Genomic DNA, 142,444 nt, shown 5'->3' on the forward strand with positions numbered 1-142,444 from the left:
AAACAATAAAAGCTATTTACAACAAACCTACAGCCAATATCATACTGAATGGGCATAAACTGTAAGTTTTCCCTTTGAAATCTGGCACTAGACAAGGATGCCCTCTCTCACCACTCCTATTCAAAATAGTATTGGAAGTGCTAGATTTTTTAATATGGATTCAGTTTTGGAACTTGATATTGGTCTGTTCAGTGTTTCCATTTCTTCCTGATTTAATCTTGGAAGAAATTGTGTTTCCAGGAATGTATCCATTTCCTCTAGATTTTCTAATTTTTGTGTACACAGTTGTTAATGATAGTCTCTGAGGACCTTTTTATTTCTGTATAACTGGTTGTATTGTAACCATTGCCATTTCTGATTATGCTTATAGAATCTTCTCTCTTTGTTAATCTAGCTAGCAATCTATTGATCTTGTTTACCCTTTCAAAAAACCAGCTTTTTGTTTCATTGATTCTTTGTATGTATTGAGTCTCAATTTCTTTCAGTTCCTCTCTATATTAGTCCATTTTTATGCTGCTGATAAAGGCATACCTGAGACTGGGCAATTGACAAAAGGAATAGGCTTAATTGTACTCACAGTTCCACGTGGCTGAGGAGGCCTCACAATCATGGTAAAAAGCAAGGAGGAGCAAGTCACATCTTATGTAGATGGCAACAGACAAGAAGAGAGCTTGTGCAGGGAACCTCCTGTTTATAAAGCCATCAGATCTCAAGAGACTCATTCTCCATCACAAGAACAGTGCAGGAAAAACCTGACCCATGATTTAATTATCTCCCACTGGGTTCCTCCCACAACATGTGGGAATCATGGGAGTTACAATTCAAGATGAGACTTGGGTGGGGACACAGCCAAACCATATCACACTCTGATTTTAGTTATTGCGTTTCTTCTGCAAGGTTTAGAGTTAGTTTGTTCTTGTTTTTCTAGTTCCTCTAGGTGTGATGTTAGATTGTTAATTTGAGATCTTTCTAACTTTTTGAGGTAGCAGTTAGTGCTATAAACTTTCTTCTTAACAATGCTTTAGCTGCATCCTAGAGTTTTGGTATTGATAGTTTGGATCTGTGTCCCCAAACAAATTTCAGGTTAAATTCTAATCCCCAATGTTGGAGGTCAGGCTGAGACAGGAGAATAGAGTCTGTCAAATGATAGCGCATTTCCTCTCCATTTACATAGGGCATAAATTAAGTAATGACTTTGTAACTTTACTTCATCTTCTTCATTTATGTATGGTATAAACCAAGTAATCAATGGAAACCTCTAGAGAGTATTTAAATCCCAGAAAATTCTGTAACCAAGTTCTTGAGCCCCTATGCTTGAGCCTGCTCCCACTCTGTGGAGTGTACTTTCATTTTCAATAAATCTCTGCTTTTGTTGCTTCATTCTTTTCTTGCTTTGTTTGTAAATTTTGTTCAATTCATTGTTCAAGACACCAAGAAGCTGGACACCCTTCACCAGTAACAGGGCCTGGTCATGGGTAATTGAATCATTGGGGTGGTTTTTCATGAGTGGCTTAGTACCATCCCCCTAATGCTGTTCTTGTGATAGAGTTCTCATGAGATCTGGTCAAGTATGTAGAACTTCCCTTCCCTCCTTGGTCCTGCTCCTGCCATATGAGATGTCTTCTTCCACTTTGCCTTCTGTCTTGAGTAAAAACTCCTTGAGGCCTCCAAAAAGCAGATGCCAGTATGCTTCCTGTATAGCCTGAGGAACCATGAGCCAATTAAATTTATTTTCTTCATATATTACTCAGTCTCAGGTATTTCTTTATAGTATTATGAGAACAGATTAATATAGGTATGTTGTATGTCTCTTATCAGTTATTTCAAAAAAATGTTTGATTTCTGCCATGATTTTGTTGTTTGCCCAAAAGTCATTCAGTAGCAAGCTGTCTAATTTCTATGTAATTGTGTAGTTTTAAGAGATTTTGGTATTGATTGCTATTTTTATTCCACTGCAGTCTGATAGTATGTTTGGTATGATTTTGAGTTTTTAAAATTTATTAAGACTTGCTTTATGGCTAAGCATGTAGTCAATCTTGGAGTATATTCAATGTGTGGATGAGAAGAATATATACTCCATGGTTGATGGGTGAAGGATTCTGTAGACGCCTATTAAGTCTAATTGGTTAAGTGTCAAGTTAAGTCCAGTTTTATTAGTTTTCTGACTTAATGATCTGCCTAATTCTTTCCCTGAGGTGTTAAATTTCCCCCTCTATTATTGTATGGCTGTCTAAGTCTTTTCATAGGTCTAGAAGTACTTGTCTTACTCCAATGTTAGGTGCATATGTATTTAAGATAGTTAACTCTTCTTGTTGAATTGAACACTTTGTCATTAGGTAATGCCCTTCTTAATTCTTTTTTTTTTTTTAACTCTTGTTGATTTAAAGTCTGTTTCATCTGATAAAAACCTAGGCAAAATCATTCAGGACAGAGGCATAGGCAAGGACTTCATGACTAAAATACCAAAAGCATTGGCAACAAAAGCCAAACTAGACAAATGTGACCTAATTAAACTCCAGAGCTTCTGTACAGCAAAAGAAACAATCCTTCCTGACACCTTACACTAAAATTTACTCCAGATGGATTAAAGACTTAAACATAAGACCTAAAACCATAAAAACCTTAGAAGAAAATCTAGGCAAAACCATTCAGGACATAGGCATAGGTAAGGACTTCATGACTAAAACACCAAAAGCATTGGCAACAAAAGCCAAAATAGACAAATGGGACTTTATCAAACTCCACAGCTTCTGCACAGCAAAAGAAACAGTCATTAGAGTGAATCGGCAACCAACAGAATGGGAAAAAATATTTGCAATCTACCCATCTGACAAAGGGCTAATATCCAGAATCTACAAAGAACTAAAACAGATTTACAAGAAAAAAACAAACAATCCCATTCAAAAGTGGGCGAAGGATATGAGAAGACATTTTACAAAAGAAGGCATATATGAGGCCAACAAACATATGAATAAATGCCCATCATCACTGGTCATTAGGCAAATGTAAATCAAAACCACATTGAGATACCATCTCACGCCAGTTAGAATGGCAATCATTAAAAAATCTGGAGACAACAGATGCTGGAGAGGATGTGGAGAAATAGGAACACTTTTACACTGCTGGTGGGAGTGTAAATTAGTTCAACCATTGTGGAAGACAGTGTGGCGATTCCTCAAGGACCTAGAAATAGAAATTCCATTTGACCCAGCAATCCCATTACTGGGTATATATCCAAAGGATTATAAATCATTCTACTATAAGGACACATGCACACGAATGTTCACTGCAGCACAGTTTACAATAGCAAAGACCTGGAACCAACCCAAATGCCCATCGATGATAGACTGGACAGGGAAAATGTGGCACATATACACCATGGAATACTATGCAGCCATAAAAAATGATGAGTTCATGTCCTTTGTAGGGACATGGATGAATCTGGAAACCATCATTCTCAGCAAACTGACACAAGAACAGAAAATCAAACACCCTATGTTCTTACTCATAGGCGGGTGTTGAACAATGAGAACACAGGGACACAGGGAGTGGAGCATCACACTCTGTGGTCTGTTGAGGGGAATAGGGGAGGGACAGCAGGGAGTAGGGAGATTGGGGAGGGAGAACATGGGGAGAAATGCCAAATATAGGTGACAGGGTGTTGGAGGCAGCAAACCACATTGCCATGTATGTATCTATGCAACAATCCTGCATGATCTGCACATGTACCCCAGAATCTAAAGTGCAATAAAATATATATTTAAAAAAATAGAAAAAAAAATGAATAGTGACCCCTGCTGTTTTTGGTTTCTGTCTGCTTGATAGATCTTTTTCCAACCCTTTACTTTGAGCCTATGAGTGTAATTATATGTGAGATGGGTCTCTTAAAGACAACAGAGAGATGGGTCTTATTTTTATGTCCAACTTGCCACTCTGTGCCTTTTAAGTGGGGTGCATAGATTATTTACATTCAAGGTTAGCATTCATATGTGAATTTTTGATCCTACCATAAAGTTGGCAGCTGGTTGCTTTGTAGTTTATATTGCATCTTTATAGAGTCTGCAGGCAATGTATTTATGTGTTTTTTGTGGTAGCTTTGTAGTGCCTAGTGTACTTTTTCTTTATACAGTCTGCAGGCTATGTACCTGAGTGTGATTTTGTGGCAGGTATCACTCTTTTGTTTCCCTATTCAGAACTCCCTTAAGGATCTCTTGTAAGGCTTATCTAGTGGTAATAAAATTCCTTACCACTTACTTTTCTAGAAAAGATTTGATTTTCCCCTTGCTTGCAAAGCTTAGTTTGGAGGAATATGAAATTCTTGGTTGAAAATCTTTTTTTCTTTATCATACTGAAAACAGGCCCCCAATCTCTCCTGAGATGTAAAGTTTCTTCTGAGAACTCCATTGTTAACCTGATGGGATTCCCTTTGTCTGTGATATGACCTTTTACTCTAGCTCCCTTTGAGATTTTATCTTTAGCATTGACCTTGGACAGTCTGGTGATGATACACCTTGATAAGGATTATTTTACATAGTATCTTTCAGGTGTTCTTTGAATTTCTTGTATCTGGATATCTTTATCTCTAACAAGATAGGGAAGTTTTCTTGAATGATTTCCTTAAATATATTTTTCAGGTTCTTTGCTTTTTCTCCTTCTATCTCAGGAATGTCAATAATTTGTAGGTTTGGTCACTTTACAAAATCCCATATTTTTTGAAGACTTTGCTCATTTTTTAAAAAATTCTTTTTTGTTTATTTCTGAAATTCTTTCTTCTGCTTAGGCCAATCTATTGTTAAAGGTTTCACCTATATTTTGAAATTTCTTCAGTTATTTTTTCAATTCCAGAAGCTCTGACTGATTTCTTTTTAAGATATTATCTCTTTCTTCATTTCCTAGATTAGAAGTTTTTCGTGTTGACTTTCAACCTTGTCTTGAATCTTAGTGAGCTTTCTTGCAATCCATGCTTTGAATTCTTTATGTATCATTTCTAAGTTTCCATTTCAGTTAATAACTATTGCTGGAGAGCTAGTGCAATCCATTGGTGGTGTCACTACATTCATATTTTTCATAGTGCAAGAATTATTTCACTAACTCCCTCTCATCTGGAGACACTAACACTTCTAATTTTTGTAATTATTTTTGTGTAGTTAGATTTTTTTCTTTTTCTTTCTTTCCCTATGTTAGTATATCATCGTTTTTTCTTTCCCTTTCTCCTCTTCCTAGGGGGTGTGACTGTAGAGAATGCTGAGTAAAGTCTTTGGGCTCTGCTTCTTTAACCCTGTGTACTTTTTTCAGCAGCTTTTATATTGGGCTGTGCAGTTTGGACCACAAGCCCATAGATTACACTTACAGGTAAGAGTCAGCTCTAGCCAATGTGGTTGGGTATATACTTGATCTTTTTTTTACTTGTAGCAGCTCTCTATTCCCTTGGGCAATGGGTTAATGTAGAATGCACAGTGGTTTAAGCTCCCTGCTCAGCCCTGGGGGAGCAGGAGTCACAAAGGGTGGGGTCAGAAAAAGCAGGTCCACCTATGTCCAGGAAGGGTGTGGAGACTCAGGCTGCTGAACCAAGTGAATGGGGGCTCCAAATGCCTGGAGATATTTCTGGGTGTGGATCCCTTCTGTACCATAATATATGTACAGGAATGGTAGGGTAGCTCAGGTTGCTGAACCAGGTGAACAACTGCTCTGAGTGCCTGGTGGTCTGCCTGGGCATGGAGCAGAGAAAGTCTTGCTGCACCAAGATCTATGTCCAGGAAGGGTCGGGTGACTCAAGATGCTGGTCCAGGTAAGCAGGTGCTCCAAATGCTTGAATTTCTGCCTGACGGTGGAGCAGACAGAGCTCTGCTACACCACAATCTCAGGGGAGCATGGTATGCCACTTCTGAAATTAGGTTAGCAAGGACTATGGCTTCCACCATTAGTGCATGTTTTCTGTCTGTCTGCCTTTCAGTCTCTCTCTCTTTCTCTCTGTATCATTCTTTCCTGGGGAAGTAAGTGATCATATTACAAGGGCTTATATGATGAGAAAATGAGTTGTCTGGCCAACAGCTACTGAAGATACAATGCCTGCTAACTACCATATGAGTGAGTTTGAAAGCAGATCCTTCACCTCAAGCTGAACATTAAAATGACACAGCCCTGCCTATTTTGACTGCAGCTTAACTGCAACTTCCTAAGAGATCTTGAGCCAGAACCTCCCAACTAAGCCGCACTCAGATTCCTGACCCTTAGAAACTGTGAGCTAATACACTTTTGTTGTTATTTTAAACTGCTAAATATTGAGGTGATTTGTTACACAATATCTGTAACTAATACTGTTAGTTAATAATTTTACAATACCTTTTTGAAGAGTCTGCATTGATTGAAAAGGAAGGGTAAATTGTAGTTATTTGTGGCCAGTTGGACATGAGAAAAAAGAATACCTTTTAATTGTAATGTTTTCTCAGTTTTATCATCATACTCATAAGAGATACAGATAGAGGAATCATCATTTTCCTTATACAAATTTGGAGTCTGATAGGTCCAGAGAGGTTCACTCTCTGTCCAATATAATAGAGTAAGCAAGTCAATAAAGCCTGAACTGCACCTCCACTTTTCATATTTCTTCCCCCATGGTCCTTGTCATGATACTACCTTGCCTCCGCTTCCCATTTCTATACAGTGGTTGGTTGGTAGTCAACTAAACAAGGAAGTTAAAAAACATTCAGGAGTATAGCTTCAGGCTCTAATACCTAATATAAGAATGAGAATCAAAATGAAAGTTACCAGCTACATCACTTATGCCATTATTATTTTATAAAATGCTTTATTAAACCAGATAAACTGTCATATTATGTATAGCTCAAGACCAAAGTGGCAGGTATTTCATCAACTCTTCATGTATCAGCTGCTTGTTAAAAACTGTGTCCAGTTTTATTGTATGTTAAAAGAAGCACTTAGGAGTGAGAGATTCCATCTTTACAGTTTCTTCAGTGTTTTGGAAGGACCCAGAATACAGCTTATAAAACTTTAAGAGTTTGGAGATTACCTTGAAGAGACAGGCATTGAAAAGGTTTATAAATGACTAACAAAGATGGTTTGGCTTCCACATTCAAAAATGTACCTCTTCTGCTGGATGATGACTTGGAATTCAGTTACCTGGATCTATTTTGATTTGTGAGTACCCCAAAATATTTCTGCATTATCTTAGTTTCAGGTGTTTAGATGTTTGAGGATTTAAAAAAGTATGAGATTTAATGATGATATTGAGGCATTTGGCTTCATTTTATGAATTGGAAAAAAATATTTGGGAGAACAAAATTATTCCTCTTGAGCTAAGAAAGTATTAAAATGGTATTACAATCTTAAAACAAGCATTCTTAGAGTGATTTATAGTATTATTTTTAATTCCTTTATTTCAGTGTTGAAATCACTTGAAACTAGAGAGCCTGGCTAGAGTCCTAGCATCACCACCCACTAGCTATGTGAAACTTGGTTAAAGATGCTAAGCCTCAGTCTCTTTACTATAAAATGATATTATTAATGCCACATTTGTTCTAGGTTTTAAGGAGAATTAAATAACTTAATACCTTTACATTGCATCATATAGTGCCTATGATATAATAAACTTTCAGCAAATGCTGTCCATTATTATTTAATAATAATTTCTTAAATGATAACAACCAGAAAATTAGACCATGTTTCTACTGGTTGCTATAATCTTCTGGGGAAGCAATCTATAAAAATGATAGAAACTGAGAAGGAAAAGGGGATAGAAAAGTAAAAGATAAAAATCAGCTAAATTTACTAATTTTAATTCACATTATTGGGGAACAGATCACATCAAACTTTGAGGTAAAACTATGTGTATTATGAAGTAAACACCAGGCACATTCTAATATTCTTTTAGGCCATTATATTTATTTTCACAAGCATTTACTTGGTACCTAACCTATATAGTTTTGAGAGTTAGTTACCTAATTATTTAAGTTGTAATGTACTCAAATATCTTTCTCTATAAAGGCTGATTACCATTTTATAGCAAGTTTATACTCCTGTTAGAATTTCTGGGTCTTTCTTTCAGTAAGAACCAGATAAAATGTGACGTCTTCAGCAAAGTCTTACTCAAGACATTCAAGCAAAGGTAGCTTCTTCTTCTATTCTGCCCCCTGGATAATGTTTCACAATTATTCCCACCACAACGTATTCTAAACATTTATTTGTATACTTCTTTCCTCCACTAGACAGCAATCACACAAGAAGTATGAAGTTAAAATTTTTCTTTTTATCTTTTGCAGAGAGTAGGTATGGAAACATTACCTAAATGAATGAAGAAGGAATTTGATTTTTTTTTTTTTTTTTTTTTTTTTTTTTTTTTTTTTTGCTCTTGTTACCCAGGCTGGAGTGCAATGGCGCGATCTCGGCTCACCGCAACCTCCGCCTCCTGGGTTCAGGCAATTCTCCTGCCTCAGCCTCCTGAGTAGCTGGAACTACAGGCACGTGCCACCATGCCCAGCTAATTTTTTGTATTTTTAGTAGAGACGAGGTTTCACCATTTTGACCAGGATGGTCTCGATCTCTTGACCTCGTGATCCACCCGCCTCAGCCTCCCAAAGTGCTGGGATTACAGGCGTGAGCCACCGCGCCGGGCCCAGGAATTTAATTTTTTACTGTGGAGCAGAGTACATAGAATGCTAAGATATATATGTATATAGTGATATTGATATAGATTTAGATATACCTATAGATGATATTTAGATATATGGTATTTAGTAAGAACAACAACCTTACTCTTACATCAGACCTCTGAGGTCACATATGATAGCACAGTAAGGAAGGCTGAGACTATTAACTATTCTTTCTGCTCCCAAAGTGGATTCCCAGCAGCTCCTTTTGTTAATGGCTCTTGGCAGTGGCTCCTGGCACAGGCTCCCAACAGCTGCTCCCATCTGTAATGGCTCTTCTCTCAAATAGCTCACATTGTCAGTGAGTCTCATTGTCACAGTTCTAGGGCAACAGTAGCACTTCTTATTTTGATGCACTCTTGCCTTCTTTATTCTTCCTTTGGTAAATGTTTCCTGCTTTTTTTGCACCATTTTGGGGGGCAGTTTACAACAGAATACACACAGAGCCCTCTAGGTGGTTACAGAATAAACCCACTCTTTTTTTTTATTCTAAATGCCTTACATTGGTCCTTTAATTTAATCCTTATAATAACCCTCATGAATGGGTTTCAGAGATATTGATCCTCTCAGTCTCAGAGTTGAATAAACCCACTATTTTTAAGGGATGAGTTCAAATATATTATGACAAAAAATCCTAAGTTATAGATAGTGTTACAGGCTCAGTAACTTTCTATGATCTACCTAGTGTGTTCTGACGTTTGGGATCCCCCACTGGAGTTATAACTGCTTGAGGACACGAATACCCTCAATGATTAACCGAACACACGTCTAGTGGAGACTTTATTTTATTTTACATGCACATCTCCCCTTTCTTCTAATATAAGCACTGAGATGTTATTTTGGGAATGCTTCTCTCACCTACAGTGCACATGGCTGAGGGGGAGCTAGATGGAAACCACAAACCTGTTTGTTTAAGAGATTATGCCATGTTCTGTATTGCACAGGTTCTATGTTAATCCAAACAACAAAACATCAGGAATTTTATCTATATATCTACATATGTATTAAAAGAGCTAAATTATTTTTCCAATGACTTTGATAAAGAATTATGTGAATTTCAGCTGCTGGTGGCAACTACAGGAAGATGGTCTGCCTGAGAGTGTATGTGCGTGTGTGTGTGTGTGTGCGCGCGCACGTGCGTGTGTGTGTCTGTGGGTGAATGAGAGAAAGGGAGAATTCTGAAAGTAACATTTGCGTGCTTGGACTTAGGCTTCTTGTCCAACTCTACCCAGGCACTTCTCTATGTGCTTCCATTACATTATTATTATTATATGTAATCTAGTTTGAATTAGGTTTCTGCAACTTGTAACCAAAATGGTTCAATTACTGAATGAAGAAATGAAAGGTCACGAGGTCAAGAGATAAAGACCATCCTGGTCAACATGGTGAAACCCCGTCTCTACTAATACAAAAAATTAGCTGGGCATGGTGGCGCGTGCCTGTAATCCCAGCTACTCAGGAGGCTGAGGCAGGAGAATTGCCTGAACCCAGGAGGCGGAGATTGCGGTGAGCCGAGATCGCGCCATTGCGCTCCAGCCTGGGTATCAAGAGTGAAACTCCGTCTCAAAAAAAAAAAAAAAGAAAAAAAAGAAATGAAAGGACTTGATGGAAGCTCCAGATCCCGCTTACCCGTTTTTACCTAGGTAGTAACCATATAATCAGGGGACCAGGATTCTCAGAACAGTTTTCATTTCAAATGATTCCTCCTATTTTCCCTCAATATATGTTCAATTGTTATATTTTCTTATTTTTCCCCGGAAATAAATGGTAATTATACCCATAGAGCATAGGGACACCAATGAAAACCAAGGTTTTCCATAGCTACCTTGGGACTTTCAGTATTCTTCTGTAAATGTCAAATTACAAAAGGGGTTAATTATAGCTTCTCTTCCTTCTCTTCCACCTCTTCCACAAAGAACTGTGAATATGTGTAAATATTTATACATATATATATAAAATAGTATATTAGTTTACATAGCATGTAAAATACAAAGTGTGCACAAATGTATGGTTTAAATGCTACTAATACTGTGAATAACTTTACAGTGATAATGAGGTACTCAGGAATAGTCATCTTCCCTAGTGCAGCATAAATCTTGGAAACGTTACCAAGGTCCCGATAACATTTAGCACAGTTTTTGTTGTGTGTATAATGTCCTTTTTGACTGTTTGATCTGAAAATATTTCTCGGGAATTTTCTAGTTGAAAGCACTTGAATACATCTATCTTCTCATCATCTATTATTTAAGTGTTTAGAAAAGGCACAGTGGAGTCATTTCCTTACTCATACATGAGTTGTGATGCCAGGAAGCAAGCTTCAGTCTTTCCTGAGAAGTCTTCCTAGATCCGATCATCATTCTTAGAAGAAAAATAGGCTAAGAGAAGGTTAATGAGAATGTAGGGATAACCTATTTCACCTTCTTATCTTTCTCATGAATAATCAAGCCTCAGAGAGCTACACTGTTGCACTGATGTTAACTTGCTGCTGTAGTCCATTGCCCTATTTTCCATTATTTAGTCCATTTCTATCATAAATTCTGTTGCACTGGGGATATTATAATCTGAATAGGTATATAATCTGAATGTTAGATAATCCCTATATGGAAGAAAAAATTAAAGGTGGTCATCTAGATAATTCAAGTCCCTAAAAAGTAAAAGAAAATTTTCAGAGAAATGAGTATAACATAGCAGTGACCATTTTAGACAAAAATATTTTTGCTCTAATGGGCCTTACCTTCTAGTAGGGTGAAAGACTCGATAAAAATATGAATTACTGAAATACAAATTAAATGATGATAAGTACCAAATACATCATAGAGTGTGTATGTACCATATAACAACACATTATATTTTTAATGTTTTAGAAGTAAAATAATGGAAATACATAACCTGAATAAAACTCAGTTCTCTACTTTCAAGTCTGAGCTAAAAAGCTACTATGGGCTATAGGTATTTTTGTCCAAAAGAGGACTATGAAAACAATAAACTGTCAATAAACACTTTTGGAATCTGGAGTTGAAAGTGATATAAAGAAAATTCTAATATAGTCCAAATTGTCTAGAATAAAATTAGTAAAATTACCTTAGCAAAACATAGAAATTGGGGAATAAGGGTGGGTGGACAGAAAAGTGAAACATCCAATGGACTTGGGCAGGGGTAGGGGAGAAAAAGGAGAGCAGGGAAAATTAAAAGTATTTCAGAAATCTCTCATCTTTTTTAGACTGAAAAGAAATAGAGGGAATAGTTTCCATTGCAGGAGAATGCATTTGTATTTTATATTCAAACAATATTATAAAAATTTGCATGATAATGAAAGTAGAGAAAGGAAAAGTAGACATTAATAGAAGAGCAAAGTAACACTACCATAAGGAATAAGGAATTCATGAGGAATACATGAAATAATGACAACTTGATCAAACTAGCAGAAAAATAGAACTGGAAAAATAGAAAAGAGTAAAATGTGTAATACTAAAAAAGCATCAATTCATATGGAATTAATAAGCATAATTCACTATACTGGGAGAAAACTGATTTATCCAATCAGGTGAAAAGAGACAGCCAAATTGTCTGTTAAAATAAAAGCTGCAAACTTTATGTAAAAAAAAAACTCTTAAAGTGATAAAGATGGGTTAGAAATTAAGCAGATAGACAAAAAAAAAAAAAAAGGTACCAGATAATGCAAAGCAAAAATAAAAAATCCACAGCAAAAATGTTAGTAACAAACTGTTTGTAATTTAAGATTAAAAGAACTGAACAAGATAAAGAGTGTTATATAATAATAAAGGACATCTCTTATGAAGAAGAAATATTAATAGTAGATATAACCCTACAGCTCCAAAACATAGCATACAAATACATAAAATCTTTTAGAAAGAAATAGATTAAAAATGAAATTTTAGAAGAAATCTCCAACACACTACTCTCAGAATTGGGAAGCTCTATAGAACCCTTTATACCTTGGCAAATCTATTTTATCAGAACTCAGAAACTGAATCCAAAACTTGCAATAACCCAGAGTATTACTTAATGAAGAAAAAGGCAGCTGACATTTGGTAAGAAAATTTTGTGGTGCTTTTATACATATGACTCCCATTTACCATTTTCCAGCATGATGGAGCAGGGGGAGGTAGCTGTGGGGAGATATATTAATAGTAGACATAACCTTATAGTTTGCTATTGCCAGAATGATAATATACACCTTGTTCTTCAAATACTGTAGTTGTACATTTGGACTGGACTGATGGTTCCCTTAGGGACCAGTTCAGATCCTGACCTTTGTTTTGCCACCCATATCCCAGATTGGAGCAGCTTTCTGAGCTGTGGTGATATCTATTGAAATATTTAATGACATATCCTACCTATGCCCACCTGAGGCAGGAGGTGATAGGACAAGTAGCAGGTAGAACACAGGTTCAGAAAGAAGAAGCCCAGTTTTCAAGTTTTTTGAAGAAATAAGGTCTTAGAAGGGCCACTTCGTTTATTGGGGAAGATGAAATGCAAAGCACACGCCTAGAACCAGACACTGAGAGTACCCTAGCATTGCACCTCTAACAGATCTGTGAGTTCTGGCCTTTATGAAAGCAGGAGCTGAAAGTTAAGGCATAATTTTAAGCAGTCTGGTTTATGATTTTTCTTCTTGGCTCCTGACTAACCATGAAGATAATGGGCAGAGACTTTAGAGTCCACACATGACAAGGAATGCAATCTTTGCAAAAAAAAAAAAAAAAGTTTTGGAAATATTATCAAACAATTGGATGACTGAAGCTTCCAATGATTAACATTAGAAAACTTTGGAGAAGAGGAATTATCTAATTTCTAAAGTTACCACATGATAATAATATTCAAAATGCCTAATTTTCAGCCCCAAATCACAAGGCATTGGGGGGGAAAAAAAAAAAAGAACAGAAAAAGTATGTATGGCACATTGGACTTTCTAAATAAAGACTTTAGTAAAGTGTGTTAAATATTCTCAAGGGACTAAAGAAAACCATGGACAAAGAAATACAGGAAATCAGAAAAGTGATGTATAAACAAAATGAGAATATCAATAAAGAGATACTTTAAAAAAATACATTAAATAGAAACTCAGAAGCTGAAAAGTATAATTCCTGAAATGGAAAATTAACTAAAGGGGTTCAAAAGCAGATAGGCATAAAAGAATCCATAAACTTGAAGTTAGGAAATTAAAATTGTCCAGTCTTAGGAGCAGAAACCAAAAAAAAATGAAAACAAGTGAACAAAATCTGAGAGATTTGCAGAAACTATCAAAAAACATATATGTTGCAGAAGGTAAAAACTGGACCTCTTCCTTTTACCATATATATAATTCATCAACTCAAGATGAGTTAAAGGTTAAAATGTAAGATCTAAAACTATAAAAATCCTAGAAGAAAACCTAGAACATAACATTCTGGACACAGGCATTGGCAAAAATTTCATGATGAAGTCTTCAAACACAATTGCGACAAAAACAAAAATAAACATATGGGACACAATTAAGCTAAAGAACTTCTGCACAGCAACAGAAACTATTAACAAGGTAAACAGACAACCTGTAGAATGGTAGAATATATTTGCAAACTATGCATCTGACAAAGGTCTAATATCCAGAATCTATCAGGAATTTAAACAAATCCACAAGCAAAAAACCAAACCACCTCATTTAAAAATGAGCAAAGGACATGAACCGATACCTCTCAAAAGACATATACATGCCAATATGCATATAAAAAAATGCTCAACATCACTAATCATCAGAGAAATGCAAATCAAAACCACAATGAGATGCTAGTCAGAATAGCTATTATTAAAAAGGAATAAAACAATGATTTGTTGAGGCTGGAGAGAAAAGGGAATGCTTATACACTGTTCGTTAGAATGCGAATTAGTTCAGCTACTGTGGAAAGTACTTTGGAGATTTCTCAATGAACTTAAAACAGAATTACCATTTGACACAGCAATGCCATTACTGGACACCCAAAGGAATATGAATTATTCTGCCATAAAGACATATGCATTTGCATGCTCACTGCAGCACTATTAACAATAGCAAAGATATGTAATCAATGTAGATGTCTATCAATGGTGCATTGGATAAAGAAAATGTGGTACATATGGAATACTATGCTGCCATAAAAAATTAAATCATGTCTTTTTTTTTTTTTTGTAGCAACATGCATGCAGCTGAAGGATAGTATCCTATGTAAATTAATACAGGAACAGATCACAAATATTGCATGCTCTCACTTATAAGTATGAGCTAAACACTGAGTTCACATGTACACAAAGAGGGGAACAATGGACACCAGGACCTACTTAGGGCAAAGGGTGGAGGAGAATGAGGGTTGAAAAACTATCAGGTACTATGCTTACTACCTGGGTGGCAAAATCATTTGTGTACCAAACCCCAGAAACACACAATTTACCCATGCAACAAACCTGCACATGTACCCCCGAACCTAAAATAAAAGTTGAAAAGGGTAAAAAATAAACAAAAAGGAAAAGACAACAAAAAAATCATATGTTATGGGAGTCTTAGAAGAAAAAGAGAATGAAAAAAGGGCAGAAATAATAGTTGAAGAAATAATGGCTGAAATTTTGATGAAAGACATAATCTACACAAACAAAAATCTCAACAAACACAAAGAAAAAATGCAAAGAATTCAACACCCAGACATTTAATAAAATAAAAGACAAAGACAAAGAGAGAATCTTGAAGAAGCAAGAGAGAAGTGACTTGTGATGTACAAGAGATCCTCAATGAAATTAAAGCCTTTATCTTTCTCATCAGAAACTGTGGAAGCTAAAAGGCAATGGAATGACATATTTAAATTTCTGAAAGAAAAAGAACAACCCATGAAGCAAGAATTCTGTCTCTGGCAAAACTCTTCTTCAAAAATGAAGAAGAAATAAAAACATCCACAGCTGAGGGAGTTCTTTTCTTGTAGACCTGCCCTATAAGAAATGCTAAAGAAATTCTTTCAGGTTGAAATAAAAATACACGAAACAATATCTCAAAGTCATATGAAGAAATAAAGAATGTTGGTAAGGGTAACTACATAGATAAATATTAAAGCCAGTACTAATATTTTTGTTTGTAATGCCACTTTTTACATTCTACATGATTTAAAAGACAAGTGTATAAAATGATAATTACAATCTACATTAATAGGCAAACAGTGTATAAATATGTAATTGTGACTACAACAACTTAAAAGGGAAATTAAGTGATGAAGCTGTTTTATTCACTGATTCTCTCCTAAAAAATGATCAATCTATAGTTTAGCATGTGTCTTTAATTGCCTCCCTATTTCCTTTCACTACAACTTTCACTGTTCTCCCTTTAGGCTGAATGTCTCCAGGCTCTGCTGCAAGTGAAGTCAATTTCTTTGGTACAACATTATGAACTGTTTTATGACTTGATTCTCCACCCAGGGAAATTTCTGAGCCAGAGATTCCAGGCTAGGGAGGGAGACAATGACGGCATCTCTCTGAGTGACACTTTCATTTTAGGAGCCGAATGGTGGATGTTTGAAGGGAAGTAGCCTGATATTCTCTTGTTTTACCTCTCCTGGTATGGAAACACAACTTCATGAGCTGAAGCAAAGGTAATCAGAGGCCAAATATTTTCAGAATGTTGTGCTAATGTTATGCCTCCATCCCTCAAATGGGGGCTGAGTGGAAGAAGAGAGGCTTTATCTCCCAACTGCACTCACCTGGAGCTTAGTCTAAGTAAAAGGTAACTTTTTCAAAGATGAATTATTAATCAAATAAAATATGGCATTACACTCTGGGATTTATATGTGAGAAGGTAAAATAAATAAAAAGACCATGAAAAATGGGGGACTTTAATGTAATTTTAATATCATAAGTTTCTTTAGTCTTGTAATATTAATTCTGAGTAGAGTGTGGTAAGATAATAATAGATGTTGCAATCCATAAGCAATTAAAAACATATACAAAAATGTTTAGCTAAAATTTCACTAGAGAAAATAAAATGGTACATAAATAGGAAAAAGACAATACAATGCAAATGAAAGTTATATAAAATAAATAGCAAGATGGTAAATTCAAACATATTAATACATACATTAAATATAAGTGGATTAAACACACCAATTAAAATGCAAAGATTGACAGACTAGATAAAAAATATTAACAGCCAACTGTATGATTTCTACACTACATATTCTTCAAGCATAAAAACATAGATATGAAAAGTAAAAAATGGAAAAGGTATACCATGTAAACAGTAAGCATTAAATCAAGTGGTATGGCTATATCAGTATCAGACAAAGAACACTTTGAAATAAGGAGAATTCCCAGAGATAGAAAAAAGCACTCCATAATGTCATATGGGTGAGTTTCTCAGGAAGACAAAAACATTCTAAACATGTATAGAACTAATAACAAAACTTCAAAACTAAAAATAGAATTTTTTTTGAAACAGGGTCTCACTCTGTCACCCATGCTGGAGTGCTGTGGCATGACCTCAGCTCACTATAGCATCTGCCTCCCAGGTTCAAGCAATCCTCCCAACTCAGCCCTCTGAATAGCTGGGACCACAGGCACATACCACTTTGCCTGGTCAACTTTTGATATTTTGATGAAGATTCAGAGGCAATTTAATGAAGGAAATATATTCTTTTCAAAAAATAGTACAGGAACAACAGAACATCCACAGGCAATAAGAAACTATTTATATAATATATAAAAATTAATTCCAAATGGTTTGTAAACTTAAGTGTAAAATATAAAACTTTTAGATGAAAACATGGGAGACCATCTTTGGGATCAAGAATTAGACAAAGAGTACTTAGGAAAACAAGTTATCCATAAAAGGAAATAATCAATAAGTTGGAATTCATCAAAATGAAAAATTTTGTACTATGAAAGACTATTAAAACGATGAAAATACAAGCCATAACTCTAAGAAGAAATATCTGCAATCCACATATACAAAATATTTTTATATGCCTAGACTACATAAAGAACTCTGAAAACATAACAGTAAAAACAACAACAACAACAAACCAATTTAATGGGCAAATTACATGAACAGATATTTCATCAAAGGGGAAATAGAGATGGCAAGTAACCATATAAAATGATGCTCAACATCCTTAGCCAAATTTGTAAACATGGAGAACACATCAGTTGTTACTAGGGGACAGGGACTTAGTGGATGGGAGGTGGCTACAATTGCAAGGAAATAACACAAGTGAGTTCTTTTGTGGTGACAGTGGATGAGGTTTTTTTAAAAAAACCTTTGTTGTGGTGGTTATATGAATCTATACGTGGGATAAAATTGCATATACATGAATGCATACAATGATTATAGGCTTAAAAATAGTAAAAACTGAAGAAGGTCTAAAGCCTAGTTAACAGTGATGTACCAATGTCAAGTTCCTCGTTTTTATATTGTGCTACACCTATATGGTGAGCCTATAATTATTTCAAAATAGAAATTCAAAAAATTTACATCTCCCCCATAAAGAACACAGACCCATTTCCTGTAGTGAAAAAAAAAACTACAATAAATAAATGGGTGAAGGGGTGAAGAGCCCATGGAATTCTTAAAACATAAGGAAATAGAGTATAAACAAGCAGATGAATCTAATGTGGGAAGTAGTATTATATTTGAATTTAATTCCTGATTCTGTTAAAAGTGGAAATAACTGAAGAGTAACTTCAAGGAAGCATTAACAGGATGCTTCCTTCTTGTCTTTTAGCCCTATGAGAGTTTTCTAAGTGTTTCAGATAGGCCTCTTTTATCAGTATCAAGCCCTTATGAAACATTTTGAACTACTGATACACATTATGCACAGTGGCAGAATGATGACCTAATGTCTGGTGACTGCAAGAAATTACTAATCACAGAAACAATTCTGAACTAAAAAGTGAGATTTTTATATATGTTGGAAAACTCTGCTGAGTAATATAGCTTTGAATAGTTGTGAAAAGTATACTTGCATATTCCTGACTCACCCAGTCAGCCAAAAAAAAAGGGGAAGTTCCCAGGAAAAGTTCACACAATTCATTTTCAAGTGATCCTTAAGTGACATCACTTCGTTGCTTAAGCCAGCACTAGAAACAGAATTGTTAATATTCACTTCCAGATCCTCCTCAACTCAGTTCTGCTCTATATGCTGTCACTAACTCATGTCCTTTAATTCTTCCTTATATAGAATTGTCCTTTTGCTTTCTCATGCTATATACATTTTATTTACCTTTCCTTATGAATCATCCCATCAAGATATTTTAATCACTTTTTGCACTTCCTCGGGGCTCAACTAAAAGTTATTTATTATTTTGTTAAGATTTTATCAACAGACGTCTCTTGCAGTTACATGCCAATGGAAATGAGACAAAGATATAAAACAAAGCAAAAGGGTCACAAGAGAGAAGACAAAATATAATTAAGCTCATGAAATCTTGGCTATTTTATAGATACCCTGCTAGCGGCCCCACAGGACTTAAGCAAGTTCAAACTATTAACAGGTTCAATAGATGAGAAAATATGGATGACAAAATCATAAACTTGCTAATTTACAGAGAACAAAAAGGAAAATAGAAGGTTTGCATTAGATAGCTACTTTTTGAGCTTGAATCCCAAATGACACTTCTCCTAATTCTATTAGAATTATCCTAACACACATACATCTCATACAGTAATGTAAATAAAGGTACATTCTGAGGTCAATGGAGATGTAAATGTATGAATAAAAATAGAACAAGATGACATAATTTATACAGATTTGCAAAGGTGCATGTAGTATCATTTGTTCCCATATCCTATTTATTTAATAGCTTTCATACAAAGCAAACATTTTAATTAATCCCTAATAAAATGAGCAGAATTACATTCATTTTTGCTTCTAAATACTTTTTCTATTTCTCTTGCTTCTCTATGGCCTTATTTATCATTATCTAAATTATTAAAATTCCAATAGTCCTCTCAATGTCTAGCATGGTACTGAAAACAACACTTTTCAATGTATTCATGTTAACTGAACTATATTAAAACATCGATTATACATGTCGAAGATGGCTTATCCAAAAAGCTCACAAATAAAAAGAAGGGCAAGCCAAGGTAGGTCCAATAAGGAGATGCCCTGGTGAAAGTGGAAGTTGTGAACATGCTTGTGAAGAGTGAGAACATGAAAAAGTTCAGTAAATTAAGGTGAGGCCAAGTCATAAATTCCCTAAAACTCAGATGAAGGAGGTATGTGCTTCTTCCTGAATTATTGAGAGGTGATGAAAGATGATGAACACATTACCAAGTGAAAACCCATTTCTTTTTAATCGACAGTCTTACATCTCCTTGTACAAAAACACATGACTCACTTGGCATACCTAGCAACTGATTTGAAGTCAACGAAAATTGCTTCACCTTCTTGTCCACTTTCACTTTTCCTGATGAAGAGAAGCCAATGTGATGAAACACAGGAATGAAATTATGATATTAGAATAACTTCCCCGGAAAGGCAAGTGCAGGAGCATGTCTGAGGTGCACACAGGGAATCTTACACTATATTTCTGGCTCTTAGCTTATGTGAATGCTGAAAAATTTGGTAGGTGCATGAGTGAATCCTGAGTAGGAGTGTCACTCAGGAATTGCAAAAAATACAAAGGAGACATAACTTTTCAGGCTGTATCTCCACATGGTTTAGGAATGTCAGTTGCTTCTTTTGTTAAATAGTGATGATTTTTTATCCAAAATGCAGAGAGCCTCAGAAATAATATAAGTAATCTCTCACAGGTTTGTGCTTTCCAAAGCCCACAACACTGCAAATCTCAAACTCTTTCCTACCCTACGTCTCCTAGGTTTACTTTCTTACAAGCTTGATGAACTTCCACCATCATCTTGATTAATTTCAATGCATATAATCAAAATGAGCTGTTGCTGGGCTCAACATTCTCTGGTGTATTTAAGTTTAAGGGACGACTTTGCCTCTATTCCACAGCTCACTCTAAATACTATTCCCTGGATTTTGCTGTTATTTAGAACTGCCCCACATTTGAAATCTTGTTTTGAAAGTTTATTTTTTTCTCTAAGGAAATAATTATTGGACATTATAGAGATTTTGGAAAAATACCCATAATCTTATCATCTAAAATTATATCAGTCATTGAGTGCTGTCTCTATCTCCTTTTATTTTTTAAAAAATTTAATTGACAAATAATAATTATATGTGTTTATGAGGTACAATGGGATGTTTCAATATATGTTTACCTTGCAGAGTGATTAAATCAAGCTAATTTACACATCAATTACCTCACGTACTTATCATTGTGTTTGTGTGTGTGAGTGTGCATGTGTGTATGTTAAAATCCGTCTCCTTAAATCAGGGAATCCCGCAGTGGGGATGGGTTTAATTCTTGTTGGCTTCTTCTATCCTCTTCTAGGGACTTATCATTGACTTTATCTGGCTCTACTATGTCAATTCCAACCTCCTAACCATTTTTCATCTTCCCAAATTTTTGACATCACTTTTTCTGCTGTGTCTTGTTCTCTCTGTGCATATAGGGTTATATCTTTTATTACTTTTAGTGGTTTTCAGAGGGATCAGAGATAAACATCTGAGTTCAGTCTGCCACGTTTAGCATGTTAAACTTCCCAGCTATAGCCAGTCCTGTGGCACTGCAACCAGCCTCTCCTGTTTGCTCCATCTTGCCAGCATTGGTCTTTCCACTTTAAGACCCTAGTGCCTTTCTACCTCCTATGTCTTATCTTGTTATTAAAAGATGGAAATGAATTAACCAAAATTTACGTATGCTTTTCTTAATGCCTCCAGCTTCTTATGACATGACACTTCTACTACCATTTTTCAGTTGCCCAGAACCCTCTTTCTTAAAATCCCCTTCGTCTCATGCTCAAACAGGAAATGATGATAGTTATACAAGCCGGTTATACATAATGGGGTTTGACTAATTATATATACATGAGAAAACATTTGCGCCAACATGATTTTTTAAACAGGGCTTACATGTTGCTTTTTTCTCTGAGCATAAACTAGAAACTTTTATGACTATTTAAGGAATTCAGGATTTTTGCCCACAAGTGAAGAAATGTGTGCTTTTGTCTAGTTCTGGGATGTTCTGAAATTATATTGGAGCATGTACATTTGTCCAGTCAGAAGAATGCTTTGATAAGTTAGAATTTTGTAAATATCCTGCTCATCTGGTTTTGCCCCCTGTAGACACGCAAATCTTGACCAGAGAGGTCAGAAATAGCATGTTCACCTCAGGTACTTAAGATAAATTATCTTAGATTTTATGAAAAGGGAAAATATATATTTGTCAAATATTATTGGTCCACTTTTTTTAAGACTTCAATAAAAGTATAAAAATTCAAAGGATTCAAACCAGCTCTTCCTGGCTGTCAATTACTGAATTCTGCAAATAGCCTTTGGATCTGTCATACTTCACCCATGGCTTAATTTCTGGCTTTCTTGTGTCATTTTTTTAAAACTACAGATTTTTCTCAGTTTTTGCTGATTGTCAAATATTACTTTAAATACAATCTTTATCAATTAATATATAGGCAAGTCCTTCTTTAACTCAACTTCTGCAAATTCTGGTTGTTTACTTAATTTTGCAAGGGCAATTGCAGTAGCTCCACTCTATAGTCTAAGTGGTCTCTGCTTCTCCATAAGCTCCTCAGGACCATTTGTGTTCCATGCTGTGACAATAAAAGAAGAATTTAAGACTTTTAGTAGCAAGAGTCTATTTCTTGATTGGAACTGCGTAGAAAGAAAATGACTCCTCCGCTAAATAGGAATGAGGACATCATGGCATTTCCAATGTTATCCATTAAACATTGACCCATAATGTCCCATTTCTCTGGAAAACTGTTCTTTAAATATGTAAAATCCAGGGTTGTATAAGGTTTTATAATTCATCTACTCAAAAGTTTGACCTTAAAGATGAAATATGTAATTTACAGGCAATTGTGCTGAGGTGAGAGCTGGGACCTGCAAAGATAGTATATTCTTCCCATGTAACACCTCTTCTGACCAGAATATGCTGGAAATTAGCAGGTTATTGCTACTGGAAAACTACGTTCAGACACTACTCTAGAAGAGAAGTAATGTTCCAGTATCATGGCCTCTTCTTGGAACTATAGCCCTCTCTAAGCCATCTTCATAGGTCTGACGGGTTTCCTGAGCATACTGCTTGCACTTCCCTTCAGCTTTGTTCAGATAATGGGTCAGTAAATATTCTCCCCTGTCCCTGTGACTTAGATGTTGCCTTTGTCCCAAGACACATAGCTCCATATTTTACAAATCATTATATATTTGGCATTATATCAGTTAATATTTAGTGGCAGGTTTTGTTTCACAATTTTTTTTCTGATAACAGCTCTCTGTCTTAGAAAGTTCTGGGACCACGTAGTAGTACTAATGGGAGCCAAGCAATCAATATTCTGTTTTTTCTTCTGCTTGCATATCTTACTAATTATTCTTTCTATACACAGAATAGTTTTGTTTATTCTCCTGCTTGCATAGTAGAAAATGGTGGCTCATGTAACCTGACTTTATGATGTAGGTCAGCCAAACAAAAGGTGAAGTTTAAAACCGTTTGGTCCAAATTTTTTATTCCCTACAAGAGACTGTTACTAGCTCACTTGAGATGAGGGATACTTATAGCTGAAGAACCAGATTCATGTTACACAGATAAGACAGAAAAAATGTGGATCATTTTTAATTTGGGGGCTGCTATCAGAGAAGCAAGAGTCATTGGAGTCATTGGAGTATCACAGATTATCCAAAAAGTGTTCATTTCTAAAGCAATGGAAGTAGACAAATACACTCAGAGAGTATGTGTAGAGCAAGAAGAAAAGGACCACTGACTTTTAAGGGTATGAAAGAGATCTACATGGGAGTTTGAAAGAAAACCAGGTGTCTGATACTGTACATGTGAAGAATGCTTCAAGAAAAAGAAAATAATGGAAAGTATCAAAGCCTGTTATAAGACTAAAAGGAAGTATCAGTCATGGATTTAGTGTCACCAATTTCATGGCTTCCCCCAAATCCTGCAGTAGCTGAAGACAGTGCCAGAAGAATAAATGAGATTATTTGGGGATTTTTTTATAATTATGGAAAACATGCTTTTTGGTTGAACAGATGGGTAGTGTGGGAATTTAAGTAACTGCTCCAAATCTCACCCTTAATCAAAATAATGTTAAAGACACAATGTAATTACAATCATAGAGGAGTTAAAGCCCGGGGCCAATGACTTCTCACTTTTTAACTTGTAAAATAGAAACATAAGAATTCCTGATATGTAACCTGAAAAAATGTTTTCATCCTCACTTAAAAAGTTAAAAAAGAGGAGAATAACCTTGCTTAGACTTAATTCCTTTACATGTTATTTGGGTGTAATCTCTTCCATCTACTCAGGAATCTCCTCTCATTCCTAAAATCATTTCACTTCATAGGCACTTTTGAGCTAGTATTTAAATAAACTCTGTGTCTCCCATCATAAAAGTATAGAACAGAAAACTTCTCCAGATTCCACGTCTTCCTTCAGCTCCTAGTCTATCTCCCTCCATCTGTCTTCCCCTTCAGAAACACACTTCCTGCCATTCTTGTGTCAAGATATTCTTCTTCCTATAATTCTTTTAAAAACCCATCACAATCTGGCTTCAATCCCCACAACTCCACCAAAATCAACTCCAGGATTTTTTCATGATTAGAAAGAGCAACTTTATATTAAATTCAAGTGACACTTTTCAATATTGACCTTTGCTATATTTGATCCTATTAACTTCATATTCTTTCATCCAAGGCTTGCTTCTCTTGCCTCTGAACATACCCCTCTTTTCAGTTTCCAGTTACTCCTCTGACTTCTCTCATTTAATATTTTTTGTGAAGTTTCCTTTTGCTTTCTCTAAAATGTTGGTGTTCCTAAGGATTCTGTCCTAGGCCCTCTTTTCTTTCTCTACACAGTTGTATTCAGTAATCTCATCTACTCCTATGACTTCAATTCCACCCTATACAGCAGGTCCTCAAATAACATTGTTGCATTCAATGTTCTTTGGTCATAAAGTTGATGAGAAAAAAAAAAAACAATTTCTGGCTAGGTCCACCATCTGTATGGAGTTTCCACATTCTCCCCATGTCTGTGTGGGTTTTCTTCAGATACTCTGGTAACTTCCAAAAATGTACATGCCATGTCTAAATTGTCCCAATCTGAGTGAGTGTGTGTGTGTGTGTGACTGTGTGTGTGCGAGTGTGTGTGTGTGTGTGTGTGTACACCTTGCAATGGGATGGTGTCCTGTCCAGGGTTGGTGGTCACCTTGCACCCTGAGCTACCAGGATAGGCTCTAGCCACCCTCAACTCTGGATAAATAATTATCTTTCTTTTTTTTATTAATCATTCTTAAGTATGTATAGCTCACATTTATTTCAGTGTTTACTATTAGTGTTTTGGTCTTTATGTATAAGTTTGGTAAAGTTTTGTGAACAGAATTAAACCACAGGAATTTAACTCTTGTTTATATAAATTAGCTTGTGGTAAAATGGGTTTTTTACACATTGTTTTGCTTAAAGTTGCAGTTTTCAATAACCTATCAACAATGTTGTAAGGCCTTGCTGTTGTCTGATTAATCTAAACTTACCTCCCTCTCATTTATCTTTCCTGAACTTTATTTATTAGCAAATAGGCTTACTCAATGGTTCACTCAATACCTCTGAATTTTCTGCATGCACATGAAACTGAACATAGGAAAAAAAAAAAAAAAGATCCTTATCATCTTGTGCAAACCTGCTCCTCCCCAGTACACTATAACATCAGTTGCCACTTGTTTAAACTAGAAACCAGGAAATTATCTTCACTAAGTCATGAGTAATAAGTCATGTATTGTTTAACAATGGGTCTACATCCTGAGAAATGTGTTGTTAAATGATTTCACCATTGTATGAACATCATCAAGTGTACTTACACCAATCTAGATAGTATACTCTGGTACACACTTAGGCCATATGGTAAAGTCTGTTGCTCTTAGGCTACAAACCTGTACAGCCTGTTACTGTACCGAATACTATGGGTAAATGAAACACAATGGTATTTGTGTACCTAAACATAGAACGTACAGTAAAAATAATATGGTATTATAATCTTATGGGACTACAATTGTACATGTGCTCCATTGTTGACCAAAATGTCATTATGTGGGCTCATGACTGTATATCACAGAATCCAATCGCTGATCTCTCCACTTCTTTCTATCTTTGCTACTTCCCTTGGTGAGACCATCACCATTTCTCTTTAGTATAGATCCTTGCAAAGGAAAAAAAAACTTAGGTCCTCTCTGCTTCTCATCTTGCTTTTTTCAGTTCATTCTTCACACTCAGCTGGCATGACTTTCTTAGAATAGAATTAAAACCATATCTCTTTTCTGTTTCTTACTCTTCAATGGCCTCCCATTTTCCTTAGGAAAAAGTTTAATCTTCTTATCAGAATTTACAACATTTTTCATGACTCAATTAAAACTTCCATTTTTATTTCTGATCAACTTTCAATTCTATGCTCAAAAAATATAAAGCATCTTTCAATCATGTGCCACTTAGCATGTCTTTGATAGGATTATTCTTGGGCATCTCTTCTCTCTTTTTGATGAATAAACTCTTATTCATAATTCTGGTATTAAGTTTAATAATACTGTTTTCAGGAACTCTTCTCTTAATCTCAAGTTTGAGCTAAATACCTCTGTTTTGGTCACTACCACTTGTCATAGAACCTACGACATTATTTCATGTTTACTTGCCCTTATTTCCTTCTAGCATATAAATTCTGTGATTAAAAGATCATTTCTTTTTACTCACCATTGCATCAGCAGCACCTAGAAGAATGATTAACACATAGTAGGTATTAAACAAATAGTTTTACATGAATGATTAATAAATAAATATGCTTTGATCCTCCACTAAACTTTAAAATTTTCTGAAGGTAGAGATCATTTCAATATTATTTTTAATTCCAGAAAATGCTCCCATTATATGTTTAGTAAATGCTTCTTTTTATATTACTCCGATTCTTTTAAATTTGTTAAGGTCTGTTTTATGGAAAAAAATATAGCCTATCTCAGTGAATGATTTATGTGTGTTTAAGAAAAATAAGTATTCTATTGTTTTTAGATGAAGTAGTCAATAAAATGCCAATTACATCCAGATGATTAATAATGCTGTTCAGTTCAACTATGTCCTTACTGATCTTCTGCCTACTTTGTCTGTGAATTACTGATAGAGGCACGTTAAAGTCTCCAACTATACTTGTAGATTTGTTCATTTCTTATTGCAGTTCTGTCAGTCTTTGCCTCATGTACTGTGATGCTCTGCTGTTATACACGTTAAGGATCGTTAAGTCTTCTTGGAAAATTGACCTCTATATCATTATGTAATGCTCTTCTTGATCTCTGATAATTTTGCTTGCTCTGAAGTCTATTTAATCTGAAATTAATACAACTATTCCAGGTTTCTTTTGACTAGTGTTGATATGGTATATCTTTCTCTATAACTTCACTTTTGATCTATCTGTGTTTTTATATTTAAAGTGAGCTTCTTATAGACAACATATTTGTTGGGTCTTGTTTTATTTACTCTGTCAGTATCTGTCTTTTAAGTGGTTTATTTAGACTTATTTATAGTTAGTGATTATTGGGACAGTTGGATTAATATCTACCATGTTTGCTACTGTATTCTATTCATTGCATTTATTTTGTTTCCTTTTTTCTTTCTACTTTTTTTTGCCCTCTTTGACTTTAATCAAACATTTGATGTAATTCCATTCTTTTTCTCTCTCCTTCTCTCTTTTGCTCTCTCTTACTCCTCCATTCCTACCTCTCTCTCTCTCTCTTTCTCCATAATAATTACATATTTCAGAAATTTTAGTGGTTACTCTGGAGTTTGCGATATGTAATTACAGCTAATCCAAGTTTATTTTCAAATAACAATATACTATTTCATGAGTATTGTAGGCATGTTATAACTCAGTATTCTCTATTCCTTTTTCCCATCCTTTATCATGATGCTATATTCATTTATCTATAATGTATAATCACCCAATACAGTGTTGCTACTACTTTGAACAAGTAGTTATCTATTAGATCCATTAATTTTACATATATTTGTCTTTTTATTTCTTGACTAATTCCCTTATTTCTTTATAGATCTAAGTTTCTGACCTATATTATTTAATTATCTCTAAAAAACTTCTTAACCATTTCTTGTAAAGCAGGTCTACTAGTTATAAATTCCCTCAATTTTTGTTTATCTGAAAAAGTCTTTATTTCTCTTTCACTTTTGAAGAATAATTTCACCGGATAGAGAATTCAAGACTGGTAGTTTTTCTTTTCAACACTTAAGAATTTCAGTCCACTCTTTTCTTGCTTGCATTGCTTCTAAAGAGAAGTGTGATATCACTCTTATCATTGCTTCTTTGTAGGTAAGTTGTTTATTCCTCTGGCTTCTTTCAGATTTTTCTCTGTCTTTGATCTTCTGCAATTTGAATATGATGGGCCTAGCTCCTGGGTCGGACATAGCATGTTGGTTCTGCTTGTTAACCACAGAGCTGGGGGGCAGGTGTGGACCTTAGTGGGCTGGACACATATCCTGAGTAGTGGCAGGAGCCCTCAGGCAGTTACTAGGGTTTCCACTGACCCTGCTAGTATCCCCATGACCAGGCGAGTACAATACTAAATAGCAAGTAAAAACACAAAACACCATGACAAATCAAGAAAGATCACAGAAGGAAAAAAAAAAACAGTTTTATATTTTTAATAATTTTAATAGTGCTTTTCCCTTGTTATTTGAACTAAGAACTCCTTGTTTAATTTTACAAGGAGCTGCCCAAACATGTATCCAATGCTATGTTGGGTCATAGAGTAGATGTATATTTATCTTTTGTAGATAATACCAAGCAGTTTTCCAAAGAAATTTTGCCATTTTCTACTTCCATCAGGAATTTCTGAGTTCCAGATGTTCCAAATCCTTGCTGACACTTGATTTTTTCAGGGTTTTACATTTTAGCATAATGACTACATACAATGAGTTGGTTTTCAGAGTTATTTTAGTCTGGTTGCAATTAGCATTTCCTTGATGATTAATGATGTTGAATATGTTCATATGCTTGTTGCCATTTAGACTTCATGTAAGAAGTACCCATTTAACACTTTTGCTCATAATTCAATTGTCTTTTACTTATTGATTTTGTAATGTTCTTTATATATTCTGAATGCAAGTCCTTTGTCAGAAATGTGTATTATAAATACCTTCTACCAGCCTGTGGTATGCTTTTTTGCTCTCTGAGTGGTATCTCTTGATAAGCAAAATTTGTTAATATTCATCAATTTTGTTTCCTTATGGTTGTGTTTTGTGTCTTATTTAAAACATCTTTGCTTTCCTAACATCTGAGATTGATCACTAATTTTTATGTATGGTGTGAAATAGAAGTCAGGCTGAATTTTTTTCTATATGCCATCCAGTTGATCCAGTATCATTTTTGAAAAGGCTCTCTTTTCTCCACTGAATTGGAGTGTCATGTGGATCTGCTTTTAAGTCCTTTCTTTTCTGTGATCTGTGTATCTATTCCTTCATCAGTATGCCTTAATTGCTGACAATTTATAGTAAAACTTGACATCTGTTAGTGCAGCTCCTCAATTTTGTTCTTGTTCTTTCAGATATTTTTGTATTCTCAATTCCTTATATTTTCATATAAAATTTAAAATAATCCTATCAGTTTCACTGAGGAAAAAAGCTCCTGTGATTTTTTTATCGGAATTACATTATATATTTGGGTTATTTAAGGGTAAAAGACATCTTAACAAAATAAGTCACCTAATCTGTGATGACACAATTCTCCATTTATTTTGGCCCTGTGGAATTTCTGTCAGCAATATTTTGTAATTTTAGTGTATAGGTCATGGACACTTTCATTCCAAATTACTTCTTTTTTTTCTTTTTTGTTCACATTCCAAATTACTTCTTAAGTTAAATTTTGATATATACATTTTATATTTCTCTTTCCTAAATAAAATTTACATGTGACTCACTGCACTTGGTAAATATGTCACAGTACTAATGATGATATACAAATTCAGTTTCTAAGCATTAAAAATGGTATTTATTGCTGTAAGTTGAGATTTGAGGCTGTATCTGCATGTAAGACCAATTAATCATGTCAAATTATTATTAAAAATCAGTGAATGTATGATTTGAACCAAAGAGCCAGAAGGGGCAATTACTTTATTTCAAAGATCTTTTGTATAATCTCAGGTAGGAAACTAATAGTAACAAACAGATGTCTAGTTAGTTCTAGATATGAAATGAGCACACACACACACACACACACACACAGACACACTCAGCAGTTCTCAAAAATAATCTCCAGCAAAGTTGAAACATAATTCATTTTTGCCAAACCAACCCTAAGAATAAATATCTCTCAAGAAGTTGCAGTGCATGCCTATACGACACCTGAAACAAGGCTGATCTAAGAGCTACTAGACTTGAGGTGAGCAAAAATAAGGTGAACTTGCCAAAGAGAAACAAGGAAAAAAATATACACTGAAGGAAAGCAACCTAATCATATAATTTTTGTCACACTGTATTTGGATTATGGAAAAGTGAATAACTAGACTCAATTCAAATAAAAGACCAAGAATGAGAAAATGAATTTTTTGGGTTGACTAATAGTAATAATGATAAAACAGTTGGCCCTTTGTATCCAGAGGTTCCACATCTGTGGCTTCACCCAACTGCAAATCAAAAGTATTTGAAAAATCTTTGGACTTAGAAGCAAAAAAAAAGGTATTGAAAAACAATAAACCATAACACAACAATAAAAAATAATATTGTAAAAAGCAATACAGTATAACAACTATTAATAGAGCATTTACATTTTTAGGTACTATCAGTGATCTAAAAATAATTAAAATATATGGAGGAATTTGCATAGGTAATATGCAAATACTATGCCATTTTATATAAGGGACTTGAGCATTGATAGATTTTGGTATCCTCAGAGGTCCTAACACCAATCCTCCATGGATACCAAGGGACAACTATAATTTTATTATTTTTCCAGGCATTATTCTAAATATTTGACATACATTAGCTCATTTAATCTTCAGAGTATCTGCATGAGGCATGTGTTATTATTGTTACAGTGCTAGAGATATGACTGAAGCCAGAAAGCTGAATTAGGAGGCCATGCTCTGAAAATGGGAGAGTACCTAAAATATAAGGTGAGAAACCTCAAGTTCAACATTAATTGAATAATGCAAAATTAAACAAAGAGATATAATGCATGCGTATCTTTTTTTTTATTGTACTTTAGGTTCTGGGGTACATGTGCAGATCATGCAGGATTGTTGCATAGGTGCATACATGGCAATGTGGTTTGCTGCCTCCATACCACCATCACCTACATCTGGCATTTCTCCCCATGTTATCCCTCCCCAACCTCCCCACCCTGCTGCTATCCCTCCCTTGGGCCCCTGCAACAGACCCAGAGTGTGATGCTCCCCTCCCTGTGTCCATGTGTTCTCACTGTTCAATACCCACCTATGAGTGAAAACATGCAGTGTTTGATTTTCTGTTCTTGTGTCAGTTGGCTGAGAATGATGGTTTCCAGATTCATCCATGTCCCTACAAAGGGCATGAACTCATTGTTTCTTATGGCTGCATAGTATTCCATGATGTATATGTGCCATATTTTCCTAGTCCAGTCTATCATCAATGGGCAATTGGGTTGATTCCAGGTCTTTGCTATTGTAAACAGTGCCACTATGAACATACGCGTGCCTGTGTCTTTATAATAGAATGATTTATAATCCTTTGGGTATATACCCAGTAATGATATTGCTAGGTCAAATGGAATTTCTATTTCTAGGTCCTTGAGGAAGCGCCACACTGTGTTTCACAATGGTTAAACTAGTTTACACTCCACCAACAGTATAAAAGTGTTCCTATTTCTCCACATCCTCTCCAGCATGTGTTATCTCCAGATTTTTTAATGATCTCCATTCTAACTGGCATGAGGTGGTATCTCAATGTGGTTTTGATTTGTATTTCTCTAATAATCAGTGATGATGAGCATTTTTCATATGTTTATTGGCCTCATATATGTCTTCTTTTGAAAAGTGTCTGTTCATGTTCTTCTCCCATTTTTGGATCAGTTTGTTTGTTTTTTTCTTGTAAATCTGCTTTAGTTCTTTGTAGATTCTGGATACTAGCCCTTTGTCAGATGGATAGATTGCAAACATATTTTTCCCATTCTGTTGGTTGCCGGTTCACTCTAATGATTGTTTCTTTTGCTGTGCAAAAGCTTTAATTAAGTCCCATTTGTCTATTTTGGCTTTTGTTGCCAACGCTTCTGGTGTTTTAGCCATGAAGTCCTTGCTTATGCCTATGTCCTGAATGGTTTTGCCTAGATTTTCTTCTAGGGTTTTTATGGTGTTAGGTCTTATGTTTAAGTCTGAAATCCATCTTGTGTTAAGTTTAGTGTAAGGTGTCAGGAAGGTATCCAGTTTCTGCTTTCTGCACAATGCTAGCCAGTTTTCCCAACTCCCTTTATTAAACAGGGAATCCTTTCCCCATTGCTTGTTTTTGTCAGGTTTGTCAAAGATCAGATAATTGTAGATGTGTGGTGTTGCCTCCAAGTCCTCTGTTCTGTTCCATTGGTCTATATCTCTGTTTTGATACCAGTACCATGCTGTTTTGATTACTGTAGCTTTGTAGTATAGTTTGAAATCAGGTAGTGTGATGCCTCCAGCTTTGTTCTTTTTGCTTAGGATTGTCTTGGCTATGCAGGCTCTCTTTTGGTTCCATATGAAGTTTAAGGTGGTTTTTTCCAGTTCTGTGAAGAAGGCCATTGGTAGCTTGACGGGGATAGCATTGAATCTGTAAATTACTTTGGGCAGTATGGCCATTTTCATGATATTGATTCTTCCTAACCATGATCATGGAATATTTCTCCATATGTTTGTGTCCTCTCTTATTTCATTGAACAGTGGTTTGTAGTTCTCCTTGAAGAGGTCCTTTACGTTCCTTGTTAGTTGTATTCCTAGGTATTTTATTCTCTTTGTAGCAATTGTGAATGGGAGTTTGCTCATGATTTGGCTCTCTGTTAGTCTGTTATTGGTGTATAGAAATGCCTGTGATTTCTGCATATTGATTTTGTATCCTGAGATTTTGCTGAAGTTACTTATCAGTTTAAGGAGATTTGGGGCTGAGATGATAGGGTCTTCCAAATATACAATCACATCATCTGCAAATAGAGACAATCTGACTTCCTCCTTTCCTAATTGAATACCCTTTATTTTTTTTTCCTTGCCTAATTGCTCTGGCTAGAGCTTCCAATACTATATTGAAAAGGAGTGGTGACAGAGGGAATCCATGTCTACTGCCAGATTTCAGAGGGAATGCTTTCAGTTTTTGCCCATTCAGGATGATATTGGCCATAGGTTTGTCATAAATAGCTTTCGTTATTTTGAGATATATTCCTTCAATACCCAGTTTATTGAGAGTTTTTAGCATAAAGCGCTGTTGAATTTTGTTGAAGACCTTCTCTGCATCTATTGAGATAATCATGTGGTTTTTGTCTTTGGTTCTGTTTATGTGGTAGATTATGTTTATAGACTTGCATATGTTGAACCAGCCTTGCATCCCCGGAATGAAGCCTACTCGATTGTGATGAATAAGCTTTTTGATGTGCTGTTGCAATCAGTGTGCCAGTGTTTTACTGAAGATTTTTGCATCTATGTTCATCATGGAAATTGGCCTTCATCATGGAAGTTTTCCTTTTTTGTTGACTCTATGCCTGGTTTTGGTATAAGGATGATGTTGATCTCACAAAATGATTTGGGAAGGATTCCCTCTTTTTGTATTGTTTGAAATAGTTTCAGAAGGAATGGTACCAGCTCCTCTTTGTATGTCTGGTAGAATTCAGCTGTGAACCCCTCTGGACCTGGACTTTTTTTGGTTGGTAGGCTATTAATTGCTGCCTCAACTTCAGCCCTTGTTATTGGTCAGTTCAAGGTTTCAACTTCTTCCTGGTTTAGGCTTGGGAGGATGCAAGTGTCCAGGAATTTATCCATTTCTTCTGGGTCGACTAGTTTATGTGCATAGAGATGTTTGTAGTAATCTCCGATTGTAGTTTGTATTTTTGTAGAGTCAATGGTGATATTCCCTTTATCGTTTTTTATTGCATCTATTTGATTCTTCTCTCTTTTCTTTTTTATTAATCTGGCTAGCAGTCTATTTTGTTGATCTTTTCAAAAAACAATCTCCTGGATTTATTGATTTTTTGAAGGATTTTTTGTGTCTGTATCTCCTTGAGGTCTGCTCTGATCTTAGTTATTTCTTGTCTTCCCCTAGCTTTTGAGTTTTTTTGGTCTTGCTCCTCTAGCTCTTTCAATTTTGATGATAGGGTGTTGATTTTAGATCTTTCCTGGTTTCTCTGGTAGGCATTTATTGCTATAAATTTCCCTCTAGACACTGCTTTAAATGTGTCCCAGAGATTCTGGTACATTGTGTCTTCATTCTCATTGGTTTCAAAGAACATCTTTATTTCTGCCTTCATTTCATTGTTTATCCAGTCAACATTCAGGAGCCAGTTGTTCAGTTTCCATGAAGTTGTGCGGTTCTGAGTTAGTTTCTTAATTCTGAGTTCTAATTTGATTGCACTGTGTTCTGAGAGACTGTTTGTTATGATTTCCACTCCTTTGCATTTGCTGAGGAGTGAATTACTTCCAATTATGTAATCAATTTTAGAGTAGGTGATATGTGGTGCTAACAAGAATGTATATTCTGTAGATTTGGGGTGGAGATTTCTGTAGATGTCTATTAGGTCTGCTTGGTCCAGATCTGAGTTCAAGCCCTGGATATCTTTGTTAATTTTCTGTCTCATTGATCTGTCCAATATTGACAGTGGAGTGTTAAAGTCTCCCACTATTATTGTGTGGGAGTCTAAGTCTCTTTGTAGGTCATTAAGAACTTTCTTTATGTACCTGGGTGCTCCTGTATTGGGTATGTATATATTTAGGATCATTAGTTCTCCTTTTACCATTATGTAATGCCCTTCTTTGTCTCTTTTGATCTTTGTTGGTTTAAAGTCCATTTTATCAGAGACTAGGATTGCAACTTCTGCTTTTTTTGCTCTCCATTTGCTTGATAAATCTGCTTCCTTCCCTCTATTTTTAGCCTATGTGTGTCTGTGCACACGAGATGGGTTTCCTGAATACAGCACACCGATGGGTTTTTACTTTTCATTCAATTTGCCAGTCTGTGTCTTTTGATTGGGGCATTTAGTCCATTTACATTTAAGGTTAATATTGTCATATGTGAATTTGATCCTGCTATTTTGATGCTAGCTGGTTGTTTTGCCCATTAGTTGACACATTTTCTTCATTGTGTTAATAGTCTTTACCATTTGGTGCATTTTTGGAGTGGCTGGTACTGGTTGTTCCTTTCCTTGTTTAGTGCTTCTTTCAGGAGCTCTTATAAAGCAGGCCTGGTGGTGACGAAATCTCTCAGCAATTGCTTGTTCATAAAGGATTTTCTTTCTCCTTCACTTATCAAGCTTAGTTTGGCTGGATATGAAATTCTAGGTTGAAAGTTCTTTTCTTTAAATATGTTGAAAATTGGCACCCCCTCTCTTCTGGCTTGTAGGGTTTCTGCGGAGAGATCTGCTGTGAGTCTGATGGGCTTCCCTTTGTGGGTAACCCGACCTTTCTCTCTGGCTTCCCTTAGCATTTTTTCCTTCATTTCAACCCTGGTGAATCTGATGATTATGTGCCTTGGGGTTGCTCTTCTTGAGGAATATCTTTGTGGTGTTCTCTGTATTTCCTGGACTTGAATGTTGGCCTGCCTTGCTAGGTTGGGGACGTTCTCCTGGATAATATCCTGAAGAGTGTTTTCCAGCTTGGATTCATTCTCTCTGTCACATTCAGGTACACCTATCAAATGTAGATTAGGTCTTTTCGCATAATCCCATATTTCTTGGATGCTTTGTTCATTTCTTTTCACTCTTTTTTCTCTATTCTTGCCTTCTCATTTGATTTCATTGAGTTGATCTTCAATCTCTGATATCCTTTCTTCTGCTTGGTCAGTTCGGCTATTGAAACTTGTGTATGCTTCGAAAGTTCTCATGCTGTGTTTTTCAGCTGCATCAAGTCATTTATATTCTTCTCTAAGCTGTTTATTCTAGTTAGCATCTCATTTAACTTTTTTTCTAGGTTCTTAGTTTCTTTGCAATGGGTTAGCACATGTTCTTTTAGCTCTGAGAAGTTTGTTATTACCCACCTTCTGAAGCCTGTTTTTGTCAATTCATCATATTCATTCTCCATCCATCTTTGATCCCTAGCTGATGAGGTGTTGTGATCCCTTGGAGGAAGAGAGGCATTCTGGTTTTTGGTTTTTTCATCCTTTTTGTGCTGGTTTCTTCCCATCTTAGTGGGTTTATCTACCTGTGGTCTTTGTAGCTGGTTACTTTCGGATGGGGTCTCGGAGTGGACGTCCTTTTTGTTGATGTTGAAGCTATTTCTTTCTGCTTCTTAGTTTTCCTTCTAACAGTCAGGCCCCTCTGCTGCAGGACAGCTAGAGGTCTGCTCCAGACCTCACTTGCCTGGGGATCACCTGTGGGGGCTGAAGAACAGCAAGGGTTGTCTCCAGTTTCTTCCTCTGCTATCCTGGCCCCAGAAGGGTATTCGCCAGATGTCGGCGTGAGCTCTCCTTTATGAAGTGTCTCTTTGGGTATACGGGGATTGGGGAGTTGCTTGAGGAGACAATCTGTCCCTTATAGGAGCTCAAGTGCTATGCTGGGAGCTCTGTTGTTCCATGCAGAGCTGCTGGGCAGGTACATTTAAGTCTGCTGTAGTTGAACTCATAACCACCTCTTTTCCCAGGTGCTCTGTCCTAGGAAAGTTGGCTTTATTTATAAGTTTCTGTTGTGCTGCTGCCTTTTTTCATAGATGCCCTGCCCCGCATGGAGTAGTCTATTCACAATCTGCCAGCAGAGGTGTTGCTGAGCTGCCGCTGGCTCTGCCCAGCTGCTGTGTGAACTGCCTCGGTAGGGCCAGACTGTCTCGGTAGTGCGGAAGCCCTTCTGCCCACTGAGCTGGACCATCCTGGTTCCAGCTGCACTTGCTGCAAAACTCTCAATCCAGAGCATTTCAGATTGCTTGTTTTGTAGGGGTTGTACCCGCTGAGCCAGATAGCCTGGCTCCCTGTCTCAGCCCCGTCCCTTTCAGTTGAATGGGCAGCTCTGTCTCCCAGGCGTTCCAGGTGCCAATAGAAAGGGCCACCCAGACTTGTGTGAGTTTCTGTGTGCCGACCTGGCACTGGCTGAAACCACCACGCTGAACACTGGTGGCACTTTTTGGCCTGGGAGTCTCCTGGTCTGTGGGCAGTGAAAACTTGTTTGGAAATATGGTGATCACTCACCCTCTGCACTGTTCTCACTGGGAACTGCATTCCAGAGCTGTTCCTATTTGGCCATCTTGGATCCTCCCTCTTTTTTTTTTTTTTTTTTCTGAGACAGGGTCTCCATCTGTCACCCTGGCTAAAATGCAGGGGTGCAAACATGGCTCACTGTAGCCTTGACCTCCTGGGCTCAAATGATCCTCTTGCCTCAGTCTCCTGAAAAGCTAAGACAACAGGCACATGCCACCACATCTGGCTAATTTTTTAATTTTTATGTAAAGATGAGATCTCACCATCTTGTCCAGGCTAGTCTTGAACCTCTAGACTTCTGCCTTTGCCTCTCAAAGTGAGGGGATTACAGGCATGAGCCACCACAACTGCTCTACAACCCATTCTTTCTTACAACCAGAATTCATTTGGTATTTTCTCCTCACCTCTCAATTTATCCAAATCTTTGCACAAATCTTATAATGTATGTTTAAGTCAAACATTCTCTACAAAACCTTATCTCACATTGATACTCACTGGGATAGCATTTTATTTTTAGATTGTTTAAGGATAAAAGACATCTTAACAAAATAAGTCTCCTAATCTGTGACTTCAGAATGTTTGTGTGGCATTTAAGGCTGTAGCCCTTAAATGAACTAGAAATTTACTTTCAGAATAATCTGCTTAGTAACAAGGAAAATTCCCATTTGCATTTTTATTAAAAATTATCATTATCTTCAGGGGTACTCTGGCAAAGTTTTATGGCTAATGAAAGAAAACAGCTTCAGACAAGAAGGAATCCATTTAGACAGTAATGTTTTGCATTGCTCCTTTGATGGTTTCAAGAAGAGGAGACAAAATTAAACAAAGTCTATATTTATCTTAAACTTCCTTTCTTCCTTGATGGTAAGCAGACATACTGTATGAAGTCTATCTCAAAATCTGACTTTAGAATTGCTTTGATAAACAAAATTACTCAAGTCATATCTGTGCTTTTCCACTCATTAAGAGAAGGATAAGGTGGGTAAAATATAAAAAGATGGAACAAGTAAGAGATTTCACTATTGGGTAAATGTTATTAAAGGAAAAATGAAGTCTGATTTTTTTTCCAAATTTTGAACACCAAACATCAGGTATCTCTTGAAAAGCTACCCAAATCACCATATCAGAGATAAGAGTTCATTGTATCATAAAAAGTAAAAATATGGCCTCACCTTTGTCATCGCCTCTCCTTCTTTCTCCTCATCGTCCCAACTACAATAAAAGGAACAAAGTAAATATAAGTGTGAGGCTGGACTTGCTAGTTTTACCGTATTTACACTAAGACTGCTAACATGGTCCACAGTGAATCAGCCCTCACCAAGACTCTTGTAAAGACCAGCATTGTATCTGCTGTGGTCAGGGCATGAAGTATTGATTATTATGGGATGAATTGTGTTCCCCTAAATTAATATGTTGCTTTCATAACTATCAGTACCTCAAAATATGGCTTTCTTTGAGATAGGGTCTTTAAAGAAGTAATTAAGTTAATATGGAGTTATTAGGGTGGTGCCTAATCCAACATGACCTATATTCTTACAAGATGAGGACATCTGGATGCAGACACACAGAGATCGAAGAGCATAGGAAGACACAGGTAGAAGATGGCCATCTACAAGCCAAGGAGAGAGACTTCAGAATAAATCAAGTCTGCTGACACCTTGATCTCAGATGTTTTTCCTCTAGAACTGTGGTGTACTATTCTATGGCAGTCTTAGCAAACTAATACATAGGTGTTGGTATAAAGAGAGCCAGTCTTATATCTGAGGAGAGGTAGGTTTTAAATAAAATACGGGTCCCAAAATTCAGAACAAAAACATTGAACAAAATAATTCTAATATTAGCAACATTCCAGTGTAGCAAGGTTATCAGGAAAAGCTGTCTGAAGGGCCAGAGTCCAGGTTTATGACCTAGGCAGATGACCATGTGCTAAAGTGCAGATCGTAATTTTTTTTTCCTAATGAAGATGAGGAAGCAGAAAAATCAATCAATATATATCTCTCTTACTCTTAGCTCATAGAATTTGCCCTTTTTGTCCTTTACTGTTTAAAAAGGTATTGAATATACACTTAGATATTGGTATAAGACATATGATTCAAACTGTCAATCTTAAGTCATGAGGCTTAATCATTTAAAATTTGAAAGTACATAGTTTTGGCTGACGTTCAGTAGATTTGAATCCTGAATCTGAAACCGTTACCAATCAGTTGGTTTTTTCCTGTTTAAGATTCCCAAAATAAAGAGGAACATAGGGTCCTGTTGTCTTATCTCTTCTCAGTAATTTCAATGGCAGTATTTGTGGCTATTCCTTCTCTTCCATATGCAGGCTATTGATTGTTTAATTCAACAAGTATTGCCTGACTGCCTGAGAAACTTTGGCAAGTGTAATTTATAGAGCAGGAGCAGGCATGCACTCATGCTCATTGGCATGCCCTCACCCTTCATGGTTGTCAAGTTTTCAGGGAAAGTCAAGAACATTCACAAGAACATAAGGCATCTACCTAAGGAATCAAAGTCACCTCCTAGTTATGACCTTTAGTCACATTTCAGGAGTTATATTCCTTCTTGTCATTCCTGGTTGAGCTTTCCATAACAAAGAAACATATCCTTTGTACAAGCTGCCATATTGTTCAAGAATTTAATATCTCTTTTAAGATTGAATCGCGCCAGGTATTTACCTGCTGGCTTTAATGTGATTGGAATTCACTTAAATCACCTGTGAACAAAGTCTAAATTTTGCTTTTGTTTCAGTGTAATAGCTTTTACTAAGATTTCTCCACTAAATCTGTGTTATTTTGTTTCTCATTTTGTTGTGTAAATAACTTTGTCATTTTGATTTGATGTTGCCTCTCAGTAATTGTTTATGTACCTGGCATGCTTTTCCCCAAAGAATTTTCATATTACAGCGTTACGATTAAATGGACTGGACTATCAGCTAATCAACCACTCCTTAAGCTTTGTAACAAGAAAATACATAAATACATAATTATTTATTATTTCATCCAGCAAACTCTTAATGAGAACCTGCCATACACCAAGTATTGTGCTAGGCTCTAGGGATTCAACAGTTAACTAACACATATATTAGCCTTCATGGAGTTTAAATATTGTTGAGAATCCAGAAAGAAGTAAAATATTGCCAAAAATGTGGAATGTATGTTATAGAAATAAAAATATAAATTCATAAAACCAAATATTATGTTTATTGTAAAACTAGTTGCACTGTCAAAACAAATATGATTACAAATTAAATGGCAATTATGAAAGAGTTAAACAAATTTTGGAATATCCAAACTGTGGCATATTCTGCAGCCAACAAAAACATGATGTAAAATGTCATAACTCAAAAAGATGTTCTGAGTATATGTGCATACGTTAAAGAATAAAGCAAGTTGGAATCACAATGCTCATATAAGAGTTGCCTTGCCTCAGTCAGTCAAGCTATCATGAAAAATCTAGTGAAAATAAGAGGAAAATATATGAATACGAATCACTGGGAATCACTCATGATGTGACTAAACTGAGAAAAAGCAATGAAATGAGTGATCAGGTGACTGGAAAAACATCAGCTGTTTTACTTTAAAACAGCTGCCATTCCCAGTGATGCTTAATAAAAGACAACTGGTTTAAATTCCTCTGAAACTGATAAGGTTAGAGAAACATTAAGAAGCTTTCCTATTTATTCATACTCTCAAAACTTTGCAGTGAGCATAAGCCCCTATGATTTTATTTGAATTGAGATATTATGTACATACAATAAGATGAATGTTTAATAAATATGTACACTCATGTGACCTACACCCCAGTCAAGCTATAGAACATTTCTTTCACCTCAGACAATTCCTTCACAATCCCTTCTAGGCAAAGTCCTGAACTTCTAGAGGCAACCATTATTCTATTCTAACACCATAAGTTGGTTTTACTGGTTCATAAGCTTCACAAAAATTGAATCACTTGGTTTGTACTTTTTTTCTGTCTGCTTGTTTCCCTCAGCATAGCATTTCTTGCATTCTTCTATGTTGTGTGTATACATAGCTCACTTTCTTTGTTGCTGAAGCACATTCTGTTACATAATTATAGCAGAATTAATTTACTCTTTTTTTTAATTTTTAATTATTAGGGGTACATAATGGGGTACATAAAACACTTTGATACAGACATGCAACGTGTAATCATCACATCATGGTAAATGGGGTACCCATCCACTCAAGTACTGATCCTTTGTGTTGCAAACAATCAAATTAAACTCTTTTAGTTATTTTTTAATGTTCAATTAAACTACTATTGACTATAGTCACTTTGTTTTGCTATCAAATACCAGGTCTTATTCATTCTTTCTAACTACCTCTTGTACCCATTAACCATCCTCACTTCTTCTCCACAGTTTACTACCCTTCCCAGCCTCTGGTTGTCAACATTCTACTCTCTATCTCCATGAGTTCAATTATTTTAATTGTTAGCTTTTACAAATAAGTGAAAATAGGATACATTTGTCTTTTTGTGCTTGGCTTATTTCACTTAACATAATGACCTCCAGTTGCATTCATGTTCTTGTAAATGACAGAATTTCATTCTTTCTATGGCTGAGTAACACGTCGTTGTATATAATACCACATTTTCTTAATCCATTCATCCATTGATGGATGCTAAGATTGCTTCCAAATCTTGGCTATTATTAATAGTGCTGCAACAAACATGGGAATGCAGATATCCCTTCAATATACTGATTCCCTTTCTTTTGGGTATATACCTAGCAGTGGTCTTGTTGGATCATAACTTTATTTTTAGTTATTTGAGAAACCTCCAAACTGTTCTTCATAATGGTTGTATTAATTTACATTCCCACCAATAGTATACAAGAGTTCCCTTTTCTCTACATCTTTACCAACATTTGTCATTCCTTGTTTTTGGATAAAAGTCATTTTAACTGAGGTGAGATAATATCTTATTGTAGGTGAGATCATATCTTATTGTAGTTTTGATTTGCATTTCTCTGGTGATCAGTGATGTTGAGCAACTTTTCATATAGCTGTTTGCCATTTGTATGTTTTATTTTAAGGAATGTATATTCTAATCTTTTGCCCATTTTTAAATTGGATTATTAGATTTCTTAATTGTTATTAGCTCCTTATATATTCTGGTTATTAATCTCTTGTCAGATGAATAGTTGGCAGATATTTTCTCACATTCTGTGGGTTGCCTCTTCACTTTGTAATTGTTTACTTTGTTGTGCAGAAGCTCTTTAATTTAATGTGATCTCATTTGTCCATTTTTGTTTTCATTGCCTCTGCTAGTGGGGTATTGCTTAAGAAATTATTGCCCAGACAAATACACTGGAGAATTTCCCCACAGTTTTCTTGTAATAGTTTCATAGTTTGAGGTCTTAGGTTTAAGTCTTTAATCCATTTTGATTTGAGTTTTTGTGTATGGTGAGAGATAGGGGTTAAGTTTCATTCTTCTACATATGAATATCCAGTTTCTGTGGCATCATTTATTGAAGAGACTGCCTTTTACTCAATGTATGCTCTTGGCATCTTTGTCAAAAGAGTTCACTGTAGGTGTATGGATTTGTTTCTGGGTTACCTAGTCTTTTACATTGATTTATGTGTCTTTTTTTTTTTTCTTTTAATGCAAGTACCATGCTGTTCTGGTTTTAATATCTCTGTAGTATAGTTTGAAGTCAGGTAAAGTGATTCCTCCAGTTTTGTTCTTGTTCAGGATGGCTTTGGCTATTCTGGGTCTTTGTGGTTCCATATAAACTTTAGGATTTTTTTTTCTACTTCTGGTACCTTGATAGGAATTACACTGGATCTGTACATTGCTTTAGGCAGTATAAACATTTTACCAATATTGATTCTTCCAATCCTTGAAAAGGGAATGTCTTTCCATTTTTTGTGTGTCCTCTTCAATTTATAGTTTTTATTGTAGAACTTTTTCACTTCTTTGGTTAATTCCTAAGTATTTAATTTCACTTGTGGCTACTGAAAATGGAATTTTTTTTTTCATATTGTTCACTGTTGGCATATAGAAATGCTAATAATTTTTGTATGTTGATTATGTTTCCTGCAATTTTACTGAACTTGTTTGTTAGTTCTAACAGTTTTTTTAGTGGAGTCTTTAGGTTTTTCCAAATATAAGATCATATCACAGCTCTGGGCATGGTGGCTCACACCTGTAATCCCAACACTCTGGGAGGCCAAGGCAGGGAGATCACAAGATCAGGAGTTCAAGACCAGCCTGGCCAATATGGTGAAACCCCGTCTCTACTAAAAATACACACAAAAAAAATTAGCTGGGTGTGGTAGCCCATGCCTATAGTCCCAGCTACTCAGGAGGCTGAGGCAAGATAATTGCTTGAACATGGGAGGCAGAGATTGCAGTGAGTTGAGATCGCACCACTGTATTCCAGCCTGAACAACAGACTGACAGAGTGACACTCCATCTCAAAAAAAGAAATCATATCATTTGCAAACAAAGAAAATTTGACTTCTTTTTTTCCAATCAGGATGCTCTTAATTTCTTTCTCTTGTCTGATGGCTCTAGCTAGGACTTCATGTACTATGTTGAGTAACAGTGGTGAAAGTTCACGTGCTATGCTGAATAACAGTTGCAAAAGTGGGCTTTCTTGTCATATTCCAGATCTTAGAGAAAACATTGTCTTTCAGTTTTTCCCCATTTAGTATGATACTAGCTGTGTTTCTGTTACATACAGCTTTTATTATGTTGAGGTATGTTTCTTCTTTACTCAGATTTTTGAGAGCTTTTGCTATGAAAGATTGCTGAATTTTATCAAAAGATTTTTCAACATCAGTAGAAATGATCATGTGGTTTTCTTTCTTCATTCTATTGATATGATGTATCACATTGATTGATTTGTGTATGTCAAACCAGACTTGCATCCCTGGGATAAATCCCACTTGATCATGATGAATGATTTCTTTCATGTATTGTTGAATTTGGTTTGCAGTGGAGCTGTCAGGTCCCAGGCTGTTCATTGCCAGGAGTCTTCTCATTACAGCTTCAATTTCATCTGTTATTGGTCTTCTAAGATTTTGGATTGCCTCACAGTTCAATATTGGTGAGTTGTATGTGTCTAGTAATTTATCCATATCCTTTAGATTTTCCAATGTATTAGCATATTATTGCTCTTAGTAGTCACTAATGATCCTTTGAATTTCTGTGGTACCAGTTGTAATGACTCTTTTTTCATCTCTGATTTATTTGAGTCTTACTTCTTTTTCACTTAGTCATTCTGGCTAACTAAAGGTTTGTCAATTTTATTTATCTTTTCAAGAAACCGATTACTCATTTTGTTAATATTTTATGCTGTTTACTTTGTCTCAATTTCCTTTATTTCTCCTCTGATCTTCATTATTTCTTTTCTTCTACTAATTTTGGGTTTGGTTTGCTCTTGCTTTCCCCATTCTTTCAAATACATTGTTAGGTTATTTATTTGAAGTTTTTCTTCTTGTTTGACATAGGCATTTATGGTTATACATTTCTTAGTAGTGCCTTTACTGTATCCCATAGGTTTAGGTATATTGTGTTTCACTTAACATTTGCTTCAAGAAATTTTTCTGTTCTCTTAATCTCTTCATTGACCTACTAGTCATTTAGGAACTTATTGCTTAATTGTCATGTGTTTTTAGTTTCCAAAATTCCTCTTGTTGTTGTTTTCTAGTTTTATTCCATTGTAGTCAGAGAAGATGCTTAACATAAATTTTTGTGAATGTTTTCAAACTTGTTTGTGATGTAATATATAATCTATCTTTGAGAATGATCCATGTGCTCAGGAGAAGAATGTATTCTGCAGTTGCCAGATGAAATGTTCTGTAAATATCTATTAGGTCAATTTGTTCTATAGTGCATTGATAAAATAGTTTATCTTGAAACTACTATTAAGAATATTCTGGCACATTTAAAAATGGTTAGTTTCCTCTTTCTCTGCTGGAAGCACAATGGAATTTTTCTCCAATATTCATTTTAAGAAGCTGGTTGAGCTTCTGGAGGTAAAATTCACAAAAGTGAGGGGGCCCTCACTTTTCAATAAATGGTCCCTGAAATTTTTAATTCACAGATTTGTCCACGCTGAGCTTCCAGCAATTCTTCAACTACTGTTTAGGCCTTTTTACTCAGGCACTTTTCTTCATGGAGTTTTCTGCTTATAGATTTCTGCTCCAGTAAATAATGATTCTCTGTATTTGCCTGTCTACCTCTCCAATTTTGAAGGAAGCATTTTGTCTTGTGACATCAATTCTGTGGCAGATCAAAGAAGAGTTGTTGATTTTTCAATTTGTATAGCTTTTTATTTTGTTACATCAGAGTGATGACTTTCAAGCTCCTTACATGCTGGACCAGAAACAAGAAGTATCCCATCACTGTATTTTGGAAGCATATAATTTCTCTAGTTACATGAGCTCACAGCTGGAGATGAATGTTTTCTCAGTATGAATCATACCTTGATAACTTAGATGAAATATAAATAATACTTTGTATTTGGAGTTGTTGTTGCAATAGGTTGACTTTGGCAGCTGTTAGGATGGGGTACATTATTTTGGATGTGAGAAAGAAATGAATCTGGGGGCACCAGAGGGCAGAATAATATGGGCTGAATTGTGTTCTCCCAAAATACAAGCTCTAACCTCCAATATGACGCTATTTGGTGATAGGGCTTTAAGGAGGTAATTAAGACTAAATGAGATTATAAGAGTAAGGCCTAATACAATAGGGCTGCTATCCTTACAAGATAGTAAGAGACACCAAGAATGTCTATGCACAGAGGGAAGGCCATGTGAGGACACAGGGAAAAGGCAGCCATCTGCAAACTGGGAAGAGGGACCTCACTAGAAATCAACCCTGCCAGCAGCTCAGTCTTGGACTTAATGGTTTCCAGTACTATGAGAAAATAAATTTCTGTTGTTTATGCCATCCAGTCTGTAGCATCCCTATAGTTTTCTATGACATCTTTAGCAATCTAAGATACATTTCAATTGAATGTTTAATATATTCAGTAAGGTCTATTTTCCCTAGTATTGTATTACCACTGGCATTTCTTTTCAGCTCTCTGCCTATTATTAGGCACTTTCTGCTAGACCTTAGATAGTCTTGTGTTACATGCACAATTCAGCTGTCAGCAAAGGACCTTTGAGGAAGAAACCCATCAGGACTCCCCTCCTCAGAGTTCCCTGTTTTGAGGTACTTTGCTATTTCGGCTGGACTGAACTCCAACCTCTGGCTTCCACCTCCCTGAACTCTGGTTTGAAAAGTATGTTTAGGCAGAAAGCTAGAAAAAATACGGAGCTCACCTTGTGGGTTGCTCTTCTCTCAAGGATCATAGCTCTGCACTGTCTGAAAACAGTTGCCACTTATATTTTGCCCACTTTTAGAGTTGTTGATGGTGGGAGGGTTATGTTCAATACCAGTTATTCTGGCAGGTCCAGAAACAATGATTTTTCACAAGAACTTTCCCACTTAAAGGTCATATCAAATAAGATATGAGATAGTTTGTGTTCTTGCTATACCTAACAGCTCATCATCATGCCCAGAATTTGAGCAATAGGTCAGGATTACTTGGCAGCCCTCACACACCTGTACACAAAAATTTTTTCAAATATTACATACATAAGTCAACATGGTACTATGTGTAGAAACAGTGATTTTAATATAGTATCATCCCATATGTTTTCAATTTTAAGTAAATGTCAAAGTCCTTTAAGATAAGAACATAGTAAGGGAGAAGCAATCAGAACAAAATTTAGTTCTCCAATTATAATTCAGCCATAATCCAGCGTTATTAAAATCTTATTTTAAAATTTAAATCATTTTTCTTAATTTGTGTGGACAGTAGTAAGTATTTAATTTATGAAGGAGAGTCATAGTTAAGGTGTTGTATAACTTGGTGTCAGAAGACATGAGTTCAAATCCTCTTTCTTCTCTAACTTTGTGACCTTGGAAAAGTTTCTTGACCTCCCTGTGGCATACTTGCTTTATTTCTGAAATGGGCTAATGAACATAAAAGGGCTGTTTTCATGCTAAGTAACATAGGTAAAGAAGTTGGTGCAAGACAGACACTCAATAAATAAACCTTAAATCTTATAGTGATAAGAAAAAACTGTAATTTTTGAATATTTTCAAGATTTTAAAGTGAGAAAAAGCTAAACATCATCTGTTTATAGTGAATTCCAATGAAGCAATTAAGTTGACTAAGAAAAGTGAAACTGATGATTCATGTCGAAGATGTGAAGTGATTCCTATTTTCCTCTAAAAAAGGAAGTGTAATAATGGTGAGTTAGGAAATACACTGAAATGCTTATAGAAGTCTCAACAAGTCTCTACCAGCAGTTGGAACATGTGTTTAACTTTCTCAAGGTGGTGGCTGTGGAGAAATGCACCACAATCCTAGTACTCCTAGTGTCTGGTTTGAGACACAGTACTGTGTCATGAGCAGATTATTCCTTAGGAGTTATCAGGTCTAGTCCTTCACAGTGCCTCCAGGTTTGTGGCTTCAATATGATTTTCTGAAGGATCCTTGAGCTCTAGGTCATATACGGTTCTACGTATGACTTCAACTAAAAAAAGAGAGAAGGAAGGAAGAAAAGAGGAATAGAGAAGAAGGAGACAGGGAAGAAGGGAGAGCAAAGAAAAAGAAAGATAGGGAGAATTACTGCTCTTCCTGAATTCTGTAATGTTACCTGCTATTGATAATAATTATTAAAATCATTCATAATCATCATTGCTATAGTTAAGAACTTGCATACATTCTCAAAAAACTCTGTGAAGAAAGCATTATCCTTATTTTACATGTTAAGGATATTAAGGTTCAGGCAGCCCAAGTTGCAGAATTGTTGCCGCACTAGTACTAAGATGCACATATCTGAGTTCATTATCTATTCCTTTCCAACATGCTACATTGCCTCTTTTTATAGCTTCACTTCCATGGAAATCTGATTACATGATGCAGATTAGCAGGAAAGACATTTGTTAATTAATGTCCTTGGGGTCATTACCTATGTGGGGGTGAAGAATGAAGCAGGATTGTGTGGCAGGGAGAAGTTAAGTGTGGTACCTTCGCAATGCCTCAGCCAACTTCACAGGGAACTATGAAGCCATAATGACCCAAGAGAGTTGTTTGAATTATGATGAGGAAACCAAACTTCCATACTGATTGAATGTAGGCTAATTTCAGAAGAAAATTTGAAATTGGACAAGGTACTTCTCTTTAGCAGATGCAATTCTCCAACAGGCTGAAGGCTGAGTGTTGTCATTCAACAACATTCCTAGAAGTTTGGAAGAAGTCCTTTCGTCCTGATAAGGGAACTTGGTGACACAGCAAAGCACTATTGCTGATGTCTCTTCAAGATACAATACTAATCACTGACAAATACTGAGTCATCAGAAAGAAAACTGGTCCTGAAAAAAAAAAAAGTTTTATTAAGAGGAATAAGGCCAGGTGTGGTGGCTCATCCCTGTAATCCCAGCACTTTGGGAGGCCGAGGTGGGTGGATCACCTGAGGTTAGGAGTTCAAGACTAGCCTGACCAACATAGTGAAACGCCATCTCTACTAAAAATACAAAAAGTTAGCTGGGCGTGTTGGTGGGCACCTGTAATCCCAGGTACTCAGGAGGCTGAGGCAGGAGAATCACTTGAACCCGGGAGGTGGAGGTTGCGGTAAGCCGAGATTGCACCATTGCACTCCAGCCTGGGCAACGAGAGCGAGACTCTGTCTCAAAAAAGAAAAACAAAAAGAGGAATAAATATGTGAAATCTAAGAGAAGTAAATTTAATTTAATTTAATTTCATCATTCCTGTATAGAGAAATAAAACTTCAGATAACATAAGCATAGGGAAGGAATCCACTCATGCATAATTAAACGAGAAAAGAAACATCCCTAGTTAAGGAAGCTCATTTTTAAAAAAAATGCACCTAGGCATTTCTTCAAGTACTACAATTTTAAAAAATACAATTAATACCTGTGTACTCATCACCCAACCTTGGTAACTCCAAATATTTCATTATTTATGTTTCAGATTTAAACTAAACACTCAAACAATATAAACAGTTGAATCAATGTGTATGTCCCTCCAAAATTTCATCTTACTCTGCTTTAGCCCAATTTCTTTATAGAACAGAGGCCATAGTGAAGCCTCTGTGCTGATGCTTTTTGGGGGACTGTATTTCCAGGCAGCAAGAATAAGGAAAAAGAGTTGTGGGGCTGGAACAGAGGAAAATCAAATGTAAATATTTTCATATTATTCTCTATTTTAAAATCTATTATGTTCCATTTGTATTTATTTATTTATTTATTTATTTATTTATTTATTTTGAGATGGAGTTTTGCTCTTGCTGCCCAGGCTGAAGTACAGTGAGTGGCATGACCTCAGCTCACTGCAACTTCCATCTCCCCAGTTCAAGCGATTCTCCTGCCTCAGACTTCTGAGTAGCTGGGATTACAGGCACTTGCCACCATGCCTAATTTTTTGTATTTCTAGTAGAAATGGGGTTTCATCATGTTGGCCATGCTGGTCTTGAACTCCTGACCTCAGGCCTCCCAAAGTGCTGGGATTACAGGCATGAGCCACTGTGCCCAGCCTCATTTTTATTTCTACAATTGTTTATTTGTGTGCCTTTTTTTCTTTTTAAAAATTTTCTTAGCCTACGGAACAGATAATCTGTCCATTTCCTTATATCTCATTATCTCTTTGTCTCTCTTTTTTTGTCTTTAAATTCTCACACTTTGCCTTTAAATTATCTCCATGGTGCTATATGTATGTCTAGTTTATTTTTTTCTCCCATGGAATGTGTCTTAGTGTATCTTACTTAATGTGTCTTACTTAATCATTTCCCCAAAAATGGAGACAGCTGGGTTTCTTTTAATTTCCCCCTGCCATTGGGTACAGATGCTCCAAAACAGTAAGACTGAAGTGATGAGTAAAAGAAATAATATATGTAAAATGCTTAGAGAGTTACCTGACACCTCGTGGAAAGCTAAGTAAATAGTAATTAGTAATATTACCTTTTTGAAGGGTTTTTCTTTGTTTAATACATCTGGAAAGAATGGATATACAAAGAATTGAGACACGAGAAAGCATTGGTTCAACACTAGTGAATCTACAAGAATTAGGATTGGGAAGGTGGAAAAAGTTACCTCAACATTTAAAAAATTTGGAAACTGCAACCAAAATAAGCTGATAAAATCCCAATTAACACTTACGAAGAGTCTTCATAAGACTCTTTCCATGATTTTTATTAAACTAGAGAGCCTCACCTGGCTGATTTAGGGTTCTTCATATGCAAAACAGAAATAAGGGGATTCCCCTGACTAGTCCTCATGTTGTTAAGTGTTCTCCCAGCACCAAACCTACCCCCAGCTTCTTAATGAAGCAGGCCTCCATCCTCCTAACTTGAGAGGATGTGAATCATTCCACAGATGTCTGTCTTTTAGCACCACCCCTTGAATTTTCTCTACATACCAGGTCTTCAGCTGCATCCTAGGAGCACCATATACTACTGAGTTGCAAATCTATGCTAAGCATATAAGATAATGACTGGCAGAAGAAAAAAAATATAATTACAAACTCAATTCATTTGGTGTATTCAAAAGGTACAATACTTTTTTCATTTATCAGTGAAAGAAGTTAGAAATTAACTTCCAAAAAAAATCAGCAAATGGCAAACAAATGTCCTTCAAAGTAACAGTCACATATAGTGCTTCCTGGAAAAGAGGAGGGGCAAGACAGGCTCCACTCATTTTTATGAGTTTCATCAAATACTGGATCTAGTCAAGGGAAGAGAGAAAAGGCAACTTTCAAAAAGGAATCTGTTATTAAATGAGGCATTTACTATATTCCTTCCTAAGAGCGCTAGATGGCGAACATGTTTTCTACACTAGATCTAGGAAGTGGAACGTGGAATTAATCCATCCTCCCCTGAAGGGCTATCCACTGGTTAATGAATTTAAAAAACAAGACAACTAAAAAACAAACCCCCCATACACTCCCCCAAAAAAAGACAAGAAAAAAACCACTAAGACATCCCAGATTAATCTCCAGACTGGAACCAGGGAGTGGCTTCAACAATTCCAATTAGTCTGTTAAAGAGTCATCCACAAGCATACCTTGCTTTTAAACAAACAAACAAACAAAAATTTGAAGCAACAAAACAAAAACTAGTACTTATCACTTTTTTGACAATACACAATTACTCAAAATTAACTAGTACTGGGAGGGGGAAGTGGTGGCCATAACTATGGGCCTTGTCTCACACAAGTGCATGTGGGTAGGTGCAGGGCATTTGTCATTATTGCAAAAATGAATTTTAATTTTTAATCTTTAGCTTGATTTAAACAGTGCTTTTAGTATGATGCCAACACCAGCTGTGCAGAAAGGGGTCTGGAGAGATGTTCATAGAAGCATACACCTGTGACTCCTCTTCGGTTCTGGAGCCTACAGGGCAGCTAATATTGCTTTGTCAGATACATTCTTTAGGCCTTTCTGTGTAAGTGCAAAACACTGCACATACTTGACGGCCTTCAGGTCATGGGTCAGCTTTTCGGCAATCTCTGGAGTGATAAGTTTCTGTTTGCTCTTGGCAAGTTTCTCAGTAGTAGAGGGGTCATCTGAGATTAATTGGGGTCCCAACAAGCAAGAATGTAGTCTTTGGACAGTGGTGAGTTATCTTAGGCACCCACTTTTCTTTCACATTTTCAAATGAAGGTGAAGAGACCACTGAAAAACAGACTAGAAATACATCTGTTTGTGGATAACTCAGCAGTTGTAATCTGTCATAACCCTCTTGCCTTGCAGAATCAAAAGTCCAAGAGTATATCGTTCTTCACCAACCATAATTGTGACTGCATAGTTGTCAAAAACAGTTGGGACATGTTCTGATGGAAATTTGTTGTATAGGACATCAAGGGACATGTTTTACCAGCAGCACCATTGCCCACAACAACACACTTAATTGTCTGCATTGCTGAAATAGTTTTGTATCCACTTTAAAGATTTCAAATCTGATGTTGACCTCAGCTTCTCCACTGGGGCATTGCAATAGTAATTATTAATATTACTTTTTAACCTGAAAGACATTTTTCCTACAATTTCCAAGCTCATATGACCAAATGTGCCTTCCACCTAGAACAAAGGCATCAGAGCCATATGCCACTCCCTGCAAGGGGAGAATACAACAGCCCCTCTGCCATCTTCCTCCAGATTTTTTCCCCTCTGCTAATGCCCTTATCACACAAGTTTGACTCCAGAAGAAAGAGAATTAGAGTGTCTTCAAAAAGGTTGGTACCAATCATCTCCTGGCACTCATATTGTTGTCATCCAGGCAGCTGCTAAACTGGCCCCTTATCTAACCAAAACAAGCCAGGGAACTAATGAGAAGCAATCTGAGGAAAATAAACAGGTTTTACTTAGAGGAGCAGTCAATTTACCATAACCAAGGAAAGAACAACTCCTGGTAGGTTACTGCTTGCTTCAAAAATCCTTTAGAAACCTTGCTTCCTACAAACATTCGCCATGAAATATGGGCTAGTGAAGAAGTAGTGGACGAAGAATGGGGTATGCTGAGTTCTCTCTAGGGACTGGAACCCACTGGCACTACGATCTCATTTTCCCTCTCTTGGCTTACAGTACAGTTTCTTCATCTGGAGCTTGAAGATCTTTGCTGAGATTTTCCTGGAATCTTCTTTATAGCCTCGGCTTTATCTTAAAAAAATGTTTTGAAATCTGGCACTAGACAAGGATGCCCGCTCTCACCACTCCTATTCAATATATTACTGGAAGTTCTAGCCAGGGCAATCAGGCAACAAAAAGAAATAAAGGGTATTCAATTAGGAAAGGAGGAAGTCAAATTGTCTCTATTTGCAGACGACATGATTGTGTATCTAGAAGACCCCATCGTCTCAGCCCAAAATCTCCTGAAACTGATAAGCAACTTCAGCAAAGTCTCGGGATACAAAATCAATGTGCAAAAATCACAAGCATTCCTATACACAAATAACAGACTTAAAGAGAGCCAAATCAAGAACGAACTGCCATTCACAATTGCTACAAAGAGAATAAAATACCTAGGAATACAACTAACAAGGAACATAAAGGACGTCTTCAAGGAGAACTACAAACCACTGCTCAAGGAAATAAGAGAGAACACAAACAGATGGAGAAACATTCCATGTTCATGGTTAGGAAGAATCAATATCGTGAAAATGGCCATACTGCCCAAAGCAATTTACAGATTCAACGCTATCCCCATCAAGCCACCAATGACCTTCTTCACAGAACTGGAAAAAAACCACCTTAAACTTCATATGGAACCAAAAGAGAGCCCGCATAGCCAAGTCAATTCTAAGCAAAAAGAACAAAGGGGAGGCATCACACTACCGGACATCAAACTATACTACAAGGCTACAATGTAGTAAGATTTTATTTGAGAGTAGTGCTGGTGGGAAAGAGGAGTCAAGAGCAAATTTTTGGACAAGTTTGGGATGTCTTTCAGACATATATGTAGAGGTATTGGATATGTGAGTTTGAACTCAAAGAAGAGTCTAGGCTAAAGGTATAAACTGGGAGTAAACAGTACACAGATAATATTTTTATAGCCATGAAATTAAAAGAGTTCCTCTAGGTAGTAGATGCAGAAAAATTCTCCAGAAGTAGAGGACAGGATGATAAGCAGAATCAAACTAAGAAAAGCAGCCAGGTAGGGGGAATCTATAAGTGGTTATCTTGGAAGCCAGTGAACAATGAGGTGCAAGGAAGGAGTGAGCAACTGTGTTAAATATTGAAAATACTGGCTGGGCACAGTGGCTCACGCCTGTAATCCCAGCACTTTGGGAGTCTAAGGCAGGTGGAGCATGAGGTCAGGAGTTCGAGACCAACCTGGCCAACATAGTGAAACCCTGTCTCTAATAAAAATATAAAAATTAGCCAGGCATGGTGGTGGGCACCAGTAATCCCAGCTACTCTGGAGGGTGAGGCAGGAGAATCGAAACCCTGTCTCTAATAAAAATATAAAAATTAGCCAGCCATGGTGGCGGGCACCAGTAATCCCAGCTACTCTGGAGGCTGAGGCAGGAGAATCACTGGAACCCAGGAGGTGGAGGTTGCAGTGAGCCAAGACTGTGCCACTGCACTCCAGCCTGGGTGACAGAGCAAGACTCAGTCTTAAAAAATAATAAATAAATAAATAAATAATTGAAAATACTAACATGGTTTTAAATGTTGTGTCAAATTTTTAACACAACTTTTTTGTTTGTTTTAGGTCAAATTTTAAAAAGCATTGGCATATGTAAATCTGAAAGACCTAAAGCATTAAGGATTGGAACCAATTCAGGTGGCCCGTGGCCTTAGCAACTTTCCTACTTCCAAAGCCCAGTGCTCTGTCAGAATTTTCATAGACAAAAATTCTTCCCTTAATATGAAGAAAGACCAATTTTCTTTTCATAGGTGTCATGTGATTGTAGAACCAGTCTGGTAGCTATAGATTTTAGTTTCTAATTCGGTTGCTTAGAATGGTTATATAAATTAAATTCCAATAGCTTGGGGCATGCCTGACATGACTAAACCTATTTCTTAGGTAGTGGCCCCAGCATTCAGTATTAGGAGCTATGGAGATACTTTTGAAAGCCTTCCAATTACTTTGAATTTCATATGTGTTTGCACATGTCAATAGGCGGTCCATTTTTCATGCGTGCTTTTATTTCTTTTAAATATTTTGATCCTATACCTATTACATATTTGCTCATTGCTACCAGAGAAAATCCCAAAACTTTGCCAGCTAATTGAAGTTCCTCTTGCCAAAATCACCAATGACATCTTTGCTCCTTAATCAAATGGACATTTTTCTTTTAACATAATTGAACCCTTTGGATCACTTAACTGTTTTGATGAAATGGTCCCATCCTTTGGATTCTGTGACATTTCACTCAGTCCCCTGATATGTTTTCTACTTCGTCAGTCACTTCTTCATAATTTGCAGGTTGTCCTGCCTTTCCTTCCCTGTTAGCCTTCCTGAAGATCATGTCTTAGGCCTTCTTTTTGTCTCATTTTATACATTCTTCCTGTATAGTGTCATTCACTATCATGGCTTCCATTAGAAAGCCATAACGACATTTATCTTTTAAGCAATAACCATATTAAAACCATAACTGATACTATTAATAAAGCACAAACTTTATGAGAAATGATAATTAGGAGTCTGAAAATCATGGTTCCAATTTTGTGTTTACTATTATTAAACAAAACATGACTTTAGACAAGTAATAAGCCTCCCCTTTAAGATTCAACTTATTTTTTATAAAAAAGCTATTAAATGCCTCCTCTACCAATATACAAAGTGGTTTTGGAAATAGAGCAAGATGACAAAAGGATATAGAGGCATATGCATTTCAATGATTTTTATGATTATATGCAATATTTATATGATTTTTAAATACTTGTATAAAGTTACAAAACATGACTCTTTATATGGAGCATTACTGTGCTGTTTGGACTTTTGAAATACATATTTTTTTTTATAAATAATTGGTTTTATTTTATTCCCTATGTACTTAGAACATAATACATTTTGCAGCACTATGAAATAGATATTGTAATATATATTGACTTTCCATTTGAAATTATGAAATGTTTTAGCTTCTAATTTTTTTAAGAGCTAGGGCCTCACTCTGTTTCCCAGGCTGGAGTGCAGTGCTGTGATTGTATCCCACTGCAGCCTCAACCTCCTGGGCTCAAGAAATCTTCTCACCTCAGCCTCTCAGGTAGCTGAGAAAGTTATCTTATTCACTGGCATAGTAAATTAAAAGTTATTGTTGTGCTTTTGCAGCTCTGTCATCCTGGAGATCTTTACTAACCTCTGCATCTAGGTTGTAGAAGGAAAAAAGGAGTGTGAAAAAGCCACATCCACCTCTTAAAACCCTTGGCATGGAAGTATAATAACACACACATCACTCTCCACATTCCACTGGCAAGTGCCAGCAACACAGCAACACATAGGGGCAGAAAATGGGAGCAAGGAAACATCGTCAGACTGGACAGCTGCTTCCCAAAGACAACTTTGGGGAAGAAGCATGAATTTTGGTAAAGCAGTCTCGCCCCAAAAACATAATAGTAAATTTCTTATTGATGTCTTGTATAACTCCCACACCTACGCTAAGACCCATAGTTCACCTTTAGAGTAGCTCTTACGTTTACAGTGTATAAGAGAATGACAATCATGTAATCTTCTCCCACCTTTTCCTCTTTGCTTTGTATTTTACAACTGTCGCCAAACCTAGAATTACTTTTATATTTTCAAGATTTATAAAATGTATGTCTTGTAGCTATATTTACATCTACTGTATTTGTCTAGACTGATTCTAAAACTTATAAACCAATAAGAAGCAAATATGTGATCATACTTAACAAAATAACAAAAAGTCATAGTACTAACACATGCACCTTGAAGAAAAAGCTGCAAACCTTGTGGTCTGCTGATTCTACCTTCATTCTAGTAATCAATTTCGCAAAACCAGATCACATTTAAATTTGCTTTATATTGGGAGCATGACTTTCTTATACAGCTTTAAGTATACTTTTTATTTATTTTATTTCTTTTTTTCTTGTTAAGAAAAATCTGTAACTTTGTTTGAATGCTGAGATCCTTCAGCTTCCTATACACAAAATGTGTGTAACAAGATCCATTTTCTTAAATAGTCTTCTTGGAACTCTGTAGCCTTCTTATAATTCTGGGATGGCGCCCTTAGGCTTCTAACTTTCTAGACTTTCTTTTGCTTTTATTTACAATTTAGGTCTACCTGTCCTTGGATTTCATTTCTTCTTTCTTTTAAATAACTCTTTTTCATTTGCCTCAATAATCTGTAAGTGTTTTTTAAGAAAGATGCCATTGTAGAAAACTTTCTCACTTTCTTACACATCTGAAAAGGCTTATTTTACCTTGACAATCTGTTGACTTTTTGGATAAGTGGAAAATTCAAAGGTGATTGTTTTCTTTCCATCTTTGAAAGCAGTTCTCTCTTTTCTTGTAGCATTCGTGTTGATGGAAAGTCCAATTCTCATAATTTTTCAGGTGATTTTTTAAGGTTCCAACCAAGTTTAAGATTATCTTGTCTTTAGTGTTCTGAAAGTCTATAAAGTTTTAAAATTTAAATAAGTGTATTCTAAGTGTTGATTACTTTTGAAATATTATACTTACATGTACTTTCCATCTTCAAAACTGCTTTATTTTCTTCTAAGTTTCTCCTTTATCTAGTATGGAATGCAACATCTTTTATTTTCATATGGCTGCAATATCTTTGCACGTTTTTTATATGGTGTAAGATACATACAATTATTTTAAGCATTCTCTCATGTTTCAACATATCTCCACTTTACCAAGTATTACTTAATCTGTTTATCTTGTATTTTATATTTTGTGCTGCATTTTTCCCCAGATGACATGGTTCTTGTTTTCTTTTTGTTTTATCGAAAATGAATGACTAGGCTTCTTAGTGTTGTTTCCTGCACAATTATATATGTCTACTTTGCCTACAAGCTTCCACCCTGATCGGAAGCACTGGCTTTGAATTTGGTTTTGTTGGTAGAGTTTACTTCGCTACTAGTCAGGGTCAAATCAGGAGACAATAACAGCCTCACTTATTTTAACAAAGAGTATTTAATGTAAAGAATTATTAACTAGGTATTAGATAACTAAGAAGGCAAAAAGGTAATAACTTCACTAAGCAGTTATGACAACTAGGGTGGCAGGGATAAAGGCAGAAAAGTTAGAATTGTTACAACTTAGAGGTTTGGAGGGTGGGTTCTACGGCACTAAGGCATACACCTCTGAGGAAGAAGCACTGCTCAGCTGGTACAGGTGCTTCAGGAGCATGGGAGGACCTGTGGAGCTGGCACTCAGACCTTTGAGGAGGAACATTTTTCAGCTTGTTCTGGTGCTTTGGAAGTTCAGAGGAAAGGCCATGCAAAGCCAAGACTCAAAATCTGTGAGAATGAGATTCAGCACAGCTGGTGTTGAAGTCTGAGGGGACACAATAAAGCTAATCCTGTGTTGGAAAAACTGCAAACTAGAATCAACAGCCACTACTGGAATAAACTGCTGCTGCTGTCCAGGTAAAGAAGTGCTGCTCTGATGATATTGCCAGCAAGAGCCATGGAATCTCCCTTTTGTGCCTGCTACTGGCCAAGTCTATAGGGAATATGACAGCAAAGGAGAAATGTGGAGTGCAGAATCCTAGTTCTATTACAGCAAAACAGGGCATACATTGGTAAATTTGAAGTCAAGAGATAATAGCATAATAACATGGACAGTTTAGAGCAGCTATTTCTCAGCCACCTTCATCTATTTTCATGCTAAAATTAAAGGAGTTTGTTTGGGATTGCTATTGCTCACATTTGGGATTCTAGCCCTCCTTAGAATGTAGATCAATCTCCACTTCTTTGTTATTGCCACATCTGTCTTCTCTTTGTACACACAAGGATGGGCATGGTAGACTGGATTCGGGATGTCATAGTTCAGTATATAGTCTTTTAAATAATTACTTTCTCTGTCACAAAGCACAACCCTACTCATGACATTTGTCAATTCTTTGTGATCCCTCCATGACACAGACTGGTTTTCATCTCTGCTCATACAAGGAACATCTGCCCAATTAGCTTTATGCCTTCAGCCTCTTCAGACTATAGATGCTCTGTGTTTTGTTTTTGCTTATTTTATGGATTTGTTCCCTTTAGAGCATTTTCATGCCCATTGCAATGGAATTTAAGAGGGAGGATTAGTAAATGTGCTTCATTTGTCATAGAGCATGAAAATCTGAATCAATGTCTTTTCAAGGACATAGATTCTTAATTGTTTCATAAAAATAATTGCTGGGGTTGATTATTTCATTATTTGTCATTTAAAGTAGGTTAAGTACATTTAGAAGTGCTATTTAAATCCTGAAAACTATTATTGCATAACACTATATGTTATGGTAATAAGGCAAGCAGGACCATAAAAGACAGCAAAATAATATTTAGCTTCTGCCTTTATCATTAAGGATATAAAGAGTAGCATGAGCACGTAGCTCTATAATTATTTCATTTTGTATATTTTATTTGGAGAGGTTATATCGAAATGTTATCAATTTCAAATATTTTACTGCATTCTAATGTAATTTGGACAAATGAGTCCCAACTAGAAAAATGAGCCTGCTAAGTGTCTCATGTTAAATAGCTCACATTCCACTCAATTCCTTATAGGAATGTAAAATGGAGCACAAAGGAAAGGTATGATTGCTTAACAGAATACAGTATAAGATGCATTTTTAATCTGCTTATGGCAGAGACGTCATTTGGATTTTTTTCCTGAATACTAGAGAAATAAGTCTGACTAGAATTTATTAAAACTATTAATTGATCTTTCTGTTACTCAGGCCGTTTCAAAGAGCTATCAAGGACTCATATCTAGACTGGGTAGTATTCATTTAATATGTGTTAAGTACCCAATTTAAATGGTTATCTAGACATAGAGAGATAATCTAACTGATATAGACTCAGAGAAGAACAAAATAGACATGGACTGGTGAGGAATATGGGAATGAAGTACTTTAATTGATAATTTTCACTGTGGTCTATAAAATGTAGCCCACATCTCTAGTCTCAGACAGTCTAAATTATTTGCCCATGATAATGTGAAAGTTCTATAAACAGTTATTTCCTTCCTTCTGCCTCAATCAACCTAATTTTAAACATTAAATATAGCTTCATCCTTCAATAAAAATATAACATCTTTAAGCAATTAGGCATTCCAATTTACCACAGAAAAAGATAAGGGACTGCCTCCAACTTTTCCCTAATAAGACAAAGGCAAAGCATAAAGACAATGATGAGTAACGATGTAACACAGAGACCAATGATTTTTTTTACTAAATAGAATATTTATTTTGAATTCTTCTAGAGTCATCGAATCAATTCATTAAATTGCTTGATTTTGAATCCCGACTTTTCCATTACTAGCTGTGTGTCCTTAGGCAAAAATGTAAGGTCTCTCTGCCTCCAGCATTCTCATCTTTAAAATGAAGATAATAATAAAAACACTAAAATTGTAGGACTATGGTGATAACTGCATGAGTTAATAAAAATAGGCACTTAAAGGAATGTCTGGAAAATGGTGAGTGCACAATTAATATTAACTGAATAGGCTCGCTACTATGTTATCAAATATTTAACCTACTAAGAGTCAAAGACAGTTCTAAATGTTAAATATACTCATAGAGTCTTAAAGATTTGGGTTTCTTTGTTGAGCTTAATGCTCAAGTGTTGAGAAAAAAAAAGTTGATGATTATAATACAAGTGATCATAAATTCTGTGGTAGACTATGGGTACTATGTGGTTAACCACTGATCATTCATTACATGGATTACAATTTGATCTGGAAAATACTAGCTTTTTTATTCCAAATGCCTCCACCTATTTGGCCATATGGCTGTCATTTTAGTTTGGGAAAAATGAGAAAAAAGAACTGTACACAAATTGTAAATAAGAAAAGTGAGATTTAAGATTAAATAGGTTTGTTAGATTATTTGAGAGGCTAAAAAAAACAGTATTTCAATTTTATATAAATAAGTTGAGGCTGTGAATTATACTGATTCTACTCTGAGTATTACTATTCATTCAGATTATCTTTCTACAAATGGACAAGTTGAAATCTAATCCTTATCTGGAAATTATTCTTAAAATTGGTGCTTTACTTAAAGATTTATAGACTATGAACTACTTGTGTTTAGGGACTGGGTAGTACTCACTTAATATGTATTAAGTACCCAATTTAAATGGTTATCTAGACATAGAGAGATAATCTAATTGATATAGATTCAGAGAAGAGCAAAATAGATGTGGACTTATGACATCAGAAAAAAAATGAGTAATGAGGCTACAGTTGTGCTCCAGGAGATGAGTAGGATTTAGATATTTGTAGAGAGGTAGAGATGGAATTTGAGACTGGGAAACCAGAATCAGCAAAAGACCTATAGCTGAGTGACTAGAAGGAATAGAAAGGAGCCTAGGTAGAGTTTGGGATGAGATAGAGATGAGGTGACGAGCAGCCACTGAGATTCTGGATCTAACATCACAGGCAAGTCAGAGGTGCTCCAACAATGGAAGAAGATGAAACAAACTATTTACGATAATTCATCTGGTAGATTGGGTAAGATGGAATTGAAAGCAAGAAGTCCAAGAATGAGAGTCTTAACATACATGTGATGTTTTAAAACTTATGGATAGGATAGAAATAGAAGAAGATAGAGTTTGGAGGAGAAAAGAAACAAATATGTTAACTAAACAAAGACTAGAAAAGAGCAGGAAGAAATAATGGAATCACTGAGATTTGAGCCTTTTTGCTATTGACAGAAGTGGGACAGTTTGGAGATATAGCAAATTTGTTTTTTTAGGTAGCAAGCTTCCTCTAGAATTTGGTAAATTTTAGGATTCATGCCTGTTGAAACATGAATGTGCTGAAGATAAAGGATCTATTTTTCTTATCCTTCTCAGCATCTAGTTTAATACTAGTAGCATAAGGAGTATTTTAACAAAGTTTATTAAATATACTAATTTGAAGATTTTAATTTAAATGGTGGTATCGTTATGTGTATAATTTCTATCACAAATCAAGAATTTTATTTTGTATAATAATAAAGTAGCTTATAATATACCACTAAAGAATTATACATTTAATTATATATCTTAAATAATTAAAATATTTTAAAGAAAGCCCATTGAGCATCTTCTACATTCTTAAAATGAAATATTTTCCAGAGACATTACAATGTATCCCTATAGTCAACGTTCTAAGATTCTACTCTAATCATTTTATTTTTGACCATGAAGGAGTAACTGCTGCTGTGACTTAACCATCTCTCATAAACAACTGTAAGAATCTACTAAACAATTTATGACATGTCTTAATTGTCTAGACAGAGAATTGTGGGAGACTTTTCCTCACATTTAGTCAAAGTGTTTGGAAGCTATCTCATTTTTGTTTAACACATATCAGGACATGGTCTTCCTTGTCTCATAAGAAACTTCTGATGGGCTAGACATTGAACTGTGAAGAGGTTCCAATGATGTCAGACTGTCAGACAGGATATGGCATTAGAACTCTACTTAAAATTTCTTTTGTAAGAAAATTCCTTGGAGAAACATTCTATCATCTTGCCAATATGATGATGTCATGTATAACCGGTAGTCTAACCTTTTTACAGGACATGACTCTATTAATCTCTTATGAGCACTTAGCATTGGTAATGCCAAAGAATATTACATCCATGCAAAAAACTTAATCTAGAATCCAAAACCTGTTGCTACATGTGATGAAAACTCTCCAACAATTCTATGTTTAAAAAATTAAGAGATGACATAAATTGTTCAGTTAAACTGGCATAAATCTCAGAAAAGAAAAAATTGGCAAATATACTAAATGAATGGCATTAAGGAATTGAAGTATTATGCTAATACATAATTCATCAATTATGTATCTGCAGTGTCTGTTGCTGGAATTAAAGATTTAAATACAAGCTTATTAAACTATTAATCTGATCTTATGTAAATGTCCTAGAGTACGATTCAAATCCATGGATGTTCAGACCAATGATCTATAGCCAATACTAAGCCCAAGGGTATGAAGGTACTTCTTGGTGACAATTTTGAATGAGATTTATTCTAATTCTTTAAGAAGGTGGTATTTCCATTTGTAAATTTAGTAAGATTTCATCGATGCATATTTCCTGTCTACAGTAATTCTCAGTTAACTTTTAAATGCTGCTTGAGTCCTTAAAAAAAATTTCTGTTCACCTTATCCATCTCATTAATTGAGGTGTGTCTAAGTCTCTGCTATGACATCATTCTCCGGCTGTGGCTACTGCATATATGTCTGTTTATTATCAAAATCAAGTATGGGGTATAAAGAGGAACCCAAGTAGATTATGTGCTCACAAAACATGTTCTTTCTCATTCCCATTATGTAAAAGTGGACTACTTCAGGGCTGTTTCAGTGTCAATTACCCTGTCAGCATGGGGACTCCTTTAATTGCCAGCATTTTTGGTCAGCAGTCTGAAGTCTGTGGGACATCAGGTCTGTATCTTATTCTCAAGTAATTCAGGAAAAAAAAGTTATATTTTACTCTTTTATCTTTCAGAAATATACTGTATACACTATAAAATTAATGTGCAGGTTTTGCAACCTACTCTATTTTCTAAGAGTTTGAGTAATATTGTTATTATTTGTTTCTCAATGTTTGTGTTAGTTTGTTACTGTGTGACAGAATTCACCACCAGTATAAATATCTGATTCTGGAGGTTACTTCTGGGTATGGTTTTGAGTTCAATGTATTTAGCAGATATAGAGATGTTCAGATTGTTTATTTCTTATCGTACCAGTTTCAGTGATTGTGCTTCTCAAAGAATATGTCCATTTCATCTAAGTTTTCAAATTTATTGGCAGAATGTTTTCTATCTTATATTTCCTATCTTTTTAATGTTTGTAAGCTCTTCATTGATGTTTCTTCATTTATTCCTCATGTTTCTAATTTGTAGCTTTCCTCTGTGTTAGAGTTTAAACAAAAATCAAAATCACAATAAATATTATAGAATCAATGATTTATTCCCTAATACAATTGTAAGAAAAGCTGGAGAAATAAGAGTACAAGAGTGTCTGTTGCTGAGCCAGTGAAAACTTATTAAACAGCTGTCCAGCCTCCTAAAGCTCTGTCATTCACCTATGTATTGTAACTTTGGAAAACTGAATTAGTGTTACTGTAGTATATTTTAATAGAAGTAAATAGCACAGTGGTGTTGGTTGTTTCTAAATGCAATTGAGAACTTGGAGAAAGAAAATTATGTTCTCAGGACTTCACATCTCCAGATGCTACCCCTGCTACTTGTCTCTTCTCACTCTCTCATTCTTTTCCTTTCTCCTTTTCTTCTCTTTTCCCTTTCTTTCTTTCTTTCTTTCTTTTTTAATCCAACTTGCCCTTCCCTGTCGTGCCCTGAGCAGGGGAGCCTGGTGGTGACCCTATCTGGCCCCTTCACAGCTTCCTGTCAAGAAAAGGAAGGGCTGCCCTCCTGCTTTTCTGTCTGTCTCTCCAGGGCTGACCAAGAGTATTTCTGACCTCAGTGTTTAAACATTCTCAAGGGCAGATGTCCTTGTCCCCACCTCGCAGTACACTGCCACCCTTTGGATTTCAGGCTTCCCCTCATCACATCCACAAGGGCAGTCTGCCCTCTGACCGTGTGAAATTCAACAGGCTCTCGACTCTCTGTGAACCGCAAGGTGGGGAGATCTTGCTGTGGCCAGATTGCTGCGCCTCCAGCTCCTCTGTGGCCCAGTGACCTAGAAAGGGGTCTTCCCCTTGGATCTCATCTGCCAAAAGGAAAGCACTGAGTCTGTACCGGGGGCTGCATGGCCAGGATAAGGCGACACCCTGAGGACACGGAGGACACCATGACACAGCTGGTGTGGGGCTTAGCTCAGGGCAAATGCAAGATGCTCCTACTTGGGCCTGGCCCTGTGAGGCAGCCAGTCTCACATCCTCAGTTAGTTATCATTATGCTGAGGCCTGGTCCCAGCCTGCCCTTGCCAGGCCTCGGTTTCCTCACCTATGTTCAGGGAAGCCCCTACTTCCTGGGACTATGTACCCCACAGAGGGCAGAGCTGCAGAACCCATTTTTGCTGCAAAGTGCCAGTCTCTAGTCACCTCCAGCCACTGCCTCCTGGAGATACAGCAAAGCAGGCTGAGGGAGAGCTCTGAGTGGTCAGTGACGGTGTGACTAGGGAAGGTCAACTAAACCACAGCCAAAAGGGAGCCCATGCTGCCAGTGGCACCAGCCAGGAAGAGGGAGCTCCACAGCTCTCCCATGTGCTCCAGGAGAATGAGAAGATGGGCTCTGGACACAGCCCACCTCCTCCTTCCCCAGCGTGTGCTCAGGGCTTCCCGGGCTTGTGGGCCACCCTCACACTGGCTGGACCAGGGGCTTTCAAGGCAAGATGAAACCCACCCCCCCTTCCCCATCTCTGTAGGCAACCACTGGCCTCTGGAAGGACATATGCGTGTCTGCCCAAAAGGGGCCCGTAGGTGGCTGGATGGCTGCCCTACACCAGGAAGCACCATCCCTGCACCTCGAGCACCCGCCTCTGCACAGCCCATGAGGGGCAGCAGCTCTAGGAAGGCCATTTGGATGAAGGCAATGGTGACCTTGGAGCTGGCATGGGATGAGCAGGGAGTGCCAGGTGAAGAGGGCAGGCCCTGATGCATGGGGAGTGCCAGGAGGCAAGGCAGGCCCTGGCACATGGAGAACCTGTGCCAGCCACTGCTGGGTGTGGGCCCAGGGACATTGTTGTTGGCCCAGTCAGCCTGCTGGGAGAAGGGAGATAACTTTGATGTTGGCAGAGCAGATTTGCAGGAGCTGCCAAAGTTGGCTGGGCCACTAGGTCATGTCTAGAGCCTTAGCGTAAAAGAGGAACTCTCTATGACAGGAAAAAGAAAAATTTTGGAAAAGGCTTATAGATGTTGGTGGATTCTATGCTGGCATCTGCTGAAATTGGACATTATGCTATACATTCTCTTTCATGGCTGGCCAAAGATAATGTTAAAAGGAAATCCTCTCAGTGGTTAGTCTGTTTTACCTGAAAGAAGAGATGATCAGAGTTATCTTTTCATTTATACTGATGGGCTCATGAGCAGTGGCTAATGGAAAGAAGGTGACTGATTGAATGATGAAAGGAGATCTGATGAAATACCATGTGGAAGGAATGTTTCAAATAAGCACAGAGTATGAAGATATTTGTCTCATGTAAATGCTCACCAAGCAGTAACCTGAACAAAGGTTTAGCTTAATAATTGGGTAGACAAGATATCTATCACGCGGATATCAGCCAGCCACTTGGGTCTTCATAAATGGGCTTACAAATAAACTGGCCATGTAGGCAAAGTTAGAAACCATGTATGTATGGACTTGTCAAATGATTTTCTACTCACTAAAGGTGATTTGACTGAGCTGCTGCTGAGCACCTAATCTGCCATCAGCCAAGAACAACAATGAGCTCTTGATATGGTACAATTCACCAGGGGTACCGGTCAGCCACCAGTGGGAGACAGATTACAGTGACCATTTCCATCATAAAAGGGGCAGCCTTTGCTCTTACTGGAATAAGTATTTACTCCAGAAATGACTTGCCTTCCTTGACCACATTATTTATGCCAAAACCATTATCTGTAGTCTTACAGAATATCTTATTTCTTCTAACCATGAAACTCATATTTCAGCAATTAAAATATGGCAATCGGCCCTTGCTCATGGAATTAACTTGTCTTATGTTCCTTGTCACTCTATAGCAGATAACTAGAGAGAATATCAAAATACTCTATCATTTTTAAAACTCAATTATGATGTCAAGCTTGGAGAAAACTCTTTAAGGGGCTGGGGTTATATCCTCCATAAAAAAGTATATTTTCTGAATTGGTGACTATTTTTTTCCTATTTCTCCTGTGACAAGGATTTAAGACATTGCAGTGTTTCTTGTCCTGCAACAACTTTAGACTCTGCTGGTTTGGAGCTCTGAGTTCCCAAAAAGTAATGTTTCCACCAAGAAATATAATGTTGACGTCACTAAAATAGGAAGTGACTATTTCACTAAAATAGGAAGTGCAACTTGACCAATGTGGACTACTCAAGATGGTGAAGCAATGAGCGAAGGAGCAGCTATTCACTGCCAGGGGTGATTGATCCTGACTGCAAAAAGTATACTAGATTGCTGTTACAAAACAAAAGGGAAAAGAAATGTGTCTGGATTGCATACATTATCTGGAGCACTTATTACTTCCATGTTTTGTGCGAAAAATTAAGAAAAAACTGAAACACCTATGAATTAAAACACTGTGAAAGCTAATATAGGAACCCTTTAGGGATGAAAGTTTGTGTTACCCCACCAGGCAATGAACTATAACCAACTAAGATTAAATAATGATGACTTGAGAAGATCTGAATATTTCTTATGTCAATATAAATGTAATTGTGCTTGTATTAACAAACCATTTTCTTTTTTCTCCTCTCTCATTCCTCCACTTATTAACATAAAATGTGTTATGCTACTGATATGTATTATGTATACATACCTAACATACAATGTTATAATTTTGGCTTTATACAGTCATATATGTTTCAAACATATTAAAACAAAAAATATATTATGCTTATCTAAATCTTTAATATTTCAGGTGCTTTTCCTATCTTCCAGGTTTTTACCTGGTTTCCCTTAGTCTTAAAAATTTCCCTTAGCAATATTTGCAGTGCACATCTGCTGTTGTCAAAATCTCTCTGTTTTTATCTGAAAATGTCTTTATTTCAATTTTTGAAGAATAATTTCACTGCATATAATTTCAGGGTTCACTTTTTTTTTCTTGTAGCATTTTAAAGATGTTCCATTTTCTGGCTTCTACTGTTTCTGGTTAGAACTTATCTCTCCATATTGACCTTTCCCTCTACACAATGCATGGTTTACCTCTATGTTTTCAAATTTTTCTCTTTGTAATTTCTTTTTTGTTTGTTTTATTTTGTTGTTGTTTGTTTTGGTTTTGGGTTTTGTTTTTGAGACAGAGTCTCAGTCTGTCAGTTTTGGTTTTGGGTTTTGTTTTTGAGACAGAGTCTCAGTCTGTCACCCAGGCTGCCCAGGCTGGAGTGCAGTGGCCTGATCTCGGCTCACTGCAACATCCGCCTCCTAGGTTCAAGTAATTCTCCTGCCTCAGCCTCCTGAATAGCTGGGGTTACTGGTGTGCCCAGCTAAATTTTTTTTGTAATTTTAGTAGACATGGGGTTTTGCCATGTTGGCCAGGCTGGTCTCGAACTCCTGAGCTGAGGTGATCCACCTGCTTTGGCCTCCCAAAGTGCTAGGATACAGGCGTGAGTCACTGCAGCTGGCCCTGTGATTTCTTTTCAACCGTTTCCTCCCTCCCTCCATCCCTGCCTTTCTTCTTCCTTCCTTTCTTCCTTTTTTGACAGTCTTGCTCTATCACCCAGTCTGGAGTACAGTGATGTGATCCCGGCTTCCTGAGTTCAATGGATTCTTGTGTCTCAGCCTCCCAAGTAAGGGGGTGTATTAGGGTTCTCTAGAGGGACAGAACTAATAAGATAGATGTATATATAAAGGGGAGTTTATTAAGGAACGTTGACTCACACAATCATGAGGTGAGGTCCCACAACAGGCCATCTGCAAGCTGAGAAGCAAGGAAGCCAGTCTGAGTCCCAAAACCTCAAAGGTAGGGAGGCCAACAATGTAGCTTTCAGTCTGCAGGGTCTGTGGTTGAAGGTCCTAGATTTCCAAAGCTGAAGAACTTGGAGTTCGATGTTCGAGGGCAGGAAGCATCTAGCACGGGAGAAAGATGTAGGCCGGAAGACTAAGCCAGTCTAGACTTCACAACTTCTTCTGCCTGCTTTTATTCTGGCTATGCTGGCAGCTGATTAGATGGTGTCCATCCAGATTGAGGGTGGGTCTGGCTTTCCCAGTCCACTGATTCAAATGTTAATCTCCTTTGGCAACACCCTTACAGAAACACCCAGGAACAATACTTTGCATCCTTCTACCCAATCAAGTTGACACTCAATATTAACCATCACAGGGGGATTACAAAGTGGGGGGCACCATGCCTGGCTAATTTTTTTTTTTTTAATTTTTTGTAGGGACAGGGTCTCACTATGCTGGTCTCAAACTCCTGGCCTCAAGTGATCTGTCCACCTCAGCCTCTCAAAGTGCTGGGATTATAGATTTGAGCCACCACACCCAGCCCTTGTTCTTTTTCTCTGTTGATCTCCTCAGTGGACATCTTTTCAACAATTTGACTGTGATGTGCCTACACTGATTTTCTTTGCATTTATCCTGCCTGAAATGAGCTTAGTGTATTACACATATAAGTTTATGTTTTTAATGAAATTTTGGGATATTCACCATTACTTGTTCAGTATTTTTTATTATTTACCTATAATATTATTTGCCTTGTGATTTAAGTCCAAAATTGTATATTTTTGAATCTCACTCAGTATAGTAACCTCCTTTCAAGGGTCAAAGCTCCTCCAATTTTGGCTTGATTTGGGGTCACACTTTAGTGTTATCAATATTTGTCTTAAATTTTGTATAAAGTTCATAAATGTTATCTGTATCAGGATTAGCCCAGTACCAGCTGCTCTCCCATTACCAAAATCTTTGGTTTTATTTTAATATTAATATAATATTAATATTATTTAATTAATATTAATTATTTTATTAATATTATTTAATATATATTTAATATTAATATAATTCTTTTTATAATTTTTTCAGATGGAGGCATTGCTGAGTCTCTTCTAACACATATATTTAAGGTTATGGATATCATTCTAAGTGCTGCCTTAGCTAACACTCACAAGTATTCATATATAATAATGTTATTAAATTAAAAGTACATTTTTCTCTCTCTATTTTAAACTTTTTTGTGGGTGTATAGTAGGTATATGGTGTCCTTGCATAAACATGAGATGTTTTAAAACAGGCATGCATTGTGAAATAACCACATCATGGAGAATGAGGTATCTATCACATAAGCACTTATCCTTCATGTTACCAACAGTCTAATTATACTCTTTTAAAGTTATTTTAAAATGTAGAATTATTATTGACTATAGTCACATTGTGTGATCAAATAATAGCTCTTATTCATTCTTTCTATTATTTTGTGTACCCACTAACCATCCTCACCTTACCCCATTCCCAATCCCCCAGTATTGTTTCCAGCCTTTGCTAACCATCCTCTACTCTCTGGTTCATGAATTCAATAGTTTCGACTTTTACTTCTCACAAATAAGTAAAAATAAGCAAAGTTTGTCTTTCTGTGCCTGGCTTATTTCACTTAACATAATGATCCACAGTTCTATTCATGTTGTTGCAAATGACAGAATATCATTTTATATGGCTGAATAGTATTCCATTGTGCATATGTACCACATTTTCTTTATCTGTTCATCTGGACTGATGGATGCTTAGGTTGATTCCAAATCTGAGCCCTTGTGAACAGTGCTGCAACAAACATGGGAGTGCAGATATCTCTTTGATATATTGATTTTCTTTATTTTGGGTATATATCTCATTCTCATCTCATTGTAGTTTTCATTTGCATTTCTCTGATGATCAGTGCTGTTGAGCACCTTTTCACATAAGTGTTTGCCATTTGTATGTCTTCTTTTGAGAACTGTCTATTCAAGTCTTTTGCCCATTTTTTATTAGATTATTAGTTTTTTTTCCTACATAAGGAGTATGGGCTTCTTATATATTCAGGTTATTAATCATTTATTAGATGGGTATTTGGCAAATGTTTTCTCCCATTCAGTGGGTTGTCTCTTTACTTCATTGATTGCTTCCTTCACTGTGCAGGTTTTTAACTTGATGTGATTTCATTTGTCCATTTTTGCTTTGATTGCCAATGCTTATGGGATATTCCTCAAGAAATTTTTGCCCAGACCAACATTCTGGAAATTTTTGCCAGTGATTTTCTATAGTAATTTCATAGTTTGAGGTCTTAGATTTAAGTCTTTAATCCATTTTGATTTGAGTTTTGTATATGGTGAGAAATAGGGGTCTACTTTCATTCTTTTGCATATGGATATTCAACTTTCCTAGCACCATTTATTGAACAGACTGTCTTTTCCCCAGTGTATGTTCTTGGCACTTTTGCCTAAAATGATTTCACTCTAAATTTATGGATTTGTTTCTGGGCTCTCTATTCTGTTCCATTGATCTATGTGTCTGTTTTCATGTCAGTACCACACTGTTTTGGTTGCTATTGCTCTGTAGTATAATTTGAAGTCAGGTAAGGTGATTCCTCCAGTTTTGTCCTTTATGTTTAAGATAGCTTTGGCCATTCTGGGTCTTTGGTGGTTCGATATAGATTTTAGGGTTGTCTTTTCTATTTCTTTGAAAAATGTCACTGGTATTTTGGGAGAGATTGCATTGGATCTGTAGGTTGCTTTGGGTAGTATGGACACTTTAACAATATTGATTCTTCCAACCCATGAACTTGGAACATTTTTCCATTTTTTGTTGTCTTCTTCGACCTTTTTCATCAGTTTATAGTTTTCATTAGAGAGAGTGTTTGCTTCTTTGGTTAAATAAATTCCTAGGTTTTTAATTTTATTTGTGGCTATGATAAATTGGGATTACTTTTTAAAATTTCTTTTTCACATTGCTCACTGTTGGTATGTAGAAATGCTACTTGCATCTGTCAGTATTTTTAAACTGAATCTATGAAAGAGAAGAGATTTAAAAAATTTTAAATATATGGCAATATTTTAGTTAGCATTTTGTTATTATTTTTTATTTATTTATTTTTGAGACAAGTCTCACTCTTTCACCCAGAGTGGAGGACAGTGATGCAATCTCAGTTCACTGTAAACTCTGCCTCCCAGGTTCAAGCAATTCTCATGCCTCAGCCTTTGGAGTAGCTGTGACTACAGGTGGGCTCCACTATTCCCAGCTAATTTTTGTTCTTTTAGTAGAGATGGGGTTGGCCAAGTTGGCCAGGCTGATAGCAAACTCTTGACCTCAAGTAATCCCCTGCCTCAGCCTCCCAAACTTATAGGATTACAGGAGTGAGCCACCACACCCAGCCTGTTATTCATTTCTATTTTAATTTTAGAGACTATATTGTATATGATTTCAGTCCTTTGATTGTACAGGGTCAATTTATTGTGAAAGTTTTGTGTTTGCTTGTAAAGAATAAATAATGTATAATTTTTTGATGCAGTGTTTTAATATGTATCTACTTAGAAAAGTTAGTCAACAATGTTGCTTAAGTATTCCTTATATATACTGATTTGTTTGTTTGTTTTTCTCCTAAATACTGAGAGCATTTTGTCAAAATAGTCTGTGATGATTATGGATTTCAGTATTCCTCCCTGTAGGACTCTCAAACTTTGTTTTATATATTTTTAAGCTATGTTATTAAGTACTGTTAAATCAAGTTTAGCCTAAAGTTGCCTCCTTACATATTTAAGTTCAGCCTAAAGGTTTCTCTATACGTCATGAACTATAACAAGTAGAGGTGTAAACAGACCATAGCCTAACTTCTGGCAGTCACTAAGGTTTGGCTAATCAAATGTAGACAAATGTTCGTATCGTGTTCATATAAGGCAAACACTGAGTTGTAACCAATCTGACTGTTTCTGTACCTCATTTCCATTTTCTGTACCTCACTTTCCTTTTTCTGTCCATAAATCTTCGCCACATGGCTGCACTGGAGTCTCAAGAGTGTACTCTGGCTCTGGAAGCTGCACAATTTAAACTCCTTTAAATTTAATTTGGTTGAAATTCTTTATTCATCAGATGGCATCAGAAGTAGGGTCCGAAGCAGAGCTTCTAATGACCCCCAAGAACACTGAGCAACCAAGCAAGATACCCAACAGACCCATTGTGTCCCTTTCTCTCTCAGAGCAGCTAGAGAGCCTGGTAAGTTTTCTCTCAGATTTCAAAGCTCCACAGATTTGTGTTTTAATTTTTTGGTTGTTTGTTTTTTGAGATAGAGTGTCACTCTGTTCCTCAGGCTGGAGTGCAATGGTGTGAGCTTGGCTCTCTGCAACCTCTGCCTCCTAGGTTCAAGCAATTCTCCTGCCTTAGCCTCTTGAGTAACTGAGATTACAGGCACCCACCACCATGCCTGGCTAATTTCCTATTTTTATTTTTTATTTTTTTTGCATTTTTAGTAGAGACAGGGTTTCACCACATTGGCCAGGCTGGTTGCGAACTTCTGACCTCAAGTGATCCACCCGCTTCAGCCTTTCAAAGTGCTGGGATTACAGGCATGAGCCACCATGGGCCAGATTTGTGTTTTGATCTGAGTTTCTTTGAACAAATTTCTGATCCAAACTGGGTTTGGAAGTCATATCAGAAACTGGACTTGATCCAGGATTGGATTGGATCCAGTAATTAATTGGATCTAGTTAGAAGCCTCTTACATCTCAGTGGATCAGAAAGAAACTGGTAGTAAATGGCAATGGAAATTCTCAGGGATTTTTGTGTTCTACCCCTTTGTCTCATTTTTATTGTGTGCTTAGGTAGGAAAAATATCAGTATGTGAGGTGATCAAAGGAACCTGAGAGTAAAGCCAGTATTTCAGATAAAAAAGAGATCCTTAATTTCTGAAGAACTGAGTTCCTTCTGGCTTAAACATGCATTAGTATTCTGCCCTGGAAGCAGTGAAGTCTTACAGAAATGGCAAAATCTTACTAAAGTTAACTTACAGTGGAATATTCCACATGAACAGCACTGTGCATTTCAAATGCAAAAATAAGTACATTCGAAAGTGAGGGCTCCCTGAGATCATGCCATGACACTCCAGTTTGCGCAAAAGAGCAAGACTCAAAATAAAAGAAAGAAGGAAAGAAAAGGAGGGCTCCCAAATTAATCTCATTTAGGGATGCCTATTGATATGCAGATTTTTAATATTTTTTAGTATTTTTATTTAAAAACTTTATGAAAGACAAAAACCTTAAGCGACTAATTGATCAAAAATAAATAAATAAATAAATATGCTAACCTATTGGCTTAGTTTCTATCCCAATCCAAAGGAAATAGACTGCACGCCAATTGGCTGACTTTCGGTAAGTAGTGGGGTACATTTTACCTGGGTAAATGGGATTGAATTGGAGGCCCTCCCCTCAGTAATGTCCCTCTTGGTTAAAAAGGAATTGGGCACTATGGGATGTTAACTGCTATTCCTTTTTGGATTAATCTGCCTTGTACTTTTTGCTGATGGCTATGGGTGACAGTATTAGGCATATACAGGAATGGAAAATGGGAACTTTTTTCTCCCCAAAGGCAGAAAGTTAAGAACTGATGGGACCACTGAAAAAGATCCCTCTGTGACTGGCAAGTGGCCACTTGAACTTTAGGTTAATGCTGCTGCAGTAGGTGGGTCTTTCTCTGGGTGAGTCTTTCTCTGGCCTCCCTGAGCTCTTTGCTGTATGCATCCCACCACAGGCAATGCTTTTTCTTTCTCTCTTTTTCTCCTTTCCCTTTTCTATATTTTCTGTTACTCACAGTGACCATCTTGTCCAGAGGCCGTATGTTGAAACTCATTTAATCCACTTTGAGTGAATTAAAGATGACAGAGCCCAACCAGGAACAAATTTAAGCCTGACCAGCTGATATTGGGCACTACCAGAGTGGTTAATGTTTTGTCACGTGTATTTTGTCCTGGCCATAATGGAAAATGTGAATTTGGGTCCACTATGCAGCTGGCTAGGTGGCAACTTACAAAATTGAGAGATTGCATACAGTTCTATGAAACTAAAAAAGATGATTTTCCTTTGCGTTGTGGCTTGGGATACATGACTGTGGAACATCAAGCAGTGTTGCTAGGGTCACTCAGGGAAAGGGAACACAGAAACCTGGCATGCCAGCAAAAGGGTATTTGTTACCAGTCAGACTTCTGGCCTCTCTCTCTCTGTGCAAACTGGTTGTAGGAATGGTAAAAATCACTGTCTCCACCACCAAGTTTTGATTAATGGGAAAAAAGGATTCGTGAGGCTAGTCTTAAGCTGTAGCAAATCTTGCATGCTTGGTGTTAAAATTTGTCTTTCTGCATTTTTTTTTTATAAAAAGGGGTACCATAGGATACAGTGGAGGCCTAGGACCCCCACAAGCTTACTGTACAAGCCAGCTTGGCAAACTGGTTAGTCACAAACTTTGCGACAGGGCCCTGAAACAAAAAACTGGATGAGGATTTCCTCTCATTGCATGTCCTTGGGAAAAACAGAGGAAGTGCCACATTTTAGAGAAAATTTCTATTTTCCTTGTGGAACCCCAGGAATTGAAAGTAGATAGATTACTCTCAACATCTAAAGCTCTGTTTTGTTTTTCATTGCATGATCTGATGTTTTTGACTTGGACAGGCAGTGGTGAGTTTGAGGGATACCGGAAATTACTTCACATTATGAGAGAACTTTGGTGTGTAATAACTAGGTGGGAAATAAACCCTTAGGGATGGCAAGAGACAGTTATGGGGAAACACTCTTCTCTTTGCACATTTGGATCAGAGAAGTATGGTCTTGGCAACCAAGTAAGTATAGAAATGTCCCAACCCCCACTGAGATAAGACTCCCATGAGGGATGGGCTAATCCCAGAATGGGCTGATCAACACTCTATAGTAAAATCATTGCACTGTCTTGTTCAGCATTTCTCTTTTGGGGATCCTGGATTCTGTTTGAAACTGACACCCAGAATATTTTGGGATCTATTTTGCCTTTCAATTGTGACTGCTTATTAGGCCCTAGAAACTACATGTTTTCCTAGCTCTGTTCTTCTAAGGACTCTACCCTGAATCCAGTAACCTAATTAAAAAATTTAAAAACTAGCAAGTGAGAAATCTTACAACTACTAGATTTTCTTCTGTCTGTGTAGTTATATGTGTGTTATGTGTGTAATGTTTATATATGAAAGAGTTCTGATTAATTGGCTTAAAAATAATAAGCGCTTAAATATTTTGTCAGAAAAATAAAACTGTAATGCCTTTTAGTTCACCTTTGGGAAATAAAGAATTTTCAAGATTATTGGTAAAGAGATTTGGTCTAAATTAGGCAGGTCAGATATTAGGTTTGCTAAATGCTTTCAGGTAATAAACTGCTTCTTTGACTTTTGAAAATTGTTCAACTTACTTGCTTTGTAGCCATTAGATTCTAGGTAAGGCCTGGGGACATGTGAAGTTAGCCAAACCCCATGGCTATGCTGGAAAGTCAGACTTTATCTGCACTTCTATCTGGCGTCCTAAGCTCCACACCTAGTATATAATTAAAATCACTCACTTACCAGGTTTCTCACCAAAAATTAAAATTGCCAAGAGTTAACATTGTAACATATAATTAAGACTACTGAATAAACAATTTCACATGCAAGGTATGTGAGGAAAGTGAAATGTACATTTGGTAAAAGATTATTAGAAGGCATGGGAATGTGCTTTTCTTTTTGCCAAGATTTAAGGGCTAAAGAATTGTTTTAAGTTCAATAGGATAAAGCTGAAGTTTTAAACAAATCATGGAAAGTTCATGAGAAATTAATCTTGTAAAAGAAATTCTGCCTCAGAGGTAACACAACATATCTACAACCATCCAATCTTTGACAAACCTGACAAAAACAAGCAATGGGGAAAGGATTCCCTGTTTAATAAGTGGTGTTGGGAAAACTGGCTAGCGATCTGCAGAAAGCAGAAACTGGATCCCTTCTTGACACCTTACACTAAAATTAACTCCAGATGGATTAAAGACTTAAACATAAGACCTAACACCAGAAAAACCCTAGAAGAAAATCTAGGCTAAACCATTCAGGACATAGGCGTAGGCAAGGACTTTATGACCAAAACACCAAAAGCATTGGCAACAAAAGCCAAAATAGACAAATGGGACCTAATCAAACTCCACAGCTTCTGCACGGCAAAAGAAACAGTCATTAGAGTGAATTGGCAACCAACAGAATGGAAAAAATTTTTGCAGCTTACCCATCTGACAAAGGGCTGATATCCAGAATTTACAACAAACTAAAACAGATTTACAAGAAAAAAACAAGCCCATTCAAAAGTGGGCGAAGGATATGAACAGATACTTTACAAAAGAAGACATACGTGAAGCCAACAAACATATGAAAAAATGCTCATCATCACTAGTCATTAGAGAAATGCAAATCAAAACTACATTGAGATACCATCTCACGCCAGTTAGAATGGAGATCATTAAAAAATCTGGAGACAACAGATGCTGGAGAGGATGTGGAGAAATAGGAACACTTTTACACTGTTGGTGGGAGTGTAAATTAGTTCAACCATTGTGGAAGACAGTGTGGTGATTCCTCAAGGACCTAGAAATAGAAATTCCATTTGACCCTGCAATCCCATTACTGGGTATATATCCAAAGGATTATTAATCGTTCTACTATAAGGACACATGCACACGAATGTTCATTGCAGCACAGTTTACAATAGCAAAGACCTGGAACCAACCCAAATGCCCATCGATGATAGACTGGACAGGAAAAATGTAGCACATATACACCATAGAATATTATGCAGTCATCAAAAACGATGAGTTTGCATCCTTTATATGGACATGGATGAACCTGGAAACCATCATTCTCAGCAAACTGACACAAGAACACAAAATCAAACACCACATGTTCTCACTCATAGACGGGTGTTGAACAATGGGAACACACGGTCACAGGGAGGGGAGCACTATACACTGGGGTCTGTTGGGGGGGAGTTGGGGGAGACAGCGGGGGGTGGGGAGTTGGGGAGAGATAGCATGGGGAGAAATGCCACATATAGGTGAAGGGGAGAAAGGCAGCAAATCACACTGCCATGTATGCACCTATGCAACAATCTTGCATGATTTTCACATGTACCCCAAAACCTATAATGCAATAAAAAAAAAAAAGAAAGAAATTCTGTGTGTGAATATATTAGTGAAAGTTAAAGGGGTAGTACTCATTTTTTTTTTCAGTAAATTAAACATTAAAGGCACAAAGAGAGTTTTCTTAGGGTAGTGATCTGCTCTTTAAAAATTTTGGTAATATGTTATGAAAGGTTTATGAGAATCTTACCTAAAGGTCAAACTGATTAAGATTGGATAGATGGTTTACAAGATTTTATTAAAAATAGGAGTTGACATTAATAGCATACTAATGCAAGGGTAAAATTTTGCTTTCTCTCTCAAACAAGATTTCATGCACTATTAAAGGATAATGAAAGATTTTTGTTTGCCTTTTGAATAAACTACAGGAAAAATAAGGGAAAGACAAGAGACAGACTGTTTGGAAAGCTAAGTGTTCCATCTACTAATGAGTAAAGGTTTTTGCCTTTTTAAAATGTTTGAGTCATCGTTTTGGCTAAATGAATGACTTATAGTGACTTGGAATTCTATTTCATAATTTCAAGTGTTTTAAACCCTTAACACATTTGATAGGTTTCCCAACATCAAATTTTAGCTTCAAAGTTGTTTTTTCTGACCTCTAACTTTGGGATGCTGCAGAGGACCCCTGAAGCAACCAAAAAAAAAGTAACCAGAATTATTTGACATGGTAGGTTACATGGGAAGCATTGTCAAAATAAAAAATGTTTAACCTTCTTCAGATTTATTATAGTGCATGATATTAAAATATGTTCCAAAATCATGTGGGATTTCTAAAATTCCAATATGTCTGAGTATATGCTATCAATCATAATTATGGTTATTATATTCAGTTATTATAGATCACAGAAATAACCAAATTTCCTTTCAATTATATCTTTAACTACGACTATTTAAAGTCATTTCCACCTTTAATTGCTTAATTCTGATGCAGTTTCTGAAAACTTCACAAGCATGCAAAAATCCTAGAATATAATATCTTTTAGGAGGCTCATAAAAGGATAGAAAGGACCTGCAAAAGCACTTTGGAATACAGGTTTCTGATGACTTTAGAATCATATCATTTGGACTGGGCAGGATTTCCTAGAACTTCAATGAAAAGACTAACTGGTTTATAAAACTGCTAATCCAAGTAGAACAAAAATTAATTGAATACCAAAAAAATACTTTGACAGATTTTCATGCTAAATCAGCCAATACTAAATATTCTTTAGATATGCAATTTGAATGAACTTCACAGTCTAGGTCAAATTACCCATGATAACTTACAGTTATCAGTCTTTTGCATCTAAATTGGAGAAACAACTGGTATTCAAGAGGACATAAGTCCAATGTTAAGCATGGATTCATGGAGAACCAGGGCAGCCACTTTGTTCTTCCTGAGTCCTTAAAGCTTTTCTTATTAAAAGTTCTGCATTCCATGACTTATCATGGAAAAGATAAAATAATCCTAATTAAAGATATATTCATATGGTGACTTCTAAATTGCTAAAATAGTTTATGACCAATATTTGGTTTGTCAAACCCGTATTCCTGGGAAGACAATCAAAGCTTCAGGTACATTTGGCTACCTGAAGGGCCATTTAAACATTTATGGAGGAATTTCATTCGATTGTCATTTTCAATGCATGTTTTCTGGATACATAAAAGCTTTCCCATGCAAGAGAGCTGATGTTATAACAGTAGATTATTATGACACAGTGTATTTTCATCAGGTAAAGAAAGCTTTTATTGGTCACTGACTGAGGACAATCAACCCCTTAACAATCTAGAACCTGAAGACTGGATCTTCTGAGAACATCAGGGAAAGACTGTTCTTGCCACCCACACTGCAGCAAAACTTCAGGACCTGAACCTTGGGTTCATAACCTCATAACCGAGAAATGTCCCTCCATACTCATGGAACTGTACACCAACTGGAACCCTTAAGGTAAAGCTAATCAGGGAAGTCTCTCCCCAGAAGAAGATGGCATGCTTGATGTAAACAGCTTCTCCTAAGGTCACAGATCAGGACTTCTCTACTATCATGAGACTCTTATCTTTGAATATTTTTTCTCTTGCTGATTCCTCCGTGAAAAATAGAAGTGAAAGGGGTTCTTTAGTGTGTACTCATGGGGTATATTTTTGTGAAGGATTTTGCAGCCAGTCTTAAACATGGATAACCTTATACCTTGATAGAGGTAAGATGAAGACTCAATGTAGGTTGTAAATTTTAATGGTACATACTTTGTCTCGTTACCAGTTAGAAACAGAACATTTGTTCAGTCCTCTTAACCCACATCATGGGTTAATGAAGACATTGCCAGGAAGGCTTCACTTTTCTAGAAGGGCATCATTTGTTAGGTCCTTTTCCATGGTTTGGAGTAAAAGAGGCAATGATTAGAATTGTAATCCTCATGATAGTCTCTAAGCAAATTCTACTGTAAAAGTTATGGCTACACAACAGACTTTAAATTATCTTGTAAAAAATGTGCTAAATAGTAGAATTGCTCTAGATTAATTACTGGCTAAACGGAAATCATAATACTAGCTTACAATGATTAAGGCACTTACATGGCAAGTATTCTTGTTAAGTGCTTTATGTGGATTCTTTCAATTACACAACACAATAAAACCAATAACATGCATAAACAATTTATTTTTATTTTACCAGTGAAGAAGCTAGGGCTTAAAAAGTTGCAAAGATATGAATAGTAAAGAGTAGATTTTAAGAATCTGCCAATTTCAGTCAGCCTCCCAAATTATAACATTTAATTACCATACTATTTTGCTTCAATATGAGGGGAAAATGCTTAAGGCAAGGTGAGGAAGAATATCTTCCTCCTCAGTGCTGAGGAAAAAATACTTCAAGCATGTCATTGATCACTAAGGTGCAGTATCCAGTCTAATAATTTAAAAATAACAGAGCAATTTTATCTAAATGCATAATTATACAGATTTTACTAAATGTTTTACAGTAATAGTTAGCATACAATATTAAAATGAGTTTTTCTTTTAAAATTGTACTCATAATTTCATCTGTGGTAGTTCATGTTATGCATTCCCTCATGTCTTGCCAAGCACATATTGTTTGAATCATTTACCATCTGCTGCTGCCTTGTAACCATAGGATTAAATGGGCTATACCTTCCTAAGTACAGTACATAATAATATGAAACTACATGTAATAATGCTTTCAGAAAATGTGTGGGTTCACCTCAGTCCTCTAGCTCTTCCTCCACACTATCGTTCACAGCTAACTTTTCCATTAAGATGCCATTCTAACATGAGTCCTAATGAGAAAGGAAGTAGCAGAGAAAGGAGAAGAAGAGACATGCTAAATAAAAGGAATATGAAGATTATAAACCATAAAAATAAGTATAAAGTAGATGAAAAATATAAATACTTCCCTATAATGTTAATATTCTCTCTGAAAACTGCGGAAATAAGAGCGGATTCGGTGATGACATAAAATCGTTAAAAACAGATAAAAAATGATCTCAGAAAATAATATAAGCCAAATCATTACAATTAAAGAGGTACAGTCATTCCTGAGTAAACCTAAAAAGAAGCCTTATATAAATGGAGACATGTATCACATTTATAAAAAGGAAGACTCAATATTGTAAAATATTGTAAAAATAAAAATATACACCAATTTTAATCAAATAATTTTAATTGAATCTTAAATTTTTTGTCAAATGTAAGCATCATGAAGAGTCAAGATAATTCTGAGGAAGAACAGTATAATAGATTATTCCATTCTGTTGCCTATCAATATCTGTCATAAAGGTATACTAATTTAAATAGTAATTACTGATGGGGGTAAACAGATCAGAACAGACAGCTGAAAGAAAGACCACCTGAAAAAAAAGAAATATATATATATATATGAAAATTTGCTAAATGATGTAGATGGTATTGCAATTAAATAAAATATAATACAACAATATTATAAAAGAATTAGATTCCTACTTTATACTATTCACAGAAATAGATTCCATTAAATTAAAATTAAAATAATAAAATTTTCAAAACTAATATAAGAAAATGTAAAAGGTATTTTAGGACCTTAGAGATTTTCAAAAAATGACTCAAAAAGCCCCAAATCATAAAAAGATTTAAAAAATTATCTGTAGCCGGGCGCGGTGGCTCACACCTGTAATCCCAGCACTTTGGGAGGCCGAGGCGGGTAGATCATGAGGTCAAGAGATTGAGACCAGCCTGGTCAACATGGTGAAACCCCGTCTCTACTAAAAATACAAAAAATTAGCTGGGCATGGTGGTGTGTACCTGTAGTCCCGGCTACTCAGGAGGCTGAGGCAGGAGAATTGCCTGAACCCAGGAGGCGGAGGTTGCAGTGAGCCGAGATCGCGCCATTGCACTCCAGCCTGGGTAACAAGAGCGAAACTCCGTATCAAAAAAAAAAAAAAAAATTATCTGTACAATGCAAATTTCTGTTTCCTAAAAAAAATACCATATATAAAATTAAAAGACAAGCCATTAATTGTAATATGATATTTGGAAGTATATAGCTATCAAATTATGAGTATAAAAATATTTTTTGAAAAAATAAACAAAAAGCAAACAATGTAAAGAAAATGACCAAAGTATGTAAACAGATGATTCACACTCAAGAAAAGCCAAATGGCCAGTGAAGATGTAAGCAAAAAAAGTGCATAAGCTTGGTCATAAAAATTACAACCACATTGAGATTCCATTCCACATCAAATAGAATTGATAAAAATTAATACATCTGATAATAAGTTCCAGCAGGCATGTGAAGAAACAGAATCTCATATCCTGATGATGGAAATATTGAGTTGGTGTAAACCCCTTGGATAATTATTCAGTTATACTTATTAAAGTTAGTATATGAATACTCTGTGATACAGCAATTTTGTTTCTATGTGTCCACACTTAGAAAAACTCTCACAAAAAGTACTAAGATATTCATAGCAACACTGTTCATAATGGTCAAGAATTTTTGATAAATTCTAGTTGTCCTTATAAACTTTTTTTAGAATGGAAAATTATGCAGCAGTTAAGATATATAAAATGATTCCATGCAGCAGTTAAGCTACATAAATGATATATCACCATAAGTATCTTCTCTCAAAGTAATTTTAATTTTAAGCCAGGCACAGTGGCTCACGCCTGTAATCCCAGCTCTTTGGGAGGCCGAGGCAGGTGGATCACCTGAGGTCATGAGTTTCAGACCAGCCTGGCCAACATGGTAAAACTTGTCTCTACTAAAAATACAAAACTTAGCTACATGGTAGTGCATGCCTGTAGTCTCAGCCACTCAGGAGGCTGAGGCAAGAGAATCACTTGAACCCAGAAGTTAGAGGTTGCAGTGAGCCAAGACTGTGTCACTGCACTCCAACCTAGGTGACAAAGCAAGACTCCATCTCAAAAAAAAAAAAAAGGAAAAAAGTAATTTTAATTTTAAAAAGTCAGATTGTTGAGGAAATCAGTATACAATTTTTTAAAATTCTTTTTTTTTTTTTTTTTTTTGAGACGGAGTTTCGCTCTTGATACCCAGGCTGGAGCGCAATGGCGCGATCTCGGCTCACCGCAATCTCCGCCTCCTGGGTTCAGGCAATTCTCCTGCCTCAGCCTCCTGAGTAGCTGGGATTACAGGCACGCGCCACCGTGCCCAGCTAGTTTTTTGTATTAGTAGAGACGGGGTTTCACCATGTTGACCAGGATGGTCTCGATCTCTTGACCTCGTGATCCACCCGCCTCGGCCTCCCAAAGTGCTAGGATTACAGGCTTGAGCCACCGCGCCCGGCCCAATTTTTTAAAATTCTTGATTAAAAAATAATTACTTTATTTATTACTTTATTTTGTTTATGAAGAAAATATTTGTAGCCATGATTTCGAAACATGCAAGGACATGAAATGTGATATCAGGATAGTAATGAACTCATTAGGCATGGAAAACAAAAGTAACATTTCATTTCTCAAATAGAAATCTAAAGCAAGTACATCAAATATTAACAGCTTATTTTAGTGATAGGTACATATTTCTAATATTAAAGCAAAATTAAAATGAAGACTGGGCTTGAAAAATTCCTGAGCAAACAAAACCGGATAGGCCTTAAAAGTAAGCTTAACTGGGGGGCCAGGGTCTAGGGGAGGGATAACATTAGGAGAAATACCAAATGTAGATGACTGCTGATGGGTGCAGCAAACCACCATGGCACATGTATACTTATGTTACAAATCTGCACGTGCACATGTATCCTAGAACTTAACGTATAATAATTTTCAAAAATAAAATAAAATAAAGAAAAAAAGAAAGCTTAACCTTACTTAAGCCATGTACATAAGCAAAACTTAACCTGGGTTAAAACTGCAAATACAAGGGAAACAACTTGGGTCATTTCTGGTAAACATGTTAGAAACAATCTTTAACATCAGCTAATCATAAGCAGCTAATGAATATATGATTATGTGACTAGGGATTTTTCAACAAAATAGCCGACTTTGTAATTGCAACCAATCGATAATTTCTTTGTTTTGCTTTTACATTTACCTTATAAATGTTTGCCCCGATGATTTGTCATTGGAGCACTAAACCTCTTCTGGTCTGGTGTTCCCCAGTTCGTGAATTGCTTCTTACTCAAATAAACTCTTTAAAATCTTAATGTGCCTCGGATTTTTCTTTTACACTAATGTATTACTTTCTGTGTTTCTACATTTCATTATATGCTCATAATTTATTTTAAAATATGCACTAGAAAGACTACAACAAAATAGTTGAACTCCTTATCAAATAAATCTTTTTGGAATCAAATAAATTAAAGCAAATATATTGTTCTTTTTGAGATATGAAAGGCTGGATACACATAAGAAAGGCTCAGGAAGAAGTGACAGAGTAATGGAGGAGATGAAAAATGAACTGACCTTTCAAAAATCAAATGTGAGAAGAATGTAAAAAATATTTAGTCAAGGAAATGTAAAACGTATACATGTTTTAGAGTCAGGTGGAATGGTTGTTAACTATTACATCTAAAGCAGCACTGCCCAACAAAAATACAGTGTGTGTCATGCATGTAATTGCAAACTATCTAGCAGCTTCATTAAAAGGTAAAAAGAAACAGTTGAAATTAATTTCAGTGATATATTTTATTAGGCCAATATAAATAAAATACAATTTCACTATATGTTTAATATAAAATTCTAAATGAGTCATTTCACTTTTTTTCTAAATGTGAAATCTAATGTGAATTTTATATTTAAAGCACATCACTAGACATACTTCAAGTGTTCACTAATCATTGTGGCTATGAAATTGAAGAGGGACAGTCTAAACAATATAGAACAATACAACAGTCTGAGAGAATACCTCAAGAAATAAGGCAGGGTGCGGTGGCCTATCCCTGTAATCCCAGCACTTTGGGAGGCCAAGGTGGGAAGACTACTTTGAGCCCAGGAGTTAGAGACCAGCTTGGGGAACATAGTGAGACCCTGAGACCTCATCTCTACAAAAAATTTTTAAAAATAGCCAGGTATAATGATACATGCTTATAGTCCTAGATACTCTGGAGGCTTAGGCAGGAGGATGACTTGAGCCCAGGAGTTTAAGGCTGCAGTGTGCTATGATCACACACTACACTCCAGCCTGGGTGCACAGCAAGACCCTGTCTCTAAAAATAAATAAATAAATAAGAAAAAAAAGAATTAAGCATGTATGAGAATTATAGAAGCAACAACTAGGTGGTCTTTAAAAATGGAAACTAGATATATCATGTTTTTACTTAATTTTTAAGTTTTTGCCTTAAATTGATATTCCTACCAAATAGTTATCCAGTATGAAGTTTTTGGCAGAAAGTTTCTTTTCATTTACCTCAGATTATGCTTTTCTTCTGAATGGGCTATTTTTTTTGGAAAATTACCTATTTTTATTTTTGGTCAAACATTCAAAAACTAATGAAATATAGTACCCATGACACCAAAAACTATATTCATCATGCTCTCAACTTAAAATGGGTGCATTTCATTACATGTAAATAATACCTTATTTTTAAAAGTGCTTTGTTTAAATATAAATAAAAAACAGGAAGAATTGACACCTTTAAAATACTAATATACTACTTTAAGAGCCTTTGCATTTGCTGTTCCCTTTGCCTAGAAGATGCTCCCTTACCTCCCTCTGGTCTTCACTGAAACCTGGCCTTTATATAAAGTCTTCCTTGGCTAAGTAATCTAAAATGGCAAGTCTCCTCTCTCGTACCTTCTTTATTTTTGTATTGCTTATTATTTCCATTTAACATATTATATATTCTACTATTTATCTTGTATATTGTCTGTTGTTCCTTGAGAATATAATCTCTATCAGGGCAGAATTATTTTATGGGCAGGGTGGGGTGGGCTGGTTGGACCATTAGTTACAATTACAGAGCCCAGAACTGTGTCTGATACTCAAAATATGCCTGTTAAATTTGTGAATGAATTTGTGTATTTATTCTATCATTCTATTTTAATAATTTACTCATTCAAGAAACCTTAATTTGTGTCTTTTTAAAGAATTGTTTTAGGCTCTGAAGAGTGGGGGCTTGAATGCAAATATAAGAAAAATGTAAACCAGATGTTGGCAGTATACAACTCACTGGCCAAATTCAGCCATCACTGGCAAATTGTTTTACTGGAACAAAGCCACATTTGCTCATTTTCTTACTGCTTTCACAATATAATAGTAGAGTTGAGTCATTATGACAGAGACCATATGTCCTGCAAAGCTGAGAATATTTACTATTTGGTCCTTTGTAGGGAAAAAAAAAAAAAAAAAAAAAAAAAGGTTGCCAATGCTTGATTACCCTTGTCCTGAGGAAGATAGTTCACCTCAACCTTTAAAGCTTTTCCATCTGCAGATCAAACTTCAAAAATCCTTTATTATTGTGATAACATTCTTGGATTTACTATAGAACCAAGCTTTCAGTACATCTCCCTAAAAGCTACATGCTTTGTTATGTACTGTACTCTGAATGAGTACATGGTGAAACACTTATTATCTAAAACTACCCAGAATCAAACTAAAAGTGAACGTTAAGAATGAGTTTTAATGATTCACAAAGTAACTATCTACCTAAATTATTTAATGAGCCATGATTCACTGCTATAACAATGAATCATATAGCTATAACATTCTACATGATTATAACAACTATAATGTAGCTGTAACACTGCATATAGCTATAACATTCTGAGAGATTATTCTGATTATAAAATGGGCAAATGACCAGAACAGATATCTTTTCAAAGAAGACATATAAATGATCAACAGACACATGAAAAGATGTCAACATCACTAATAATGGAAATGCAAACCAAAACCACAATGAGATATCACTTCACACTGTTACGATGGCTATTATCGTAGATGAAAGAAAGATAAATGTTGGCTCAGATGTGGAGGAAAGGGTATCCTTGTACATTATCAGTGGGAATGTAAATTAGTACAACCACTGAAAAACAATGTGGCTGTTTCTCAAACAAAAAAATAATGATAGAACTACCATAGATCGAGCAACCCCATTTCTGGGTATATATTCAAAAGAAAGGAAGGAAGTCAATATCTGGAAGATATATTCACACTCACAAGTTAATTGCAGCATTATTCACAATTAGCCAAGATAAGGAAAAGACCTCTGTGAGTTTTAATGTAAAAAGAAATACCCTGGCTTTCCTATTCAAACCTTCAAACTGCCAGCAGAGAATTTGAAGTGTAAATTGCTTTTGCAGGGTGATAAAGACATCACCTCATCAAATATTTACCTCTCTCATTTAGCAGCTCCTATTTTCAATCTCTGTCCCTCTTTGCTGCGTGTGTGTAAGTTTTCTTATGAAAAACATAAAAATGAATCAGTTATTATGCAACACGCTTGGATGAATGGTCATGGTTTACATTTAGTCAGCTGTCCATACTATTTAGTGAGAGATACTATTATTCTGGTAATGGTGACGGTAGTGAATCAGTTTGTTAACTGGAGTTCTGATGAAACATTGATTCAAAACTTGAACATTTATAAATACATATACAGAACCTTTTCACCTTTTCACTTGAGAATAAACTTTTTAAGAGGAACTTTTGTGGTCATTTTCAAAGAAAAGCCATGTTTTAAAAAAGTGATAGGAGAAATATGCAAATTCACAGATGGTATGAATCATTCAGTCTTTCTTTTTATAAACCAGTGTAAAGAATAAGCAAAGTCAGTCAACAAAGTTACATAATTTTTGTCTTTTCTGCTCGAACAACACTTACTTTAAATATTTTCAAGGATTCAGTTTTTGGAAGAGGTTTCAGAGAGAAAGGGCACAGAATAAGAGGAATTTGATAGTCACTTTGTGCCAAATATTTAGCATTTTTTTATTCCAGTAAAAAAAAAAATGGACGTATTACCAACAAAGATTTTTATGAAGTGCAACAAAAGGCAGAGAATTAGCATTCTAATTCTCAGAAATTCTGTTCTATGTTGGTCCTTTTTCTAACTGGAAAGTAAACATTTTTGCTAAATGCTATCTTATATCTGTAGGACTTTAGAATTTTAATCATTAGGTTGTAATTACCAATGAAAGAATAGTTTGTCAACAAGGAAAAACTGAACATCTCTTATTCTAAAATGTACCTTCCACAAAGTTCAAAACCTCCCTGAAATTTAACCATCTGAAATTCATTCTATACCATTTCATTTATTTTATAAACTTAATAATGTTGCCCTTCAGTTTCTCCTTATCCAGAATCATCTATTTCAGTTAGTGAAATCACTTAGTCATCCAAGGTAGAAACCTCTCCTCATGGTTAAAAAACAATTTCTCCCCTACAATAGACTGTATTTCCAAACTCCATTAATCATTCTCTTATCCATCACAATTGCCATGACCATTCTAGGCCCCTTAAAAATGCTCGGGTGTATTACCACATGTCATAACTATTCTTGCTCTTTCCAGACTACCCCTCCAATACCTCATACTGCTGTCAAATCATCCATTTACAGTAGACCTGAGCAGGACATCTTAACCTAAAGGAAAACTGAAATAATAATAAAACACATGGCTCCTGATGTGTTTACAGAATACGAGTAAAAACTCCTCACTGAATGGTTGAAGATGGTATGAAAAGAATATTGGTTTTATATTGTTGTTCTAGTACTTATTAGCTGTTTACTCTTAGAGAAAAAAATTATTTAAACTCTTTGAGACTTAATTTCTTCAAACAGGATAGTAATACACTCCTAGGAAAGTTGCTGTGCTACTAAAATGAGACAATTAATTTGAGACTGTTTAGTAGAATCGCAAATCCAAAAATCAATTTTCTTTTCTCACTATAATCCCAAATTGCTTTTTATATTTTATCTTGCAATACTCATCCTCTTGCGATCCAGGCTCTAACATCCCAGTTTCTCATAAATGTACATACATCTGTGCTCTATTTCTTCTGCCTGGAATACCTCTCCTAGCCTTTCCATTCAGCCCACTTCTACTCATCCTTCCAGGACCAGTTACGACTCCTGCAACTATTTTCCTAAGTTACCTGTACAATCCAATCAGAAAAGATTCCTCTGGGATGTCAATAGCATATTCTAGAGTTTTAACATGCCCTTTGTCAGGACTGTGACAGACATGATTTTTTTTACTTACAAGCTAAAAGGTTAACCTGTTACAGTTTCATACTGCTGGGAAACAACAGATTCCTGAATTAGAGGCAATAGACTTTACTCTGAGCAGATAGCATAAACTTTGTTTTAGTGTTGCTTCTTGTTCCCAAAGTCCCATGCTGTTGCAGCAGAGGAGGTCCAAGTAGTTGCTGGACATGCAGTGGAATCTTTAACTTAGGGAACCTAATCTGTTGTAGTGGGTTTCAGCAAACCTGCCAACCTTTGCCCTGAAGGGAAATATTATCTTGATTGTGCTGGACAATAAACAAATCTACATTTTGCTCTGCAAAGAGAGACTATATCTGTCTTCAATGTCTTTCATTCTGCAATTAACTGTGAAACAATAAACTAGAACAAAAGGGCTATTAGTTCTGTTTGCAAGTTGTGGGGAAACACAGGAGATCCATAAAGACTTATAGTCCTAACACTTTCATGAGAACTTTCCCTTTGTTTCCAAATTGGGCGGGTGGAGGAATTTGTACATGAGCAGTGTCGTATATATATGCAGGATTCTAGTGACCATAAAACTGACATCCTCTGTATATTTCAGAATAGAAACTCTCCAAAGAGGCGCAAACTAAGGTCAAAATCCAAAGCAAGGTAAGGAAAACTCAAGTGCTAGGATAGTTCCAAATTTACATTGTTTTCTCTTTAACAACAGTGATTAAATTATTAATACTTTATACATTATTGGACTTCTATAAGGCTTATAATGCAGATACAATCACAAACCCCTAAAAAATTTATTTTTGGTTAGAAAAAGTGCAGGTCTCATAGATACCAAAAATATTCAGCTATATTACTACTAGGAGCAGCCACATCTTAATGCGTACCTATGGTGAGCCTTGCCCTTTATCTATAGCATCAGCTGTAGAGGAAATTTCCATATTCCAAATTTTTGGAATGAGTCCTTAAGTGGCTTACTTCAAGTGACAAAACTAATGAGAGAAGGATTCGAACTCAGCCTATTTGGATGTTCCAAAATTCTATGAGCAAAACTTCCTCAAGAGAATTGTCTTTGGAGATTGCTTTTCCTCCATGACTACCAGCTAGGACTGTGAAACGAAGAGAAGTGGAGCTAATCCCGGAAGTTGTCCCAGACTCGGGTCAGGAAGTGACTACATGAACAGTGCTAAGCAAGAGCTGCCAAGTGTGGCAATGGAAGAATTCCTAAGTCTCTCTTTACCTACTTTTCTACTTTGACCACAGTCCATTCTAATGATGAATATACTGGAGCAGTGTTCTCCTTTCACTTCTAAGGAAGGTCAGAGCAATCATTTTTTGTTAGAAAAAAACAGGGCTGCTCGGAAGTACACATTGATTTTATAAGGATTCCTATTAGCATTTCTGTTTTTCAGATTAGTATTGTCCATAAAGCCTTGGAAGGTTTTATTTCATCATCCATTCATTTATCTCTCTAGCTGGCCAACAAATATTTGCGGTTAGCCATTGAACTGCTAAACAACTCTAGAGACTGAAGAGGTGAATCCATGTAATGAAAGGAATGTCAACTTTGAAATCAGACAGACCTTAGTTGGATTCTTGTCTCTACCACTTAAGAGATTATCTAACACCTCCGACCTTCTGTTTCATATGCAAAGTAAACATAATAATACTTATCCCTAAAAATGTGTAAAACTAAAGAAAAGTAAAACTGTCAGTCTCAACATACGTGTATAGCGGCAGGAAGTATATAAGTTGCCTAACAGAGGTCTGAAGCCAAAATAGTGTTCCCTTCTTTTCTCCCTCAGGCATTACAAGGCTTTAATTTATCATGTGGAAGACTAATGCAGTTAAAGAAAAGATTGGTCTCAGACAATTAAAATATTTAGTTTTAGATGTAGCTGATTTCATACTAGATATGAGTTTTGGACCAGAAATGAAGCTAATTTCCTGCCTTGTAATGCCATCAAAGGAAAAACATCAAATCCTAATGTCCAGTTGTACTTTCCTAAAGAAATTCAAAGTTTGGCTGGAAAATTCATAAAATTGGATTATTTGTTTGCTGCTGTTGGATGAGGTTGGGTGCTCAACAGCATGCCCCTTCATGGTTGGAAGAAACTGCTGATAGTACATATGTTCCTGGCTTCAGTGGTGGTACAGGAGGGACATGAACCAATGTGTTTGCATCAGTTGATACTGGAAAAAATTTCCAGGTGAGCACTTTGAACATAGCAGCACTTTCTTCACATACTCCCAGTCCAGTTGAGGATGAGTCTTGGGTAAAATGAAAACACTGAAGTTTGTAGTACAATTTTGATGCAGAAAAGAAAATTCTTTTACTTTTAATTTTTCTTATATAGAGACGGAGTCTTTCTGTGTCACCCAGGCTAGAGTTCAGTGGTGCAGTCCTGGCTCACTGTAACCTCTAACCCCTGTGCTCAAGCCATCCTCCTGCTTCAGCCTCCCAAGTAGCTAGAACTAAAGGTGCATGCCACCAGACCCAGTCCAGAAAAGAAAATGATTCTGATTTTTTAATTTTTAATATGTGTGAAATCTGACATTCTTGTATCTCCTGTTCTGTTCTTATTCTCACCCTTTAAAATAATCCTTACTCACTAGTAATGTGAAATGCTGAAAGCTGCAACATTGCAGTTACTGACACCAATGGAGTTCACTCAAAAGATTAATTCATTCTAAATGTCTTGCTTTTACTTAAAAAAAAGAAAACAACATTAAGGAGCTTACCATTCATTTGAGGGGAAAACAGATAATAATGAAAATAGATAACAAATATTCAGGCCATAAAATGGAGAGAGAGTTGTTACATTGGCAGTATAGAGAAAGAGCTAACTTTCAGCCCACAAGATTGACAATTTCATTACTATGAACTTGTCTTTCCTAAATCAATAGTAATGGCCCACATTGATCTCCTTCCCACTACCTAGTTTAATTGGCCCCTCTTGTTCTCCACATTGGCTTCTGTATAATTAGAGGGAGAGGAAAAGGTCAGCTGGAAATCAGAAAAGCACAACTCAAGAGAATCAACCGCTTTTGCCCTTTCCGGAGAAGAAAGCATTTACATAAGTGCTCCACTCAAATCTCTACCCTTTGATTTTGACCAGCCTGCTGTGGTGTCTGCCTAATCTTTCTTAGAAAACCCTTTTGGTAACTTCCCCTTGTAAACCACAGCTTGAGCAAAAGCCACAAGGAGCTTGCAAATCTGCAAACCACAGGTTACCTCAAGACTCTATCAAGTGTACCAGTCTACCCTCAAGGCAGTGTAAGTCCTCTCAAAGTTAAACAGCCTATCCCTACTTTCACATTAGTGGATATCAATTATTTATTTCTCAATTCTTATTCTTTTTGCTCAAGGATCTTTCCTTATTAAGGTAGCAATTTTTTTTTAAGATTTTATTTTGAAGGTATTACAGATTCACAAGTAGTTGCAGTCTACTTTTACCCAATTTTCCTTAGTGGTTCCATTATCTTTCCTAGTTATACTATATTATCAAAATCAGGAATTTGTTATTGGTTCAATGTATGTGTATAAAGGTAGTTTTTTGTTTTGTTTTTTGCATTCTTTATTGCTTTTTAAAAAAATTGCTTCCTCTAGGACTCACAATTTCTTATTGCGGTTAATGTCTAAATTGGACTGACAGTGTGCAGAAGCCACAGTTATGCCAAATACAGTCTGTGCCAATTTTCCTGTAGGCACAGGCTTTCCAAAATCAACATGTCCCCAACATCAGGAATCTTTTCTACATAAACTCTGACAAGACAGTTACAACATCCACAATGCATGTAGAAAATGTGAGTTGTTTAGGAAAATCTCGAAATAAGATATTTGGTAACCCTATTTTAATTGTCATAGCCAACAACTAAAAAATACAATAATGTTACTTTACTTCATTATAGTTAGTTTTTTGTGGAAGTTAGTTTTATTTGCAATTAACAAAGTTACTATATATCCACTTTCTCAGTTACATTATGTTAAAAATTTATATATTTTTTCTACATCACAAATATGCAACTATGACCTAGAGACAGTCAAGAAAATGAGTAGAATGAGGGAGTAGACATTATCCGTCATCAGTGCTATAATTAGGTTGTTCTACCCCAAAGTAAGAGTTATCAATTCTACTTTAATCTGAATATAAGCAGTCTGGTTAAAAATTCAAGTGTTTTTTAAAGGAAACTGCTTCCTCCTTCCCACTCTTTACATACTATAATATCAACTTTTGATAACAGGAGTACAATTTTCAGAATCTAGGTGAAGACTTAGAAATAATTAAGAAAGACCTTTGCTGTGAACTGAGTGGATCTCCCCCAAATTCATATGAAGTCCTAGCCCTTAATGTGATGGTGCTTTAGCCCTTGAACAACACGTGGATTGTGGATGTCAACACTCACTGCAGTTGAAAATTCATTTGTAACTTCTGAAACTCTCAGAACTTAATTACTACTAGTCTACTGTTAAACAGAAGCCTCATCAATAACAGAAACTTTGATACAGGAGTACAATTTTCAGAATCTAGGTGAAGACTGAGAAATAATTAAGAAAGACCTTTGCTGTGAACTGAATGGATCTCCCCCAAATTCATATGAAGTCCTAGCCCTTAATGTGATGGTGCTTTAGCCCTTGAACAACACGTGGATTGTGGATGTCAACACTCACTGCAGTTGAAAATTCATTTGTAACTTCTGACACTCTCAGAACTTAATTACTACTAGTCTACTGTTAAACAGAAGCCTCATCAATAATAGAAACAGTTGACTAACACACATTTTGTGTTATATGTATTATATACTGCATTCCTACAATAAAGTAAGATAGAGAAAGGATAATAAGAAAATCATAAGGAAGAGGAAATATATTTACCATTCATTAAGTGGAAGTGGATCGTCATAAAGGACTTCATCCTCATGGTTATCCCACTGAAAAGGCTAAAGAGTGGAAAAAGAGGAAGGATTGGTCTTGCTCTCTCACGAGGGCAGAGATAGAAGAGTTAGAAAGGGAAGTAGGAGAGACAGGCACACTCAGTGTAACTTGATTAAATTATCTGTCTGAATTTTTTTTTTTTTCTTTTTCATTTCTCTAAATATATTTCTGTATGGTACCAATCCTTCTTCTATTGTTTACTTTAGTTTCAGTGCCCATATTATGGAAAGGGCCATGGTGTGAAATAAGACAAAAACAGTCTTGCATAATCAGAACCCTTCTACCAAATTATCTAATGTCAATTTGTTTCTTGATACTGCTTCTTCTATATCTTCTTCCTCATCATCTGGCACTGGCTTGGAAGTACTCATCTCCAGCTACTAGCTGGAGATTCACCTTAATTGCTCTGGTGTGGTATTTGTTAGCTCTTGAATGTCTCTAAGATCCTTATCTTGAAACTCCACTACATCCAACATTTTTTTTTTTTTGCCTTATCCATAATCTCTTTCATGATTTCCTTGATTGACTGTGTCATAAGTCCTGTGAAATCATGCATAACATCTGACACAGTTTTCTCTAGCAGGAATTTGTTGTTTCTGGCTTGATGGGTTTAACGGATTTTTCTGTAACAATAATGGCATCTTCAAATGTGAAATCCTTCCAGACATTGATGATGTACTCTGTATCGGGATTCTCTTCCATAGCACTGACAATCCTTTCCACAGAGTACTGTGTGTAATGAACCTTACAGGTCTTTGAGATTTCCCGATCTAGAGACCAAATCAGAGACCCTGTATTTGGGAGCAAGTAAACAACTTTGACACCTTTGATGTTGAACTCATGGGGTTCTGTGAGGCCGAGGGCATTATCCAATATTAAAAGAACTTTAAGACAGTCCCTTACTGGCAAGGTGCTCCCTGACTTTAGGGACAAAGCATCAGTGGAAACAATCCAGAAAAAGGATTCTTATTGTTCAGGCCTTCTTGTTGTACAACCAAAAGACTGGCAACTGGTATTTATCTTTCCCCTTCAAGGCTCGGGGGTTAGCAGCTTTATAGATAAAGACAGTCCTGATCATAAACCTGACCAGATTTGCACAAAACAGTGGAGTTAACCTATCCCATCTTGCCTTAAATCCTGGTGCTCACCTTTCGTTCTTACCAATAAATGTTCTCTGTGGCATTTTTTTTCCCCAGAAAAAGACACTATGGTCTGTATTAAAAACCTATTCGGGCCTATACATTTTCTCCTCAGTGATTTTTCTTAATGGCAACTTGTTTGCTGCTTCATGGTTGGCAGAAACTATTTCTCCTGTTATCTTGACATTATTTAAGCCAGATCTCTTTCTAAAATGATCAAACCATCCATTGCTTGCATTAAATTCTCCAGCTTTAGATCCTTCATCTTCCTTTTGCTTTAATTGTCATATGATAACACTGCTTTTTCTTGAATTGTATTAGTCTATAGGTATATCTTTCTTATAGTAATCCTGAACCCACATAAAAGCTACATTTTTAATATGAAACAAAAAGGTATCTCACACTTTCCAAGTAATTAAGTCAGAAGTGAAAAAAAAAGATATTTCACAAAAAGCACAAGATTTTCACACCTGCTGGTGTAGCTTCAGCAAAAGCTCACAAATTTCCCTTTTTGTTAAAATGATCCTTACTTCACGTATTGGCCTGCTCTTGCATTGCTGTAAAGAAATACCTGAGGCTGATAATTTAAAAAGAAAAGAGGTTTAATGGGCTCACAGTTCTGCAGGCTGTACTAGCATAGATCCAGCATCTACTCCTGGAGACCCAGAAGCTTCCAATCATGGCAGAAAGTGAAGAGGGAACCAGCATGTCACATGGCCAGACTGGGAGCAAAAAAGGGGAGGGGAAGTGCCACACTCTTTTAAACAACCAGATCTTGGGTGAATTTAGAGCAAAGATTCACTCATTAGCACAAGGATAGCCCCAAGCTATATATGAGGGATCCATTCAGTGATGCAAACACCTCCGGCCAAGCCCCACCTCCAACACTGGGAATTATGTTTGAACATGGGATTTGGAGGGGACAAACGTTTAAACTATATCACCCTGGATCCATTTTCATTGAAATGGTGGGCAACTGCAGCTGCAGATCTCAATTTATGGTACATATCAAGCAATTCAACTTTTCCTTGTAATGTCATGTGCTTACTGGAAGCACTTTCAGTGTCACTAGTAGCAGTTCATATGGATCCCATGGTTTTATTTTAAGTTTATGGTATTGTACTAACCATGATGAAAAGTATGTAGGAACTGCAAGAGAAACTTTTTACTGCAATACAAAATTTACTGGAAAGATAGCTGCTCCTGTGGAGACCATTAGAGTATTTTAAAAGGATGCTTGCAACACGAGCTCACAGTAATTACAATAGGAGGAAGCTACAAAATTGTTACAATAGTACATGTACTATAGTTAATTTTATGCGGTTATTCTTTAATACTGAATCTTTACCATCTTGACACTTCTCTTGACTGTAAATGGCTCTTTGTATGGTCTGTTTATAAGCTTTGATAATGTTCAACTTTTTATATTTGTTAATATTTTATGGTAGTAAATGAGAAAATAGACTAGTATCTACATATATTTACACATTCATGAGATACATTTTTCTATTTTTTTTCAATATTTCTAGTCTACAAAGTTCATCTGCAAGTTTTTTCAAATTGTTGCAAATCTCCACAAAATTTTCCAATGTATCTTTTAAAAATCTACACATAAGTGGACCTCTACAGTTCAAAGTTGTGTTGTTCAAGGGCGAGCTTATTTGGAGATAGGCTGTTGAGAGGTAATTAGTGTTAGATGAGGTCATGAGGGTGGGGCCTTCGTGATGGGATTAGCGTCCTTATAGGAGATGCCACAGAGCTTGCTCTAGTTCTCTTTCTCGACCATATGAGGACACAGTGAGAAGGCAGCCTCTGCAAACCAGGTCCTCACCAGAAACTGATCGTGCTGACACCCTGATATTGGACTTTCCGCCTCCAACACTATGAGGAAATAAATGTCTGTTGTTTAAACCACTCAGACTATGATATTTTGTTATGGCAGCCTAAGCTCACTACTATAACCTCTGAGGTTTAGAAATAGTTGTCTCCAAATTTCTAAACTCTACAACCCAATAAAAGGCTGATGGATTTACCTAGTAAGTGATGTCTTTAGACTACCACCATTTAAATTTTACGAATATTTTCTTACTTTTTAATAACAACCATTCCAACTGGTGAGAGATGGCATCGCATTGTGGTTTTCATTTGCATTCCTCTAATGATTAGTAATGTTAAGCATTTTTTCCATATGCTTATTTGCCATGTGTATGTCTTCTTTAGAGAAATGTCTGTTCATGTCCTTTGCCCATTTTTTAATGGGGTTGTTGGCAAGGTTTCAGAAAGAAAAGAGAATACTTACATACTGCTAGTGGGGCTCTAACTTAGTTCAGCCACTGTAGAAAGCAGTTTGGATATTTCTTAAATAAAACAAAATTATCTTTTGACCCAGAAATTCCATTACCGATATATATATACCCAAAGGAATATAGTCATTCTACCAAAAAGCAACATGCACTCATATGTTTATTACAGCACTATTACAATAGTAAACATATGGAATCAACCTAGATACCCATCAACAGTGGACTGGATTGTTTTAAAGGTGATACGTATACACCATGGGGTACTATGCAGCCATAAAAAAGAATAAAATTATGCCCTTTGCAGTAACATGAATGGAGCTGGAGGTCGTTATCCTAAGCAAATTAATGGAGGAACAGAAAACCATATACCTCATGTTCTCATTTATAAGTGAGAGCTGAACATTGAGTACACACAGACACTAAAAGGGGAACAATAGACAATGGGGACTACTTGAACCCATTCAGGTACTATGCTCACTAACTAGGTGACTAAATAATTTGTACACCAAACCGCAGAGACTCACAATTTACCCATGTAATGAACCTGCACATGCACTCTTAGAAAAAAACACAATGCTTACTGATGCCTATGATAGTCATAATTCTAAATATTTTTGGTTTCTTTGACACAAAAGAATAGAGAAGGGCCAGGTGCAGTGGCTCATACCTGTAACCCCATCATTTTGGGAGGCTGAGATGAATGGATTGCCTTAGCTCAGGAGTTTGAGACCAGTGTGGGTAATGTGGCAAAATCCTGTCTCAACAAAAAATACAAAAAAAAAAAAAAGAAAGAAAAACTAGCCAGATGTAGTGGTGTACTCCTGTAGTCCCAGCTACATGGGAGGCTGAGGTGGGAGGATCACTTGAGCCCAGGAGGCAGAGGTTATAGTGAGCAGAGATTGCATCACTGCACTCTAGCTTGGCTGTCTGAGTGAAACCCTGTCTCAAAAAAAAAAAAAAAAAAAAAGAATAGAGAGGTAGTCATCCGGATATCAGAATTAGTAGCTGATATCATGACAGAAACTAAAATGGCCCCTAAATCATTTTTGTTTGAGAATAGCATTACAAGTAATATTCCTATTCAATGTTCTCTAAGAAAATAAAGCCTTGGAGTTGTTTTAGTTTGTAAAGTATGAAGCATTCTTTATCTGAAAAATGTATTTATATGAACATATGATCACTCAATAATGTCAAGTGGATAACTTGTTTCTATATTATTAACATTGAACAAGCAGAAGAATATGTATTTTTCTCATTCTGTACTATTTCTCATTAAGATTTAAATTATAAGAGATAGATAGGTTTATATGTTTTTCAATATTCAACAACTTTTTAATGTACCATTTCATTAATAAGAAAATATGCTTGGGGTTTTAAAAAAGGAAAACTGGAAGAAAATGGCTCTGCCAGTAATTTTATGGCATTAAGTCTTAGTCTTTCTGTGTTTCAGTTTCTCAGTTTGTAAAATATAGACAATAATAGCATCTATCCCATAGGGTTATTGCGAGAACTAAATTAATTTTAAAATAAGGCGTGTAGAACTATGCCTAGCACTCATGTATATGTTAACTATGATTAATGATGATGATTATATCCTCTTTTGAAAATGTCAACTAAAATATCAGATATTTAGAAGAAACAGAAGTATCAGATTATAAAATATTTAGAAATAAGTTCCAGGTGCTGTAAGATCTGAAGTTTATATAATAGGGGGAAGCTTTTATAAGGAAATAAGTACAAATTTCAAATCTAAAATCAAGATTGATAGATGCTCATATTAGCACTGCTTAGATAGAAAAAAGAAAAGAAAGAAAATAGATACATACGTCAGTAGGTGAATAGCCAAAATGTTGTACATTCACATACTAGGATACTAGATAGTCCTTATAAATAATAAGAAATGTACTAACATGCGAAGGGATGTGGGATATATTATTAAGTGGGAAAAACAAAATTAGTTATGGTAGGCATGGTAGTTGCCTATCAGTAGCCATTGCTTCAATTTTTCTTACAAAGAAAACTCTGATCTTATTCAGGAAGACAATGTGCTCAGCTTAAAAAAAAAAAAAAATGTGTTTTAGACACCTTTCCACATTGGTGGAGGCAAGTGGCAGCATTCTGATGGTTGTGTCATTACTGGTCTTTGTCCTTTCCACTCCTCCTCCCTGGAACTGAAAAAATGCTGCTGTTAGAGCAGCTGTCTGAGGTTCTGAGGTAACAAGTATGTGGGTAAAATCAACAACTAAGGGCAGAATTGGAAAGATATGAAGAAACTGGGTCCCTCACGGCATTGTGGATCTTCCCACCAGTCTTTGGCTTATTCTTTCATAAAAATAAATGCTCCTGTGGTTATTTATTTTTCATACAGCTGAAAGTAAATTGTAACTGATACACATGTAGTCTAATCTATGTATAATGTATATTAGAATAACGTAATATAGGAAAACAGAGACGTCTATGTAAAATGGACTGAAAGGATACCCAGCAAACTCAGAAGTGTGGTTGCCCCAGAAAGGAAAGTAGTCATAGAGGGGAAATGCTCTCATTTTGTTCAGTATGTTTTTTCAGATTTGAATCTTTTATAGTGAATCTATATATATCATTTTAAATAACAAAAAAGAGAGCATTTTAAATACCATTCGTTAGTGTGTGTGTGGTAGAACATTTTGTCTTTCATGTTGTGTTGGGAAAAACAGGTGAACAAGTTTGGAAATTCAGGCTATAACCTTTATGTGATTTTAAATTTAGCTACTCACACCAAAAATATTCCCTTAATCTTTTTTATCTTCAACTCATCACCATTGCAAAATCCTATAAGCAAGCACACTCTGGCACTGAGTCACCTGCTACAGTCTGCAAAGCTCTGCTCACTGTGGTTTGTATTCAGGGCCATCTGTAGAGAATTGCAGGGGCTGGGAAACATCACACTCTGTACTCTTCTCCAACATTTTCATTAAGAATAAATATTTGTAAATCATTATCAAGAACAGCATTCAAGGGGAAAACCAAGCTAAATGACACAGTGTAAATAAGAGGTTTATACAGAAATGGGTACTAAGTTTTAGAGGCAAGCAGACAGCTCCAAGTTTGAATTGGAATGCCATAGATCATTTTGAGTAGTTAACATACCTCTCCATGGATAGCTATACAGTTGCCACAGCTGATTCTCAACAGAAACAGGCTATATGAAGACAGTCTTCTTTTGCTGTTAAAAATTGCTCTCTTTTCCAATCATTCTCTTTTATTCAATATTTCAACAAACACATATTGAACACCTATAATGCCCCAGGCACTGGACTCAGATTTGGGTGAAGAGCATGGGATGAAGAGAGGGGGATATAGTCTAATAACTCTTGAGATCCATTTCTCCCTGTGTCTTCCTAGGACATGGGGGGTTAGCATATTTAATTGTCAGATAGGAAGTCATTAGTCAAAAAACGAAAGAGTGTAAAAGGAGCAAACAGATACCAAGAGTTGGAAGCAGTCCGTGGATCAAAAGTGGAAACTCTGTTCAAGCCCAAGTCAACTCAGGGCATTCCTTCTAGCCAACCATCTATTCAAAGAACACTACCAGAAAGCCTGCTAAGTGCAGGCAGCATGATAGCTGTTGTGGCGAATGCACAGATATGAAAACCACAGATCTTGTCCTTACAGGATTTACAGACCAATGGACTAATGAGAAGGATAAGTATAATCAAATAATTCTGTCACAGATCAGTCAGCATTCATCAAATGCCATACGAGAAGTTCAATCAAGGGCCAAGAACCCCACTGGAGAGGGACATCACTTTTGGCTTGACAATAAGAGAACCCCTGTGAGGAGAGATGGTATTTGAAAAATGAGAATGATTTTGACAGGACCAAATGAGAAAGAAGCAGGAAAAGGGCAGTGTAGACTGTGACACTGGCAAAAACAAGGATGTAAAAGCATTTGGGTCAAGAGCGGGGGAGCCCAGTGCCCTAGGGGCAGTGAGAAGTCCACTGACTCAGAAACAGGCTTTTCAGATGATGTTCAACAGGTCTTTCAGGAGAAGGCTGAAGAGAAGGTTATCTCTTGATCCAGGGCCTCCTCGGCAGTGTCTTTATCTGATCTGTAACTTGGGTTTCCACTTAAGAGTTTATTCAGAAAAAAACAAAGCTCTGTTTGCTAAAAATATTTTAAAACCTGAAAACCACTAAGAGCATCAATAAGTTAACATAAGAAATGATAGAAATGTGCTCAGAAGAATGACTGGGCCAGATCCTTAAAGGCATTAAATGACCAGCAGAATTCATTTTATACAGAGAGCAATGGTGGAGTCTCTAGGAAATTTTTAAACAAGAAATTAACACTAGAAAAAAAAACTGAATTATGAAGTGACTGTTTCACATTGTGTCAAAAAGGAGCAGAGACTGTAGTCACAGAGACTAATCAAAAGGAGATGACAGTTCAAGGAAAATACTAAGGGCCTGCATGAGGGTACAGAGAGAAGGAACAGGGAAAAAAGGAATTGTCAAAGGAGATTTAGAAGGAGGATTTACCAGTCCTCTTAACTGCATAAATAAGTGAGAGGCAAGCTAATGACTTAGATCTCCTTTAATATTTGTTTAATATTTATATTTGTGAGTGATATACACACATACATACACATTTTAATAGACTTCATTTTTCAGAGCACTTTTAGACTTAGGGGAAAAAATCAGATAGGACAGAAAGCTTCCATGTGCTCTTCACTAAGTTTCTCTTATTCACGTCTAACATTAGCATGGTACATTTATTACAATTAATAAACCAATATTGATACATTATTGTTATTAGCTAAAAGTTCATATTTTCTTCCTATTTTCTTAGTTTCTACCTCAGGTCTTTTTTCTGTTGTAGGGTTTTATCCAGGATACCACATGACATTAAGTCATCAGGTCTCCTTAGGCTGTGACAGTTTCTCAGATTTCATTTTTGGTGACCTTACTGGGGTTATGGGTTGTGGAAGGAAGACCACAGAGGTATTGTGCCATTTTTATTATATCACGTCAAGGGGATGTACTATAAATATGACTTTCCACTGTTGATGTTGAACTTCGTGACCTGCTTGAAGCAATATTTGTCAATTGTCTCTACTGCAAAGTTACCCCTTTTTCCCTTTTCATGCTGTACTCTTTAGAATGTGCACACAAACATTTTTTTTAAAAAAATGCTTTCCTCAATTCAGCTCTGGTCCCCTACATGGATACTTCATTCAGCAGTATAGAAACTTCTCAGATTTTTAAGTCCACAAGACTTAGAAGTAACTTCAGCAAACATCTGTTGTGACTTGAGCATGCTCTTGGGGGTCTTGCTCCCGAACATTTTATAAAATATCCCTTTCAACCATAAGCAGTGCTCTCCCCAAAGACTTCGAAGAAATACAGTTTCTGTCCATCATTTTTCACCTTTCCAGTTCTGCCTTGTTTTAGTGGCAGCTGACCATCCTCTGTAGACTGACTCCCAGGAATGCATGGCTGGGCACACAAGTAGACCCTTCCAAGGCCTGCCCCCTCCCACCCTTGCACCACACCTTCACTCTGATACCTTGCAGAACTGCTGACATTCCAGCTAGAGGTCCACCTCTCAGTGCTAGGGTGTTGCCAAACCCCCACTGTCACCCTGCCTTGTGGACCACGGGATCTCTCCACCATCCTGGTTCTTGGCCACAGCTGAATTTGGAGTGAACTAAATTAAGTTATATCAATTTCCTCCCTCCTGCTGTGCCCTGGGAAATGTAGGGTTTATTTCTCTTGGCACTCTTGCAGCAAACTAGTTCCACAATCCTTTCTGCCTTGTTAATCATCGAACCACACTCATTGACACATTTTTCTCTTCTCTGCAAGATATTACTGACACCCTTTTAACACCTTGTCAGGAAACTTGTGAAGAGCAGTATCAAATTATTTTCTGTTTCTTTGAACTTCCTCAGTCTTCATATGTACCGAACTCAACCAATGCTGTTTTGAGTGAAATCCCCTCCGCCTCTTCATCCCTTAATATTCACATGCATATAATAAATCCTGCAGAACAGCCATAAGGTCCCGAAGCCTGGGATCAGTGGAAATGATCTCTGTATTAATCAAATAATAATTTTCAAAAGGATAAAATATGCCTGTAGGCTGGCGCTCCTTAAAAAACATTGTTCATTAAAATCTGTTATCTCTGTGGCTGAACTGAATATATGAACCTCATCCTCACCCCTCCAGCAACTTGATATTGTGAACAAACAAGTAGTCTCTTGTGTGCAGATAATGCTTTTATTGTCTCATTCTGTGTGTGGAGGTCTTAGCAAATAGTTGGCCCTTTTATCTAATGATTATCTACAGAGAAAAATGTAATTGTATTTTGTTTGATTAAATCACTGGTTAAACTTTTCAGTTATTGGATTATGGATAATAATCTCATGTTATTGAATCACTTTGGCACATATAGTCATTTGTAACCAGATTATTGTCGAACACATTTTAAGCAGTGATGTTCTTAAGTATCCTTTAAGTGTTCTTATGGTGAACATACGGGCTGAATTTGTAACCATGCTATGGGAAATCTGCATCTGTCAGAAATGAATCTCTGTGATTCACCTAAATCTGCAAGATTCGATTTGTAATCTATGGTTGGGAACTCCTCATATCTCACGTGTCCAAAACAGGATGAAATAAGGATTTCCTGCATTCTGAGAATCTTGGTAGTTTTAGGGAGTGGCATGAGACCTAAATTGACCGCTTCCTGCTAATTTTCCCTACTGCATACTAAGAAAAGCATCTCTGAGATTATGTTCAGCCTATTTCTGAGGACTTTAAAAATAGTATACCAAATGTATAAGGAAGTAGCAGTTTTTACATTTGGGTGTTAAACATAGGCAGGTTTTGGGATTTACTTTCATACCAATTATCATAGTATAGCTTTTACCCATTCATTCAGTCAGGATAATTTCAGAAAATTTTAGAAACATTTTGTTCACTGTGGAACATTAGTCAGGTGGTACAGCTTTATGAAAAATATCCAAAACACTTATTTTTTTTCAGTAGGGTTTCCTTCACCTTGTGAGCAAAACATAAATGTCTAAAGCTTATTAAAACTTAAAAAAAGTTTACACTGAAGGAATTAGACATATTCATGTGTTTTGTTAAAATATTCAATAATTAATTTTTCTTTCAGATGTTTTTAATTTCTCTGAAGTTTTAATGTTGAAGCCTCACAATTGGGTTATGTTTGAAACACTCCTGGCAGGATTTCTAGATAAGCGTCTTGTTTTATTGTAACTCCATGTTACCTTTGCCTTGTCCTTGAAGAAATTTCCAGCTTCTTGAAAACTAACATTATTTTACAGTGAAAGAGAAAGAGGTTTAAAACCAATCAGTTTTTACTAAATTTTATTTGGAATTAATCTTGGTTTGCAGAACTGCAACAGTAGTTCTTACATATAATTCATTCAACTTCTACATTACATAGCTATGGTATATATATCAAAACTAAGAAATCAATGTTAATACAGTACTAAAAGCTAAACTTCAGACTCTATTCTGATTGAGCCATCTTTACTCACTAATGTCCCTTGTCTATCCCAGGATCCAATTCAGGAGCACCCACTGCATTTAGGTGCCACATTTTCTTAGTCTCTTCTGACCAAATAGGGATTTTTGGTCTTTCCTTGTCTTTCATATAATTTTGAGGAGTCCTGGCCAGGTATTTTTTATAGACTATCCCTCACTCTGTGTTTGATGTTTCCCATGAGTAAACAGAGGTTGTGGATTAAGGGAAGAAGACCATAGAAGTGAAGTGCTTTCCTCATTACATCATTTCAGGAAGTGCATAATGTGGACATGACTCATTACAGGTGATGTTAATTTTAATCACTTGATTAAGGTGGTGGGTGCCTAGTTTTCTCCATTCTATAGCTACTATCTTTCTTTTTCCATATTCTATTCATTAAAGGAAAGTCACTAAATCCAATACACTCTCAAAAGAAGGAGAATTAACTCCACCTCCCGGAAAAAGCAGTATCAGAGAATTTGTGGACATTATTAAAACTTCTCAGGAGATACTTTAAGGCTGTGCGAATATCCTGTTTCTCCTTAAAGCTGTGCCTCTTAACATTAGCTTCACCTGTGGATTTTGCCTGCCGCAGTTATTCTGATGGTATTCTAATGGTGATTTTCTATTCCCCTCTACATTTACTAAGTAGAATTCTTCCATAAGGAAAATCTGTTCCTTCTTCCCCATTTATTCATTATTTGTTTATTTATATATTCGATCACTAATTTATATAAATAACGACTCTGCAAGTTTTATTTTATCCTCTGGGTTATAATTCCGGGTCATTTTAATACATTATATTGCTCAAGTTTTTCCAGCTTTGGCCATTCCAGCCATTTCATAATGACTCCTGTGTCCTCTTGGCATGCTCTTACCTTTCCTTTTTCCTTTTCTTTCAGCACTGCTTTACTTTCTAGCACTGTAAGATGCTCCAGGATCATCTTATATATTCCCTGCCCCAGATTAAAGTCAGCCATTTTTCTAGGGGGTCCTGGCTTCTTTTATTGTGGAATGACATTTAGAAACTATAATCTAAGCATTTGGTATTTCTATTGTTACTAGAGCATGTCACCTTTTAAGGCTCTCTTAATACAGAGGCCTGGGAAATTTATGGATGTACACTAACCCATATATACATACATATCTATGTTTATATAGTTATATGTTAATATGCATATATAACTGTATATCTGTTAAAATAAATGAGTTCATTCCAACATCTCCAACTCTAATGCAGCACCAGAGGGTTTATTCTAGCCTTTCCCGCCACCTCTCCAGCTTATGTGTAACTTCTTTCTCTGGCAGTGAGTAACCTGGCTCTCATTATCTACACCACATTTGTTTCTTTGTTCATTCCTAATATACAAAATAGCTTCTGAATTTCTAACACATACTACTGTGAAAAACAAATATACCAACTAGAGTGCTGTGTTTGTAAGAAATTCTTTTCCTATCTTTAGTGATATAGTATCTAGTCCAAACACTATTTTCTAAAGATTTTTAGGATGGCCTCTTTTAACCTCTGCCCTTGCAGTGAAATTATGTCAGACATTAAAAATATAGTTAAATTCATTTGTCACAGACTGAGTTCTCCCAAAGTATGAGTTGATTTTTTTTTAATTATATGAAGTTCCCTCTTTAAGGTATACACTTCTATAGTTTTTGACAAGTGCATAGACTAATGTCTCCACCACGGTAGTACCATATGGCTCTGTCCCCTCATGCTAAAACTCCTCTTGTGTGTGTGGAGCCAGCCATTTTCAAATACCCTCAGACAGTGCCAACTTTGTTCTTGGACAGAATTCTAATAGCTTGAAGCTCACAAAGATGTACGGTAGCAAACATGCTTTACAAGAGTAAGATAAACAGAAAAATGAAGATAAAAACATATTTCACAAAAATAATGGCCAAGTTTACCTCAAAATGAGCTAGGATTCCACTGACAAGATTGTATTGACATGTTTCTTGTTGGCCTGTGCAGTGGAGAAAGCTCAAATAAGACCTCAGGTGGCATATACACATTCAGAGAATTGCCAGAGATAACAGTTTTGATCCTCAGCTTTCCAAATTAATGTATATCTGATTGGAGTCTAGGAAGCTGACTCATAAAACCTAACTTCTTAATCCTCTTTTGTTCCCCCATTCTTAATGTCTTGATTCAGCTGCTTATCATTTCTCATCTAAAAAACTAAATAATCTTTTAACTGGTTTCCCTCAGGCAACTGTCTCCTATCTGTAAACCCCTTCTCACATACTCTCCAAATTTATCTTTTGAAAATGCTAATCTGATTATGTTTTCTTCTAGATTAAAAACTCATGCTAGTTTGCCATCAGGATGATCTGCCACCTCCTTTACGTGGCCCACATATCATCCCACGTGACTCTTCTAGCCAAACCCGTGCACCTTGCAAAGTCACTCTGACCACACAGAACTCTTTCCCACTCCCAACATGATCTGCTTCCTCCTCTATGTCTTGCCCTTTTTCCTCTCTCTTTGAAAGCACTAACCCATCCTTCAAAACCCAATTAAATTCCACTTCCTCTGGAATCTTTCACTTCTCAAGTGAATTTATTTTTTTCCTTCTTTCTGTACGTCCAGGGTTCTCTTATACCATGTCGTGTTGTTTTGTATTTGTTTACATTTGTCTTTTTGCAACATTTGAGCTCTTTGAAGGAAGAATACTGCCCTTCACCTTTGGTACTGTCCCTAAGACCCATAAAATGCCTGGCTTATTAGTTGGCACTTGTTAGATATTTGTGGTGAGAGTGAATGGCTATTAGGCTAGAATGTGAATGCAGAGAATCATACCAATGCCAAAAATAAATTGGCAGAATTGGCTGGAAGACTGTCATGGGCCTTCTAGTTCATTTTCTTCCCTTAGGTTTCTTGTTAAATCAGATAAATGAGAACTAGTTGATCGTGGGATAGAATATTAAGGCATAAAAGTCAGCTCCATCACAAAAGTAAATCTGACAAGAAGTCCAGAAACACAGTAATCACTCAGAGATGTTCACTGTTGAATAATTCTGCAGCTTATGGTATATTATATACCATTGAACAAGCTTATAATTATTATTTTAAGCCTTTCACATTATTTTCTTTTAATCTGAGATAATGTAGACGATACCTTAGTCTAATCAGCCATATACTAAAATCATCTATTAGAATGTGTTATTTTAGAGAAGATTTTAGCAATGGCTTACCTTGTACATTTCAAATCAGGCTAATTTAAACAAAGGATCATATTCCCTTACCTTGTCTCAATTAATTTAGGTCCTCTAGAAAGCTGCAGTTTCTTCCTCATACATAGTTTTCTATTTGTGAGTTAAATAAGTTAACATTTGTTGGCTGGGTGTGGTGGCTCACGCCTGTAATTCCAGCACTTTGGGAGGCCGAGACAGGCGAATTACCTGAGGTCAGGAGTTCAAGACCAGCCTGACCAACATGGAGAAACCCCATCTCTACTGAAAATACAAAATTGGTCAGGCGTGGTGGTGTACGCCTGTAATCCCAGCTATTCAGGAGGCTGAAGCAGAAGGATCACTTGAACCTGGGAGGTGGAGGTTGGGCAACAAGAGTGAAACTCCATTTCAAAAACAAAAAATTAACATTTACTAATGTTAAATAAATTCAACATTAATTGAAGGTTTAAATTATTCCTGCTAAATTTGACTTTATTTCAGTAAAGTGTTTCAGCCTATGTAGATCCCTTTGGATTCCAATACTTTCATGAATCCTATTAGGTTCCTTTCATAGCTTTGTATCACTGCATATTTGATTCCAAATATCTAATTTCTGTATCTTCTTCTAAACTACTAATAAAAATTTTGAGAAGCACAGAGAAAACAATAAAGCCTCGTGGAACATACCTAAAGATGTTTCTCAAATCATTTCAGGGCATTATTTAAATTAGTATAACTGCATAACCAGTAATGAACTCGTCTGAATCAGTTAGCCCCAAAGGGTAGAGAAATTGTTTTGTTTCAAGTATTGCATACATACGTCTCAGTGAGACTTGGGACTTGCACTTATGGGTGCACACGTAAGTGTCAGTGAGAAGTGGGAGCCTGTGTGAATTTTAGAACTCCAAAAGTGATTCTGATATATAACCTCTACCTCTCAGTCTCCCACCAATTCCATAAGACCATCAAGCCCACAGTAACTGATCAGAAAAAAGTAAGTCCTTAAACTTCAATCAAACAGTTGAACTATGTAAATGAACATTTTTTTATGTTAAAAAAAACTTCATATTATTTCTGGATCACAAATACTGCCTGAGATATATGTTCCTATGGACCTGGCACTCCACAATCTATAAATTTTAACTTTTAAACATATGTTCCATCACATGTACATGTCCAACACTAACAGATTTCTATGTTCTCTTGCACACTGGACACACTATCCGTAGAGTGCCTAGGTTTGGAGAGCAGCTCAGGGACTCCAGAGGGAGACTTCAGCTGTAAAAGAGAGGGCTATTGGGCAGCAGACTGACTTTGCAGAGGAAGAAGTCTACTAGCACAAAAGGAAAATTTAGAATACCATGATTCATCCTGTGCTTACTGCACAGAGAGGTAATGTGTTTTCCCGGCTCTAGGTCTTCTGAAATGATTTGGGACTAAGTGCAATGTCACCACTGCTTCTGACAGAAACCATTAAACACCAAATAAATGAATTTTACATGAGAAAATGACACTATCTAAAGCTGAATTAAAGTACAAATCAGGTGATATATTTAAAAATCAGTAAATATTTGTTAATGCACCACCTAGAGTCTGTTTTTCAAAGTTTGGAGGCATGCAGTGTGAAGGCAGGAAACTCACCCTGGAGCTTCCATCCTATTTCTGATCCTTGACACACACTCTAATGGGAGAACCACATTATTTTCTTGTCTAATTTGATTTCATCAGCAACCCCTAGAATTCAAGACAAAAACTAAATACTGCTCTTTGCTATGGGTGTACATTAATCCAAAAGAAGATACTCCCGTGCTGGTGGGTCTTCCTGGGTGATTCTGGGCAATACCTTGGCAGTGATGTAACTCTAGGCCCCTTTCACTCAGCCTTAGCAAGAGCACTGAGTGACCCTGCCTTCTCCTGCTTCCTGTGCTATTTTTCCCTAGGAGTTATTGTTAGCCAGTTATTACTTTCGAATACTGCTATTAAAAACTGTTAACTGCCTTCTGAATAGGACCCCCCAAAGTAGTCTAAGAGTCTATAAACCCATCAAATCCTGCACCACTTAATTTTAAAAAAAGCACCAACATAACTGGTTTATGATATCTTTTGCATTATTCCTTGTGTAATATTAAAATTGTCATGTATATTAACTTTCTCTCTAGACGAAATTGCACTATTTGGATTAAAGACCATACATTATACTCATCGTATAACCACACCACAATGACATCTAGCAGAGTAATATAATACTATTTGACAACTACTTTTTGGAATGAGCCGATTAATTAATATTACCCAGTGGTTTATTTAGTAGTTATCTCCATATTTCCGACATCCTGAATTTTCCCATGTATGACCTGAGACAGATAAGAAGATAAAGAAGTGGCATCTACAGAAGGCTGTGGGTCTTATACATGTGACTGCAAAAATACAGTACTTCCTTTTATATTCTCATCCCCTCCCTACAACATGGGCCTCTATGGGGGTTCATTGTACTCAGGTTGAGTAGCGAGTTAAACATTTAATTAAGGAAGGTATGAATAGGCCTCGAGATTAGAGAGAAAGACAGTACACTCAGCCCTAATGGATCTTTGGGTGAATTTACATATTATATAAATATTTCACTTTTTTAAGAAAAATCGTAAAAGTTTATTGTAAAAGAACAATTCATGAACCAGGAGAAGTCAACCCAAAGTGGTAAGAAGCCCCAGTCACAGCAGTTACAACATAGTTTGTAAAACACAAAGGAAGTATTTGACCTTTTTTATGATTGGCTGTTTTCATCATTTTGTTAAGGCAGCCAGAACTCTTCAAGCTGATCGTCTATAGCTGATGGTTTAATTTCACTAATCCATGCTAACAAGAACATAAAGCTTATGTTTATGACTTTGTGTTTTGTTTATGCTTAGAGCTAGTGTTTCAGGGAAATCAGGATGATGGAAGTTTTGGCTTGTGGTTTCAGGTGTTTGACTTTGGGGTATAGCTACACTGTGGTCTCCATTTTTAATTTTTATTAATGATATAAAGAATGTTAAAAATTAAAACTTGGAAAATCTTAAAATATTAATTTGTTTCACAATAATAACACATCTATTTAATTAACATAAAAAGCATATTTTAGGAAAAACTACTGTATTTTTCCAAACAAAAAGTATCTGAAAAGAGCAGCATTATTTTATATTTCATAACTGTCTTTAGTGTCTGTCTTAATAGATAGTGGCTGGAATCTCTTACCTACTTCTGCACTGAATCTAGTTTTTTTTTTATTTCCAACTTTTAAGTTCAGGGGTACATGTGCAGGATATGCAGGTTTGTTACCCAGGTAAATATGTGCCATGGTGGTTTGCTGCACAAATCATCCCCTCACCTAGGTCTGAAGCCCAGAATTTATTAGCTATCCTTCCTATGCTCTTCCTTCTGTCACCCACCCACTCTCTGACAGGCCCCAGTATGTGTTGTTCTCCTCCATGTGTTCTCATCATTTAGCTCCCACTTACCAGTGAGTTATTTAGTTTTCATGATTTAGTTCCCACTTATCAGTGAGAACACATGGTATTTGGTTTTCTGTTCCTGCGTTAGTTTGCTGAGGATAATGACCTCCAGCTCCAACCGTGTCACTGCAAAGGACATGATCTCTTTTCTTTTTATGGCTGCATAGTATTACATGGTGTGTATATCCATCACATTTTCTTTATCCAGTATATCAGTTATGAGCATTTAGATTGATGCCATGTCTTTGCTACTGTGAATAGTGCTGCAACAAATATACACATGCATGTATTTTTATAATAGAACAATTTATATTCCTTTGATTATATATCCAGTAATGGAATTGCTAGGTAGAATGGTATTTCTGCCTCTAGGTCTCTGAGCAACCTCCACACTGTCTTCCACAATGAATGAACTAATTTACATTCCTACCACCAGTATAAAAACATTCCTTTTTCTCCACAACCTTGCCAGTATCTGTTGTTTTTTGACTTTTTAATAATAGCCATTCTGATTGGTATGAGGTGGTGTCTCACTGGGGTTTTCATTTACATTTTTCTAATGATCAGTGATGTTGAGCTTTTTCTCATAAATTGTTGGCCGCATGTATATATTCTTTTGAGAAGCATCTGTTCATGTCCTTTCCCACTTTTTAATGGGGTTTTATTATGTGAATATGTTTAAGTTCTTTATAAATGCTGAATATTAGACCTTTGTCAGATGGATAGATTACAAAAATTTTCCTCCATTCTGTAGGTTGTCTGTTTACTCTGATAGTTTCTTTTGCTGTGCAGAAGCTCTTTAGTTTAATTAGATCCCATTTCTCAATTTTTGCTTTTGTTGCAATTACTTTTGGCATTTTTGTCATAAAATCTTTGCCCATATCTATGTTTTGAATGGTATTGCCTAGGTTTTCTTCTAAAATTTTTATAGTTTTGGGTTTTATATTTAAGTCATTAGCATATCATGAATTGATTTTTGTGTAAGGTGTAAGGAAGTGGTCCGGTTTCAGTTTTCTGCATATGGGTAGTCAATTCTTTCAGCACAATTTATTAAATAGAAAATCCTTTTCTCATTGCTTATTTTTGTCAGGTTTGTTGAAGATCAGATGACTGCATGTGTGTGGTCTTATTTCTGTGTTCTCTATTCTGTTCCATTGGTCTATGTGTCTGTTCTTATACCAGTACCATGCTGTTTTGGTAACCATAGCCCTGCAGTATAGATTGAAGTCAGGTAACATGAAGCCTCTAGCTTTGTGCTTTTTATTTAGGAATATTGTGACTATTTGGGCTCTTTTATGGTTCCAAATGAATTTTAGAATAGTTTTATCCAATAATGTGAAATATGTCTGAAATTTTGTTAAAGTTGCTTATCAGCTTAAGAAGCTTTTGGGCTGAGACGATGAGGTTTTCTAAATATAGGATCATGTCATCTGCAAACAAAGATAGTTTGACTTATCTTCCAATTTAAATACTTTTTTTTTTCTTTTTCTTGCTTGATTGCTCTGGCCAGAACTTCCAATACTATGTTGAATGGAGTGGTAAGAGAGGGCATCCTTGTCTTGTGCTGGCTTTGAAGGAGAATGCTTTCAGCTTTTGCCCATTCAGTATACTGTTGGCTGTGGGTTTATCATATATGGCTCTTATAATTTTGATGTATGTTTCTTTAATACCTAGTTTATTAAGATTTTTTAATATGAAGGAATATTGGATTTTATCAAAGGTCTTTTCTGCATTTATTTATTTATTTATTTTTATTATTAGTATTATTATTATTTTGAGACAGAGTTTCACTCTTGTTACCCAGGCTGGAGTGCAATGGCACGATCTCAGCTCACCGCAACCTCCACCTCCTGGTTTCAGGCAATTCTCCTGCCTCAGCCTCCTGAGTAGCTGGGATTACAGGCACGCACCACCATGCCCAGCTAATTTTTTGTATTTTTAGTAGAGACGGGGTTTCACCATGTTGACCAGGATGGTCTTGATCTCTTGACCTCGTGATCCACCCGCCTCAGCCTCCCAAAGCTTTTCTGCATTCATTGAGATAATCATATGGTTTTTGTTTTAGTTCTGTTTATGTGATTAATCATATTTATTGATTTGCATATGTTTAACCAACCTTGCATCCCAGGGATGAGGCCTACTTGATCACAGTGAATAAGCCTTTTGATGTGCTGCCGGATTCAGTTTGCACTATTTATTATTATTATTATTATTATTATACTTTAAGTTGTTAGATACATGTACAGAACATGCAGGTTTGCTAAATAGGTATACACATGCCATAGTAGTTTGCTGCACCCATCAACCCATCATCTACATTACGTATTTCTCCTAATGCTATCCCTCCTGTAGCCCCCACCCTCTGCCAGGCCTGCTGTGTGATGTTCCCCTCCCTCTGTGGATGTGTTCTCATTTTACAACTCCCACTTATGAGTGAGAACATGGGGTGTTTCATTCTCTGCTCCTGTGTTGGTTTGCTGAGAATGATGGTTTCCAGCTTCACTATTTTGTTGAGAATATTTGCTTCAATGTTCATCAAGGAGGATATTGGCCTGAAGTTTTCTTTTTTTGTTGTATCTCTGCCAGGTTTTGGTATCAGGACGATGCTGGTCTCATAGAATGAGTTAGGAGGGAGTCTCTCCTCAATTTTTTGGAATAGTTTTAGTAGCAATAGTACCATCTCTTCTTTGTACCTCTGGTAGAATTCAGTTGCAAATCCATCTGGTCCTGGGATTTTGTTGTTGTTGTTGGTAGGCTATGTATCACTGCCTCAATTTTGGAACTTATTATTGGTTTATTCAGGGATTGTTTCTCCCTGGTTCAGTCTTGGGGGGGTGTATGTGTCCAGGAATTTATCCATTTCTTCTAGGTTTTCTAGTTTATGTCCACAGAGGTGTTTATAGTATTCTCTGATGGTTATTTGTATTTCTGTGGGGTTAGTGGTGTATCCCCCTTTCATTTCTGATTGTGTTTCTTTAAATCTTATCTCTTTTCTTTTCCATTAGTCTAGCTAGTGGTCTATTTATTTTATTAATTTTTTTTCCAAAAAACCATCTCCTAGATTCATTAATTTTTGAAGGGTTTTTTTATGTCTCTATCTCCTTCAGTTCAGCTCTGATCTTCCAACAAGGAAGATCTTGTCCTCTGTGAGCTCTAGGGTTTGTTTGCTCTTGCTTCTCTAGTTATTTTGGTTGTGATGTTAGGTTGTAAACTTGAAATCTTTCTAGCTTTTTAATATGAGCATTTAGTGCTATAATTTTTCCACTTGACACTGCTTTAGCTGCATCCCAGAGGTTCTGGTAAAGTTGTCTCTTTGGTCTCCTTAGTTTCAAAGAACTCCTTGATTTCTATGTTAATTTCTTTATTTACCCAAAAGTCATTCATGAGCAGTTTGTTTGATTTCCATGTAGTTGTATTGTTTTGAGCAAATATTTTAATCTTGAGTTCTAATTTGTACTGTGGTCTGAGAGACTGTTATGAATTCAGTTCTTTTGTATTTGCTGAGGAGTATTTTACTTCCAATTATGTGATGAATTTTAGAGTAAATGGTATGTGGCGATGAGAAGACTGTATATTCAGTTGTTTTTGGCTGGAGAGTTCTGTAGATATCTATTAGGTCCACTTGATCCAGAGCTGAGTTCAGGTCTTGAATAGCTTTGTTAATTTTTTGTCTCAATTATCTAACATTGTCAGTGGGGTGTTAAAATCTCCCACTATTATTATTGTGTGGGAATCTAAGTCTCTCTGATGGTCTCTAAGAACTTGCTTTATGAATCTGGGTGCTTCTGTGTTAAGTGGATGTATATTTAGGATGGTTAGCTCTTCTTATTGAATTGAACCCTTTACCATTGTGTAATGTCCTTCTTTGTCTTTTCAAATTTGTGTTGATTTAAAGCCTGTTTCTTGAGAAACTAGGATTGCAATCCCTGCTTTTTTCCATTTTTCATTTGCTTGGTAAATTTTCCTTCATCCCTTTATTTTGAACTTACATGTGTCTTGGCATATGAAATGGGTCTCTTGAAGACAGCATACCATTGGGTCTTGGTTCTTTCTCTAGCTTGCCATTTTGTGTCTTTTAATTGAGGCATTTAGCCAATTTACATTTAAGGTTAATATTGTTATATGTGGATTTGATCTTGTTATCATGGTGCTAACTTGTTATTTTGCAGGCTTGTTTATATGGTTGCTTCATAGTGTTGCTGTTCTGTGTGTTTTTCCTGTAATGGTTTTTCCTTCCCATATTTAGGGCTTTCTTCAAGATCTCTTGTAAGATCAGTCTGGTAGAAACAAATTCCCTCAGTATTTGCTTGTCTGAATAGAATCTTATTTCTTCTTCACTTATGAAGCTTAGTTTGGCTGGATATGAAATTCTGAGTTGGAAATTTTTTTAAGAATGTTGAACATTGGCCCCCAATCTCTTCTGGCTTGTAGGGTTTCTGCTGAAGGAAAGCTCCACTGTTAATCTGATGGGCTTCCCTTTGTAGGTGACCAGGCCTTTCCCTCTGGTTGCCTTAATGATTTTTCTTTCATTTCAACCTTGGAGAATCTGTTGATTATCTGTCTTAAGGATGATCTTCTCATGGAGTATCTTACTGGGGTTCCCTGCATTTCCTGAGCTTGAATGTCAGCCTCTCTTTCTAGGTTGGGTAAGTTCTCCTGGATAATATCCAGAAGTATGTTTTCCAAACTGGTTCTATTCTCCCTACCTCTTTCAGGTACCATCATCAGTCATACATTTTGTCTCTTTATATAATCCCTTATTTCTCAGAGTTTTTGCTGATATATTCCCTTTTCTCAATTCTGTCTGCCTCTCTTATTTCAGAAAGACAATCTTCAAGGCTCTGAGATTATTTCCTCCACTTGGTCTATTTTGCTATTAGTACTTATGATTGCATTGTTAAGTTCTTGTAGAATTTTTTCATCTATGTCAGGTTGGTTATATTCCACTCTAAACTGGGTATTTTGGCTGTCAGCTCTTATATTGTTTTATCACGATTGTTAGTTTCTTTGCATTCATTTACAACATGCCCCTTTAGCTCAGCGAAGTTCATTCTTATCCACATTCTGAAGCCTACTTCTGTCATTTCAGCCATCTAAGCCTCAGCCTCAGCCCGGTTCTGAGGCCTTGCTGGGAGGTGTTATAGTCATTTTGAGGAAAAGGAGATCTTTAGCTATTTGAGTTTTCAGTGTTTTTGCATTGATCCTTTCTATCTTTGTGAGCCTATCTACCTTTGATCTTTGAGGTTGCTGACCTTTGGATGGCTTTTTTTTTTTTTTTTTTTGAGTTTTTGTGTTACTGTTTTCTGTTTATATTTCTTTTAACAGTCTATTCACTCTACTATGGGGCTGTTGCAGTTTGCTGGGTATCCACTCCAGTCCCTAGTCACCTCATTTTTTTCTGGTACCTGGAGGAATCACTAGTGAATTCTATGAAACAGCAAAGATGGCAGCCTGCCTCTTCCTCTGGAAGCTCCATCCCAATGGGTTGCTGATCTGTTGCCAGCCTGTATGCTCCTAAGGAGCTGGCTAAAGAAACTAGTTGGAAGGTCTCACATAGTCAGGAGAAACAAGCTCAGGGATTCAGTTAAAGAAGCAGTCTGGCTTCTTTTTCATATAGTAGCTGTGCTGTGTTTGGGGGTCCCTTCAGCCCTGATTGATTTGGGCTCTCCAAGACCCACAGGCTGGAAAAACTGAGAAGCCCAAATAGCTAACATGATAGCCTGCCCACCTGTTGAGCACTCCATCCTAGGGAGAAATTACAACTCTGTCATCTATTGAACACAGGTAGGGATGGCTGGAGGTCCCAGCTGGGAGGACCCTCCACATGAAGAAGAGGGGATCAGGTTCCTACTTAAAGAAGCAGTCTGGGAGGATCCAAGATGGCCAAAAAGGAACAGCTCCGGAGTGCAGTTCCCAGCGAGAATGGCACAGAGGGTGACTGCTCACAGCATTTCCAAACAAGTTTTCACTGCCCACAGACCAGGAGATTCCCAGGCCGAAAAGCGCCATGAGTTTTCAGCTCGGCAGTTTCAGCCAGTACTGGGTCGGTACACAGAAACTCACACAAGTCTGGGTCGCCATTTTGACTGGCCCCTGGAACACCTGGGAGATAGAGCCACCCATTCAACTGAAAGGGAGGGGGCTGAGACAGGGAGCCAGGCAATCTGGCTCTGCAGGTACCACCCCGACAAAAAAAGCAATCTGAAATGCTCTAGATTGAGAATTTCCCAGCAAGCGCAACAGGACCCAGGATGATCCAGCTCAGAGGAGAGAAGGGCATCCCCCACTACCGAGGCAATCCACCACTACCAAGGTGGTTCACACAGCAGCTGGGCAGAACCAGCAGTAGCTCACCAATGCCTCTGCTTGCAGACTGTGACTAGACTACTCCATGCCGGGCAGGGCATCTGTGAAAAAAGGCAGCAGCACAACAGAAACTTATAAATAAAACCAACCTTCCTAGGACAGAGCACTTGGGAAAAGAGGCGGTTATGAGTTCAGCTGCAGCAGACTTAAAGGTACCTGCCCAGGAGCTCTGCACAGAACAATGGAGCTCCCAGCAAAGCACTTGAGCTCCTACAAGGGACTAACTGTATCCTCAAGCAACTCTGGATCCCCGTATACCCAAAGAGACACCTCATAAAGGAGAGTTCAGGCTGACATCTGGCGGGTACCCTTCTGGGATGAGGATAGCAGAGGAAGAAACCAGCAGCAACCCTTGTTGCTCTGCAGCCCCTGCAGGTGATCCCGAGGTGAGCGGGGTCTGAAGTGGACCTCCAGTGGTCCTGCAGCATAGAAGCCTGATTGTTAGAAGGAAAACTAAGAAGCAGAAAGAAATAGCTTCAACATCAACAAAAAGGATGTCCACTCAGATAACCCATCCGAAAGTCACCAGCTACAAAGACCACAGGTAGATAAAGCCACTGAGATAGGAAGAAACCAGCACAAAAAGGATGAAAACACCAAAAACCAGAATGCCTCTCCTCCTCCAAGGGATCACAACTCCTCACCAGCTAGGGATCAAGGATGGATGGAGAATGAATATGATGAAATGACAGAAACAGGCTTCAGAAGGTGGGTAATAACAAACTTCTCAGAGCTAAAAGAACATGTGCTAACCCAATGCAAATAAGCTAAGAAACTAGAAAAAAGGTTAGATGAGATGCTAACTAGAATAAACAGCTTAGAGAAGAATATAAATGACTTCAAGCAGCTGAAAAACACAGTACAAGAACTTCGTGAAGCATACACAAGTTTCAACAGCTGAATTGACCAAGCAGAAGAAAGGATATCAGAGGTCGAAGATCAACTCAATGAAATAAAACGAGAAGGCAAGCTTAGAGAAAAAAGGGTAAAAAGGAATGAACAAAGTCTCCAAGAAATATGGGATTATGTGAAAAAATCTAATCTACATTTCATAAGTGTACCTGAATGTGATGAAGCGAATGTATCCAAGCTGGAAAATACTCTTCAGGATATTATCCAGGAGAACTTCCCCAACCTAGCAAGGCAGGCCAACGTTCAAGTTCAGGAAATACAGACAACACCACAAAGATATTCCTCAAGAAGAGCAACCCCAAGGCACATAATCATCAGATTCACCAGGGTTGAAATGAAGGAAAAAATGCTAAGGGCAGCAAGAGAGAAAGGTCAGGTTACCCACAAAGGGAAGCCCATCAGACTCACAGCAGATCTCTCCACAGAAACCCTACAAGCCAGAAGAGAGTGAGGGCCAATTTTCAACATCCTTAAAGAAAAGAACTTTCAACCTAGAATTTCATATACAGCCAAACTAAGCTTCACAAGAGAAGGAGAAAGAAAATCCTTTATGGACAAGCAATTGCTGAGGGATTTCGTCACCACCAGACCTACCTTACAAGAGCTCCTGAAAGAAGCACTAAACAAGGAAAGGAACAACCAGTACCAGCCACTCCAAAAATGTACCAAATGGTAAAGACCATCAACACAATGAAGAAAATGTGTCAACTAATGGGCAAAACAACCAGCTAGCATCAAAATGGCAGGATCAAATTCACACATAACAATAGTAACCTTAAATGTAAATGGACTAAATGCCCCAATAAAAAGACACAGACTGGCAAATTGGATTAAAAGTCAAAACTCATTGGTGTGCTGTATTCAGGAAGCCCACCTCATGTGAAAGGATACACATAGGCTCAAAATAAAGGGGTGGAGGAAGATTTATCAAGCAAATGGAGAGCAAAAAAATACAGGATTCACAATCCTAGTCTGATAAAATGGAGTTTAAACCAACAAAGATCAAAAGAGACAAAGAAGGGCATTACATAATGGTAAAAGGATCAATGCATCAAAAGAACTAACTATCCTAAATATATTCACACTCAATACAGGAACATCCAGGTACATAAAGCAAGTTCTTAACTACCTACAAAGAGTCTTAGACTCCCACACAATAATAGTGGGAGACTTTAACACTCCACTGTCGATATTAGACGGATCAATGAGACAGAAAATTAACAAGGATATCCAGCACTTGAGCTCAGATCTGGACCAAGTGGACCTAATAGATATCTACAGAAATCTCCACCCCAAATCCACAGAATATACATTCTTCTCAGCACTGCATATCACCTACTCTAAAATTGACCACATAATTGGAAGTAAATCACTCCTCAGCAAATGCAAAATAATGGAAATCATAGCAAACAGTCTCTCAGAACACAGTGCAATCAAATTAGAACTCAGAATTAAGAAACTAACTCAAAACCACACAACTTCATGGAAACTGAATAACTGGCTCCTGAGTGTCTACTAGATAAACAATGAAAGGAAGGCAGAAATAAAGACGTTCTTTGAAACCAACGAGAATGAAGACACAACATACCAGAATCTCTGGGACACATTTAAAGCAGTGTCTAGAGGGAAATTTACAGCAATAAATGCCCACCAGAGAAGCAAGAAAAGATCTAAAATTGACATTCTATTGACAAAATTGAAAGAGCTAGAGGAGCAAGATCAAAATAACACAAAAGCTAGCAGAAGACAAGAAATAACTAAGATCAGAGCAGAACTGAAGGAGATAGAGACACAAAAAAATGCTAAATCCAGGAGCTGGTTTTTTTAAAAGATCAACAAAACAGACAGACTGCTCACTAGATTAATGAAAAAGAAAAGGGAGAAAAATTAAATAGATGCAATAAAAAAGGATGAAGGGGATATCATCATGGACTCCACAGAAATACAAACTACAACCAGAGATTACTACAAACAACTCAATGCACATAAACCAGTAAACCCAGAAGAAATGGATAAATTCCTGGACACCTGCACCCTACCCAGCCTAAACCAGGAAGAAGATGAAACCTTGAACAGACCAATAACAAAGGCTGATGTTGAGGCAGCAATTAATAGCCTACCAATCAAAAAAAGTCCAGGTCCAGATGGGTTCACAGCTAAATTCTACCAGACGTACATAGAGGAGATGGTACCATCCCTTCTGAAACTATTCCAAACAATACAAAAAGGAATCCTTTCCAAATCCTTTTATGAGACCAACATCATTCTGATACCAAAACCTGGCAGAGATTCAACAAAAAAAGAAAACTTCAGGCCAATATCGATGATGAACATTGATGCAAAAATCTTCAATAAAATACTGGCAAACCAATTGCAACAGCACATCAAAAAGTGTATCCATCATGATCAAGTAGGCTTCATTCTGGGATGCAAAGCTGGTTCAACATATGCAAGTCTATAAACGTAATCTACCACATAAATAGAACCAAAGACAAAAACCACATGATTATCTCAATAGATGCAGAGAAGGCCTTTGACCAAATTCAATAGCCTTTATGCTAAAAACTCTCAATAAACTGGGTATGGAAGGAGCATATCTCAAAATAATAAAAGCTATTTATGACAAACCTATAGTCAGTATCATCCTGAATGGGGAAAAACTAGAAGCATTCCCTCTGAAATCCAGCACTAGACAAGGATGCCCCCTGTCATCACTCCTATTCAATGTAGTATTGGAAGTTCTAGCCAGAGCAATTAGGCAAGAAAAAAAAAATAAAGGGTATGCAATTAGAAAAAGAGGAATCAAATGGTCTCTATTTGCAGAAGACATGATTGTATATTTAGATAACCGTATCATCTTAGCCTAAAATCTCCTGAAACTGATAGGAAACTTCAGCAAAATCTCAGGATACAAAATCAATTTGCAGAAATCACAAGCATTTCTATACACCAATAACAGACAAACAGAGCCAAATCATGAGTGAACTCCCATTCACAATTGCTACAAAGAGAATAAAATACCTAGGAATACAACTAACAAAGGATGTAAAGGACCTCTTCAAGGAGAACTACAAAACACTGCTCAATGAAATAAGAGAGGACACAAACACATGGAGAAACATTACATGCTCATGGTTAGGAAGAATCAATATCATGAAAATGGCCATACTGCCCAAAGTAATTTATAAATTCAATGATATCCCCATCAAGCTACCAATGGCCTTCTTCACAAAACTGGAAAAAACCACCTTAAACTTCACATGGAATCAAAAGAGAGCCCGCACAGCCAAGACAGTCCTAAGCAAAAAGAACAAAGCCAGAGGCATCACGCTGCCAGATTTCAAACTATACTACAAGTCTACAGTAATCAAAACAGCATGGTACTGGTACCAAAACAGATATATAGACCAATAGAACAGAACAGAGGCCTCAGAGGCAATGCCACACATCTACAACCATCCAATCTTTCACAAACCTGACAAAGACAAGCAATGGGGAAAGGATTCCCTGTTTAATAAATGGTGTTGGGAAAACTGGCTAGCCATGTGCAGAAAGCAGAAACTGGATCCCATCCTGACACCTTACACTAAAATTAACTCCAGATTGATTAACGATTTAAACATAGGACCCAAAACCATAAAAATCCTAGAAGAAAACCTAGGCAAAACCATTCAGGACATAGGCATAGGCAAGGACTTCATGATTAAAACACCAAAAGCATTGGCAACAAAAGCCAAAATAGACAAATGGGGCCTAATTAAACTCCAGAGCTTCTGCACAGCAAAATAAACAATCATTAGAGTGAACTGGCAACCAACAGAATGGGAAAAAAATGTTTGCAGTCTACCCATCTGACAAAGGGCTAATATCCAGAATCTACAAAAAACTAAAACAGATTTACAAGAAACAAACAAACAAACCCATCCAAAAGTGGGAGAGTAATATGAATAGACAGTTTTCAAAAGAAGACATATATGAGGCCAAGAAGGAGGTGAAAAAATGCTCATCATCACTGATTATTAGAGAAATGCAAATCAAAACCACATTGTGATACCACCTCACGCCAGTTAGAATGTAGATCATTAAAAAATCTGGAGACAACAGATGCTGGAGAGGATGTGGAGAAATAGGAACATTTTTACACTGTTGGTGGGAGTGTAAACTAGTTCAACCATTGTTGAAGTCAGTGTGGTGATTCCTCAAGGACCTAGAAATAGAAATTCCATTTGACTCAGCAATCCCATTACTGGGTTTATACCCAAAGAATTATAAATCATTCTATCATAAAGACACATGCACATGTATGTTCATAGTGGCACTGTTTACAATAGCAATGACCTGGAACCAATACAAATGCCCATCGACGACAGAGCGGACAAGGAAAATGTGGCACATATACACCATGGAATACTATGCAGCCATAAAAAATGAGTTCATATCCTTTGTACAGACAGGGATGAATCTGGAAACCATCATTCTCAGCCAACTGACACAAGAACAGAAAATCAAACACCGCATGTTCTCACTCACAGGTGGGTGTTGAACAATGAGAACACATGGACACAGGGAGGGAAGCATCACACACTGGGGTCTGTTGGGGGGTGCCAAGTGAGGGATGAGGAGGTCGGGGAGGGGTAACATGGGGAGAAATGCCAGATGTAGGTGACGGGGGAATGGAGGCAGTAAACCACATTGCCATGTGTGTACTTATGCAAGAACCCTGCATGATCTGCACATGTACCCCAGAACCTAAAGTATGATAAAAATAAATAATTTAAAAAAATAAAAAAATTACAAAATTAAAAAAAGAAGCAGTCTGGCCACACCTTGAAAAAACAGCCATGTAGTGCTGAGCAATCACCTCTGTCCATGTCAGCTTGAACTCTCCAAAGCCTGAAGGCTGGAACCTCTGAGTCATCCAACCAACCAAGGTGGCAGCCCTCCCCTCCCCTGGGCACTCCATTCCAGGCAGAGAGCAGATACATACAGGCAAGGGTGGCTGGAAGGCCTGGCTGGGAGGTCCTGCCCAGTGAGCAGAAATGGATCAGGGACCCACTTAAAGAAGCAGTCTGGCCATGATCTGGCAAAGGAGCCGTGCTGCACTGGGGGATCCTTTCTCATCCAGACCATTTAAACTCTCCAGAGCCCGTGGGCTGAAATGGCTGAGTCGACCAAATCACAGAGATGGCAGCCTGCCCCTCCCTGCAGAGGCTCCATCCCAGGGAGAGATGAGAGCTCTGTCTGTTGAAAACGTGTAGGGGTGACTGGAAACCCCAGCTGGGAGGTCCCATTTAGTGAGAAGGAATGGATCAGGACCCCACTTAAAGAAACAGTCTTGCCATGATATTGCAAACCAGCTGTGCTGTGCCGAGGGGACCGTTCCTCATCCAGGCAGTTTGAACTCTCCAAAGTTCCACAGGCTGGAACGACTGTGTTGACCTAACAGAAGAGATGGTGGCCCGCCCCTTCTCCCAGGGGCTTCGCCCCATCTCAGGCAGATTCTATCCTCTTGCCGGTGGCTGGCTTGAATTCCAAGCCAGTAAGTCTTATCTTGTGAGGTACCAGTGGAAGTGGGGCCTGCAGAATGACGCTCCTTGGCTCCCTGACTTCCCTAGTCCTGTGTGCAGACTTCCAATTTGCCTCAGTTTCAGACACGTTTGTTGGAGATACCAGGGCGGGAGTATGTAAAGTTCCTGGGTCTCTGTACATGACTGAGCAGCTATTCCGCCAAGACTCCATACAGCTCTATGTATTGGACCCAAGGCCCTGGTGGCATGGGCTTATGAGGGGATCTCCTGATCCATGGAATGCAAAGATCCATGGGAGAAGCATGGTTTCCCAGAGTGCCACCATCAGTCACTGCTTTCCTTGGCTGGGGATGGGGGTTCCCTTGGCTCATGGCACTCCTGGGTGGGCCATTGCCCCACTCTGCTTTGCTTCATTTTCCATGGGTCAAGTTGTTTCCCTGAGCAGTCCCAATGCGAAAATCTGGATATTGTAGTGAAAGGTGCTGTATTTACTCACCCCTTTTATTCCTCTCTGTGACTGCCTCAGATTTCATCTGCTTCTAATCTACCATCTTCGCCCTCTTCTCAATATATCATTTTTAAATCTCCCACTCCTGCCCAAGAACAAATTGTTTTCAAACTATCCAAAAAGGAATTCTCCTATCTGATTTTCCCCTTGCTTTTCTACTCCCCTGATTACCCACCCCACTTACAGCGACTTAAAATTATCATCTACACTGTCCATAATTAGTGTACAGGACTCCACTTAATACCTCTAAACTTCAGAATAGTTATCTGTACAATACCTGAAAAAAATACCTTTTATTAGGGAGATTAGTCATCTATTATTATTTTAAAATAAAATTAAGTCATGTAAGATAAAAACATTTTTAAACTCTAAGACCTAAAAGGTGAAATTTCTAATAAATGGCACATTGTTTAACAGAAACACAGTTTTGACACTTGGGTAATGTATGCATCTGATTCAGGAATATTTAACAAACACTGGAAAGTTACCGTATTCACATTGCCTGAAGAGGCTGACCTTCTTAAAAGTGTTTTATGATAATGAAATCTTAATGAAATGAAATGCCTCTGAAATTTGTCTTTTTATTCTGTACTGAAACTGAAGCACACTTATCTGTTCTCCCAAACAAATTAAGGTAAGTGAAGACTGCCCCTTCCCCCTTGTTAAGTCTACGCCTCTTCATCCTATGCCATTAGTAACTGCAGTGTCCTTGGTCCTGTGGAAGAACATCTAAAGAATTTGGACTTTTGCTTATTTTCTTAGTTATTTCAGTTTGGACAAAGTCAGAAGTGACTTGAAAACCTGAGTCATGTGTGAATTATAGGGAAGAAAGCAACCTGCTCATAATGGGTCTGAGGAGGAACCTAGACCTCCTCAGGTCTACGTGCTGCTGCGTGGGCTTGCTTTTCCCTGGCAGCTCCAAGAGGTATTGACAAATTCCTTGAAAAATCATGTCACACTACACTTGCCATTAAGAAATTGATGACAAGTTTAGAATTTTGAGCTGTTAGGAAAAATGCTTTGTAAGCAAATATAAACTCTGGAGAAGAATATACATTATAAACTGTAATTTTTAAAAAAAAAAAGTATTGTGAAATGTTCATCAGTCTTCTGTGAGCTGGTTTAGCCTGATCTTCTTGGGGTGCTCACATAAAATTCATTGTCTGTGCCTAAAAGGCCAAGAAGCCTGGAAGAGAAAAAAATTCTCCAAAGTAAGGCCACACCACTCTGCACTGCTCTTGGTCACCTGCTGGCAGGCTTCCATAAAAGTGATGACACTCCTGCTCTGCCTGCTTCTCCCCATTTGAAATTTCCACAAAGACTAAATGGAATAACAAGCTTACATAGGATCTACTTCCAAAGTGGTGTCTGGTGAGGGCCCTCTTCCTCTTCTTGGCTTATTGACAACGTCTTCGCTTTGTGTCTTCACATGATACAATAGGTGAGGAAGCTCTCTGGGGCCCATTTCACAAGGGTGCTAATTCCATTCATGAGAACTCCACCCTTGTGACCAAAACACCCATCAAGGGCCCACCACCTGCTGCTATCATACTGGAAGTTAGGATTTCAACATATAAATTCTGAGGGAACACTCACATTCAGTATAGCAACAAATAAATGCTAAGTAGGCGGAGAAGTATGGAGAAAAGCATTTCAGACAGAGAACTACAAATGCAACCACCTTCTGGTGGGCATTCGGCTTGACCATGCAAAGCAATGGAAGAGAACAAGGTAGGATAAACAGAGATTAGGTATGCGGGGTTTTATGGATGCTAGGGAAGATGCAGGACTTTGTCCAAGAGCAAGAAGCAGCTCCCAAAATGTTTTAAACAGAATCTATTTATGTATTTATGTATGTATGTATGTATTTAACATTTTTTAAAGTTTTGTCTTTCTACAGTAGAGAGAATGAAATGGAAGGAGGGCTGGAGGAATTAGGGGAAAATAATTAGTAGATAGTTTTCCGGGAAACAGATGATGGAGGCTTGAACTAGAGTGGTAGCAGAAGAGATAGACAAAACAGACAATAAAAATAAAGAGTCCACATAAAAGTTCTTCCAAACAGAAATGGGTCACTAGTCTCAGAGAAGGATCCCTGGAGGACAAATATTTTGCCTTGACCAAGCATATTAAAGAGAAAAAAGTTACCAAATAAATATGTTCTTGTTTAAAGGCCACTTGTCTTTCTCAGAAAGACCTCAGGTTCATAGTCTAGCTAGAAGTGTCTGAAGCTTCAGTCACTCCTCTTTGTAAAACATTCTTCTCAATGCTGAAGTAGCCTTAAAGAACTGATATTCTTGGTTTTGCAGAAGAAAAAATAGAAATTGTAATCATGAGCCAATTTCAGACTAAAATTTTTAAGTAGTTATTTATGTTATTGCTGTTTAATTTTCAGTAAAAATGTTTCTAGTTGGGGATTCTTCATTTCAGTTTCATCATTTTTGCAATTGTCTTCCTTTTCTCAGGTTATATGAGACAGCTTCTAAAAACTCTAATTTTCTTGGAATTTAAAAAGCAATCGTTCTTTTTCTGTGGTCCTTCTGATTTTCCTGGTATTTTTGGAGGTCTTATATTAGTTTGTCATGTTAGAGGTAAGCGGCTCCAAGTCTGATTGCATACTTAAACACTAAAACGCATGAAACACAAAGACTATCCCATTTAATAAATAAACCTCTTTATCTATGACCCGTGTAATGCATATTTATGTCAAACAGGAGGAATATATGGAAAAGCCAACTTTGCCAAGAATAGTAATATGCTTCCAGTTTTAATGCTCAGTAGTAGAAAAAGTGGCCAACACTGCATTACTGTGGGGTTGCCTGTCTAAACCCTCTCCCATTTTGGAAACTGCTTTCCGTCTTCCCCAGTCATATGCCTGCAGGAGTACCATCACCTAGATACTGAGTGATGGTCTGAGTTTTAGCAGAATGAATCTAAAGATGAATCAATAAATTTCTACCCTGAGATTTTGTAACTGGGACCTAGAATTTGATCATAACATATATTCCACGTGTCAATTTTCTTCCCGATTTACTGTTACCTATCTCAAGTCTGTATGTACAAACAGGATTTTCTCATGTCTCTCCTTGCATTGTCCACATAGCCATTATATCACAGTTCTTACAGTAGTCCACTCTGATATTCCCTGCTCCTTCCTAAGAAAACTTCTCTTCCCTGCTGGTCACCTCCCATATGCCTTGATGTAGTCACCTTAATAGTGTACTGTTATCTCTGCACTGTAACGAGCAAAAGCGTTACTGTGTTCCAGATACATTTTCTGTACTGCCTATAATTTAATCCCACACAGCATTGCTACATAAAGTTGAACAGTCATATAGGCCTTTACAGAGACATTGAAGTAACTAAAGAACATTAAAATATAAAAAGGGAGAAAATTAAATAATGTAACCTCTACCATGTGTTCTGTAACTCCATGTGGAGATGTCCAGAGCACAAAACCTACAAAGGTAATCATCAAAAAGTATCAATAACCTAATTATGTCAAAGATGATTTAATTTAGATCCAACACATATTCTGATAAATGCGCTTAAATACGTCTTGTGTCATTAAACATTGTAACTATGAAAGTGCCTCTGACACACAAGAGTATTATAGACAATGGCAAAGGAAGGTGAGACGTGGCTTCTCACACTTGCAGCAAATACTCTGGCAGGTCGCTTCATATAGCTGAAATCTGGGTCTCCTGGCCTATCAACCCCTGTGGGACCAAGGAATATGAAGGTATCTGCTCTGTGTTCTATACTCATCCTGGTGCCACATGACACATTTTCTCATTTCTTCTCTAGGTAGATATTTTTGAAGCTAAGAAGCTTGTCTGTGATGATATTTGTTTTTTGACTATCTGCTGTGTACACCATCTAAAACAAAAGCAATCAAGAAGTTTCAAATTTGTAGGGTAGCCTCTCATGAACATCTTTGTTCCTAATCTTATGCTCCCTTCCTCAGGTCTGTCTCTTTTTTTTTTTTTTTCTTTTTTCTTGGAGATAGAGTCTTACTCTGTTACCCAGGCTGGAGTGCAGTGCAATAGTGCAATCTCAGCTCACTGCAATCTGCCTCCTGGGCTCCGGTGATTCTCCTGCCTCAGCCTCCAGAGTAGCTGGGATTACAGGCACATGCCACTATGCATGGCTGATTTTCAGGTCTGTCTCTCTTTGTGATGTTTCACACACCTTTTGGGATACTATGTCCCTACTGATAGGAAACTTTTGCTGTATGATGCATTTGGCTTTGCTCTGTATATTTTGACAGGTCTGAGTGATTCAGCCTAAAATAACAACCCAAGTCTTTGCACCAGTGGTTGTCATAGAACTTGTCCAATTATTATTCTAATTTCCAGCAGGTAGTGGTGGAAACACACACACTCACATGTATATCTGGAAAATATAAATATCAGTTTTTATAAAACAGCTTAATTTCAACTCATAAGGAGGAGGATAAATATTCTTACCAGCCATAGGATTTGCAAGGCTAGGAGTCTCACAATTACATACTTAATATTGTCATTATGTAGATCAGTGCTAATTCTTTTCCTTCATCTCCAAATTATACTTTCAATTTTATCTGCTGGGAATGGTAAACAAACACTGTCAAACACATATGTCTTAAGGGCTGATCCTTTCACTGTACAAAGTTCCAATAGAAGCTCTGAAATTTATTTTTTTATTGTCTAAAATAAATTTTTGGCTAGGAGATATCCTGCTCAGATTGTCTTTTTCTTCTTCTTTTTCTATGAGGGAAGGGGAACATAATATCTTTCTTTCAATTACAAAGTTATAGTTAAGAATTAGTGAGTGGTCATATTTTCTATCATGCAGAGCAAGCCAATCTAGACTGAAAGAAAATACTCAATAAATAGACAGAGGAAAATAGCTGTGAGGGCATTGTAGAGCCTGGAACTAGCAGTTCTCAAGACCCAGCTGTATCTCTACCCTTTTTAGGACTAGATTGTTCTCTTCCTTTTATCTCACCAAGATATCATAGTATCTCTCTAATCAATTTTCTTACTAATTAAGGTTAATACAAATTTGCTATATGTCACTTACGAGCAAAGGAAACTTCACTAGAAGACAAAACTAATCAAACAAATGCCTCGTTTGAAAACTAATCAAACATGCCACTTGGTCCATTTAAGAAAAGGTAAATATAATGATTTACATGGGTGCTATAGCATGACAGCTCAGAATGTTAGTATGGTTGCATCCTGCATATTTTGCTCCCTCTTAACACTCACTGTTATCCAAAAGCTGATTTTCCTCCTCTTGTCTATAGAAAAGCAGATGAAAAGTCCAAAAGGAAGATTCTGATGTCTAGGCTTGCAGGGCCAACTTCCCCATCTCATAGACTAGAGGAGTTGGGAAAGGGTAGTACAAATGTAGAGTATCTGCAAGATAGACCAAAGAGACATGGAAGAATAAAAACAGTGATCTTTGAGGAGGGAAGGAGAAGGAATACTATCTGTCTCAAAAACCAATAAGCAGAATGGAAGGAACAGCAATGGACTGAAGAACTAACACAATCTATGTCATCGACCTAAAGAAAACCTTGGGTTCAATAGTCTTGGGAACCTCCTAGCCCCTAAACAGGAGGAGGGGCATTTGGACACCTTGTATGAGGATGGAAGCACGTAGGAGGGCATCTAGCCCCTGACCACTGGGGAACAGAACAGAACAAATTGGAAATATCTCTATATTGGAACATCAACCAACACACAGCTCCTGGTTACAGAGGACAGCCAGTGCCCAGTGTGAAAAGAAACAACCCAAGATTTCAACCACTTCTTTGTGAAACTAAAATCATGCACAAGAGAGAACTTAAAGTTTAACCCTGAAAAGCTACAACTTCCCAGAAGAAGAGAAGAGATAGAAACAAATAAAAGCTGTTTTCAAAACAGAAAACTATAATTGATAGTTGGTTCTGTTTCTTATGTTTCTTTTTCTTATGTTATTTTCACCACTCACTGTCCTGGAAGAGTTAACTATAATATCAGCTATTCAGGCATTGACGGTTGTCTGCTATTTCCTTCTTTCAGCCTGCCTTTCTTGGGATTTCCCACGGCCTCTTACTTACTTGTCATGTTGAAATGATAACAAAAACATAAAATTTTTGTGAGATCATTCAAAACATGGCTTCATATTCACACCACCAAGGGAAATGAAACCACATGGAATCTCCCCATGTGACAAATTTGTACTTTGCAGTGACTTATATAATATGTATACACAGCAAACAGGAGATATCACAGCAAAGGTCAACCTTGCTGATACTCTTGTATTTCAGCATCTTAATTTATTAGTGTTAAGTTCTTTGAGCTCTAGGACAAATCCTCCTCCTTTTCCAAAGAAGACATCTGAACTCTTTCATTTACCTCTCTTTTCTTGCCAACTATTTTTCTCTATAACCTTTCTTCTTAACTTAGATCCCTGGAGCCTATTACCCAAGATCAGCAGCCTAAAAAACATGTTTATTCTCTGTCTTGAGCTGTTTGAGGTGGCCAGAAGAGTGTCAAGAATGGTTTGGTTGAGCTGATTCTATGTAAGGGAAAGTAATAGGAAAGATGGTAGTATCTTTGTTAGATGCACGTAGTCAGGCAGATATGAACAGGGCAGGAGAGGGACCCCCACAACCAGGAATGTCAGGCAATCATCAGAAGATGGTCAAGATGTTGTTAAACTCTCTCTAAAATAATAATTGATTGCAGCCAGTGTCAGGGAAGGGCAGTCTTCCAAAAAAATAGAAAACTGAAACTGGTGATCAGCAGCTTCAACGCTATCCCCATCAAGCTACCAATGACCTTCTTCACAGAACTGGAAAAAACCACCTTAAACTTCATATGGAACCAAAAGAGAGCCCGCATAGCCAAGTCAATTCTAAGCAAAAAGAACAAAGCAGGAGGCATCACACTACTGGACTTCAAACTCTACTACAAGGCTACGGTAATCAAAACAGCATGGTACTGGTACCAAAACAGAGATATAGACCAATGGAACAGAACAGAGGTGTCAGAGGCAACACAACATATCTACAACCATCCGATCTTTGACAAACCTGATAAAAACAAGCAATGGGGAAAGGATTCCCTGTTCAATAAGTGGTGTTGGGAAAACTGGCTAACCATATGCAGAAAGCAGAAACTGGACCCCTTCCTGACACCTTAAACTAAAATTGACTCCAGATGGATTAAAGACTTAAACATAAGGCCTAACACCATAAAAACACTAGAAGGAAACCTAGGCAAAACCATTCAGGACATAGGCGTAGGCAAGGACTTTATGACCAAAACACCAAAAGCATTGGCAACAAAAGCCAAAATAGACAAATGGGACCTAATCAAACTCCACAGCTTCTGCACGGCAAAAGAAACAGTCAATAGAGTGAATCGGCAACCAACAGAATGGGAAAAAATTTTTGCAGCCTACCCGTCTGACAAAGGGCTGATATCCAGAATTTACAATGAACTAAAAAAGATTTACAAGAAAAAAACAAACAAGCCCATTCAAAAATGGGCGAAGGATATGAACAGATACTTTACAAAAGAAGACATACAAGAGGCCAACAAACATATGAAAAAATGCTCATCATCACTGGTCATTAGAGAAATGCAAATCAAAACTACATTGAGATACCATCTCACGCCAGTTAGAATGGCGATCATTAAAAAATCTGGAGAAAATAGATGCTGGAGAGGATGTGGAGAAATAGGAACACTTTTACACTGTTGGTGGGAGTGTAAATTAGCTCAACCACTGTGGAAAACAGTGTGGCGATTCCTCAAGGACCTAGAAATAGAAATTCCATTTGACCCAGCAATCCCATTACTGGGCATATAGCCAAAGGATTATAAATCGTTCTACTATAAGGACACATGCACACGAATGTTCATTGCAGCACAGTTTACAATAGCAAAGACCTGGAACCAACCCAAATGCCCATCGATGATAGACTGGACAGGAAAAATGTGGCACATATACACCATGGAATATTATGCAGCCATTAAAAATGAGGAGTTCGCGTCCTTTGTAGGGACATGGATGAACCTGGAAACCATCATTCTCAGCAAACTGACACAAGAACACAAAACCAAACACCACATGTTCTCACTCATAGGAGGGTGTTGAACAAGGAGAACACATGGACACAGGGAGGGGAGCACTATACACGGGGGTCTGTTGTGGGGGAGTGGGGGGGACAGCGGGGGGGGAGTTGGGGAGGGATAGCATGGGGAGAAATGCCAGATATGGGTGAGGGGGAGGGAGGCAGCAAATCACACTGCCATGAATGCACCTATGCAACAACTTTGCATGTTTTTCACATGTACCCCAAAACCTAAAATGCAATAAAAAAAAATATATATAAAATAAAAATAAAAATAAAAAAAAATAAAAAATTTCCCAAAATAAAAAAAAAAATAAAATAAAATTAAAAAAAAGATCTGAGGAGTTTGGTGAACAGGCTCAAAAATGAGCACTAAGAGGCAAAATTGCAGAGTTTAACTGGCCTATAACCTTGTAGAAACACATGACTGGTGAGGAAAAAGCACCTCAAATGAGCATGTGCACAACTTCAGTAAAAACACTGCCAGGTGCGGTGGCTCACGCCTATAATCCCAGCGCTTTGGGAGGCCAAGGTGGGTGGATCACAAGGTCAAGGGATCGAGACCATCCTGGTCAACATGGTGAAACCTCGTCTCTACTAAAAATACAAAAATGAGCTGGGCATGGTGACGCACGCCTGTAGTCCCAGCTACTCGGGAGGCTGAGGTAGGAGAATTGCTTGAACCCAGGAGGTGGAGTTTGCGGTGAGCCGAGATAGCACCATTGCACTCCAGCCTGGGTAACAAGAGTGAAACTCCATCTCAAAAACAAACAAACAAAAAAAAAAAACACTGTGCATCCGGCCCCACCCCAGTGCTGTCAGGTCACTGTGCATATGGACAGCCTGCCCAAAGGAAAAATCAAGGGAGGAGAGACATAAACCCAAGAACCACGCCAGTGTCTAAAACCTCAAGTCAAGGGTCAAGCAGGGCGCTTAGATTTTTAAAGTTGCCTACTTGGCCCTTTTCCAACTGTACTTCCTTCCTTTCATTCCTGCTCTAAAACTTTTTAATAAACTTTCATTCTTGCTCTAAAACTTGCCTTAATGTTTTCCTCTGCCTTGTACCCCTCTATTAACTCTTTCCTCCTAGGAGGCAAGAACCAAATTGCTGCAGACCTGTATGTATTCACCACTGGCAACAGTGTGACATTATTTTCCTGTGGTTAAGAGGAGCATATGGGAAAATACACTGCTCTCTGAGCTAGAAGGTGTGGGTTCTCTTCCTCAATCTACTACAAACCAGCTGTGGTCTCTAGAAAAGTGTGAAATATCCCTAGGCTTCACAGAATCATATACGTTTTGAGAATCATATGCATAGAATAACCCTCACATTTTTTAATTGAGACCCAGAGATTTAAAGTAATTTGCATGAACTATAACCACTAGACAAAGGGAAAATAAATTCATTCAAAACACTTAAACAATTGGAGGTGAGAGAGAATAGATTCATTTGAAAAACAAATCTCTGTTCTGGCAGCAGCCCACTGCCCAAAGTCAGATTGAGTATGAAGGTCAATTCCTATATTTATAAAATCTAGATAAATGTATTGCTGTATGTGATAATAAATGAGTAACTTTATTCTCAATAAGTTTAAATTTGCCTAGGTTAACATTCAAGTCAAATGTTCTGAAGACTGTGAGAAGGTTTCGAGTGTCCATGGAAAAACTGAACCACCAATGCACACATCACGATTTCAAAATGGGAAAATGAATCATCAAAGGGAACGAGTTCAAGAACAAAGTCTAAGATGATACTGAATTTTGATAAGCAGAAGCAGAAACTACCAAGAAAACTACAAAAATCATCATCATAAAAATAATAAAAAGAAAGTAACAAAAAGAGAAAGTAACCAAAAAGAAAGGCAGAACCTATATTTGCTAGGCATTTACCATATGTCAAGCATCATGTTTTATATTTTCTCATGTTTTTTTGCATGTAATGTTCAAAGTCACTTAGAGATCCATATGGTCAGCCTCACTTTGTAAATGAAAAATAAAGTTAAGAGGGGTAAAATGACTTGTCTAAGGTCAAGGCTAGTAGATGGTAGACCCATTATTCAAAGTTAAGTTACTCTGTTTGACTCAGACGTCTATGGTTTTGTACTATAACTCTCTGCCGCTCTCTTGCATTTAAAGCCAGAAGGTGTAGAACTGGTAGAAACAAAGAAAACACTGGTTTAGCTTCTTTGATTTCTTGTTGATATTTCTATTAATAGCATACAGCTCTTTTCCTCTTCAAAATATGTTTACATACTTATTCAATCATTCTTCTTTTTCCCTCCATCCATCTTCCTAAATATACCTGCATTTCTATATTACTCGTTCATATTTCTCAAAAAATTATTCTTCCTTATTCTTCCTTTTTTACTCATTCAAGATTTAGTAGCTTGGACTTCTTTCTGAATGGGTAGGTATTAAATAGGCTTAAGAAAAGCAGATACTATAATCATATTGACAGTTTTGTAACATTATTCTGAATATGATAATCTCAACAGTGACTAAAAGTGGAACATTAGATAGAGAGGTATTTCTTTTTGAGGCTCTTCCTGAATGCCATTCAACTCTAAATGCTTGAGTTTCATGCTTACCAGGATAACATCAGTTCTTTTCCTGGCTACCTGTGAGTCAGATATGTCTACAGATCCTTAGCCTGTTTTCCTTGGTTTCTGTCAAGTAAGTTCTTAGACTGCTGTATTCTTCCTACTTCCCTCTTTATGCAATTTCTCTTCCATAATTCAAATTCCCACTCTCACTATTCAATCTTTCTTTAGAAATTCCCATTCCAAGACTAGTAAACTCTTATCTTCACAATCTTCACTTTGTAGTTTCCTCGGTGATTGTTATTTACTACAGTTTAGTTCTTCCCAGGGAAAATGGCTTCCATGAGTTGAATCATTTTCCGATATTCCAAGTACATCAAGATCCTAAGATGGCATCAGGATCCTCCTATCTCTCCACTGCCACTTCTAGACAATTACTCTTCTCTTCTCTTGTTAAACCTCACCTCTGACCCTTTCTCAGTCATTCTCACTTATTATTTATTAAAGACTTTGACCTTTTCTTCATCTCAAAATCCTGTCATCACCCTGAGGAAACACAAAAATCTTTTCTGTTTAGATTTCGTCACCTCCTTATACATAGTGATCTCTTCTTAGCTCTATTTCAGGTACTCACTTCCACGGACACATTCTGGGCCTGGTTGTCAAATGCAGCTATCTGATTTTGGAGCCAAGTCGTGGTAAAGCCCAGGTGCTGTCACAACCCAGCCAGGTGTGGGTGTACTCACAGGGCAGTGCAGAGAAGCCAGCCCCCTGCTGCCTTGGACACCAACAAGCACAAGAGAGAGGCCAAGCAGGTACTAAGGGTGGTTCCACACTGGCCTGCAGGTGTCCCTCGGCACAAACAGCCTGGGAGCTGCGGATGGCAGGCTGGTGGTCGCCAGAGGCAGACAGCCTCCTGGGCAGAAAAGGGCGGGTCCTCAGTTAAGCCCCAACTCAGGCCTGAGATGGCCTGAAGCCTAGGGGTAGGGCTGCCAGTTCTGTGGACTGATAGGAGAACTTATGGTGCTTTTTCTGGGCTGACCCATGGCCACCCATGGACCAATCAGCATGCACTTCCTCACCTCTGAAGAACATAGAAACTCCAGACTCAGACAGACTCAGATAGACATTGGGACAACCTGCCTGTGCAGAGGAGCTACCCAGTGTGGGTCTACTCTCTGCTGAGAACTGAACAAATGTTGGGATGACCTGCCTGCAGAGAGGAGCTACCCCTATGGGTCTCCTCTCTGCAGAGAGCTGAACAAACGTCAGGAAACCCTGCCTATGGAGAGGAGCTACCCACTGTGGTTTCCTCTCAGCTGTTCTGTTGCTCAATAAAGCACCTCTTTGCCTCTCTCACCCTCCATCATCCATGTACCTCATTCTTCCTAGATGTGGGACAAGAACTCAGGACCTGACAAATGGTGGGAATGAAAGAGCTGTAACACAAACCGGGCTGAAACATATCCCTCACCAAGTGACAAGAAGGAGAGAAGAGCTGTGGCCCTTAGGGGAGCCCAGATCTAGCAGCTCCCCAAGTCAGGGCTGTGACACCCTCTTTGGGGCTCTGTGGTTCTTGGCATCTCCAAGCTTCCAGACGCCACTGCATTCTCCAGTGCCAACCACAGAAGCTGCTTGCAGTACCCCTACTCCAGCCACAGTTTCACAGGGAGCTGGCACCCATGTCAGTGCCTAAAGTTGCCCACCCTGCCACAAGCATACCTGGCTGTGCGTAGTCGCCAGATCCCATGCTCACTTGCTAACACATCCCTTGCCACTCCGCTCACCCTTGCTAGGTGTGGGATCCAGGCTGGTAGCATGAACCAAGCACAGCTGGCTAAGCCAAGTGGGCAGAACAAGCCCAGGAGGCCCAAGCAAAACTCGGTCAAAGGTGCTACTGGCCACAGAGGTTTCTGGCCAGAAAAGAGATACCCCAAGGATCCTGTGGCACTATGTCACATAATTCATATTATAAATTAATCCATATTCTGATTTTGTAAGAATGTAAATAGTATTTTTCTCATGGCATATAGCTGATATTTTCTAATAATATTTGAATTTTTATTTCATCCTTCTTGACACTCTCCATGTTCTACTTGTTGAGTTCTCTCTTCTCCTTCTCTGGCCTCTTGACTATCTCCACTTTATCATTTCAAGTCCTAAATGAGAAAACAGGATTTCCATTCTGGGCCTTCTGTATTTCTCAATCTGTACTCCCTCCTACATGCTAATCGTCATTCCTAACTCAAAGATCTGTTATACTCAGACTTCAATAAATACCAGACCTGAATCTGACTCACTTTGGGAGCTTAATAAATTGATGATGAAATAAATTACACCTTTTATTCTAATATAGCTAGCCTTCATGTCTGACTAATAAACATTTCACTTAGATATTTTGCCGTTTTGTTCAACTATGGCTGTTTCAAAGTTAAATTTTCATCATTTCTCAAAATTGATATTTTTCTTTCTGAATTTTTCTATTTTTCTTAAGGGTGACTTTCTTTTTCAATTTCTTAGGTTTGAAAATGTGCAGTCGATCTTAACTTCTTCCCCTCTCCATCAGTCATACTCCTAGAAGTAAGCAGAGTTTACCCTTACATGGTTCAACTTAATCTTTAATAAAAGAACTACTTTTAGAGGTATGGGCAAGTTGCAGAAACAAACTAAAAATAGTGATGGACTTGGAGAATGGCAAAAGTAGGAAGCTTTTAATAGCCCTAGAGATAAAGGATCAGGAATCAGAAGCTTTATGAGAATTTGAACTGTATAGAAAGGACCATGCAATAGCACTATCCTTATAAAAGGATATAGTCATTGCCAGAACATAGATCCAAAGTAGGGAGAATAGGGGAAGAAAGGCTCCCATCTTCATCTCCTGCCACCCTCCACTCTATTGTTGCTCCTCCCACTCAATGAGCCCAGCTGGAAGCCAGGTGGCATGGGAGCCCAAATGAGGCAGTTCACAAGGGTCAGCCTTCCATGGCACAGAGCAGGGCAGAGAGGGAAAATAATAGAGAAGAAGGGGAGGAAAAGTCAGAACCTTCTATGTTCCCACTCCATTTCCATACCCCCAATTTTAATGTTGCATCAGTTGCTAAATATGAATAGTCTTCCTTTGAAAATACCCTCTTTAACAATAAATACTTTTCTTTATTTGCAATTCTATTGTCATACACTTTTATAAGGTCAGATCACTTCACTTCCAGAGTACTAATACAGTTTCTCTCCTCAAAAAATCTCCTAGGTCTTCCTAGCAGAGAAACATCTCCATATACTTTTCTAGTCTTAAATCTCACTAATAATCTTCATGAACAACACTTAATAATTAATCACTTACTATGTTCCAGGCATTTTTCTAGGTATTGGAATTCAGAAATACATGACATTTTAAGATTCCTAATCTCCTGGGGCTTTATCTAGTTGGGAGAGAGAGCCAATAACCAACCATACAAAAATGCATAAATTATACTAGATCTTAGAAGATAATAAATGTGCAGAAGAGAAATGAGGAGTGTCAAAGAAGTCTGTAATTACAAGGTGATAAAGACAGGTCTCATCAAGTAGAAGGCATCTGAGCAAACACTTGAAAGGCGTATTGGAGTAAGTCACATGAATATCTAGAAGAAAAGCATTTAAGACAGAGGGAACAGCAAGCGCCAAGGCCCTGAGGCTGATGAATGTCTGGCAGGTTCTAGGACCTACAAAAAGACAAGCCTGGCTGGTATGAGAATGAGTGAGGCAAAAACTGTGAGAAGATGAAGTCAGAGAGGTGATGATGACCAGCCCATGTATAGCCTTGTAGGCCATTAGAAAGAATGCCCTACTCAACCACACCAGTCAACACCTACATTTTCCACATGTACATAGCAATTTCTGCTTCCACAGATTCCCTGGGTAGGATTTCATGGACTGGAAAGATTTTCTTATTTCAATCTGTGCATCTAAAGCCTGCAAGGTCCAAGTCACATCTCCCTTCCTTTGTGATACCTTCCATGACTACTGCAGTCCAGTGACTTCATATTTTATCTCACAATTTAAACACTCGACATATTAATATTTTACATGGAAACAGAGAGGGGAACATCACTACTGAAGTCTGTCAGGGGGTGGGGGGCTGGGGAGGGATAGCATTAAGAGAAATACCTAATGTAGATGATGGGTTGATAGGCGCAGCAAACCGCCACAGCACATGTATACCTATGTAACAAACCGGCATGTTCTGCACATGTATCCCAGAACTTAAGGTATAATTTAAAAACTAAAATCTCTCCCTAACTTGTCTATATTGTGGTGATAACATCACAGCTTGAGGATGACGATAATGATTATATGAACTCATATGATGGTGATGGTTGTACCTAGAGCAACAAGGAGTTGCTGCTTCCTTGACATTTTAGTTTTCATCCCCCTACCCTTCCAATGAGAGGTAAAATTGTCCCTATAATTGGAGTTAATATGAAAAGTGCCTGGCATCTAATAGGCATGTAATAAATAGAAACTTTTGTTATTCATATCCCGTAATTATTTATCATCATCAATGTTATATCTAGCTTGGAAATGATGAAGACCAACTATTTTTTCATTGTAAAAAAAAACCTTCTAAATATGAGTGATTATTTGACTAATTCACAGTGATTTCTCCTAATGTATTCACTAAATAGGTGAACTACTCAAGCCCCACTAAATCATGTGCAAACTTTATATATCTCTTGTTGTATTAGTCTATTCTCACACTGATATGAAGAAATATCTGAGACTGGGTAATTTATAAAGGAAAGAGTTTTAATTGACTCACAGTGCTGCATGGCTGTGGAGGCCTCAGAAAACTTACAATCGTGGTAGAATGGGAAGCAAACACATCCTTCTTCACATGGCAGCAGGAAAGAGAAGCACAGAGAAAAGAGAGGGAAAGCCCCTTATAAAACTATCAGATCTCATGAGAACTCACTATCATAAGAATAGCACATAGGAACAACCCCCATGAGTTAATCATCTCCCACGAGGTCCCTCCCCCAACATGTGGGGATTATAATTCAAGATGAGATTTCGGTAGGGACACAGAGCCACCCATGTTACTTGTATTCTTATTTTACTCTTACTATATTTGTTTTCACAAATTTCTCTCTTGCCTTCTCAACTAAACAGCAAGATAATGGGCAAAATCTTAGGTCTTGTGTATCTGTGCACCTACCCAAGCATGTCACACTACAAGTATTGTAGAATGGGTGTAGCAAAATGGAAGATACTCTTAGTCCATGTTCTGCGTATGTTTTCCACAACATTCCCACTTCTCTGTTGAGGGAACCCTGAAGGAAAATAATTTAGGTAGTGAATTAATATTGTTGTTATCGACTTCAGATGACGTCAACTCCTCTTGTGTAAGCCAAAACTGGCTTTTTTCCATGCTGGTCCTTGCAAGAACTGGCAGGTGATGGCTTTTGTCTATAGCAGTGGTTTGTCCTGCCTTAAGCTAGTTGGTAGAAGTAAGAAGATAACTTATTCATATTCTTCCTTTTAGATATGTTGGAAGATGGCAAAAGCAAGTATCAAGATATTTAGTAAAAAACAAAAACAAGAATACGAGGCTTCCCCAGGAACCAGAAAGGATAATTTTTCTCATTTCAGACCATAAGCATGACCTTGCTAAATAAAAGACTACAGAAAAGATTGGCTTGCAGTTGAGTAAACTTAAGGCTGAGAGAAGTAAGAGCATGTGAAGTATCACCAGTTAGAAGGAGGTAAAACCAGGTGACACAGAGCTCAGCTCCTGTGACTCCTATTCAGTGTTCTTCCTGTGTCCTCTCAGTGTCTCTGTGTGGATGGAGCAATGGCATGTAAGCAATACACTAGTTGGTTTCAAAAAGTTAATTGTAGTAAAAGGAAGCACATTAAATAGGCTTTTCATATTACTATCTGAAATTACAAAAGCTTGCAGTTTGTAATAAGATTGTTATTCAGATTATTTTAAACCTATTTCCTTAAATATATTTTATTAGAAATGAATCATGGTGCAGGTTCATTTATTTTTGAATTAAAAAAAGGCTGAAGGTGGACAGACATGCTGAGATACTATGTGAATTACTGTTATCAGGTATGGTATTTTGAGCCCAGAGTTCAAGCAAACCTTAACATCTCTTCCTCATGAATATAGAATTATTAATGAAAATTAGTGGGGAGACAACTTTCTCTGCAGATAACTTGGCCTTTGATGTTATTACAAGTTAGTAAATTAGCTAAGGGCTAATTCATATTGTGGCACAAATTATCTCAGTTGGTCTCATTTTCTTAGTCTCCAAACACCTCACAAAAAGCAACAGTTTATGGAGATTTAAAAGAGGGTGGTGGACATGTATTGTGTTACCCATCCCCAGATGATAACATTACTCATAATGTTTTGGGAAACTGTGTCTCTTTTACTCCAACCCAGTGGTTTTTAGTAAATCTGTGTTTTCTCACTCCCATTAACTACATGAGCTAATCCAGATCCCTTAGAGTTCTGTGATCCCTAAAAAATTTTGGCTAAAGAAAGCTTTTTGTTTTTGTTTTGTTTTGTTTTGTTTTGACAACAAATGAGTATGTACTTAATGGTCCTGGTTCCAGACACAGGGAAGAAACTTTCCAAGAGTGGCTTCAACCGAAAAAGCAAACAAGGACAGTAAATTGCCCTTTTTGTCAAAGCTGGATGCATGTTGGGTTTATTTACTTGCAATCAAATTAATACAAACTACTACC

At 37.0% G+C, this 142,444-nt stretch overlaps 1 long non-coding RNA gene and 1 pseudogene across 1 annotated transcript; one reads left to right on the top strand and one right to left on the bottom strand.

Annotated features, from left to right (window-relative positions):
* The first annotated feature begins 11,068 nt into the window (after positions 1-11,068).
* On the top strand, positions 11,069-83,000 carry LOC105731966 (uncharacterized). Its single transcript, XR_001110859.3, has 3 exons — positions 11,069-16,273; positions 30,838-30,915; positions 79,281-83,000. It is a non-coding gene; the product is annotated as an uncharacterized LOC105731966 (long non-coding RNA).
* On the bottom strand, positions 51,564-52,090 carry LOC105731965 (cell division control protein 42 homolog; annotated as a pseudogene).
* Positions 83,001-142,444: the final 59,444 nt, after the last annotated feature.

This window comes from Aotus nancymaae, unplaced genomic scaffold (genome assembly GCF_030222135.1).
Source record: "Aotus nancymaae isolate 86718 unplaced genomic scaffold, 86718_ANA_hifiasm-v0.15.2.pri h1tg000014l, whole genome shotgun sequence".
Taxonomy (NCBI): Eukaryota; Metazoa; Chordata; class Mammalia; order Primates; family Aotidae; genus Aotus; species Aotus nancymaae.